The sequence below is a fragment of the Gadus chalcogrammus genome, chromosome 22 (genome assembly GCF_026213295.1).
Source record: "Gadus chalcogrammus isolate NIFS_2021 chromosome 22, NIFS_Gcha_1.0, whole genome shotgun sequence".
Lineage (NCBI taxonomy): Eukaryota > Metazoa > Chordata > Actinopteri > Gadiformes > Gadidae > Gadus > Gadus chalcogrammus.
The window spans coordinates 19,704,865-19,837,364 of record NC_079433.1 but is presented as its reverse complement, the minus strand read 5'-3'; the positions used below and the strand labels follow the sequence as shown (position 1 = coordinate 19,837,364).

General features: G+C 44.8%; 6 protein-coding genes across 9 annotated transcripts; 2 read left to right on the top strand and 4 right to left on the bottom strand.

Annotated features, from left to right (window-relative positions):
* Positions 1-15,105: 15,105 nt before the first annotated feature.
* lrrc69 (leucine rich repeat containing 69) lies at positions 15,106-25,582 on the bottom strand. Of its 3 annotated transcripts, XM_056583154.1 has the most exons (9): positions 25,322-25,582; positions 25,099-25,225; positions 20,125-20,197; positions 16,609-16,804; positions 16,458-16,529; positions 16,191-16,292; positions 15,849-16,028; positions 15,458-15,568; positions 15,106-15,266 (listed from the first exon to the last, which is right to left on the bottom strand). In XM_056583154.1, exons 1-9 carry the CDS (start codon positions 25,580-25,582, stop codon positions 15,219-15,221), a joined length of 1,170 nt encoding a protein of 389 aa, XP_056439129.1. In that variant the 3' UTR covers positions 15,106-15,218. The 3 variants fall into 3 exon arrangements, with proteins under 3 accessions (XP_056439129.1, XP_056439126.1, XP_056439128.1); XM_056583151.1 differs by having other exon boundaries at positions 25,099-25,582; XM_056583153.1 differs by having other exon boundaries at positions 16,215-16,292; positions 25,099-25,582.
* Positions 25,583-25,659: 77 nt separating this feature from the next.
* otud6b (OTU deubiquitinase 6B) lies at positions 25,660-31,137 on the bottom strand. Its single transcript, XM_056583155.1, has 8 exons — positions 30,522-31,137; positions 30,162-30,301; positions 29,835-29,954; positions 29,342-29,542; positions 27,379-27,499; positions 27,133-27,194; positions 26,932-27,038; positions 25,660-26,278 (listed from the first exon to the last, which is right to left on the bottom strand). The coding sequence occupies exons 1-8, from the start codon at positions 30,592-30,594 to the stop codon at positions 26,194-26,196; spliced, it is 909 nt and encodes a 302-aa protein (XP_056439130.1). The 5' UTR covers positions 30,595-31,137; the 3' UTR covers positions 25,660-26,193.
* Positions 31,138-36,936: 5,799 nt separating this feature from the next.
* LOC130375504 (ras-related protein Rab-5A) lies at positions 36,937-42,668 on the top strand. The gene is made up of 6 exons (XM_056582462.1): positions 36,937-37,114; positions 38,704-38,905; positions 39,100-39,251; positions 39,703-39,825; positions 40,099-40,192; positions 40,632-42,668. Exons 2-6 carry the CDS (start codon positions 38,740-38,742, stop codon positions 40,745-40,747), a joined length of 651 nt encoding a protein of 216 aa, XP_056438437.1. The 5' UTR covers positions 36,937-37,114; positions 38,704-38,739; the 3' UTR covers positions 40,748-42,668.
* Positions 42,669-44,514: 1,846 nt separating this feature from the next.
* kat2b (K(lysine) acetyltransferase 2B) lies at positions 44,515-58,122 on the top strand. The gene is made up of 18 exons (XM_056582461.1): positions 44,515-45,143; positions 46,749-46,875; positions 46,994-47,139; positions 47,276-47,362; positions 47,518-47,699; positions 51,332-51,523; positions 52,404-52,507; positions 53,627-53,752; positions 54,419-54,552; positions 54,799-55,007; positions 55,372-55,498; positions 55,579-55,689; positions 55,945-56,088; positions 56,204-56,318; positions 56,414-56,450; positions 56,573-56,636; positions 57,584-57,668; positions 57,796-58,122. Exons 1-18 carry the CDS (start codon positions 44,667-44,669, stop codon positions 57,987-57,989), a joined length of 2,661 nt encoding a protein of 886 aa, XP_056438436.1. The 5' UTR covers positions 44,515-44,666; the 3' UTR covers positions 57,990-58,122.
* A 2,122-nt stretch (positions 58,123-60,244) lies between these two features.
* sgo1 (shugoshin 1) lies at positions 60,245-70,316 on the bottom strand. Of its 2 annotated transcripts, none has more exons than XM_056583186.1 (10): positions 70,164-70,316; positions 69,849-69,986; positions 65,705-65,919; positions 65,437-65,489; positions 65,272-65,333; positions 64,225-65,133; positions 63,830-63,961; positions 63,321-63,485; positions 62,079-62,256; positions 60,245-61,431 (listed from the first exon to the last, which is right to left on the bottom strand). In XM_056583186.1, the coding sequence occupies exons 2-10, from the start codon at positions 69,982-69,984 to the stop codon at positions 61,275-61,277; spliced, it is 2,007 nt and encodes a 668-aa protein (XP_056439161.1). In that variant the 5' UTR covers positions 69,985-69,986; positions 70,164-70,316; the 3' UTR covers positions 60,245-61,274. The 2 variants fall into 2 exon arrangements, with proteins under 2 accessions (XP_056439161.1, XP_056439162.1); XM_056583187.1 differs by having other exon boundaries at positions 62,079-62,187; positions 70,164-70,310.
* A 7,133-nt stretch (positions 70,317-77,449) lies between these two features.
* Positions 77,450-114,055, bottom strand: LOC130375451 (zinc finger protein 385D-like). Its single transcript, XM_056582378.1, has 7 exons — positions 113,945-114,055; positions 104,748-104,843; positions 104,074-104,227; positions 96,470-96,775; positions 87,731-87,942; positions 85,196-85,297; positions 77,450-77,692 (listed from the first exon to the last, which is right to left on the bottom strand). Exons 1-7 carry the CDS (start codon positions 114,053-114,055, stop codon positions 77,450-77,452), a joined length of 1,224 nt encoding a protein of 407 aa, XP_056438353.1.
* Between the last annotated feature and the right edge of the window lie 18,445 nt (positions 114,056-132,500).

Sequence of the window (132,500 nt, the reverse complement as noted above, 5' to 3'; positions counted from 1 at the left end):
AAGCTGCTTAGCAGGTGTGCCATGGGGAGGGGTTGAGGGTGTAAGGGGGAGATGGGGGAGATGGGGGAGGAGGGAAAGGGACATAAGACATAAGGAGGATCCACACCGCTTCATTATGTCTCCTGGGGTTTGGTGAAAACTCGTCTTGAGAATTCAAAAAAAGAAAAAGAGATTCCCTCGCCTTTTCTTTCCAATGCTCTGCTCCCTGCCCACCTCCTTCCTCCTGTCGTCTCCCGCTCTCCTCCTCCTCACTTCCTCATTCTTGTATGATCCACCTTTCTGTAGCTCTGGATAAATTACAGCTGCCGTTGTTTTTCAGGACACACAAACACACACACGTACACACACTTGTACGCGCCTGCAGAATAACACAAACATGCACGTGTGAATGTTCTTATGAACAACGTTTCACAACAATGTTTTGTACTCTGATTTTTGTTTTGTTCAAATCTCCGGAGTAAAGCACAGTTTGCACGATTATAATGTCTAACGAGGTATTATTATAACCTAATAACATTAGACTTTATAATGTTAGCCCTCATGACTATAATTCAGTTTTTCTTTCATTAAACTTCTATTACAGTGAATGCATATAATTTAAAAAAAAATGGGAGAAACCCGAAAAATATTAAGTAGTATAGCCTACCTTACAGTGATTCAACACATGAATATAAACATACATATATTGAAAGATATATATATATATATATATATATATATATATATATATATATATATATATCTTTAAATATATAGGAACTTAGTTTTGAATCAACTATTTTAATTGATAAATAATCAACCGTCTTGATTTTCTAAAGGGATAGTGAGCTTAAAGTTTCTGTGTGAAATCGAATATGAATTGCTACAAACGGTGGTGTGGGGGGGTGTATTCTCTCTGTTCTTTCATTAAACATCAATTAGAGTGTGTATAATTAAACGATTATTGGGTGAAACTCGAGAAATGTAGACTTGCTAAAGAGTATTCTCGCACCACCCTGTAAGCGGGACTTCCACTAACTCCCACGTTGACACCGTCAAGCCATCTTTGTGCATGTGTCTTCATCTTTGTGCATGTGTTGTCATCTTTGTGCACTTGTGTGCTTGAGCATGTATGTGTGCGTGTCTCGCATTCAATTACTTTCCTACTTTCCCGGTTCACGCACGTTTGTGTGCAGGTGTGTAGTTAGTTCATGTACTTGCATACCAATCTTGGTGTGTGTTAGCTACAATTCAACAACTTTCTTCCCTTCAAGTTTCAGGCGTGTTCATGCGTTTGTGTGCACGTCCACAGGTGCACGTGCACTGCCAGCATGCGAGGCGGTCAGGAGGCGTGCTCCCTGGCAGGCAAGGTGATTGATGCCTAATTAGGGGTGAGCGAGAAAGCCAAACACACACGGCTGTCTATACTAGGGCTCCAGCACATGATGGATGACAGCACAGCCAAATACCTACACACACACACACACACACACACACAAACACACACACACACACACACACACACACACACACACACACACACACACACACACACACACACACACACACACCCTCTCACACACACACACACACACACACACACACACACACACACACACACACACACACACACACACAAACACAGATACACACGCACATATACACACACACACTCACATGCATACATTCACCAGGTACCAACCCCTTTTATTCATGGGTGCGTGTGTGTGCTTGCCCATGTGCGTTTGTCTGTGTGAGCACATGTGTGTGTGTTTAAAGCCGACCAGGTTACCAGCCAACCAACCAAAACCCCCAGCCCCTCTTGCCAACCTCTCACCTAGACCACAGTGGATCTAGTCTTCTCATCAAAGCTCGTAACATCTTGGAGCTCTCTCTCCCCACGTCCTCCTGTGTTCCCCGTGCCACCGGAGCTGATTCCTGTACTGATCCCACAAAGCAGCCTTCTCAAAGAAAACAGTTTAGCGTGACGCGCAGCAGGGGGCATCACACCCCTGTCACTCATACAGTCATCCCACTGTTTCCGCCTCCAATGCCCATATTTCCATCCCTTCCCATACCATTACCACAGCGACAGTGGGTGGGCGGGGGGGGGGGGGGGGGAGCCTATAGACACTGCGGGAAGCCTCGTCTGAATCCAGGCAACATATGGATTAGAGCTGATGGAGATGCATTGAATCTTCCACGGCGCAGTGTGACGCCTGATGAATGAGGCTGTATGTTAAACTTGACCTTGACTGTGACATTGTGTGCGTGCCACTTGGCTTTAAGACCCCCGCCTACGCGCGTTGGTTTATCATCCCAACGTTATACATTCACTGTCTATGCTATGGGCTGATGTATGACAAATATATATGTATATATATAGTATGTTTATGAACATATATATACATAGATTAACATAACAGTGTAATTAGGTAGAGTTTTAAGATGCATATGAATCATTAAAATATTATTTGTCATGTTGCCAGCAATTAAATAATAAATAATCCAAGTGACTTTGTGCTATTCACAAGTGATGGTTGTTCCCCTCTCTGTGTGAAGTAAAATATGAATTGCTCAAAATGAGGGAGGGTGAGGTGGGTGTGTGCCTATAACTCATCTGGCGGTGAAGGCACAGATAATTGATAATGTTAAATTAGGTGCGTGGGCCACATATCAAGAATAGAAAGTGACTGAGGGCCGGCCCGCGGAACATTTACGGAGCGTTGAAGATTGATCCAACATCAAGTGACTCGTGATCTATCTCTCCCCAGCCAAGGAGAAGCGTCTGTGTTGGGTGATAAATCATTGAAGAAAAAACAGTCCCTCGCCTCTCCCACACTCTCTCTCCATCTATCTATCTCGCTCTCTTTCTCTATTTCCATCCATCTCTCTCCCTCCCCCCCCCGCTCTAATTGTACTCTCATTCGGCTCGTATGGATTCATAGATTTGTCTCTCTTTCTCTCTCCCTCTCTCTCTTTCTCTCCATACTATCTTTGTCTCTCGCTCTTTCTCATTTAGTCAGGAAAGAACAGAACAGGAGAGATAGCAAGAGAGTGCAGAACTATCGCTCAGCAAGAGAGAGAGAGAGGAGAGATACGGGTGAGTGTGTGAGTAAGTGCACTGGCGAGGACTGGTGTTCGGTTGGTCGCTTGGTTGGTTGCCACGGACACGGTTGATTAATTAGGTGGGTTGGGCGGGTAGACGACGGGATGCCCACAAGCACCTGGAGAGCTCCTAGAGCGATTTATATATTATTGTTGAGCCCCCTGTTCCTCATTCCTGCCCACACAACCCCCTCAAACCCCTTATTCTTTACCCTTTGTCTTGTGGTATCATCCCACTTTCCTCCCTCACACACACACCCCTCTCTCCCCTCTCTCCTTCTCCCTCCCTCTGCCTCCCTCTGCCTCCTTCAACTGAATTCAGCTGTACAGCACCTGGACCCCATCTGGGGGGGGGGCTGAGAGAGAGAGAGAGAGAGAGAGAGAGAGAGAGAGAGAGAGAGAGAGAGAGAGAGAGAGAGAGAGAGAGAGAGGGAGAGAGAGAGAGAGAGAGAGAGAGAGAGAGAGAGAGAGAGGGAGAGAGAGAGGGAGAGAGAGGGAGAGAGAGATGGGGTAGGGAGAGGGCTGTGTTCTAACCATCTCTCTGAGGGACTAGGAGTCAGTTGGGGGGATAGAGGAGGAGCAAGGGAGGTAGAGGGGGAGGGAGGGAGGGAGGTGCTGGGTGGGGATGGGGGGAAGGAGGGGGAGGAGAAATAGGGGAGAGGGGGTGCCAGAAAGGGATGGATGTAAAGGAGAGAAGATAGGAAAAGAGGCGAAAATAAACGGTATGTTAGACAAAAGGGGCTGAGTGTGTTGGTACGGTCGTGGGGGGGGGTCTATAAAGAGGAGTGTGTATGGTCGTAGGTTAGCGGCAGCAGCACAGCGCCAGCCAAGCGTTTAACGTGACTCTGTAATGCTACGGGTGATTTGGGACCGTAGCACCATCGAGGGTCCACTAAGCCAAACGATGCAAATGCATCCAGCTGCAGTTATCAGCTGCCTGCTTGTCCCCGTTATCAGGGCCTGGTTGGTTTGGTCTTCCATGAGGCCAAACAAACGCTCTAACAGGGTCAATCCCAGATATCATTTCAGCCAGAAGAGAAGTCTGATATGAGCCCAGGAATAGTCATTCATTCGATAGCATTCATATAAGGAATACAAATTACTTTTACATGTCCATGTATTAAAAGATAAGACAAACAAAGTGCCTCCTTTATGCAAGAAGGGACAATGTTTGTGATGCAAAGCACCAGATCACCGACATTACTTGTGGGTGTGATAGGACAAGTTGAAGTGTTTACAGTGCTGCACATAATAAGGTATTAGAGGACAGTATACAATGGATGATTTGCAAAGTCATGCATTTATTAGTCATAATTACAAAATGACAAAAACTGACTCAAGTCCAGGAACCCGCAAACTGTCAACCAATCATTTTGATCCAAAGCTATTTATTGCTGAGCGGTTCATTTATGGAATCAAATTTCATTGAAAATGTCAAAACTCTTCGACATTGTCAAGTCAGCTCTGCTTGGGATAATTTGTGGAATATGCAGGTTTCTTTTTTTCCCTCCATAGTATTTCCAAAAAAGAAAAGTCATTGTTTTATAGATGGACGATGGATGGATGACCATTGTCCGGGGGGTGTCAGGTGAGCTGTCGGGGTGTCTGGAGAGTCCGGGGGATCAGGGTCAACTATTACTGCTCGATCTGATTTAAATGCTTCAGATAAGCAGTGGCAGCCAGCTTCCCTGGACAGATGCTAACCCAGTAGCAATGTGTTGCATGATAATAAACCACAGACAGATTCACAAACACCTATCCTAATGGATTCAGGGTATGGTATATCCTCTATCAAATGCTAATAGATTGCGTGTGTGTGTGTGTGTGTGTGTGTGTGTGTGTGTTTGTCTGTGTGTGTGTGTGTGTGTGTGTGTGTGTGTGTGTGTGTGTGTGTGTGTGTGTGTGTGTGTGCGTGCGTGTGCGTGTGCTTGCGTGCGTGCGTGCGTGCGTGCGTGCGTGCGTGCGTGCGTGCGTGCGTGCGTGCGTGCGTGCGTGCGTGCGTGCGGTGTGTGTGTGTGTGTGTGTGCGTGTGTGTGCGTGTGTGTTTGTATCCTTCTTCCTCTTTTTCTCTCTCTCAGCCGCTGCTGCAACATCTTGAATTTTTATCCGAGTCGACCCACTGATTTTATTTTGTGCCATCGCATTCTCTCGCTATTGTCGAGTGACAACTTGGTCCCATTGATACACCGTTCATAAGTCTCTAGGCTGTCGATCATCTGTCTGGATACCTCTCTCTGTCTCTCTCTCTGTCTCTCTCTCTCTCTCTCTCTCTCTCTCTCTCTCTAAATATATACTGTCTGTAGCTTTCTTGCTCTCTCCAATCCACAACAAATGTTTGACCAAGCTGTCCCCCACTGTGTTATGCAGCTCAATTGCCGCCTCCTTCTTCTTCGGTCGGCCTGACATGATGCATGGGCTCTGTTTAATTATAGAGATGCTGAATAAATATTTACAGATGGCCGATCAGTCTTCGCGGAGACACCGGGCCCTGGTTGTGATTTATGAAGCAGTCGGTGCTGATGGCGGAGGAGGAAAAGCAGTTGTCACTGTTTCTGTATGGAGGCTGGATGCATGCAGTACCATGTGACTAGCCTAGTATTCATTTGGATCCCCCTGAGGTTTTTGAAGAAAAAGATTTCATTGGATGGTTCCTGAACCGAAACCTTACATTGGCTTCCCATTTAACAAAAAAGTAAAGAAGGGTTTGTGTACATTCACCGAAAGTGACTTTTGGAGATTGTTTTCAAAACATTAAGTTGTTGTATTTGCTTGTTGTTGTACTGAGGGGAAATAAAGGGTGAGCATTATGAGAGATACAAACAGATATTCAGCGGATTTTTGCAGTCCCTGATAGAGCTTTTCAGCAAACATCAGATCATCAGTATCTGTTAGGATGAATATATACAACTAATGACCCAATGCCATGGCTGTGGCAATAGTGGATGGTAGGTCGCAACATGTAAAGGATGGCTGCTGCTATACTGTAGATATTGATAAATTCAACCATGTTTTTCACATAGTTTTAAAGAGCATGCAAATGTTTCCTTTTTATGTAATGTTACACGAAATAATCATGTACTGCATATTGTCTTTGGAATAACTTTGACTGCGTGTGTGTGTGAGTGTTTGTGTGTGTTTGACGTGTGTATGTGTGTGTGTTTGTGGGCGCGAGAATGCGTGTGTATTCTTTTATGCGCGCATACATGTGATTGCTGGCTTGTTTGAATGTGTATGCATATTCATATTTCAGTGTGTTCCTGGGCCTGCTGCATTATACTGCCCCCACCACCACCATCTGGTACCTGGTCAGCCTCGCTGCCCTCCAGAGGGCACCTGGCCAGCAGCTTGCTCACCTGGCCTCCACGGGCCCCCACAGCCCCCTGCCAACCTCCACAACTGGCCGGGGCCAGCACACCGCCAAGGGAAACAGATTGCAGGGAAGACAGCAACAAACCTGTGGTACGTTGTGTGAGACACTAAAGACAAACTAAAGAACTGTTTTACAGTTTTTTTGGTGTTTTTTGTGAAATCCACCTGGTAGACCTGGAAGTTTTCAGTCTACCAGGATACAGGGGGAAATAATGGACAGTTTAGACTCCCGGCTACGTGATAGTTTGTAGCCTCAATAGACTCTCATCAGATGAAATGACAGAAAGATGGCTTTGCCAGCCAAACAATAAGAATTTCTCAATTTCCTTACTAATCTTTTTTTTTGCATCAGCTGAGAGATTAACTCCCAACATAATCACACTTTAATCCACAATGCAGAATATCTAGCAGTGCCAGCTTCCCACTTCCATACCAGCTTGCGCCAGTCTGCGGCGGGTAGGCAGACGATGCACTTGGCACAGAATGCCAGCTTGTCCTCTGCTATCAATTACACTCCTTCCTCCCTGCAAGAAAGGTGCTCTTTGTACTCCATCACACACACAAACACACACACCGAGCTACACAGGTACTGTACACACAGACAGCCACACACGGCCGACACCCAGCGGACGCAGGGGGACAGACACCTGCAGAGTGTTTGTCACCTCTTCTGTTGGCATCTGCGACCGCATGGCATTGTGGGAGAGACGACCATCTGTTGTCACCGGGGCTGGATTGGAAAGGGCAAGTGGGCATGAGGCATCAAGCTGCTCATTCTGCTGGCGGCTGCCGTGTGAGGTGTTGTGCTGCTATGTCGCTGCCGTCCCCGCGCATTCCAGAGGCTCTTACCAAAGTTGCTATTCCAAACAACTATGTATATAACGCCATTGTATACATACGGTTGATCCTTATACAGTTTTAAATGATGATTCACGCATCGTCAAATTGATATATGCATGCTGAACCTGTATGTAGACATCCCACCCCCCCAAGTAAGTGCAAATCAAGGCAAAATATATTCACACTAATAGCTTTGGTTCATTTTATACAGGCACTATACGAGGAGTTTATTAGCACTTTACAGTTGTATTTGTTATGATTTTATGAAAGAGACAAACATGAGTTGGTGTGAAGATCGTGACAATAACCATGTTCCACATGCGCAACACTTGTCATTTGACAGTAGTTGATAGTTGCAGTAAATGCAACTGCCTTAATTGTTCCTTGTGGGACTGTTTTACTTAGATAAAAGCAATAAAGCAAACTCTATTTAGTTAGCCTAATAATATATGGAGGTGAAAAATGTGCGCAAAGGAAGAAAAAAGAACTGTGTTACATACAGCTTTTGACAGTGCTGGGTCTATGTTTAATGAATCAACACAGAAGAAAGTAAGCACTGGTAAAGACCATTAAATGAGTAATGCGTTATGAGGTCAAAATATTTACCCTTTTAGCAGTGTCACCATTCATGCCTTGTGAAAATGTCTTACTGAAAAGATAAATTGGGATGCTAGCACAACTAGGGATACATAAAACAAGCAAAATCGATTTCATTGTGAAGTGAAAACAATGCAAAATACAAATTCTACACGTGGCAGCTAAAGACAGAGAAGAAAGGATACTATTCCACATTTCCTGAAGAACATGTGTACAAATGTTACTAGAAAAACGATGGTTCCAAAAAACAAGAAAACGACTATAAGGCAATTCTGTCATCCGTTGGATGAGTGAATTGCTTTATACATGCCTGAATGTAGTCATAATATCGATGTATAACTCCAAAAAATACCCGAAGAGGTTATTGTCAAGACAGAAACATTTATTGACTAGCCTGGTAAATTAAAATGTGGCAGCTAAAGTCTGAGGAGGACACTAGGCCACATAGTCCTAAAGAACATGGGTACAGCCGTACAAACACTGGGAGTCCATACAAAAAAATAGAAATAGACTTGAAGTCGAGAAAGAGAGAAAACAACTGAAACTACCAATCTAAAGCATGCCTTAACCCATATCCTCCTAAAAGGACATGTGTTCAGTTGTTGGTTGACTGCTCGCTAGTCTTGCACCATCCCGCATCAGGGACAGATGTTTGGCCAGCCAAGCCTGCGGCGCCACAGGCACTGTGTGTTGTAGAGCAGATGTTGCTATACCTGGTGTCCCCGGCCGCCTGCCGCTCCGTAACGCTGGCCATGCACCGACGGCAGGTCACCTGACCCACATGCTGGGCTTCCAGATTGTGTGCTGCTGTCAATCACCTTGACGAAGCGACTGCGATGGAGATGTTTGGGACGTAAGCCGGAGAGAGAGCTCATGGGGACGACCCATCCGGACGTTTAGAGAGCTGAGAATTTGTAGGTGTAGTATTGTATGTGCTTCCACTTACAGATCGAGTAAGGAATCGTATATTTTGATAATCAGAAGGTAGTAAAACCAAGTCCAAAGAGTTTAACATTTCAAAAATGTTGACACAAAAGAGATGAGGAGCAAGGTGCTATATGGAGAAATGTCAATTACAAAATTCCAACACAATCAAACGCAACATGCCTTCTTACAGAGCGGGAAAATAGTTTTGAAGTAGGTTAACATCAAAAAGTTCTCCTTTTCAGCTTCCCATGCCTATATCTTTGCTGCCAGAATAATCACTTAGCTCTCTCATATGAAACAAACAGCAGCATGTAGGCCTACTCCGTCCTTCCCTATTAATATCAAATCCTCGTGTTCTCGAAAATATTTGAAGACCTCTCATGATAAACAGATGTGTTCCATTGAAGTCTCAGCGATGCGTGATTGTGTGTGTTTATTTAATATATTTTTTGGTTGCTGTTATTTCGATAACAAAGGGCGGGTGGTAGGGGTGGTGTGTTTGCGGCGTAAGTGGTACTGACCCAAAACTGCCAGAGAGAGAGAGAGAGAGAGAGAGAGAGAGAGAGAGAGAGAGAGAGAGAGAGGCCGTCCTGCCGACCGGGTTCTATAGTCCCCTTGCTCCCCTTAATGAGCAATGGCTCCATAATGGCGCAGTTTCCTCCTTCCAACCCTTAGAGGACAGCGCTCTTTTAGGGCCATTATTTATAGGGACGGGGAAGAAAATATATATTAAATCTAAAAATATATAGCTAGTGCGTATGAGTCACTATTGCTTCAGGTCAGAACTTCCAGGTCAGTCTAGCTTGATGAAGGAAAATCTGAAGAGTTGTTGTCTTGCACAATCTCTGCCATCTCTTTATTGATATGCATCAAGGACTGAAAGGGGGGAGGGGTGGTCCTTTCATCTCCTTTCTCATATTTGGTTACACATATTAGCTTTAATGGTCACACATCTGTTGTTACCCATCTGATAAAATGCTTAGAATTTATTTATGCCTATGAATTGTAATAAAGACAAATTATTCCTGACTTCGCCACATGCATTATCGCCTCAGTTCATCAGACATACCTCAACGATTTCGCGCATTGTTTAATTTTTAGGGAGGGGGGTGGGGGATATACATATATAGCGAGAGAGCGAGCGAGCGAGCGAGAGAGCAACACTGCCCTCGAGTGGCGGCCGTGCGATAAACCAACACAAAGGAATTGACGCCAGTAGCCGTCAAACAGACAACACCCTGGCCGTGTGCCAGCAGCGGCTCGATACAGCGATACGTCAGAGGCAGCCAAGCGAGACAATAGATTCCCCTGATTGGAGCGGTGGACTCTTGTGGTTGTGACACTGGCTCTGAGCTCTGAAAATCGAATGGCTGTTTTTCCCTCCTCATCCTCCTCAGAGCCACAGGGCAGCTAATACAGCAATCAATGCTACTCATTTGAAAAGCACCACTTATGTGTTTGTGTCTGTTTGTGTGCATGTGTGTGAGGAGAGTAGCAGATAGATACATAGAGACCAGAGTCAAGTCAGTACGCTGAGATGAGGACAGCAATCATAGATTTGTTTTGTGTGGGGACCCGCAAGGGTCTATCTGAAAAGGGAGAGGTTAAATGTCCCATTTAAGACATGTTATTGATAAGTTAAACGTATTACCCCGGCTTATGAGTGTCAAATAAGCAATATACGCACTAGCTACATTTTTGGTAAATAAGAATGTACCTACCGGAGAGGTTGCAGAGGAACACACCAATGATACATTAAGGTCAACCATCTCCGTAGAAAAAATTGTTTGAAACCAGTTTGAAATCAGAGGCCTATGGAAGACATTTTGACTGCAGCCGAGCACAATTTACCGATGTTCAAATACAGAACGTTACCTTAATATTTGAAGCTGCTAAGAAGTGTTTTCTATTCTGTCCATTAAGCAAACTCAACTTTGGGCCTTGTGTTTCTGTCAATAACCCACATATATCGCTTATGAAAATGATCATAACCTTGATAATTTGTTCTGAAGCTACTCTGCACTCTGGCTGGTTGTTCATTTTGAATTATTATTGATTGTATGCTTTGATTGTTCTCATCCGAATGTCTCCGTTGTATGACTGAATTGCCTTATAGATGCCTGAATGTAGTCATAATATCGATGTATGATGAAAAGGAAACGTTGTCCTTTTGAACCGTACCGTAAACGCTAAAGATCTTGTGTCTCAGAGGCTCTTAAAACCTTGTAGAACTTCATCTCCTGCGATTGCACCAAAATAAATCAGGAACCCATCACTCTAAAGACTTTCTAGCGCTAAGCCTTTCCAGTGACAAGACTGAAAAACAAAATACCCACATACCAACAAGATAATAGCAGTCATGGTGCAGAGATAACACTCTAACAAAGACGGTATGTAATGAAGCTACCACGGCACCTCTCTTCTTCCATACATCATCCTGACTGAACGCTCACCCCCCTCGCCCCCTCCGCGCTGCGCCACCCATAGTAAATGACAATTTATGCACCAGCTACTTTATCATTCTTTCCTCCCTTCATCCACCACCACCACCATCCCGTGAGGTAGCATCATGTGAGAGATCTTCTTCCACCCACTGCCCCCCTCCAACATCCCGACCCCACCCCCACGCCCCTCCCCTCTCCCAGTAATTATATCAGAGCGGGAGAATGAGTTCATTAACATATGCTGGGCATGTCAGGAATGTACAAGCGCCCCTTTTGTAGACGCTGTCAGCGTGCTGCTCGTCCTTATGCCGCCTCCTCTGAGGACGCCACTTCCTCATTTGCATACACGTCAATCAAGCCAGAATTTGTTTATTATAGATATACACTATCGAAAAACACAATCACACTCACTCTGCCTCCCGCTCTCTATCCCTCTGGATGTGGTGGTCAGAAAGGTTGTGTGGTGTAGAAGGTGAATGTGTTTAAGGGCACACTAGGGTTTATGTTAGCGTTGAATATATGGGAGAGACACAATGCATAGGAGGGGGAGGGCCAGGGGTGAGCTAGCAAACCGTCATTATCCCGACAGTGTGGGCGGGTGCCGCCTGGAACCGATTGTGATCGCATTAGTTAAAGTGTTCTCGAATGAATTCAGGCATTATTCTACATGCTATCCGTGTGCGTGGCTATTTATAATGCATGCTCATGGGAGAATGTGTGTATTTGAGGTCCTTTCTTGATCCAACTTGTAGAGCATGGCATTAGGCTTACACCAAATGTGCACATAGTTGACCCTGTGTGTGTGTGTGTGTGTGTGTGTGTGTGTGTGTGTGTGTGTGTGTGTGTGTGTGTGTGTGTGTGTGTGTGTGTGTGTGTGTGTGTGTGTGTGTGTGTGTGTGTGTGTGTGTGTGTGTGTGTGTGTGTGTGTGTGTGCATGCGGCCAGAATTCGAAATGGACGCCTGCCACCAGCCAATTGCGAATAGATTGGTCCTTTTGGCATTAGCTAAAAATCTCAGGGTTACATATGAAAACAATGACTTCCATTCTGGCAGTTAAAAATACCTCATTCGAAAGTGAGTTTTGGACCTTGTTTGCATGGAAATAGTGTCCCGAAAAAGTGTTTGTGGATGTTTGATTGTGTTCAATCTTTTTCACAAAACACTGGACACCAAAGCGACCGACAGACAGACTCGGCCTGGGGCCATCGAGCTGCTAGTGCCCCCCCCCCCCCCCCCCAGGAACGCTTGAGGAACCCAGCATCTGGCGTCAAGAGGACCCGTCCTGATCTGGTGGCCTTTCAACCCCACAGCTATTATCACGGAGACACTTCCGTGCACTGACCTATTTACTGCAGCTAAGGGTGCATATGCTATGTGTCTAGCACCGTCGAGCTCCAACACCAAGCTAAATCCAGCTAGTGAATTGTGTACGTAGAATGTTTCTCTGTTCAGTAACAATGATGTATGAATAGTTTGAATAAATAGAAACAACTTGCCTTGCTGCCATAGTTCCAGCTTAGGTCATTTTTAGTCATATTGCCACAGACAGACAGGAAGCAGTCATCAATCTGTGATAAAATGCATTATTTCAAAAACGGAAGCAGATGAGTTCTGAACAAATGATCATAATTAGTGAATATCGGGGACTAGCCCCCGAGACAGAAGGTCGAGGGTGCTATTCCCCACTATTCACGGAGGCTGTGGTGAATAATTGTTTTCGAATATATAACACGTGAGCACTCCAAAAATAAACAAGATAACACTTTCTGCCGGGATTTATTTGTTTTTATTAGCGGTTTATTTGTTTTTAAAGCGGGATATTTTGAGATGAAAACAATATCTAGAGTTTGAGATCTCAATCATGGGATATTGCCCAATATCCCGAGTTTAAGATCTCAATCATGGGATATTGCCCAATATCCCGAGGTAGCAAACACAATCAAATTGCGCCATCATAGGAGGGCCACAAGTAGCGTATACTAATGAAAATTATCATAAAAGATGTACTAGATTTCTAAATGGGCATGGAGGTGAATTGCGAAGTTATCATCAGTTAACAATCAATTAATCATATTGATTAAACTATGTAATAAAATCAAGACTTTTGAGGAAATAATCAACTGTAAGTCCATTTAAAGAAATCAAAATGTCTTAATAGTATACACTAGTATACATTATACACTTTTTCATACGTAGCATGCTTAGATGATGTGTGACCTTGTCAAGTTGGATTTGAAAGACCTGAACCCATCTCAAAATTAAATAATGATACCTTTTCGGTGATCAAGGGGATTAAACATGTCAAATGAATTAGTGTATTGTACAGTTACAGTATACAGATGTGCATCCATACACTTAACGTATTTACCACAAGCATTAAATATCCCTCATTCTCTTAATGATAACCATGTCTCAACCGCCACTGTCTGTCGGCTATGGGTCTCACCTTGCCCCAGCAACCATTATTCAGTTCTACAGACAACTGAAGTCCAGCCAAATCGCATATCTTTTGGTAGTTTAAAACATATTATGTTGGACATCTATATAAAAAAAACAATATAAAAAATATACAAATAAGAAATGGATGAATGCCAGACTTTAAGCACGGAATGAACAAGTTCGCTACAGGGAGTTTAATCTACATTATCTAAAGAAATATGGAAACCCGAGTAAGGATAGGAGAGAGGAAGGAAAAGAGTGCCCTTCTTTGTACCTGGTTCGATGTCTCCCCAACCCCCCCCCCCCAGAACGTGTCTTTACTGTGACTGAGGACCTGATGACCATGTCCATCAAGGCCTAAGCTCTGTCTCTCCTCCTCTCCGTCTCGCTCATTGTCACCACCGCTCGCTCTAAGTGCTCTTTCGCCCACATCACTTGGAAATTGATTGAAACAAAATGTCACAATTATGCCCTGTAGCTTGCCGCTTCAATTATTCATCAATTAGGGCCCGGTCTCTCTTTTCAATCCCTTTCTCCCTCCCCTTCTCTCTCTCTCTCACTCCCTCTCTCCTCCAAGCAGACTTTTCATTCAGTTTGCCTGAGATGTATGGATCCCCTGCTGTTAACCAGTCCAAAGTCATTAGTTTCTGGGTTTGCAATTAAACCTGATGCATAATGCATGAGGCTCCGGCGCTCTGCGGCGGCCATGGCCACGGCTACGGAACGAAGCTTCGCAAGCTCTAGAGGTGTGGATAGGAAATTAATTTGCTGAAATGAAGTTCTCTCCCTCTCTTCCTTGTTTCCTCCCTCTGCCTCCCTTCCTCACTCTCTCACCCTCCCTCACCGCCTCTCCCTCCCTCACCCATCCACGCACACAAACACACACCCTCCCTCTCTCTCTCTTTCACTTTTCTCTCCCTCTCTTTCTCCATCTCCCTCTCCCTAGGTCTCTCTCTCTCTGTCTCGCCCCGTTCCTCTCTCTTTCCTTCTTCCTCTTGCTATGTCTCTCTCTCTCATTGGCAGGTTGAACAGATGCTCCTATCTCTAGATAGAGGGCTTTTGAATCTCTGGGACCTCTGTGGAGGTAGATCAGTACAGGGGTCCCTTCAGACGCACACACATTAGGACCAATACATTATATTTCGTTTTGACGAATGGTTTGTCTACTCTCGGACCATGATGAAAACTATTTGTTTTAATTCAGCCCTTTTTTTTGCAATAGGTCACTTTTTGCAATAGGTCCAACCAGGCCATTATAATGAAAATAAAATAGTAGCTATTCATTTTTGGCTGCTACTAAGCCCCAATTTAACTTTTGTACAACAAATCACAACCAAATATAAATTAATAGTTTTCATTTTTAATTATTGATTTATTTTTACAAAAATAGTCATTGCCCAAATAAAAAGGCAAGTATACAAAACTAAAAACTGATATTAGGTGATCAATTTGTGTTGTACATGCTGTATTATTGCTCATATACATTCTATGTTGTTTTCTGACGCGCTGTGGTGGTTATCTACTGCCCTCTAGTGACCATCTTTGCATAGGTTGGCATAAGTTCTGAAATCATAAAACAATGTTCCTTAGCCTCAGTATTTCAATTGGTAATTGTTAATAATGCATACATTTTTGTGAATTAATAATAATGTCATAACATAATTTAGTCACATTCCTCACCAAGTGTATCAAGTCTTTGCAAATAAACTAATTTACGAGGATATACTAGAAATGTTGGGACTATACAAACTAACCTCATCACTATGCAAAGAGACGCCATAGTAGGAGTGGCCTTCCCTGTTGAAGCACTCGTATGAACATAGTACAGCTCTCACCGGTACGGTCCGCAAACTCATTTTCATGCCCTGAAACACAAGACAGACACACAAAAAGACACAACCACATGGGCACACACGCATGCACACACACACACACACACACACACACACACACACACACACACACACACACACACACACACACAACCAACCAAAACAAAAAGGCATTAATGGAATTAGTGTTCCGAAAAGCCATTTGTCTCCAAACTTACCCCAGGGGGAAAACCCAGACAAATTAGAGAAGACAACCTTGTTTTTATGTTTTTGATCCTGCGTACATTGATGAGTAGTAGCAAGGCGCCCATACCTTTTTTACACGGAGAAAGTGCACACACTCTAACCAGAAGTTGAGGATGGGGCCCAGGCAGAGAGGGCAGTGGCCCCAGCCAGCTAATATAGCCTCCAGGCAGGGGTAGAGAGGAAGGGCCCTATGGACCTTAGAATGCTTGTTTCTGTCCTCCAACAGCACCAATCTAGCGGCCAGCTCCTACAAGAGCAGGTTATATATTTAGTGATAAAAGAGAAATGATTACTAATTCATTAATATCAATATAATTTCATCCAGTGACATGTACACATTAAATAAAATAAAACAAATGTACAAAGGAAGAGAAAGACATGTTTTGTTTTATCAAAGATATTGCTTCACCTTTAATGAAAAAACGGTTTTAACCTGCACAGAAGTTATTGGTAGTTGCTGGACAAATTGGTTCCCTTCACAATAAAGTTCTTGCAGTGGCAGCATATGAAACTGTAACACAACAATAACACATTTTACTCTACTACACTATTGTAAAGGTCAGATATTATTCCATCATGAAGTTAATCAACTATATACCCAAATACCCAAAAATGTGAGTGCTCTTAAGAGGATAAAGCGAAAGACCGAGCGACTCATAAGAGGATAAAGGCCTACCTCAACAGGGAACATGGACAGTTTATTTCCAGCAACGTCTAGAGTATTCAGCTTTGCTAATGCCCTGATACCCTGTCGTGGAAGGCATAATATCAGGGATACAGCATTTGTTTTTCCGAACAATTGGAGAAGAAAATAAAAGATGTGATACCACTGGAAGAACCTTTATTCGGTTTCTGGCCACATACAACCTAGTGAGCTCTCTGCAGCTGTACAGCTCCCCAGGGAGCCAGGACAAGTGGTTTCTGCTCAGGTTCAGTTGGATCAGGTTAGAGAGCTGTCCAAACTCTGGAGGAAGAGCTTCCAGTTTGTTGTCAGTCATGGTGAGACGCTCAAGTTTAGCCAAACTAAAAGACAATAAGAGTTGTACGTTATAAACGGAAGAGTATAATGGCCACATGTGATTCTATTTTTGGAGTTCTGAGTTTAATCTCAGAATTGTGACTTTAAAATCAGAACTCTTCCTGTTCTGACTTTAATCTCAGAATTCTGTGATGAAAGTGGAAATGAAGCAATGAGAACTGTGACCATTTTTTGGTTGCTTTTTCATTTTTGAGAATACATGGATTTGCATTAAACCTGAAATTCAAGTAGTTTCACTGGAAAATTAAATGTTGATAACGACTTTCGCAACTAGGGCGCGGCCATGTTTTAAAAATGCAGGCACTACGTCATCAGAATGGTTAGCGCTTTCAAATAAACATGTCAAATCTTGGAAGAAGAACAGGGGGGTCATTTTGTATTGCCCCTGGATGTTCAAACAAATATTATCGGGTAAAAGAGAGTGGTAAAATAGTTAATTTCCATGTCATTCCTGTCAAGAAGCCTAAACTGCTCCAAAGATGGTTAGCTGCATTGAAACACCTCAGCCCCCGAATGGGATGAGGGCAGAGAGTATGTAGCGACCACTTTATAGAGGCTGATTACATTGAAGAGGGAGCTTTTGCTGTCCCACCAATCGGCTGAAGCCAGATGCTGTGCCAACAATTTTTAATTTTAGTTGCTATAGTGCTGGAGACACGGACAGACCTGTCAAATCGGACCCGGGCGCTGCTCTTATGCGCAGAGAAAGAGTGCAGAAACGCGCTTGCCAGGCAGAGGAACGAGAGGTAAACTTAGCTTCTAGTACTAGAGAAACAGAGAAATTAGTACACTCACTGTTCGAAGATTGTCTTGTTTGCAGACTCGCTCCATGCTCTTGATCATTTCTAATCCATCGCCAAAATAATCCATTGATTTCGGAAATAATCCATTTGCAAACACCGTCGGTTGCACTATTTTCGCATATTCATGTGCACACCCAAATGGCACGACAATTACATGTATCATGAAATTAACGAACTGTAAGACAGCGTGGTAGCCCAGCTGCTGCACCCGTGTACTACTTTTCATAGCTGTAAACAACATCCTGTGGACGGGCAGAGCCGGGAGATGACATCTGTTCCGCATGGATTTCTATGCGGAACAGAAAATTATCATGTATACGCCTCATTCGGAATACCGAATAGAAGTGGTGGTGTAGTCCGTTTTAATCGCCATGTATACACTTATTCCGAATAGATTGGGGTTTAACTTAGAGCAGCCGCAGTAGTTCGCCATTGGTCCACTGAGCTCTGTCGGTACTTTTAAGCACACCGAACTTCACCGCTGTCAAGGAAAGTGGATTTATTGCCTGATTCACGTCTTTGTTATCACTCCGTAAAAGTAGTCCGGTAAGCGTGTCCGGTTGCTTAGCGACGGGACATGGGTGTTTATTAATGACGTGTCCGCGCGCGTCCGAAATAACTGTAAATGAGTAGGCTACTACTAGTCCTTTTGCAGGCTGAACGTTAAAATACTTCTTAACTTAGAGAGATGGCATCTGCAGTAGTGCGCAATTGGACCTTCGAGGATTCCTGGTCACTAAATTCCCGTAAGACCACTCTCCCACCAGTCTTGGCTGCGGACTCGCATCCAAATTCCTCCGGCGGAGCTTAGGGTAAATATAAAGATCTGACGAGAAATTGACGTTGCTGCGCTGTCCTGCTCCTTCTTAATTGAAGGAGCAGGCTGTGCTTTCATTAAAATCAAATTTAAAATCCCCGATAGTGATAAGACATCCATTATGTCGCCGCCGGTCCAGAGATGTGTCAGGTGTGCGCGAGAGACATAACGGACACTTTTGTTACTGCCATGTATACAGTACATTCGGAACACATTTTAGGAACAGATCTATGCCGCATAGAAATCTATGCGGATCAGATGTGCCATGTAAACGCGGCTAGTGAGGCTATGGAGGTGGGTCTGTCTGCGTCCTGCAAGACGGAGGCGTAACTTGTAGTAGGAGGCGTAACATGTAGTCGGAGGAGGCGTAACATGCACTAGGAGGCGTAACTTGTAGTCGGAGGCGTAACTTTTAGTCGGAGGCGTGTCTAGTACTTTTCTAAATCGCGGAAGTGATCTGTATGTAGCAGTGGTGCGCGGGTACATGACCGTAACTCGGACCTCAAATATTAGGCCTTATATAAAAATAATGTACCCGACCCGCTCATTTAAAAATATGCTCTTGATTAGCTTAATCTTGATATGCTCTTGATTAGCTTAATCATAGCCTTACGTGAAACTGACATCCTTGAATCATATGCATTTAAGAAAAGAAGCCTATTACAATTTTACAATGACATATAATGCATATAGCAGTTTAACGTGGGGAACCTGCTTAATGTTACACCTTTCCTGTTTCTTGGCTCTCAGACCGTATAGTCCGGGAGCACAGGGGAGACGTTCCCTCCAGGGCCGATGTCCTTTCGGGGGTAACACCCTTCACTATAACCGGCAGTGGGTCAGTTTATAGGTCGGAAGACACGGGCACGGATTCTCGGCGTTTGGTACTTTATTCAACAGTACAGTACACGTAACTCGGAAGCACAACCGGTCTAGTTTAATTCCTCCTAGACTGACACTCGCTCAATCGCTCGTTCACTCATTCGTCGACTCATTCGCTGACGTCACTCACACACACACACACACACACACACACACACACACACACACACACACACACACACACACACACACATTCTCGCGCACACACATACGCCACTCTCGTAACATTAAGTTTAGCCCACTTTATCCCTTTATACCTTTAACAAAAAGACAGCAGATAAATAATTAAAGAATTAAAGACAGCAGTTTAATAATTCAAATAAGTTATTACAACGCTTTTTGTTTTTTCCCGCGAAAAGTTACGCCTCCTAGTGCAAGTTACGCCTCCTAGCCTCCGACTACATGTTACGCCTCCTACTACAAGTTACGCCTCCGACTACATGTTACGCCTCCTACTACAAGTTACGCCTCCGTCTTGCAGGACGCAGACAGATACTATTGGAGGTTATGAGCCGCTATGTAAACAACATAGAATGTTACCAACCATTCCCGTGACGTCATCGTATTCTGAAAACAGAGATGGCGGCGCACAGGCTGAAAACATTATAATTTATGCAACTTGTTTGTGCTTTATTCTGAATAATGGTTCATATTTCCGACTTTATTTGTATTTATGGTATATTGAAATATTTAACTAGTGCTATAGACATCTGTTTATTTGATTGCTTCCTTTCCACTTTAAAGTCAGAACTCCAAAAGAATATAACATGGCCCTTATCCTTTTCCATAGATATAAACCTACCTTTTAATCTCAGGCGGAAGATGTTGAATCTTGTTGTGGTTCAGATTGAGGACAACAAGATTTCCCAAACCAGCTGAAATGAGACAACAACCATTTGTGTTGTAGCCAACAGTTGTAATGAGACCAGTAGTATGTTAATGAGTCCATTTGTGTGTTAACGTTACCCACCACAGACCTCTGGTGACTGTTGTAATGAGAGCAGTAGTGGGTTAATGAGAGCAGTAGTATGTTAATGAGACAAGTATTATGTTAAAGAGACCAGTAGTGGGTTAATAATATTGCTTACCACAGAGCTCTGGTGGTAGCAGTAATGATAGAGCATTAGTGTGATAATGTTACTCACCACAGACTCGTTGTGACAGTTGTACTGAGACCAGTAGTGTGTTAATGTTACCAGTAGTATGTTAATAAGACCAGTGGTGTTGATGAGACCAGTAGTGTGTTACTGAGACCAGTCTTGTGTTAATGAGACCAGACCAGTCGTTGGTTAATGAGACCAACTCATTTGAGTTCCAGAGAGAACATGTTTTTGAAGCTGTTTGCTGGAAATAGCTTTTAGGAAAGAAAATCTCGCCTACCGCTATTCCCCTCAGAATGTGCTGTTTCTGGTGTCTATAGCTTTAATGCAAATGAGCTGCTGCCCATTGACCAATGAGCTGTCAGACTGAACCACAGCATGAAGGAGAAGGGATTGTTGCCGTTTGTGGACTACTGAATCTCTATATCTATATAATACAATATAATATAATATAATAATAATAATAATATTATATATGGGTATTTACATAATATTATATCTAATATCACGGCCAAAACCTATGTGAGCCTCGGATGATATTATGAATCATAAAGACTGCCTGACGTCTCTGGTACTTCCACAACAAGTAAAGACTCGTAGTGGGGGATATTTCGGTCATGGTTGAGAAGAATTGGGGGAAAGGAACTTTGGCCTTGACTCTCTGAAGTCCATGAACCGCGACAGGGAGAGGAGAATTGAACTCCGGGAGCTGAGCTACCGGACTGCTGCCGAGCTCCCCACGCCGGAGCTGCCAGCTTCGACGGCAGTTCAGCTACCGGAGTACATCGCCGGAGCTGCAGGACTGCCGCCGAAGCTTCGGCGGAGGCCGGACTGCTTCGAAGGCGGCGGCCGGACGGCTTCGGCGGCGGCAGCCTGGCAGGGGTAGCTCGGCGGCAGTCCAGTAGCTCAGCTCCGGGAGTACAATCCCTTTCTCCTCTGCAGAGTTTACCACCGGCCACTATGGGATAGTAGGCTATTGGATTACAGACCGCTGGCTGGCTCAGTTAGGAGTCAACCTTATTGTGTTTGCCAGCATTACAGGCGCTGTCACGTTAAAATTGTACCGGGGGCGAAAATTGTACCGGCCTACGTCATCGTTTGTTTACATCCTGACAACCTGCCCGGCAACAGACGACGCGATGCAGAAAACATGTTTCCAAACGACGAAATAACATAATACAGATAGCGGATCGCTATCTGTATTATGATAGATAGCGATAACACTTGTTTTTACTTTATATTTGTATTGTATTTAATTGTTTAATCGAAACAATAAAAAAAATTGCCCGCAAAACGGGCGATCGCGTCAAATGACGCGTCAAATCACGTAGGAAGGTTCTTGAACATTCAAGACTATGAAACCTGCTTAAAACACTCAGTTTACTAGCTAAATTTGATTAAACAATTCAATACAATACAAATATAAAGTAAAAACAAGTGTTATCTAGCGATCCGTTATCTGTATTATGTTTCAAGAACCCTCCTATGTCATTTGACGCGATCGCCCGTTTCGCGGGCAAAACATTTGTCATTTGACGCGATCGCCCGTTTTGCGGGCAAATTTTTTAATTGTTTCGATTAAACAATTAAATACAATACAAATATAAAGTAAAAACAAGTGTTATCGCTATCTATCATAATACAGATAGCGATCCGCTATCTGTATTATGTTATTTCGTCGTTTGGAAACATGTTTTCTGCATCGTGTCGTCTGTTGCCGGGCAGGTTGTCAGGATGTAAACAAACCATGACGTAGGCCGGTACAATTTTCGCCCCCGGTACAATTTTAACGTGACAGCGCCATTATCATTCTTGATTACTATAGTTGTTGTTGTCAAGGTTGGTTAAGTTCCTGAAGATATTTATGTTAGACATGTGCACGTAGGAATAACTGGTTGTAGCTTATGTTGTTATCTTGTGTATTCTTCATCGTTGTCATTAAATAAGAAGTTTGACATCGGGGAGTGTATTTCTTCATCCTCCATGTCTCCTCCTCCGGACAGTCCGGCCGTTCCGGCAGGGGGAGCCACGGAGTTCCCCCTGCCGGTAGTGATGGGTCGGTCGCGAACGAGCCGGTTCAAAGAGCCGGCTCTTTTAAGTGAACGATGGGAGTCGTCTCCAGACTCTCTTCTCTCATTAAGCAAGCAGTGAGGGGCGGTGATGCGCCCCTCACTGATATTAGAAAATGTAATTTTTACTTTTGAATACTAATACGATGTATTGATTGTGAATAATTGAAAGTAATATAGGCCTACATATATACCAGTGGTTCCCAACCTTTTTTGAGCAAACGCCCCCCTGACCTTACCCTGATCCTCTGGCGCCCCCACCCCCCCCCAATAAAAAAATAAAAATAAACTAACAACCCCACTCACACTCGTGTTATATTACTTAAAGTTGTCGTTTTTCATTGATTTTGCGTTGGTCACTAATAGCAATGAATGCCCTCTGAGTCGGTTTTGGTGCAAAAAATATACAAATATTCATGAATATTCATGACATGCAATAAAACTTCCAGAGAGGGAGGGAGGGAGAGAGAGAGAGAGAGAGAGAGAGAGAGAGAGAGAGAGAGAGAGAGAGAGAGAGAGAGAGAGAGAGAGAGAGAGAGAGAGAGAGAGAGAGAGAGTTGAGGAAGAAAGAAAGAAAGAAATTAAGAAAAAGAAGAGTTGAGGAAGAAAGAAAGAAAAAGAAGAGTTGAGGAAGAACGAAAGAAAGAAAGAAGAGTTGAGGAAGAAAGAAAGAAAGAAGAGTTGAGGAAGAAATAATTGGATTGAACATTCATTCACCGTGACCACGGTGCGGGCACTCCCGCGACTCCCGGCGCCACGTCTCCCGTCGTGCCCCGGCCGCGGCACTGTCACGTTAAAATTGTACCGGTGGCGAAAATTGTACCGGCCTACGTCATCGTTTGTTTACATCCTGACAACCTGACAACCTGCCCGGCAACAGACAACGCGATGCATAATACAGATAGCGGATCGCTATCTGTATTATGATAGATAGCGATAACACTTGTTTTTACTTTTTATTAGTATTGTATTTAATTGTTTAATCGAAACAATAAAAAAAATTGCCCGCAAAACGGGCGATCGCGTCAAATGACGCGTCAAATCACGTAGGAAGGTTCTTGAAAATTCTAGACTATGAAACCTGCTTAAAACACTCAGTTTACTAGCTAAATTCGATTAAACAATTCAATACAATACAAATATAAAGTAAAAACAAGTGTTATCTAGCGATCCGTTATCTGTATTATGTTTCAAGAACCCTCCTACGTCATTTGACGCGATCGCCCGTTTCGCGGGCAAAACATTTGTCATTTGACGCGATCGCCCGTTTCGCGGGCAATTTTTTTTATTGTTTCGATTAAACAATTAAATACAATACAAATATAAAGTAAAAACAAGTGTTATCGCTATCTATCATAATACAGATAGCGATCCGCTATCTGTATTATGTTATTTCGTCGTTTGGAAACATGTTTTCTGCATCGCGTCGTCTGTTGCCGGGCAGGTTGTCAGGATGTAAACAAACGATGACGTAGGCCGGTACAATTTTCGCCCCCGGTACAATTTTAACGTGACAGCACCCTGCGGCCCGGGCACCGTGACATTGGGCACCGCGACCACTCCCGCGTCTCCCGTGACTCCCGCCATGCCCCGTGAACGAATGAATGAATTCATTCGTTCAACGAGGACTCCACGAAAACAGATTGCACGCAGAGGCCTAATAAGGCCTATATATTTTGTATTTGAAATGCAACGGTCTTTTCGTGGAGACTACGCTCAGAGCAGCTGGAACTGAACAAGAGGAAGGAGGAAAATGGGCTATAACAAAATTTGATATTTTTTTCTTGCTATCGGCCATGTTTGATTGTGTTGTGTTGGTTATTGAACTGTTAACCCGCAAACTTGGGTTATGTTTATCAGTGTTACTATAGAGATCATGACGATAGCTGATGTAACGGGAGTCCGGGCGTGTGCAGGACCGAACCGCGCTGTATTATCACTGTTCCACTGCGCATAGACAGTAAAAAAGTAGCTGGGACGGTAGAGGGGTTAGAAACCAATAAATGAAAATAGCCTATTTTTTCACCCCAAAAAATATATATATGTAAAAAAAAAAGTTTAGAGACCATGATATATATGGATCAAATATATAGGCCTACATATATAGGGATCAAACTTGGCTAAATTGTAAAAGGTATATGTGGTAATATGAAGAGCCGTTTGGGAGCTGAAAGAGCCGGCTCTTGTTGGTGAGTTGATCCAAATGATCCGGCTCACTGAATAGAGCCGAAACTCCCATCACTACCGGCCGGAGCTGCTCGTCCCCTGGTCCACAAAATCTTAGCTATGCTCTGATTTGAGGGAAGTGGAGAAGTGGGAGAAAATATTCAAGTGTGCCAACTCGCTCGTTTGGTAACAGTAGGCAGGGTACTTTTAGAAATGCTTTTCGAAGTTTGTATTCGTGTGGGAGCACCAGAGACCCAAAACAACACCCCAAATCCGAGGAAGTGTTGTTTTCATAATATGTCCCCTTTAATGTTACTGACCAGTGACTCGTGAAAGGGCCGTGATTCGGTTACCAGACAGACCAGTGTGTTAATGTTACTCACCATGTTCATTTTAATGTATGTTAATGTTACCTACAGTTGTAAAGTTAATATTACTCACCACAGACTAGTGGCGACAGGGCCGTGATTCGGTTACCGGACAGATACAGCTTCTTCAACCACTTAATGTGGCCCAAAACCGACGGGATCTCTCCGAAGGCATTGTTACTCAAATGGAGTTCAGTCAGCTTGAAGACAATATGTAATGAGGGATACATTGTATTTAAGTTCAGAAATATAACCGTTTTCCAGTGTCTATTTGAAGTATTAACGTTATAACTCACATTATATAGGGACGTCAGATCTTCGGGCAGGGCTCTAATCAAGTTATTCTGTAGACGTAGGACACACAGATTTTGAATTTCCGAAACCGATGTTGGCACGCTGGTGATCGCTTTACCAGATAAATCAAAAGACTTTGCATTTCCTCGAATTGCTCTAATAACCGACTTCTGAGACATTGTTTTAGCAGGTGATGTTCCCATGGAGACTCCCGAGGTGTTCATAATGTGGACATTGGCGGCCTCAAGCGGTGAATCCCTCATATGACGATGTCTATAATTGTATGACAGTTTATGTTCAACTGTACTCTACGTGTAATTCAACATAACTAACTTCATTAAAAGATCCAAATAATACACGAATGTCCGTTATATTTTATGCATTACGATGATGGGTTCACAAAATCATTGTGCACACATACATTTACATCTTCTGGCCGTAACACAATGCACCTCAAGTAGGCCTATATATATATATTCACAAAATAGAAGGAACTATCTATTCATTCTCAAGCTTGTTTCGAGATAAACTAAACATCTCATTCAGTGTCTAATATAAATACAAATGAACATGCCTTACACTTCTTTCATAAATGGTAGAAGGTTTTTTGCTGGGTTGAGGATTTCTCCATGAGTTCACAAAAAATCCACTGAATGTTTAATCTTAAACCTCAGCTAGATTCAGTCACACTCATCTGATACAACCTGTGAAAGTTAACTACTCACACTGTTCCCTTTATACCAAGCAAGCAGATACACTTTTGTTCTCCTAATGCAGCACACTAAGCCTCATTAAGACACTGTGTTTCCCATGAGATGCCATGCTTCCAAAAGTGTCACAGCAGTAACTTTTGAAGCACTGATATATTAGTAGCTCAGCTATCTTCTTCGGTGGCAGGCTCCTTTAGACGTTCCACAGAGTTGTAGTGCTCTCCCAGGCCGTAAGCGTGACGCATGTAGCTGAAGAAAAAAAAGGAAAGTCTTGATAATAAGTACAATTCAACCAGAGTGCGAATAGTAAAACAAAGCTCTCCTTGTTCAAAAATACCATTTACATCTGTTGGCCAGTAAGATAGCTTTCATTAACCAAGTCATTTATGAAGGACAGAAAGGGGAATGTGAATGCCATTATTTAATAACCCATTACAACCTGACATTTAGAATTGAAAAGGATTCAGGGAGTCATCTGCACATAACCAGAGTAATCGGAAGGGAGGAGTATTATTGAAGCTTTTATTTTCGCTAGACGTCGATAGAATTACCAACCAATACCAAATTGCAGCATCGGTTAAGGAAATATAGCCCAGAAATGTAAATCTAAAATTGCTTGTATAAGCCATAAATCTGAATGTTTCTTGTCCATGCGAGTCAAAAATGACGATATCCGATTTATTATAAACATTATTTTGCCAAGAAATGTAGCAGTCTTAGTTTGAATTTAAACATGAAATGTTCAGTATTCGTCATCCATGGGTCCTTGGAATCACCCACATATATCTCAGTTGCTGACCCAGCTAGCATAACAACCAATATGACCACTAGGTGTGTCAGGCCCATTAAACCAAACAAGCATTGCAACGTGACTTCCATCAATTCAACCAAAATAAACTCACACAAGCGTGATAGGGGGACTGTCGTACTCCTCTCCTATTTTTATATCCAACGCATCCGCCTGGATCACTTCTATGGGAAGCTTAAGGACTTCAGTAAGTGCTCGCAGCTGGGGGCAGAACACAACAACAGAAAAGCATGTTTTACTACTACTTACTACATTCATGGTAAAACACCAAATTGACATTGATACGTGCGTATACCTCCAGCTGTCCGCCCCAAGCTGCAGTGTGATCAACTTCATTGCAGTACTTCTCAAAATCCTCTGGACACACACACACACACACACACACACACACACACACACACACACACACACACACACACACACACACACACACACACACACACACACACACACACACACACACACACTTTAGTGAATCCTTTTTATGTCTTGGTGAAATGGATTTGTAACTGCATATTTGACATGCCTCCAACAGTTGTACCTGCACTGTACATGTCACCCGTGTTGGGGTGGGTGAGGAATGGGATGAAGTCGTCAGTATGACCTCTCATGTGCTCGGCGGTGCGCGATCTTAGTCCTTTTAGGCTCATGGTTAAGCCTGGCTTTAAGACAATACAAAAACAGCTTCAGATATTCACCTTTGTCAACACATTTGAGAACTCATAATTTATGAAAACAATTAATCACAAATGGCAGCAAAAGCAGTATATATTTGTCAATAATAAATCGGTATCACAATATTATTATATATATATATTAGAGCTGTCAATTAAAATATTTAATCGTGATTAATCGCATTAAAGGCACCCAGTGCAACTTTCGAGGCTTAAAAATAAACATTCAATTTCTAGTCTTTTTTACACGTAGTAAGTTTCAATAACTCCATACCATTACATACCGACATTCAAGCAGCAAAGATGAGACGTCGTTGTGTGGTGAGAACTGATAGAAAATCGATAACAACAACAATGCCGCCATTTTCTTTATTTTTTGTAACCTACAATAAATGAAGCAGGCTTCCAGTCAATGGAAAAATGGCTTCTCCCCACCGACGATTGTTGTTGTTTAAGATTTTCTATCAGTTCTCACCACACAGCAACGTCTCATCTTTGCTCCTTGAATGTCGATATGTAATGGTATGGAGTTATTGAAACTTACTACGTGTAAAAAAGACTAGAAATTGAATGTTTATTTTTCATTGAATGTTTACATAAAGTTGCACTGGGTGCCTTTAATGTCAGTTAACTCACGATTAATCGCGATTTTTTTGTCCCATAATTCTTCTCATTTTAATCCTCTTATCAACATGGTGAAGTGCATCGGCTTGCCTTGTGCAAATGATTTTTTATTGATAACAACACTGGCACTGATCAAAACAGGACGATACAAAAAAAGAGCCTATAGTGCAATTAAACGACTGCTTTGAACAAATGTCATTTGAACATAGCAGTCAGGCAACTGCTTCTTTGTTTCGAGCCAAAAAAAAGTTTTTTTTTTTTTTAAATAAAATAATTGCGTTAATCGCGCGATATATTTTTAACGCCGTTAAAATTGGTTTGCGTTAACGCCGTTAATAACGCGTTTAACTGACAGCTCTAATATATATATATATATATATATATATATATATTAGAGCTGTCAAGCGATTACAATATTTAATCGCATTAACGTCATAGTTACCTCGCGATTAATCACACTTTTTTTTAATATTCTAAATATCCCTTGATTTCGTGCCGCTAGCCCTTTAGTGAGATCAGAGTGTTGAGAAGAGACCCGCAGTGAATTAAACCCGGTCCACTTGACACCGGGCAGGTGGTTGACAGTGGTAGGCCTACCGTAAAACTTCAATAGCCCAGGCTTTTATTTGTTTCAATCACTGAACTTAACGTTTCGGGGCTGTCGGGCTGATTACTGCGGGATAACAATATTGAGTTTATAAAAGTTCCTTGCAGCGCCGTCCGGCAGCCTGAGCTGTGCCCCCGCAACCTCTCACTCACTCAACAGACACAATACTCAAACTGTCAACATCGCAACAAGTCAATTTTGTCTAGAGGGGAGTAACTAAGCGGCCCCTCCCGAAGTGGTACAGCCCAGGTGGGCCCTTGAACTCCGATTGGTCAGAAAGACGTAACAGCTAATGACAACTTTGAACTCTCGTGCAGGATCGAACAGAGACACAAACACTTTTAAGGAGTTTTTCACCCGCTCCGTATCCTTGCTTGCCCCAACAAGTCTGTGCGGCGTGCTTATTGTTCTGGTGTACGCGCATTTAAAATTGGTTTGCGTTAACGCCATTAATAACGCGTTAAACTGACAGCACTAATATATATATATATGTTATGGATAGATATAACATTAGTCTAATATAACGATCAAAGATAATATATGGTCTTAAGAGCATAACTATCATTAGCTACAGATGAAACAGCTTCTAAGATACGTACCAACGCGCGGCGGGCTAGCTGGTCCTCTATTGCGCGGTACAGGCAGTGTCCGTCGGACGCAATCTCCTTGATCTGCAGCTGGCGCTCGGAGAGCTTCTGGGCCAGCTTCAAGCCCTCCTGGTGACGGGCCCCCAGCAGGTTGTCCACCTCCGCCTCGGCTATCCGGCTCTCTCGCTCCTTCTCCTGAGCAGCCTTCTTATCCTGGAAGAGATTAAGTGGTTAGGATCTAAAAAGGTACTGGGTTGAAACCTGCAGCCCACAGTCTACCAGTAGTCCGGGAATATAACTGTTTTCCAGTCTACCATCCTTGAGCAAGACACCCTAAACCAACCACTGCTAATCTAGTTATGAACTAGGGGATAATAGATTCTTTTTCCTTCCCGTTTCTTTTGGGAGAATTTAACCTATGGGTGACAAGTGTAAAGCTCTTTCAAAAATGATGAAAGCTTGGCCCCCCATTTAAAAAACAATTATACCTGAGTTAGAGTCTCACCCTTCTCTTCTGAGCCTTGGTGGGACGAGGCAGCTTCTCGTCGGCTTTCTCCTGGTCACCATCCAACCCGAGGCTCTCCACGCCATTCACCACCTCCACCTTCACTGCCTCTTCCACCACCTATCCGACCAATGTAAAGTTAGAACCTAGTCAATGATAATAATGAATAATAATAACGTCAGAATCCAAAAAAAATCTGTATAATTTTCAAATAATGAAAAGGTTTTTTCGGACTAGACACGCCGATGTCTTGTCTTTAGGTATGTCGAGGTAGAGAATGAACTGCTGACATGCTGCATGACATTGATCACATTATTTGGCCTTTACTTGCGTAGCTTTGAGCTCACTGATTTCCTCCTCTTGCTTCAAGTTGAGTTCAGCTTCTAGTCTGCAGATGTCTTCTGTCAGCTGTTTGCGTCTCTTTTTGTCGTTCTTGGGGACCGTATTCTTCATGCTTTGGATTGTCGCTGCAGATATCGCACAAAGCTAGATGTATTAATTGCGTATACACTTTTGCAAGGTCCGTGAGAGGGGGACAGAGCATCGCATACAATTGTGAATTATCAGATGGTCGAAAATAAACACAATGAAATACAGCTGTTCATCTAGTCGAACATGGCTAATAAAAGCCTGCCTTTTAAATTGTGCAACCAACACATCGGCCGAGAGACGGATCATTTTAAATACCTTGCAAGTCTTTCTTTTCCCTGCGGTGTTGCTTTGCCAGAAGCTCTGGACTGCCTAAAATATCCTCCTCCATGTCTTCTTTGGGGGATTTGATTGGGTTGAAATAGAATTCGAGCAAATCCAATCACACAGATATCCTCTAACCCTTTGCTATTATACTTCCAGAATGCTTACTGAAGATAAAATATGAATTGGATCTAAAGAAGCATGTGAGGCGGGGGTTCCCGGAAATGACAAAACCTTGACAAAACGGGTGGAGCCTCTTCTTCTTCGCTCTCCTATCTAAACATCGGAAGGCCATTAGCGCCTCCTGCCAGTTATGCTATCGATTTGTATGGTACGCCCGTACGTCTGACCGGTCTCGAGAACGTGACGTAGTTTCCTGGCTTGCAGCACTTATGGCGTGTTCCTCAATCCTCGGACGAGTTGCAAAGTCGATCTCTTACAGCGTAGCTGTATCAAGGCCTAAACACACCGGCGCCGAAGCGGCGCGTAAAAACGTCTGCCCCCATTATTCCGGATGTACTAGCCCACACCGGCGCCGACTAGCCGCGCGGCAGCTTTCCGCGCCGCGCCGCGCCGCGCCGCCCAACCAGTCTTCGATCCAATATTCTATTCCCTAGCGTCGCCGCCCCTGAAAAGGCGCTTTTTAAAAGCTGGTTTGTGCATCCCGGGTCCCGTAGGCACCTCCATATCTACCCCTCACCACTGGATGTCGCCCTCTTTCATTTGTGAGAAACAATTACGAGAATGGACGATGAGAGACTCTTCGTCGAGGTGGAAAAATATGTCGAATTGTATGACCAATGTTCCCGTCATTACAAAGACAACTCCAAAAAGGACATTGCCTGGAGAGCCATAGCTCTGGAGATTGGCTCTTCAGGTGAGAATTCCACAATGGTGGACTAAGTAGGTTACCCAAACCATTAACCATAATGGGAAATAGACGAAAGCAAGTCACATACAGTATAACCACACCATGTAGGTAGAAACCAGATTACTTGTAATATATAATTTTTTATTTAAGGCAAGGCAACCTCATTTATATAGCACTTTACATACATGAAGCAGACTCAAAGTCCTTCACATAGAAATACAATAAATATACAATACAATAAAATAGATAGGCTAAGTAAAAGAAAACACAGGCAAAGTTCAAAAATGCATTGTCATGTATTAACTGTCTCTCAGGGTTTAAGGAAAAATAACATTAAGTGTCTCGAGCACTCAAATAAAATAGACTGCAGAGTCCAGCACAGCAATAATATCACTGTATTTATCCCGAGGGATCAGATATATACACATGTATATATTGTGGCAACCCGCTCCTCGAATGAGCCGGGTTCCAGGTATAAATCACGCTTGGCAGTGAGGGTTTAGCCGATCACGGCATTTATTACAGACAACTTAAATCATATAAGGTACTCGCGGTCTCTAGGGCCTCCGTGGGCCTCTAGGGTAGGGCTCGCTCGGCCCTTGCTGTCTCCGTCACTCGTCGGCCCTTTCCGTCTGCTCCCGAGTGCCTTTTAAAGTCCCTGGCTGTCCAGTCAGGTGTCTCCCATCCCGCTGATTGGGGTTCGGTTGGTGCTCTCCGTCGCCGGCTGGTGGGTGACGGTGGTATCGGCCATCCCGGACCAACCCCCGGACCCAAACCCTTCGTCTTCTCCTTGCCCGCCTACGGCGCAGCAGAAGAAGGGCAACCACCCTCTGTCTGGCAACAATTGTTCTGTTGAAATAAAAAAAACTCAATAAAATGTAAAATAGCTTGTGTTCAATTAAAATGGATAAAGTGGTTGCCCTTCTTCTGCTGCGCCGTAGGCGGGCAAGGAGAAGGCGAAGGGTTTGGGTCCGGGGGTTGGTCCGGGATGGCCGATACCACCGTCACCGGCCAATTGTTATTGTGTGTATTTATTGTATTGAGCTCCTGGATGGCTTTATTGGTCCCCATTGGGACCAATAAAGTAGCTATCTATCTATCCATCTATATAGCCTTAACATAGCCACACATTTACATGTATGCAGCCAGTAGTTATCCATTTTAATTGAGCAAGCTCTTTTACATTTTATTGAGGTTTTTTTATTTCAACAGAACAAATAACTGTTGCCAGACAGAGGGTGGCTGCCCTTCTTCTGCTGCGCAGTAGGCGGGCAAGGAGAAGACGAAGGGTTTGGGTGCACCCCATCAATGAACGGAGACAAGAACAGGGGGTATACCACAATCTGGTCCAGGAGCTCTGTGTAGATCCTGAGAGGCACGCCAATATTTCAATTCGCCACTAGGAAGTGTGCAATGGCAGAACCGTATGGAGTAGTCATGATGACCTATAATCTAGTTATTATCCCTCTCTGGTATACTCTTTTGCATATATATATATACTTTTTTTTATCCCTCGGGATAAATACAGTGATGTTATTGCTGTGCTGGATTCAGTAGCCAGTGTATTCTATTTGAGGGCTCGAGACACTTAGTTATTTTCCCTTAAATCCAGAGAGACAGTTAATACATGATCTGATACCAGAGAGACAGTTAATACATGACAATTCATTTTTGAGCTTTGCCTGTGTTTTTCTTTTACTTTTACTCTATTTTATTGTATGAGTGTTTCTATGTGAAGCACTTTGAGTCTGCTTCATGCATGAAAAGTGCCATATAAATGAAGTTGCCTTGCCTTAAATAAAAATATATATATTACAAGTAATCTGGGGCCGTATTCACAAAGCATTTTATCTTACCGCTAGGAGTGCTCCTAACTCGCGCTAAAACATTTTACGTAGGAGTTTTTTCTTAAAAGTTATTCACAAAGCCGCTGAGACCTACTCTTACTAAAGATAAATCACAAAGAGTGAACTAAGAGTGACGCGCCGTTGCTATGGATTACGTCAATTCTCGTGCACGAGTTTAGAAGCGGTCAGTTCGGTGATTGGTTGTTCAGACGAGCCCACTGAATCACCGAAAAAAAAGGAAATAGCCTAGGCTAGAAATGAATTCCTATTAAGTAGTTATAGTGCAGTTAGCAGAATACACGCATGATGACAATTTTGTGCAGACTACTATAATGACGTTGTAGCCTGCACATTCAAGAGAGAGAGAAAGCAAACAATAAAAATACGTAAAATCTAAAAGAAAATAAATGTTACGAACTACCCAAGTGTTGACTGATTTGTGCCAAGGTGTTTACCTAAAATGTGTTTTCAAAGTGATCCCTAAATGCCTGTCCACTCGGTTCCACACGGCCAAATTCCTTGTAATGTTGATCGCCATCATCATCATCATCATCATCATCATCGTCTGGCTGTGGAATGTTCCTCCGCTTGCAAAGGTTGTGTAGAATGGCACATACAGTGATTACTGTGCTTGCCCGTGAGTCGTATTTCGCCGTGGAGGACATGAAACCGACGTTTCATCTGCCCAATTCCTCTCTCCACACATTTCGTGTATGTTTGTGTGCTCGCAAAGAGCCAATACGATGTGTTTTACGCATAGGACTAAGCGTAATCTGCGTAATCACTTACATGTTACACTTTAACTGTGCTCCCGGTTGTGGATTAAGGTAGGGTGTCTAGAGCCACGTCTTGCATGGATAGTCACTGTTACCCAGCAAGTGACACCCAACTGGTACATCTCAAAAAGCTGCCTCAGACCGCTCACCATTAAAATGCGCGAATCATGGGTAGCTGAAGATCCAGGCCACTTTGCAACAACATCCAGTAGGCTATGTTAAAAGTAAAAGTTGCATCAAAAACAACCTGCGTGTTGATGGAATGCACTTTCTTCCTATTGACGAACACGTCCTCGTCTTTTGATGGCGCAATTATTTTTATTTTTTATAAGTTATATATATTTTTTTATAACTTATAATTTTTATAACATTTTATTTCGGGACTAATCGGATTATTCCTGTTAGTCGGGGATGTTATTGCATCGCGCATTAACTCCACAATAAGTTGAATACCCTAACATTTCGTCTCGCAGGCATTTTAAGATTCTTTGTGAATAGGTCTTACTGAGTTAGGAGTCCTCTTGAGGACTTTTAAGCTCTCCTAGACTTAGGTGCTACTTTTAGTCCTAAAATACTTTGTGAATTGCTCTTAGTGAAAAAAGTTAGGAGTCCTAAATTTAAGAGTGACACGCCCATTATTTTTAGGAGTTACTCCTAAATTCGCCAGTTAGGACCTACTTTTAGCCCTAAGATCCTTTGTGAATACGGCCCCTGGTTTCTACCTACATTGTGTGATTATATGTAACTTGATTTCGTCTATTTCCCATTATGGTTAATGGTTTGGGTACTTAGTCCACCATTGTTGATTTCCACCTGAAGAGCCAATCTCCAGAGCTATGGCTCGCCAGGCAATGTCCTTTTTGGAGTTGTCTTTGTAATGACGGGAACTTTGGTAACAAAATTCGACATATTTTTCCACCTCGACGACCAGTCTCTCATCGTCAATTCTCGTAATAGTCGGTGCCGGTGTGGGCTAGTACATCCGGAATAATGGGGGCAGACTTTTTGACGCGCCGCTTCGGCACCGGTGTGTTTAGGCCTTTGGTTCATTCTGACAGCTCATTGGTCAATGGGCAGCAGCTCATTTGCATTAAAGCTACAGACACCAGAAACAGCACATTCTGAAGGGACAGAAACTGTCACGCTCTACTGAAGAGGCAGATTAGAACCCAAAAGCACGACTTAGAGACAAGCAAATTACAATGATGTTCTGGTTTACTTTGTCAACCAAATCAGCAGGGACGAGGCGGGGAACGTAGTCGGGGACAGGCAGGATCGGGAAACCGGGTCGGGAGATAGGCGAATTGCTGGAGACTTGCATGAACAAAACAGCGAAGACAATCTGACACCAGGTGAACAGTGTTCAGCTAATTTATAGCCTCCACTAATCACCTGATGCAGCCCAGCTGCGAGGGGTGAATGAATAGAGTAGTGAAGGAGGCGTGGCAGACAGACCGTGACAGAAACAGAGGGGAATAGCGGAAGGCAGGGGCGTATCTAGGTTTCTGAAACATCTGGGGCTTAGCCCAAGAGGGAATAGGACAGTGCGCGCGTGGCAAATTTTGTTGTATACTTTAATGCACATGCACATTTTTTTTAAATAAACCAAATAGGCAGGTAATTATAGCTTTGCTACCTGACTGCTGCTTATCCCCAGACATCTAAAGTTCCATTCAAGTTATTTCAGAGTAAAATTAATACAAGTGAGACAGACCTTACATTACCTATATCAGGGGTGTCAAACTCATTTTCACGAAGGGCCACTCTATGATGAAGTGATAATCACACTAAGGGCCGGCATGGAGTTTACTGACATGCCTTCTTTTTAATACAAAAAGTAAAGACAACATATCTATGAATATATTGCATACAACCTGCGTATAGGGTCATATAGGCTAGGTTCATTTCAATATTTTCGGGGACAAATTATAGGTGGGGGTATGGGGGTGCTCCCAAACATTTTTTGAGCGTCACTTAATGACGCAACACTTAATTTCTTGCATTCTGGTGGATTCTTATTAATCTATCTGTGCCTTTTCTGCATCATTTTATAGTGGAAATGCTATTTAACCTCATAGATTGGCCTATTTACAGCCCACAGAAAACTGACATATTTTCTTCAATGCAAGTTCATCAATTCATGGCTTAAAATCTTGAGCAGTAGAACAGAAATTCCGAGCAGTAACCTACGCAAGAGTCCTAACAAATGGGAGCATGTGCGACGGGCGGATATGGCACAGGCTCTGCATGCAGCAAAATATCTAAAAATATATATTTTTTATTTTTTTATTTTTTTAACAAAAAAGATTCGGGGCTAATCAAATTAGATACGGGGCTTTAGCCCCGAATAAAACAGCCTAGTGACGCCACTGGCGGAAGGCGAGATTTTCTTTCCTAAAAGCTATTTCCAGCTTCAAAAACATGTTTTCTGGAACTCATATACTATGTTTACTTGTTTGGAAAAAACCCTAATATGTCTCCTTTAAAATCATCATTTCACTGTTCATTCAACACTAGGTGTCCCTAGTGTACTAGTTTAAAGCTTTGAGGTCAAACCACTTTGCAGGATCATCTGGCTGAGAGGCTGTGAAGTTTCATGAGGCGTCATCTCGACACCAGTTAATGGATGTAGGATGTAAGGATGTGTTACTGTTGTGTTTACATTATCATTCCATTATCATTAGAGCTACATATATAGTAAGGTGCTTTGTTATAATAATATCGTGTGTGTGTGTGTGCGTGCGTGCGTGCGTGTGTGCGTGCGTGCGTGCGTGCGTGTGTGTATGTGTGTGTGTGTGTGTGTGCGTGCGTGCGTGCGTGCGTGCGTGCGTGCGTGTGTGTGTGTGTCATCTGAAATATATTTAATTGAATTGACTAATGACAATTTCATTCTTGTAGAGCATCCGTGCGTGTGTGACGTGGCGGAGGGTGGGAGACTCAGACCGTGTTTGTGTTTTGAGAGAGAGAGAGACAGAGAGAGAGACAGACAGAGAGAGAGAGTGTGTGAGAGAGAGACTTGGTTCCTTTATGTGTTGTTCTTTAACATCTCTCCGCTGCCCTTACATCATTGATTCGTGGTGATCATAACCCGAGGTAAAGTGCTAGTGTTGTAACGTTATGATGATCAGTTGTCAGTGGGGTTAGCTTGTTGATGTTTTGGCTACACTGTAATGTCTAATGTTTTTGATTGTTGATATGACACGCTATTAAACATAACGTTGTACTATCGGATACGATTATCTAACCTTGAATTGACATGTAGCTCACATGGTTTTGGTCTGTTGGTGTCACATTAATCAGGTCAGTGGGTGGATTGCTAACGCTTAATGCTAACAGGCTAACGTAAATGTGAGGGGATCGGACCCAATTAGACCCTGAAACCACTAAAACAGGTGCTGGTCTGATATGGATCAACACACACAGCTGTACATCTACAGACGTTGTTTGGCTATGTGCCTGTGCCACATTGCAGCCCCGTTGTATTGTCAACATGCTAGTTAGCGGAATGACAACAACACGCTATGTAGCCGGTATTTATAAGCTAGCCGATAGCTATCAGCTACCCGATTGCTAAAAGCTATCTGGTAGCTGTCAGCTAGCCTATAGCTATCAGCTAGCCAGACAACAAAACAAACTGGAAAACGGCCTCTATAACTTCAACATAAATGCTAGCCTCGAGGTTTGATGTGGCTATGGGTTTATTATATCCGTGTTAACCTCTCAGACCTTATTGTTTATCAATGCTGTAATACGATGGTTGATTTACTTTTTTAAAAAAATCTTCATTTTGCTAACAACCAATTTATTTTGCGGCTGTCACAAATTAAGTTCTGGCCAATCAAATGGCTAACAATATGTATGGCCAAGGCGTTAATATTATTCACATTTTCTCTACACGTGTCAAGAGACACGTAGACAACGTTACATATATCTTTATTCAGTTGCATTATATATACATGTACATTGTACAAGAGTAACCACCAACTAACCATTGAGATACACTATCGACTTCCACAGAACTTCACAACAGTGATATGCACATGTGTTGCTTATGTTTGAATTACTCATAGGCTAGTCATTTAAAAAAAAAAAAGACATACAATGTTTTAACATCGTCCCTATAACTGGCTTTAAAAGGAAACCACAATGACATTAAATCACGATAACTATCTGACAGACCATTAAATTCCTATCTTATCACAGGTGGTGGAATATCACGTGTGTTTATAATTGTGAAGCCAATTATTTACGACGATGCCTAAAGCCCAGTTCAGACCAAAGATTCTCCTCGAATAGAGATCCTAGCAAACGTTTAATTAAAGGAGAATTACCCACATATTACTCTATTTTTCGCATTAAAAGTCTATTATCAATTAGAAATTTCAATATTTTGGTTATAAGGAAAAAATACAGATTGAATGTTTATTAGCTTGAGATGACCCAAGAAAATAACTAGTTGTCTAGTTGTTATTTCGTTATCATGCCTTTTATATTTGAAATATTTTTTGGCTTGTGTCTTCTCTTTCCTTTATTTAAATTCTTACTACATGTTCAACTACTGTATTAAGAAAGCAAATGTCTGCTCAAATGAAAATATCTCGACAGGAAGGTGAAAATGCATCCGGTCAAACATTTAAAATAATGCATGTTCTTTTCTTAATATTTTGCCTCTCACTGTTTAGCCAAGTCTGATACAGGACCCAAGGCGATCTGTTTAGATGGCCAATCGCGGAGGAGCTACGAGACCCAATGGGCCTAATTCGGCAAACAAGATTTGCCAGTTTAAGTTGGTCCTGCTCGGGGAGTCTGCGGTTGGCAAGTCCAGTCTTGTGCTTCGCTTTGTCAAAGGACAGTTCCATGAGTTTCAGGAGAGCACAATAGGAGGTAAGCCGCACACTATTTGATAGAACCTGGGAGGGGGTAAAATATTGAGTATGTGCTGACCTTTTCTGCTGAAACTTTTCCACATAATAGTTATGCAGCGATTTATGGAGTTTGTCGTCATAGCCATACTCTCCTTTTTTTTTCGTTCACCAATCTTCATTGAAATCTCAATGTCTTCTCTCTTTCTTCTCCAGCTGCGTTTCTGACCCAGACCGTCTGTCTGGATGACACGACGGTGAAGTTTGAGATCTGGGACACGGCCGGCCAGGAGCGTTACCACAGCCTGGCACCCATGTATTACCGGGGCGCACAGGCCGCCATCGTAGTCTACGACATCACCAACGAGGTACTTTCATGCCTTCACATTTTTATTTTATGAGATTTTATTCTCTTTTTTTTGTCGCAACGTATGTTGCATGCTCCTCGGCTCAGACTGTTCAACTACTAAATGAGGGCAATTGTATTTGGGGGGAAAAAAGGGAGACGCAAAGAACAGGGGAATTACTGACAAAGGGACATTTCCCAGATTCTACTCGCATGTCTCCCTAACAAAGTTACGTAGTTACGTGGTTCCAGTGCTGGCTGAGGTTACCTACAGCACTTTTGTCAACATTAGCTTACTACTTATCAGTGATTATCTTTTAGTACATGTACAGATACATTTACTTTATTGATCGACGTGTAATTTATTTGGTGCAAAATATGCTAAAGGTCTTTGCAAGGAGAAACTCTGAGAGATTCACTTCTAACAGGGAACCTCTCTCCCTCGTTCGCTGTGTGGTTGTGTGTGTCTATAGGAGTCCTTTGCTCGGGCTAAGAACTGGGTAAAGGAGTTGCAGAGACAAGCAAGCCCCAACATTGTGATTGCCCTGTCGGGTAACAAGGCTGACCTCGCCAGCAAGAGAACCGTAGACTTCCAGGTCTGAACAAATATTTGCCCCTCACCATTGTCTCATCAAGGATTTTCTTCTTTACTATTTAGTAATTTAGTCCTTTCTCATTGGCTTTGTGTAGACCCCTCGCACACATTTATATTTATTATTTTTTGTGGGCCGCAGTAGTTATATCCATACACATGTTTGGGCAATGATTTATATTTTGTGTGCGTGTATTTAATCTTAATATCTGCCTTTGTGTTTGTTATTGCTTGAAAGCAGCTGTCAAGCAAATATATAATTGGTGTGTTTTGACAGGAAGCCCAGTCGTATGCAGATGACAACAGTTTACTCTTCATGGAGACGTCAGCCAAGACCTCTATGAATGTGAACGAGATCTTTATGGCTATCGGTGCGTTTCACTGAATACTTACTTTTTTTTTTCTGATTGTACGTAATCTGCTTATTCCTTGAAGCTTGATGAATGGCTGTTGTACACTAGGGGTAATTGTTCAATATCATGGTTAATGGTCTGATTGGTATCCCATAGTTATTAAAGCAAGATTAGATTAAGATTAGTGATGAGTGATAAATTACACAAATATTGACGGCAGCGAAAAGGGTTTGTAGGGTATCATACCTTTTTTAGATGACCATAAGTTTAATGCAACGATGCTCAAGAGGTGGACTTTTTTTGAAATCATAAGCATATATAGATGTATGTAGATAGATTGATTGATAGATAGACAGACAGATAGATATCAACAAACTAACCAATACACAATATTTGTGAGTGTTCTCATTCATTTGCTATTTGTTTGCATGTGTATTTGTGTCTGTTTGCTCCTCAGCTAAGAGATTGCCCAAGAGCGAGCCGCAGCCGGTTGGGGCGACCGGCGGGCGTAACCGGGGTGTGGACCTGACGGAGGCAGCACAGCCGGCCAAGGCCCCGTGCTGCAGTACCTAACGTGTTACAGCTGCCGCTGCCGCTGCCTAACTCCCATCCAACACTCCTCTCGTCTAGTTGTAACTAACGCGACCCCCATTTTCCTCTCCTTCTCATCCATCCATGACCCAAAACGCCTCTGCACAGTTCCCAACCTGACTCGTCTGAGTCGTCTTTCCAACGATGGTCTGCACACAAGTCCTTCCAAACTCTTCTCTGCAGTAACCATTGCAATGGCCCGACTGTGAATTCAAAAAAGTGCACCCCTTCAGCTTTTCCATCCCTCTCTCTCCCTCACCCTACCAGTGTCTTTCGATTGTTTGACTGTTGCGTTTGGATATTGGCTCCGCCCTTGCCTTCTCTCTTACCTGTCTGTTTGTAATCCCAGGTGGAGCTGAGAGGCAAGGCACTGCTTATTTTCTCCAATATAATTGTAACTTTTTGGTTTGGTAAGAAGAGTTAACGCATGTATATTTAGGAGTGCTGAAGTGAAAAGAAAATGTAACATCTTTGAACTCTTGAGAAAAAAAAAAAAAGGAAAATTATGAAATACCTCTTGGCTTTAAAGTGCTCTCAACAGAATGGGAACATTTTTTTAAAATCCAAGACTTGCCCACCGATGTCTGGACAGACGCGGCACCAGGTTCTCCTGTTCTGCCTGCCGAGATCAAACATAGCACAGGGGTCCCCGGACCCTCCTTCCTAATGCCTTCACCAGCCCATCCATAAGGATCCATCCATTCCCCTCTTGTGTCTGCTTCCATGGTCCCTAGTGGAGTTGTGCAATGTCTCGCAGTGTTCCTCACTCTGACTTCAGTGTCTGCAAGGACCCTTAAGATGTGACATGATCCCCCCCCCTCAAATATCAACCTCTCTCGCACATGCTTGCACTCTTTCAAGAGACACAGGGAGTCCTTGAGTCTCACACCCATGCAGTGACGGCATCTGCTTGTCTCCTAATTATGCAACCCCACTTATCCACCGGTAGTTAGGAGAGGAGTGTACGACATGCACACCTTGCATCGACCGCTTTCCATAATTCTCCTCTAGACAGGTTCTGTAATGGGGGTCAGGCTGTTCACACAAGAGGCTCGACCGTTACTTGTCTCCATAATTTCTCCTTAAGCAGACCTTGGCTTGTTTTCTGACGAGTTCCTTGAAGTGTGCATCTTTTTTTTGCTGCCTGGTAAGATGATGACTAGGATGGTGTTGAGGCTTTGGGCATATTCCTACTTTGAGTCGAAAATAAGTTGTGATTTTCTTTTTTCTTTTTATAGAAGGTGCTTTAGACACTGCTGTGTGCCACCATATGCAGGGGTGACCTGGGATGTTCATATGGTAATTACTTACACACACACGCACTGACACGCGCACAGCCATTTGCACATGCAGATCCAACATGGAGACCGTAGAAACCCCTACCCTTCCTCTTCAATCCATTTTGAGACACCTTTGTACATAACACATGCATAAATAAACATACACACCCTGTTATCTATATATATATATATATATATATATATATATATATATAATTGTGCACAAACCTGCATTCGTTTCCTGCATTCTTCTCCCCCCCACCCCCCACACTGTTACATTAGACACACAAAATATCCAGTCAGTAACCTTTTTGAACGGTTTGTCTTACTCATGCCTTGCACTAATGACGCTCATGGATATATCTTGTCATAATTACAGCCAGTGTGATATAAATATATATATACATATATAAATAATATACTGTAAATAGGGTGTTGCAATGTAGTCTACTTTTTTTTCCAATTTGCAATTGATAGGACTAATGCTTGCTAGGGAGTTGTCCGGAAGTTCATTGAAAAAATGTAATACTTGTACAGTTTGTGGTTAAAAAACAAAACCGGTTTGGTCTAGGTGTGGAGTTTTGTTGCGATTATTATTTTTTTTCCCCACACAAATGGTTAAATTATAATCAATGGTGGTCTTTATAAATGTCTTTAATGCTATTAACAAAAACATGAAATAGCTTTTATGGTCTGTCTTGTACTTTTTCTCCCAAAAAAGAAAGAGATTATATTTCAACGTTTGGTCTTCTCCTTTGTTTGTTTAACGTCTTTCTCTCACATTTCACTATATTTGGTTCCCCTTTTTGGTATCAGACAAGCAAAGAGAACTTAAGATAAAACTTCACATCCAGAGTGGGAGGATGTAGTTTGCCAATAATGTCTGTATATTTCTGACTGTTGGAACAGTCTTCACCCAAGATCGAAGAGACACTGGTGCATCATGGGGAATAAAATTAACATGTAGTAGGGTATATATATATAAATATACGTCGTACGTATTTCGTTTTTTGCTGTGGACAATAAATTGCAGCCGAAAACATAAAAATGCAAGCATTTTACAAAAATGTATGTAATGACCAAATAAATACTGAAATAAATGTGATCATTCATTATTGAATTTGGGATTTTAATCTATGTGTGAGGGTAAGTCTGGGAGTGTGAAAATTAGCAAGCAAAGTGAATTTCCTCCTTGTGCTTCTAAAATAAATACTAGGAGTGTAATAAATCTTTCATTTGTCCTTGAGTTGAGGAACACTGTCTTTATAATCAATGTGATGACAGTTCTATCTTGCTTTAGTGATGTCTATAAGAGGTCAATGACGTGTCTTAACATGATTTATAACTAGAAAATGCATTTCCTGCAGAAAAAGTTGATTGCTGTAGTGCAAAGTGAGGTTGAATAATGTTTGAGTAAAGCCACATAGTTTACGACCTAAAGAAATGTTAAATGGCTTAAATCAAGTGAAGGATCTAAATGGGGTAAACATGCACAACATTTAAACATTTTAAAATGGTTGGAAACAAATAAAGTGAAGAGTTAAACAAATAGCTAATCTGATCCAAGTTTGAATATATTTGAGATAAAATATAGAATAGGTGAGCTGTTCCGAGTGTGTGTGTGTGTGGTACTTAGAAAAGTATGTTATTGACCTTATTCCTTCACATCTAGTTAATCGAAATAAGCTCACAAAAAGATTGAGGCTTATAACGTTGGACTCCTTTGAGTCTCTGCTTTCATATGGCATATCGTTTATGCATTGTTTTTAGCATTTAGTTGACTTCCATTGTAGATACAATAATATTTAAAAAATAGAATATCTTAGAAAGTTGGAATTGAGTGTCTAGGTGAAAAATTGTGGAAGGAGTAGGGTCCCGAAGTCTGTAGAAAGAAGGAATTTATGAATAAAGCTTAAGAAGAAAAATAGTTGAGTACTGCATGCAGCACTCACCTAATAGCATACTTTTCCAAGACTCACACTCTCTCTCTCTCTATCAGAATAGCACAGCTATTCTATATTTGATCTCAAATGCATTCAAACTCTTTCACTTGATCTATTTGTTTTACTCTTCGGTTTATTGGTTTCCAACCCTTTTATAGTTGGAAACCATAAAATGGTGTGCATTTAAATGGTGCGCATGTTTACATTGTTTACTCCATATAGGCTCTACTCAAATCCCTTCACTTAATTCATGCCATTCAACCTTCCTTTACGTCTAAGTGACTTAAGTAGCCTAAAACATTTATAGCCTCCCTTTGCACTACAGCACTGACAGCATTTTCTGCAGGAAATACTTTTTCTAGTTAAATATGAAACCTAATACTCATTTAAGGCTGATGACTGATTCATCAATGTGCATTGATTGCTTTTGAACAATGATTAAGTTATTTCCATCGTTACATTTGACCTTGAATTCCTGTAATAAACACATTTCTCTGACCTCTCCCCTATTATACTAGTAGATAGGCCGATCCCATTTAGCCCCCTAGTGGAAAAAAAGAGCCCTGCAGGTAAGAAATTAAAAACAAGGATGAGCGCCATGTCTGATCCTCCGGTTGTGTAATAGACAACCAAACACCAGAACTCTCTTCCCCCTCCCGGTGGGGATCCATGTGAAGGATGGCCGAGAGTGCGGGGATACAACAGGGTTCTCCTGCCGTCGGGGCTGCGGGCTCGGCCCCGGCCGCCCCGGGAGCCGGGGGGACGGCGGGCTCGGGCTCGGCCGCCCCAGCAGCGGGGACTGAGGGCTCGGGCTCGGTCCCCGCAGCCCCGGGAGCCGGGGGAGTGACGGGCTCGGGCTCGGTCCCTGCTGCCCCGGGAGCCGGGGGGACGGAGGGCTCGGGCTCGGTCCCGGGAGCCGGGGGGACGGAAGGCTCGGGCTCGGTCCCGGGAGCCGGGGGTACGGAGGGCTCGGGCTCGGTCCCGGGAGCTGGGGGGACGGAGGGCTCGGTCCGGGGGACGGAAGGTTCGTTCCGGGGGATGGAGGGCTCGGTCCCCGCGGTGGGCTCCGCTAGGATCGCTGTGAAGAAGGCGCAGCTCCGCTCCTCACCTCGGCCCAAAAAACTGGAAAAACTCGGAGTGTATTCCTCCTGCAAAGTATGTGATTTTAGATTATACGCGATCATGGTAGATGTTTTGGAAGTGTTCTTCTTCTTTAAACCCCTTTTTTCATGCTGGGCAGCGACAGTTTGTAAATTGCAAACGCAGCAGAGGAAGCCATTGGCGTACCATATTTATTTTCATTTTGCTTACATACAGAAATGATAAAATAAAATAAAATACCGATTATGCATTACACTGCCAATGGGATGAGCCCCCTCCCCCCCCTACATCCGTCAGCCTCCTAGTCTTTACTCGTCTCTCTCTCTTGACGGGGGGTCGAAGGAAGTAAACACTGGTTTGGCGCTCAGTCAGCTCCTTGTGAGTGTTGTTAACCTGTGTTTGTGCACTGTTGAACAACACCAGTTCATTCCACTATGAAGCGGCGTTGTCTGCGTATCGTCTTCTAAACTTGTGTTTGCATATCGCATTTTAACGAGTTCTTAAATATCTGCAGAGAAGAGATAGCGTCTTTGTTTTGACAGGGTGACAGCTGCTGGAGGGGGGCGGAGTGTGTTGACGTTTTAAGGCGCATGCTCTGTGCGCAGGCCAGGCTGCCCTATAGACACACTGCTGCTTCTCTGTGCGCCAGGCCAGGCTGCCCCAGCGACAGAAACAGGGCTGCTGCTCAGGGCTCATGCTATACCCACCTCAGAGCTCACACTATACCCACCTCAGTGCTCACTCTACACCCTACAACCACCTCAGAGCTCCCCCTACACCCACCTCAGTGCCCACCCTAAAGGGCTGATTACGGTCCCACGTTCCTGCAACGCAAGGGGGTTACGGACCCTTTACGTCCTTGCAGATCCTCCCTTGCGTCCACCGCAAGGGCCTGACGTGCGGCTCTCAAAAATGTTAACCTTCCGTCGAGGCGACGAAGCAGCAAGGGCTGTGATTGGTCGGCTTACTAAAACCTGACGTAGAACCATAAAGATTCACGACTGTGTCGAAGCGTCTGCGTGGTTATTGCGTTGCGGGAACGAGGGACCATAATCAGCCCTTAACATCCACATCAGTGCTCACCCTACCCCAACCTCAGTGCTCAACCTACCCTCAGCTCAGTGTTCACCCTACCCCCAGCTCAGTGCTCACCCTACACCCTACAACCACACCTCAGTGCTCACCCTACCCCCACCTAACAGCTCACCCTACACCCTACACCCACCTCAGGGCTCACCCTACCCCCACCTAACAGCTCACCCTACCCCCAGCTCAGTGCTCACCTTACCACAACCTCAGTGCTCACCCTACCCCCAGCTCAGTGCTCACCCTACCCCCAGCTCAGTGCTCACCCTACACCCACCTACCAGCTCACCCTACACCCTACCCCCACCTAACAGCTCACCCTACACCCACCTCAGTGCTCACTCTACACCCACTTCAGTGCTCACTCTACACCCTACACCCACCTCAGTGCTCACCCTACACCCACCTCACAGCTCACCCTGCACCCACCTTAGAGAATCCCTCCCAAAATGTAAGGTGGAACGGCTCAAAGATTTCCCTGAAACGTTGTCTATCCTATATCCTGCTGTGAACTACACTCAGCGTACCAAGGTTGTAAACACCTCTCCCCCCCATCTTTCTGCCAATGCGCAGGCTGAAGGGGCTTGTAAGTGCAATGGCTGGAAAAGTCCAAACCCTCCTCCTACACCACCGAGGACCGACCAACAGTCGAACGCCGTCAACTTGCAGGACCCCTGTCGAAGCTGCTCACACACTCTTGGTATGTTTCAACATAGACCAAAACATGGCCTCAATTGACTACACAAGTAGCTAGTAATTAAAGCGGTCCTTTCTTTAAAAAAGGGTTGTGTACATTATTTGTGTGATCTGTTTGTCAGGTGACCATGTGACTCACCTGGAGAACGTTTCGGAGGACGAGATGAACCGACTGCTGGGCATTGTGCTGGACGTGGAGTACCTGTACACTTGTGTGCACAAAGAGGAGGACGCAGACACCAAACAAGTGTACTTCTCCCTCTTCAAAGTGAGCATCTGTTACGCCGCCCAAAAATAACATGGAAAAAAATGTCCATTCCTGCCTGTTAGTGTCTTGGAGATGACAACTTACACACCTGTTTCCTGCTTTGTCTCTCTCCCTCCCTCCCTCCCTCTGCCAACAGCTTCTAAGGAAGTCCATTCTCCAGATGGGGAAGCCCATGTTGGAGGCCCACGATAATCCTCCCTTTGAGAGACCCAGCATAGAGCAGGCAAGAACATGCAAACACATGCCCACAGTTGTTCCTGACACACAAAACGGGAACCAGGCCCATCCAGACCATCTCCACTCAACACTATACTCATACAATTCAGTTTATCTCAAAGCTTATTAGGTATCTTATCTTCTCTGTGGTCTCTTGTATAGGGCGTGAACAGCTTTGTGCAATACAAGTTCAGCCACCTTCCGTCGAAGGAGCGGCAGACCATCGTGGAGCTGGCCAAGATGTTCCTGAACCAGATCAACTACTGGCAGCTGGAGACACCGTCCCAGAGACGGCAGAGGGGGCCCAACGAGGACGCTGCTGGTTACAAAGCCAACTACACCAGGTACCACACTCCTGCCTGCACCCAGAGAGCAGAGTTGATCTATGCTGTTAGGGTAAAAAGGGCTCTAGTGTTTTCTTCTGAACATCACGGACCACTTTGATAATGGACCGAAATACATCGGACAGTTAAGTCCATGCCCAAAAAATATTTGTACATTTATTTTGGGGTTATAAATGGTGAAGACACACTTATACACAAACTTTAGACACCCTATTGATTCGTTAACCAGTACTAACTCCATTGGGACTTTCCAGACGGATGTTGAGTTGGTTAAAAGGATGTGTGGGAATGCAGTACAACTGAGAGTTTTTCCGGACCTTTCTGAAATGTGCTCACAGACAAAAAAAACAACAACTTTGGATAGCCTTGTTGTCCAGGTGACTCCCAGCTGGAAGGTATTTTAGTTTCAACTGCCTGATGTTTGCTGTGTACATTAGGGGTGTAACGATACATGTATTCGTATTGAACCGAATCGGTACCGACGTCACGGTTCGGTGCATGGATTTACACAGAGAATACACGGTATAAAATTAAATAAAACTGGCGTGCAAATTAATGTCGTGTAATGCCGAACGATCTGCGGTCTTCAGAGACAACTGAGATGCCTGAAAGGGTGCAGGCAAGTTCGAGCTACACACCCAGTTTGGTGATTGGCGAAACGGTGAAAGCCTTGTTTATTGAAGAAAATGTTGCACAAAAGTTTGCCGTCCTTCTTGGACGTCCTACATGGTTGATCTTTGCTCATTGTGCGCGTTCTTCTTTTTCCTTGGATTTATTAGGAGGCTACACTATGTCGGGCTGCTATGAGGTCACAATGCTAACGTAGCTGCCGCGGCTATCGCAATCCGGTTTAACCCCCCCCCCCCCCCACCATAAGGGTACTGTCAGCGGTGGAAACGCGAGCCGTAACTGAGCTGCGCCGAAACGCACCTTCACTGTTCCACCAAGCCGCACCGAACCGACCCACACCCTCCGGTGGAAATGCGCAAATTCTGTGTACTTTGCAGATTCATACATAAGACATGCTGAATTTTCAGTTTTATAACTGATTGTCTTATCTGGAGTTGATGTGGGGTACTTATTGTTTACTGTTTACATCTTAGATTACACAGTTCAGGCTGTTGCAGCTAGCTCAGTGGAGAGACAGTATGGCACTAGGTGGTACAACCTGAGACAATAAAAAAGAATTGCCTTCTGCATTTTTGTTTTTCCTTTTCCCTTCATTGTACCGAACTCGTACCGAACCGTGATGTCTGAACCGAGGTATGAACCGAAGCGTGACTTCAGTGTATCGGTACACCCCTAGTGTACATACCGATGCCTCAGTCTTGACACATCATCAGTGATCTGCCTGGAATCATCAGACGTTTCGGGTCTCAACATAGTACGCCCTCCTCTAGGTGACCCAGCCGGGGCTGATCTGACCCCAGCTTGTGTTGAGGTGGCTAGATAGCTACCATGACTCCATGGGTCCCCTCTTTTGAGCCACAGCCATCTTGAGGCCCTCTCTGCCGCAGCGGTGGTACGGCGGATGGCTCTCCTCCTTCTCTCTCCCTCAATGCCCAAACTGCTGAAGGCTCTGGTCGGGCTGCAAAACCCCTGCATCCAACCTCCACCGGGAGACACCTTGCTCTCCAACCAGCCTGCTGAAGGTCACTGACTAGTCCCGCGTACTTGGATAGCTCTCAAAGGCTTCTTCCAGGCGGTCTTCTCATCTCTGCTCCCCAGCTCTGACAAAGACAATGGTTTTCTTGGAGGGTCGGAACCGCATGCCTTTCGCTGATGACTTCAGCGGTACCGTCCATCTCCAAGTGCCCTGGTGCAGCAGCAGGATGTGTTTGAGGGTTCCTCGTTTGGAACACAACGGGCATGCTGGTGTCTCGGCTAAGCCCCATGTGTGCAGGTTTGATGGGCTTGGAAGTACATCATATACTTCCTGGATGAGGAATTTAATGCGGTGAGGCTCGGCTTTCAAAAGCTCAGCCCAGGTCACTCTCGTCTAAACTGCGTTCTCCTATCTTGTCCAAGATCCCTGTTGCTTCATTCCCACTTCCTTGACGGTCCTTGTTCCTTCAACTGCAGCTCTCACCTCCTCCTGAACAAGGCGGCGGAGTTGGAAAGGAGACTAGCCCAGATCTGCTAATGTGACCACTCCCACCATGCTCCTTTGACGCATCCTTGCCTCTGCCTCTTGAACTGCGACCTCTGCCCTCAACTTCCTTCCATTCAGATCACGTGAGTCCTTGTACTGAACAACTTCTCTAGCTCTTGTTACCTTAAACTCCTCCAAGGATTTGAAGGGCAGTTGCAGTTTATTGGTGTTCCAGTAGAGTGCGAGGCTGCTCAGGCTCCTCGGTTATCCAAGCCATCTCCGGAGGTGGCTACTTACCCTCCTCTCTAAGGTCTCCACTGTTGAGATGGGGACTGCATGGACAAGGAGGGGCCAAAGGATCCTTGGAAGAATGCCGTGTTGGTATATCCATGCTCTGAACTTTCCAGGTCGGCCTAACTTGTCCACGGATTTCAACCAGCCATCCAACTCAGTGCAGGTCGACTGAATAGATTTTGTTTCTCTCAGAGAGCTGTCAAAAACCTTGCCTAAGCTCTTGAATGGCTTCTCTGAGATGGTTGCGATGGCTGTGCCTGTGATGTTAAAGCGGAACTTGTCTTCCACCTTTCCTATCCTCAGCACCATAGACCTTGATTCTGTCATGACTGTGAGGTCATCCATGAATGCCCTGATGGAGGCTTGCCGTTGACCTGATTTCGATAGGGGCCCGCTGCACTCTGGCTCAGCAGACTTGGTGAGCATGTTCATGGCTAGGCAGAATAGTGTCACAGAGATCGTGCACCCTGTGATGATACCAATCCCAACCTTGTGCCAACGAGATGTTATTGCTCCTGAAGAAACCCCTCATCCTGAAATTGGTGTAGTAATTAGCAATGAGGTCTCCACACTTGCTTGGGACACGATATTTTGTCAATAATCAACTTGTGTGGAATGGAGCCAAATGCATTTGCCAGGTCAATCAGCAGTAGTAACAGGTTCCCCTTGTTCTCTCTTGCCTCCCTAATCAGGGACTGTAGGTGTTCTGTTCAAGGTAGGTACACAGCCGTTTGGAAACAGTGCTGAGGGACATCTTTGCCTCGACACACAGTAGGGAGATGATGCGGAACTGGTCTAGTTGGGTGGAGTTTTCCTCCTTCGGGATCCACACCCCTTCAGCTACTCTCCATTGATCTGGGATCCTCCTTCTTCTCCAGAAGACTTGCAGGATTTTCCACAGACGCAGCAGGAGTTTGGGACAGTTCTTATACACTTTGTATAAAGTGCCACTCAGTCCTGGAGCGGAGCTTGCCCTTGCTTTGCGGACGACCTCCCTGACTTCCTTTAGCTGCAGCTCTGACATGTCAAACGCAGGCATAAGGTGCATGTTCGCACCTTATGTCGCTTTGGATAAAAGTGTCTGCCAAATGACTAATCTCTTTCAACCATCATCAAGACCACCTCCTTTTTGATAAATATAAATGATTCAATTATAACATAAGTATAATCTTTTTATAAAAATCGATATATATATAGCGATATATATGTTTGTCTTTTTTTTTATGTGATGCACTCTTCCTTCCAGGTGGCTGTGCTACTGCAACGTGCCTCAGTTCTGCGACAGTCTCCCCCGCTATGAGACCACGCAGATCTTTGGCTGCACACTGCTGCGCTCCGTCTTCACCGTGATGAGGAAGCAGCTGCTGGAGCAGGCCCGGCAGGAGAAGGATAAGCTGCCTCCCGAGAAACGCACCCTCATCCTCACACACTTTCCCAAGTAGGAGATCACACTCACACACACATCTTTGCACACTTTCCCAAGGCGAACACACACACACACACACACACACACACACACACACACACACACACACACAGACACACACACACACACCACACACACACACACACACACACACACACACACACACACACACACACACACACACACACATCCTCACACACTTCCCCAAGAAGGAGATCAATCTCACAAGCACACATCTTCACACACTTTCCCAAGTAGGATATCATACACACACACACACACACACACGCACACACAACACACACACACACACACGCACGCACACACACACACACACACACACACACACACACACACACACACACACACACACACACACCACACACCACACACACACACACACACACACACACACACACACACACACACACACACACACACACACACACACACACTTCTTCTCACTCTTCCCCAAGGAGGAGATCCCACACATACTCAGACAGGACAATGAAAAATTTTCATTTCATATCATTCATTCAGCCAACCCTGGTGTTTGTTGATTATTTACAAGTTATAGGCGGCTTGTACATATCTCATTTAGTTATTTTCAATTATGGAACAGTATAAGTTAGGAATATGTATTTTATTTGATAATTTTCTCAAGCTCTGAGGGGTATTCTCAGGTCACACATCTTCCTTATATTTAGCATTGTCATACAAATTGAAATGATTTATCTGTGGACTAACGGGAACTACTTCAAGTACGACCAGCTGCTATGAAGTTTAGTTGAGGTCACTTTTAGGTAACTCCAGCAGAGTCACTGTTTTATTCTAAAACAAGGGAATGCATTGTGGAGCTGCGACGACATTATTGTGTTTACCTCTGGCCTAGATTCCTGTCTATGCTGGAGGAGGAGGTGTACAGCCACAGCTCCCCCATCTGGAGCCAAGAATTCCTGTTGGGATCCACGGGACTACAGATCCCTATCCACACAGGTCGGACCTGCACCAACAACCCCATGCAATCAGGAACAGAAAAACAAGAAAGCTTGATTCTGAATACTGAACTGTGTGATGTATTTCCTGAGGATACACACACCACCTGCATGCAGCAGTAGCATACTTGGAGTAATGACCGGATATAAGAAACATTTAGATGATTTAATGTTTAACCTTTAGTATTAACCAGTTAAAGATCTTCTTAACGGTCAACAGGTTAACAATGGACGTCCCTACCTACTATGTTGATTGCTTATGCTATCTTGTAACAGTTTCCTTATGACGATCCTGTGAGTGTTAAAATAGTCTTGTGTCCAAGGGTCAGCAATGAGATCTATACAGACAAATTAAAGCCAGTATCTATGTCTGTAAAACGATTAAGTGTGTGGTACTTTCTCAACATTAGGCCATATGCAAAATAAACATTAACGAAGGGCACATCAGTACATATTTATTTGGTTTAATTACAGTTTACGTGGAAAAAGCCGGTTGCAAGCAGTACAATGCTATTATAGAAAGTACGACACATCTAAATGAATTAAGCGTAGACGTAAATAAAAAGAGGCACTACAAAAATCTACAAAAGACGCTATGCTCCGCTGTTTCATACTGCTGTTTCATACTGCGTATATTCTGAGCAAAATCAGCTACATTTCGTAGATGGAAACCTGGATCAGAGTCCTTGGTCTCCAGCCATTTCAATCCAGTCTCCAAACCCTCTATTGCTTCCCTCACTTTCGGGGAGGCTCAGTTCTTCCTATAATATTACTTGTGTGAATGTGGTTAATATTTTTAAGCTCTAGGGAAACATTTCTAATTATACCGTGCCCAAAAATTTGGGTCCAAGAATTATAGTGGAAGTCGCGTTAGATCGATGCACGTTATATCTAAGGTATGTTCGACCTGCAAGCACTCTGCCCGCACGGGCACTGTGCTCTTCTCCCCAACACTGACTCTGGACCTGTTCTCCAGTCAGGCAGGGTGATCTCATGTGTTTCAAGGGAGTGACTTTGGGAGAGGCCTGTAGTAGTTTTTGGTTTGAGACTTTCTAGCTTACACTGGCTGGTTCCTCAAAATTTTTAACACTTACTTGAACAGACTTATCTTGTGTTGCAGTGATCAGTGCATCCCCGGTGGCCAGACCGCTGTACTACAGTCCCAGTCCCATCCAGGTGGAGATTGCGAGCTGTGGCAGCGTTAGTCCTGCGAGGAAGATGGTGTCTCTACTGGAGATGAGCACAGGTACTCGTAATGACCAGGAGCTATGACGAACATACATATGAGATGATTCAGAAATATTTGAAGCGTGGGCACAACATTAAACTTTTAATTGTTTTCCATCAGTAGTTTTTTGTGAACTGATACATTTCTCACACACTCTCCAGTTTGTTTGTTGGCTCATATTGCAACAACTAGCTTATAGCTTAAAAAGCTGGATGTATCTGTAGTCAATGCTGATTGACAGTGATGCTAAAAGGCTTGCCATCAGTACCTGGTAAATGGACTGCGTTTACAATATTGCTTAACATTCACCCATTCACGGCGGAGTCAACCATGCTTATCGGGAGCAATAAGGGTTAGGTGCCTTGCTCAGGAACACTTCGACACTCAGCTAGGAGGTGCCGGGGTTCGACCTAGCAACCTTGCGGTTACCAGTAAACCCGCTCTACCTCCTGAGCTACTGCCTCCCACAGTATCTCTGTCTTTGTAACATATAATCGTACTATCGACCCTGCCAAAACCCCTCCCACGTTAGCCACCCAGCAGGTGAGCTTTATTGAGTTATTTTAAATCTGTGTCCCACCTACTCATTGGGAGGGGCTCCATCTTACAAATTGTGCCTTTAACTATCGTCTCCTTATATTTCTAAGAAAGAAAAAAGATGTGTCTGTTTTGTTCTCTGTGTAGTTGGAGAGAAGCGTAAGCCTTCGGAGCCCCTCCCCCACGAGGACGCCAAGAGGCAGAGAGTGGTTGGAGACATCCCCCAGGAGCTGATCAACGAGGTCATGGCCACCATCGCCGACCCCGCCGCCATCCCAGAGGTAACCAGGGACTGGGGACTTCCCCTTAGCTCCTTCGACAATTACATTTATTAACCAAAGCCTTGTTTTGTTTCTGCCCAAACTATTGATGATGTTGATTCACTACATTCAACGCAATACATATAATAATACGTATTATTCCAGAATAAACACCAATAACCATATGGGACTACAATAGTAAATGATTCTGTGGATGAACAGTGGCCCGCCCGGTTTTGGTCATGAAGAACACGTCCTCTTCCTCAGACCAACCTGCTGTCAGCGCACTCTGCGCGTGACGAGGCAGCGCGGCTGGAGGAGCGCAGGGGGGTGATCGAGTTCCATGTCATCGGGAACTCGCTGAACCAGAAGCCCAACAAGAGCATCCTGATGTGGCTGGTAGGCCTCCAGAACGTCTTCTCCCACCAGCTGCCCCGCATGCCCAAGGAGTACATCACCCGGCTGGTGTTCGACCCGTGAGTGGACTGCCAATTTCACGTTGAGCTCATCTGTGAGGGGTTAAGAACAGATAGTTCTGGATCCATCCCACACGGGACTTCTCTGTATGCTTTGCACATTAGGAAAAGCCGACTTTATCTTGGTCTATGGATTTGTCCATCTTAATCTTAAGCTATTTATCTATATCTCTAAAACGAATATATAATTCCAAGGTCAGGAAACAGGTTAGTTAAAACCCACACACTCTAAGCTAACATCTCAAGGATGTCATTTATTTTCCTGCGGTTCAGCAGTTATATGATTTGCCATACTCGTATGTATCTTCTTATACCTCCATGTGTCGACATTATAAAGTGGAACTTTAACTTCCTCTTTTCACAGGAAGCACAAGACACTGTCGCTGATCAAGGATGGCCGAGTGATCGGAGGGATCTGTTTTCGGATGTTTCCCTCCCAGGGCTTCACCGAGATCGTCTTCTGCGCTGTTACGTCCAATGAGCAGGTCAAGGTGAGGCGAAGCCCCGCCCTCTGTGCTGTTCATCTCTGATTGGTGAGTTTGGACTTGTTGTTAACCTTTCTGTTGTGCAGGGTTATGGCACCCATCTGATGAACCACCTGAAGGAATACCACATCAAGCATGACATCCTCAACTTCCTCACCTACGCAGACGAGTACGCCATCGGATACTTCAAGAAGCAGGTCGGATCCTATCCATCAAATGCATATTGATCACACACACACACACACGTCTGCTCATCCAAAACAGATACAATTCTGTCTCTCTCTCTCCCACTCTGCCTTGTCTCTCAGCCTTGTCTCTCTCTGCCTTGTCTCTTGCTCACGCTGCCTTGCCTCTCTGTCCCTCCCACTCTGGCTCTCTCTCAGACTTGTCCGTCTCTCGCTCTCTCTATCTCTTTCTCTCAATCTCTCTGCCTTGTCTCTCTCTGTCATCAGGGTTTCTCTAAAGACATAAAGGTTCCCAAGGCGAAGTACGTGGGCTACATCAAGGACTACGAGGGGGCCACACTCATGGGCTGTGAGCTGAACCCAAGCATTCCCTACACAGAGTTCTCTGTCATCATCAAGAAACAGAAAGAGGTGTGTGTGTGTGTACATGGGTCGGCAGAATAAACCTCCCAAATGTTCTCCGCTCTTTTCGGATGGAACTTTTTGTCACCTGTCTTTTTAAACACTGGCTCTCTCCATCCCTCAGATCATCAAGAAGCTGATGGAGAGGAAACAGGTGCAGATCAGGAAGGTGTATCCGGGGCTTTCCTGTTTTAAGGAAGGAGTCCGGCAGATTCCTATCGAGAGCATCCCAGGAATACGTGAGCTTCCCTCTTCCTCTCATGCATTGTGTATTGTGACTACTCTTCATCTAGTGAAGGCTGTGCCAATGATATTCAATTATTTAAACCAACAGGTGAAACTGGATGGAAACCCATGGGCAAAGGCCAAGGGTAAATGGGATTTGAGTTTATACACCTGTAGACACTACTTGTTCAGAACATCATGTAGATATAACCGTTCCCATATTCAGCTGATGTTTCAATCTGACTCGTTTTGCTTTGGTTTGTTGTAGGAAGGAGCTCAAGGATCCAGACCAATTGTACAGCACTCTGAAGACCATCCTCCAACATGTGAAGGTGAGGGAGCTTCACATTTATTTATACTGTAGATAATTTACAGACAAGCTCTTATTTAAATAGTTCAGGGTATATGCAGGAATCCTAGAGATGAATTTACTACCTTTTACTACCTTTTTTATTACCTCCACAATATTTATTTCTACCAACACGACCTCAAGCAGCGGGGCGGGGGGTATGCTAAGCACCACTTACTACTTACTATAAGGTATAAATGTGACACTGCCGCGATCCCTGTAGCCCTAGTGCTGCTGCTGCTAGCACCGCAAAACAACGACATAGAGAGTAGAGGTCTGCACTCCTGCGGGACGCGACACAAAATAGTGAAGCTCGGGACAAAAAAATGAAAGCTCATTGCGGGGGCGGGCGGGATGATAGAGGTGCATTTGCGGATGCCGGATGATACACTGCACTCCCGCAAATCAAATATGAGGGTAAAGTAAAATATACAAATTATCATGAAGCCCTCATCAATAAGCAAAACCTACTTTTCCAACAACTTTTCCTTCATGGTCGAAGCAGCAGCTGATTCTTTTACCTTTCATTTTTTTAATATGTGACTGTTTCGTGTTTCAGTTACTGAGGCCTATTTAATGTTTTGTATGGTTGAAAACATGCAGGCTTACCAATAAATATGTTACCAATACTGGTAGCCTAATGAATTATGGCAACCAGGCTACTCAGTTCAGGTCCTGTTAGCACCGTATACTGTATTTTTTAGGCTAGATGAAGTTAAAACATGTAAACAGATATTAAGCAAAAAAATGGAAACTCATTTTATATTGAGGTGGTGGTGAAAAATGTACTACCAAGTCAAATTGCGTGTTACCTTTTACTACCTTTCGAGGGCCTTAATTTTTTATTTTATTTTTTACTACCTTTTACTACCGCGCAGACAATAATAAATTGTCTTGGCTACACAAATGAAATGTTCTGTTGTGTTCTAGAGTCACCAGAACGCTTGGCCCTTCATGGAACCTGTGAAGAAGACGGAGGCTCCTGGGTACTACCAAGTGATCCGCTTCCCCATGGGTACGTACGGGATAGTCCGCCATGTCTGCTCAGAACTAACACAGCTCACCCTGTCTTGTGTTCAGTGGGTAGGATCGGGGAGCCTCATTAGAAAGTGCAGCCATCTGTGGTGTTTCTTCTCCAACAGACCTGAAGACGATGAGCGAGCGTCTGAAGAGCCGATACTACGCCACTCGCAAGCTCTTCATGGCCGACATGCAGCGCATCTTCACCAACTGTCGGGAGTACAACCCGCCCGAGAGCGAGTACTACAAGTGTGCCAACTTACTGGAAAAGTTTTTCTACACCAAATTAAAGGACGCGGGGCTCCTTGAGAAGTAAACACAAACTATCTTGAATTCTAGACCCTCACCAGGACTGGTTTCTATCCAGAGACTGAGGACTGATCTTGGCATTCAAACGGTTTTGTGATTATCGACAAGATGAGAGGGTTTCTCATGTTTGGGTCTCAGAACACAGCTGTGTGACACTAAAGTTCACACAGCAGGGACAGCCCCCTCTCAGGGGCCAAGGCTGTCTCCAGTAGGCTGGGATTGTTGCCAAACTAGTAATGTTGCTTGCCATGTGACGCCTAGAACAAATTGGAAAAGGACAAATGACGAAAAGCCGTGTGATTTGATGCGCCGATGGCCATGCAGCTAGCAGTACTTTCCATCGAAACAAAAAGTTAAGAGTGGCTTTAAGTGGAAATCATTTCAGCCATGTCAAGTTGTCAGAGCGATGTTGGTAAATCGAACCAGCCTTTCCGCCCTCCCCCAGCAAAAAGTTTAGGTAATGTTTTAATAAGGCTCTCTGCTTCCCGCCTTCTTGTTAGTTTAGAGACGCTGAACTCCCGAGACTAACGAATAACAAATTCAAGTTTCAAAGACGCACCTTACGCTCTCTTTGTGTCAGTCTATCAGTGACTCCTTCCATTCCACTGTACCTCTCTGTTGACTCAGGTATAGAGATCAGGGGCCGTATTCACAAAGGATCTTAGGGCTAAAAGTAGGTCCTAACTGGCGAATTTAGGAGTAACTCCTAAAAATAATGGGCGTGTCACTCTTAAATTTAGGACTCCTAACTTTTTTCACTAAGAGCAATTCACAAAGTATTTTAGGACTAAAAGTAGCACCTAAGTCTAGAGAGCTTAAAAGTCCTCAGAGGACTCCTAACTCAGTAAGACCTATTCACAAAGAATCTTAAAATGCCGGCGAGACGAAATGTTAGGGTATTCAACTTATTGTGGAGTTAATGCGCGATGCAATAACATCCCCGACTAACAGGAATAATCCGATTAAGTCCCGAATAAAATGTTATAAAAATTATAAGTTATAAAAAAAATATATATAACTTATAAAAAAATAAAAATAATTGCGCCATCAAAAGACGAGGACGTGTTCGTCAATATGAAGAAAGTGCATTCCATCAACACGCAGGTTGTTTTTGATGCAACTTTTACTTTTAACATAGCCTACTGGATGTTGTTGCAAAGTGGCCTGGATCGTCAGCTACCATGATTCGCGCATTTTAATGGTGAGCGGTCTGAGGCAGCTTTTTGAGATGTACCAGTTGGGTGTCACTTGCTGGGTAACAGTGACTATCCATGCAAGACGTGGCTCTAGACACCCTACCTTAATCCACAACCGGGAGCACAGTTAAAGTGTAACATGTAAGTGATTACGCAGATTACTCTTAGTCCTATGCGTAAAACACATCGTATTGGCTCTTTGCGAGCACACAAACATACACGAAATGTGTGGAGAGAGGAATTGGTCAGATGAAACGTCGGTTCATGTCCTCCACGGCGAAATACGACTCACGGGCAAGCACAGTAATCACTGTAGGTGCCATTCTACACAACCTTTGCAAGCGGAGGAACATTCCACAGCCAGACGATGATGATGATGATGATGATGATGATGGCGATCAACATTACAAGGAATTTGGCCGTGTGGAACCGAGTGGACAGGCATTTAGGGATCACTTTGAAAACACATTTTAGGTAAACACCTTGGCACAAATCAGTCAACACTTGGGTAGTTCGTAACATTTATTTTCTTTTAGATTTTACGTATTTTTATTGTTTGCTTTCTCTCTCTCTTGAATGTGCAGGCTACAACGTCATTATAGTAGTCTGCACAAAATTGTCATCATGCGTGTATTCTGCTAACTGCACTATAACTACTTAATAGGAATTCATTTCTAGCCTAGGCTATTTCCTTTTTTTTCGGTGATTCAGTGGGCTCGTCTGAACAACCAATCACCGAACTGACCGCTTCTAAACTCGTGCACGAGAATTGACGTAATCCATAGCAACGGCGCGTCACTCTTAGTTCACTCTTTGTGATTTATCTTTAGTAAGAGTAGGTCTCAGCGGCTTTGTGAATAACTTTTAAGAAAAAACTCCTACGTAAAATGTTTTAGCGCGAGTTAGGAGCACTCCTAGCGGTAAGATAAAATGCTTTGTGAATACGGCCCCAGAAACCTTATGTTTTACCATCGGAATCATCGCTCAACTAGTGTTCCCTGTGAAGAACTGGAGAACGTTAGAAATGAGGATCTTCTGTTTCTTTTGTTCGTTTGAACAAAAATAAGCTGATGTGTTTGATGTCAATCATATCAAATTTATCGTTCACCACGGAAAAAAATCGAAAATGAATTAAGTGTTCACACCAAGTTTATCCTGCCAAAAAAAATGGAACATTTTAATCATTTTAAGCACTTAGCCTGTGTATTTCGAATGTGTAGGTCTATTTTACTTTCAGGGCTTGAAGCTCCTCTAGATAAGCTGCATCAGGCAAACTTTGAATAATTAAGGCACTTTTTCGTTTTTATAATAAGCATTCTTTAACAAGGCAAATTTTTCACCTATTTTTGTTAACTAAAAAGCCTATCGCCGTTGACTTACAGCTCATTTAATTATCTAGTTTTATTCTTATTTATGTTCTTTAATTTAAAAGGAATAGTGCTTATGGAAGGTCTTAATTTATTCTTTTTCTTCTGCAGATTGAGATTGCTACCTTTGTACTTTGGAGATAAATGAAAGATTGTGCAATACTATGTCGTTTTTGCTGTTTTGTATAAAAGGAAATGTTTGTACTTTTCGAGCTTAAAGAACAAAAAAAAACTGAATTTTGTATCGTCTGAAAAATATTTCATGCTCTTTTACAACTTGCTTTAATGAAATAGCATTAGCTTATTTTATAGACAGAATAAATAGAAGTGAAACGATGTGTCGTCTGTGTGTGGTTTGAAAACCATTGTTTGGCCACAGCAATTTTGGATATAATATTTATATATTTAGATAATGGGGATCGTATTGCCTTACATGTATATATAATCTCAATGTTTATTATCATTAAAAATCAAAAAGCAAATGTTAAATGAAATGAAGACATCGACGATAAAAGGCTCAAGTTAGGGATTCTGACGCTCCCATTAGTTAAGGCCCCCATGAAGTTCAAGGTCACAGAAACCATTTACAAAAGAAATGACCTAAAAAAATACAATTCACTACGTTTTAGGTTGGAAAAGTAGTTTCAGTTTCTAATCACAATAATCCCGCCTGCTCCAAATCACATAAAAACATCGCTCATATAATCAACAAGCCCAGATCCGGAAGCATCAGCGGCATCCCACAAAGGACTCGTTGTACTTGAGCAGCGGCTGCTGGCTCTTCCTGGACGCCCCCTTCACAGACCGCCGGGCCCCCGGGCTCGGCTTGAAGATCGGGGACCGCAGGAACTGCAGGTCTGTGTGCTTGTCACCGCGTCTCAGTTTCCTGGCAGGAATCGAAAAACGCATCAACAACCCGATGTGGTCGGTGTTGTAAATACAGGATGTGTTAACACGCAACTGACATTTTAGATTTTATTTTCTTAGCTTTACTTGAGCTTTTTGTATGCATTGTCCCTAATGTGCATTTAAGTAGCAAGTCGATGCCCCTTGCCTCGTCACAAGAATTTCAATGGACCCAATTATAAGCACACAACAGCAGCATTCAACCACAAACCTGTTTACAAGACACCGATTGGTGGGAATAAACAGGATTTGTGGAAACAGATAACATAAACGCTCTAGGCATCCAAGAATGGGAAACCCCCTGTAACTGCAACGTCTAGACCCACTGTTGTCAAAGTGGGGTACGCGTATCCTGGCGATACGCTGAAGGATTTAAGGGCACCCATGGAACCTAACCAAATACCCGTTCCCTTCATCTGTTTAAACTTTTGTTTCTTACTGGTCGTAGTAGATACTTATACGTCACTGTTAGTGGACCCTAAAGTGTTCTGATCTAATCTCCAATATCTCATTTCCATTTGAGAATTGAGGTATATTGTTTATTTCGATATCTAATGCCACAATAACAGCACACATATCTAAAAAGGCATCTCAATCAGTGCTGCGATCTACGTGGGCACTACTCACGCGCCGAGTGACGGCTCCTTGTAGTCCACTGTCAAGGTGCAGCGTCTCTTGCGGCTGGGTGTGGAGCCGTCGGAGGGGCGGGACCCCGCTCCTGGGACCTTCAAATAGGCTGTGGGGGACATGTTGGTCACATCACACAGACTCAAGCCCCGCCCCACTGACTTCACACCAAACCCACCTGCAGGTGAAGAGGTGAACGAGAAAGAGAGGAAGGGGTGTTCATTAGGATGTACTCATGTACAAGTGAAGTGGAGGGAAGTTTGTGCACTGCGAAAAAACACACAGACAAAGCTTTGAAAGGACAAATGGAATGCCTACACCTGTGCAGAATAAACAGCAAAGATATATGGCTATCAATCTTGTGTAAAATGTATCGGCAATTCTCTCACAGTTTGCAAAGATCAGATTAGATTATTTTGCCATGGCAGGTAAAAAAGTAAAACCTCAAAAGATCTTAAAGGTACCATGGCATGATTATTATGAGTTCCCCTAGCCTGCTTATGGTCCCCCAGTGGCTAGAGATGACGTTAGGTGTAAAACGAGCTCTAGGTATCATGCTCCGCCTTTGAAAAATGAAAGCTCAGACCCTCAGATTTCGAATTTAGCCCAATATGTCGTCATATGGGGCCACGTTACCTCCCCTTTCTCTGCCTTGCCCGCCCCGGGGAATTTGGCCTGCCAAGGAGCTACGACGTACAAGCACCAAGTGTGTGTGTGTTTTGTTGAAGGGGACTTTTTTTTTGTCTGGACCAGTGGACGAGCAGCTCCGGCGGGGGGAACTCGGCGTGATAATATATATTATATGATATCTATGTATAATATGATATTATTTAAATATAGAGCTCAAGGACTCCCGCCGGAGCACCCGGAGTGTTCTAGATATTTACAGAACACGGCCACAAGCTGGGTGCGCCTCGCCAATGCGTTACATCTACTGTAAACACGAGCGCAGCGTGGGCGCAAGCTGCTCAGGGCCACACCCCCACCCTCCACCTTGACCCGCCTCTAAAAAACGGCACGTATGTGGAAAGCTCATTGTGGGACTGGCTTGTAGTGTCTGTAATTCTGCACCAAGGCTGAATTTATTGAACGTCTTCCATAAAGAAGCATGCCATGGGACCTTTAATATTGAACCCTGTTTCAGACGACCAAAGCGTTTGGAAACCGAAACACTGCCCTACACCCAGATGACACCCTACACCCCCCAGGGTGCCAAGGAGGGGGGGGGGGTGGGGGGCTTACGTTTCTTGCATATGTTGGTGGTCTTCCGGGGGCGTTTGCTGGGTAAGGCGGGGGTCGTGGGGTCCGAAGAAGAAGGGTCCATGGAGATGGACAGGACGCTGTCTATCCTCATCATCTCAGCCTTCAGGCCCGGCGTCACCACCAGCACGCTCGCCTGCTGGAGCTCTGCACACACACACAGACACACACACACGCACACAAGCTAACGTTAAAAGCGGTAAAAAATATATATATACGCTCTATGCAAATGCAATGCATTATTATTATTAACGTTGCTCTGAGGAGTGCTATGGGAGTTCTTCATAGGTTGGCTTGACTGAGGTCACCAGAGTCAACCAAATTAAATTTTTCCTTTAAATTCCTTTTTTATTCTTATTTGCTTGTACTGATGTTGCGGTTATGCCTCAATTTCCCTGAAGGGATGATCACACATCCATCCATCAGTGAGGATGTTAACCAGTAGAGGTGCCCTCAGGAAACAAAGGACAGGCCTATTCCTCGAGACTAACCTGATGGGCTTTCCTGGTTGGCCGTTTTTGGGGCGGGGCTTCTGGAGGACATCCAATCAGGGGATTCAGGGCAAGGAGGCGCCTTACTCTCTTGCACCATAGCCGTATTTTCTGTTTCCTTGTCTCTAAAGACTTTATACACACACACACACACACACCATTTTTATGTACATCGAAGTTAGTGACTAACTCTATAGATCAACATCCTAATACAACAAAACACAAACAAGCCTGAATACCATTTTATATAGGAAGGCACTAAGTATTGAGTTTGCGTTTTATTGTTTTAGCTCTACTTGGACATTCTTTTCACTGTACAGCACTTTGAGATTGTGTAAATGAAATCGCTTTATAAACAAAATGAACAATTATTGTTATTATTCTGAAATGCTCACCGGACACTTCCTGTTGTGGGTGGAGGACCACCCTGGTGACCCTTCTCCCCCTGCGTCCAGGCAGCGTCCTGCTCTTCTCTGGGGAGCTGCGTTTCCTCCGGCCCCTCCGAGGGACGTACAGCTCCCCCTCCGACTCAGGCGAGGACAGGGGGGGCTCCCCCGGGGGGGATTCCCCCGGGGTACCTGCGTGTAGCGTCGTCAGCGGGCTCTCTCCTTCCCCGTCTCTGTGGACGGCCGTCTCGGCCTGTGCCGCCTCGGCCTGTGCCGCCTCGGCCTTGGCCTTGAACGGGGTGAGGTGGACCGCCTCCTCGCAGTCGAAGTCGAACGTGTCGTTGAAGCCCAGTGAGGTGTTGAGATTGTCGGCCGGCGGACCCTGTGCGGCCGGGGGCCTGGCTGAGCGGTCCCGACTCTTGGAGCGGGTTCTGCTGACCTTGGTGTTCTCCCAGGGTTTCTTCAAAGGGCCCCGCTCCCCCTTGCGAGACCTCTCGGGGTTCCGCGCGGCGGGCTCTTGTTTGACCCGCTGTGGCTGTTGCTGCTGGGTGTGTTTCTTGCGAGGCTGCGGCTGGTGTGTGGATATAGCAGGGAGCGGCTCGGGGGTGGAGTGCTGGATCCGATCGGAGCCGATAGGGTCGGCGGGCCCTGCTGTCGCTCCTCCTGGCGGTGATGCTCTTGGGTTCTGTGCGCTACAGTCACTGTGTATGGGGCTCGCCGTCAACAGCCCCCCCGCCACCAGCATGCCCTCCGCCATTGTGTCCACAGAGCCCCCAGGTTTGCTGAACGAGCGCCGCTGCTGGGTCTGCTGGGAGCGTCTCCGGGTGCAGCTCTCCGCTCTCCGGCGCCTCACGCCCACAGTGGAGGGCAGGGTGAAGACGAAGGCAGTCTCCCCGGCCTCTTCAGGTGCCGGGGGTCCTGGACACATCCGTGTTATTACTCGTGTTGCCAGACAGACATTGCAATGGTTGTCATTTATATTAACCTTTTTACATTAAGTGTCAAATTAAAAGCTGTGTGAGGTCCCTTAAATTGTATTACTAGTTTTGTGAATACCTTGAATTACAGCTGGCTCTTCTTCTGATACAGGGGATTTGTGAGAGGTAATCTGTGTTTGCCTGAAATATGGTAAAAAGAACGAGTATTACATGACTAAAGTCAGTATATGATAAAGAATTATAATTGTTATTGATGATTAATTATTTCAGTTGAGACTTTTACCTTGATAATTCCAAAGGATTGTGGGAGGCAGCTTCAATAGAAGTTGAGTCACACTAAAAGAAAAAGAAGAGAATGGAATTCAGGAAGGAATTACAAACACATAGAACCGAACTCAACGTTCTTCCATTGTAACACATTAGGATCAGGCAACAGCTGCTGAGACCTCATATACCCCTGACCTTAGAGGACTAACGTACTTACTAACTAACATGAATGCCTTGCTCTTCTAGGACTAGGAGGCATCAAAAAAAACCAAAGACTCGCTCACCTTCCTTGCCGTGGCGTCCTGGTCCGTGAGTTCCTGGTCCCGGAGCCTCCTCTTGAGCAGCAAGAGGTGGAGGAACAGCGCCTGCTGCTCCCTCTTCAGCTGCAGGACCACCCCGTAGGCCTGCCTCAGCTTCTCCTTCTCCGCCTGCAGGGCCAGCGCCAGCGCCGTGTTGTTCTGCTGCACCCCCTGCAGGATGCTGCCGCTCGAGTTACACACTGATGGACCAAGGAAGATCCGGTAGTTTAATGTTTTATTTTACTTTGGTTGGGCAGCATGTTATACAGGAGCAGTTTGATTTGAATAAATATACGGATGTCATGTTTTACATTTAAACTAAACTAAACTGTAGCTTATTAGGCCAAAGAAACTCTCTGCTTGAGACCGTTGGTGAAGTTAGTTTGATGTTGGCTATTCAACAGCTATTCATTTCCTATGGAAAATTGCTTTTTGCTCAATAGCTTCTGAGTTATGGGACCTAGACACCCCAGACCAATGCCGACCTGTCCTGCTATGTGGTACTAACAAAATACACCTCACTAAAAATTCATATTTTGCACCTCCTATTTTATTTAAATATTTTAAGAATCCTATTCATTTCCTTTGGAAAACGGCTTTTTGCTCAATAGCTTCCAAGTTATGGGACCCAGACCGATGTAAATCTGTTCTGCTAAGTAGCACTAATAAGACACACCACACTATATGTCTTGCACGCCATTTTCCCAAAATTGCATATCAGTTGCACATAACTCCTGTCTTGGCCCAACTTCACTGGTTACCTATCAAATTTAGAATGGATTTGCAAGTTTTGTTTTTGTTTTTAAAGCCCTTAATGGGTTGGCACTAGGGATTGACCGATATATCGGTCGGCCGATATTCGCGGTTTTTACGTGTATCGGTATCGGCCGATACGTGGCTGATTTTCGCCGATATTTACCTGTCTTTAATATTTGTTAAATATTGTTCATCTACTTGTTCTTACTTGTTCTACCTCACCTGTTTTTACTATTTGTTAAATATTGTTTTTTATATTGAAGTTCAATAAATTTTCATTTTTTTAAATTGATACTTGTAACATTTGTTATCAGTGTAATTTTTATGATTGAGGGAGCAAAAGCAGTATCGGCTCTAAATATCGGCTCTAAATATCGGCTCAAGAAAATCGGTATCGGCGTATCGGCATATCGTTCATGGCTGATGAAAAAATATCGGTATCGTATCGGCCCTAAAAAATCTGTATCGGTCGATCCCTAGTTGGCACCCCATTATTTAAGCGACCTACTAAGTCCTTACTGTCATTCTAGGCCTTTAAGATTTTCCTCTCATTAACTATTATGCCGCTTTTCCACTGCATGGTACCAGCTCGACACGACTCGACTCGACTCAGCTCGCCTTTTTTGCGTTTCCACCGCGATCTAGTACCTCAAGTACCTCTTTTTCTAGTACCGCCTCGCTCTAGGTTCCAAGCGGCTGAGCCGATGCTAAAAGGTGACGTCGGCAGACGGCCGGCCACTGATTGGCCAGAGAGTGTGACGAAGTCACGAGAGCGACATGGCAACCATGCTGGTAACAGCCATAGCAGCGCCGCAGCCAACATATTCCACTTCTTCAACATGCCAGCTAATAATACGAACACGAATACCATCGCATCGATGTTCTCCATTGTTGTTATGTTGGTTCTGTCCATGTGTAGGTTACGTAGGTGTTGTTTGCGTCGCGTACAAAAATACGTCACAGCCCTTTCGCGCAGACGACCCCGCCCACGTCCCGGAGGTACTATTTGCGGTGGAAAAGCACCCGCGCTGCTACCGTGTCGAGTCGTGTCGAGTCGAGTCGAGCTACATGTGCGGTGGAAAAGCGGCATTAGGCTATCTGTCCCAAACTCTTGCCTAAAAACCAAAGTTGATAGGGCTTTCTTTCCCCGCCTCTGGAATAACCTCCCTATACATAAAGTGGCAAAGTCACGCCGCTTCCGGTAGAGCCCATGGGACCTATAAGATCGAAAAACATGAATGGGTTCCAATGGAGAGAAAGTAATTGTCAGTCTTTATATATTTTTTTCAGTCTAGGATAAAAGCATCGAAAGAGGTGAAAACCATTCGAACCATTGACTTAATACACTCCACCACTCTCAGCTCTCTCCCCCCAAGTGTTACGAGTTGGGCACTGCAAGGCAACTGGTTTTGCACCTCCTATTTTAATGTTTTCATAGTGCCTCTTTAAAGACAAACCATTCATTTAATATTGAAAATGGCTTTTTGTTCAATATTGTTGCATCCAGCGTAGGCACAGTTCCGGGCTTGTGTAGCCCCATAATGCATCGTCTAAATGTTCTTTGGGTAAGTCCACATAATGAAATGATCACTGAAATACAGAAACAAAATGCTGAATGGAAAAATACTTTGTTCCATTCCAATGCTCCTGCTGGTGCCCCTGGTGGAAGATAAAGCCAAAATCTGTTTTCTGATATCTAGAAGAAGGGGGTTATTTAAATATTGTAAATGAAATAGTAGGTGCAAAAAAGTACAATTAATGAATAAATTAACCAAAAAATACACATATACAAGAAGGGCTCTGCATTTTTCTTTAGAAAATGAATTAGTATATCATAGCAAAATAGTTCTGCATTGGTCTGGGGTGTTTAGTGTTTGAGTGAGGCAGGGCTCTACAGTGCGCCCATTTCACTCGCATTTGCGAGTGAATATTTCGGCGTGCGAACGAGAAAAACAAAACAGGAGCACGCGTGCGAGTGACTTCTCCACAGCGCACTATACTGTGCGTTCACACCAAACGCGAAGGTGTGAAACGATTCCATACAAAGCAGCGATTCCATTTGCAGCGCGACACTTTTGCCCGGCACGGGCGAGCGCGTTCACGTGTATTTCAGGTGGATTTGCAGCACGCCGCTTTTGCTCGAGTTGAAATATTTAAACTTTGCCGCGACATTCGCGTTGCCACTGAGTGATGTGCGTAACGTAACAGCCAATCAGTTTTCAACCGGCCAACCATTCCCTGCAGTGCAGTCCGGGGTGCCCCGCAGAATGGAGGAGAAAGTGATTGTTGCCGTTTGCGACTCCCCGAGCTCTATATAGAATATTATATAATATAATTGTATTGTATTGTATACATAATTTCACGGCCAAAAGCTCTGTGCGCCTCCGGATGGGCGTAGCGCGGGAGGCGCTACGGGAGGGTTTAGCGGGGTTTGTTTACCTACGTTGCTATGGTTACCAGTCTTGTGTGTTCCACGGTTTAATAGGTATCTAAATCGCTGTCTAATCAATACTTCATTCAATGCCTCTTCCGTGGTCATTACAATATTATGAATAGACTGCGTGGAGAAAGTTAATATTGTTACTGTAGTCGATAAAGTCTACAAATTCAACCCCCGACTGGTTGAAGGATTTCGGGTGGCTAGTTTATGATGCTAAGAACATGAAAATGTTCTGTACATTTTGTAAGGGAGCCCCATCGGCAATGGCAAGCTCCTCTCTGTTTATAACGGGGAACCCTCATCTGAAACGCGAAGCTGTGGTGAAACACATCGAGTCCACTAGGCATTCTCGCTGTCCCGATTTCTATATAAATCGAACCCAGCCCAATAACCCTGGTACGGTGGAAGCCGAAATTGGTGCCGTTTTGTGTAGCCTAAATGTAATCTTGTCTTTTTATTTGTCTTAATTTTGCTTTAGTAAGTTGTTGCTGTTGGCGTGTGCAATTTCTGCACGCTAATAAATGTTCTAAACAAAAACCTATTGTGCCCCCATTTTTTTTCCCTGTGCTCCTAAATTTTTTAACTTAGGGGCACGAGTGCTCCTGAATAAAAAAGTTAGTGTAGAGCCCTGGAGTGAGGTGTGTCTTGTTAGTACTACATAGAAAGACAAGTCTGCATTAGTGTGGGTTGTCTGGGTCCAATAACTCAGAAGCTATTGAGCAAAAAGCAATTTTCCATAGGAAATGAATATCCGAAAATCTGTCGAATATGCAACATCAAACTAACTTCACCACGGTCTGCTTGAGCATATGCAATGAGCTGCAATAGGCCTATATTGCAATAAACGCATTCCTATATACTTGTTATTAACGTAATACTGCTGTAACATCAACCGAACATACGATCATTGTCTATTGAGCGGTCGTCCCTCACCATTTGTCTTGTTAATCCTCTTTCCTCTTGGGGCTGAGGCACCAGCCAGCCGTTTGGTCCTCTTATCCCTCATCTTCTCTTTAATGTCGTCCAGACTTTGCTTGAAGGATTTCTTCTGCCCCCTTTCCCTCGCCATATCTTATGATAATGACAATGATAATATAGATCAGTGGTGGGGATCATCAGGAGGAGGCCTAGAGACCCACAGGGTTAGGGCTAGGTTTCATGTTAACGCTAGCATGCTGGATTTAATTTAACCGCCGACCAACTCTGTCTAATAAAGGCTCCTTAACTTCAACAGCAAACAGACCGTACCTGTTTTATGTTGTCATGAATAATATCCAAATTCGTTTAGAAGGTAAATAAGATAAAGAAGTAGCGTGTTTCAGTTATGCTTCCGTTTTTCTCTGTTGCTTCACATTCAAATTGTCCGCTGCGACTGATGATTGGCACACAGCAAAGTGTTACGTCACTTCCCCTGTACTGACCGACGATGGCCACGAGATGGAGCCAAATACTATTTATTCTACTATATATAATATAATATATTATACTATATGTAATACTATATATCCTACTATATTTTTAACTATATATTCTAATATATAATACTATATATTATCCTATATATTATCCTATATATAATACTATATACTATACTATATAGTATGCTATATAATATACTATATATAATACTATATACTATAGTCACTATATATTATAGTGCATATCATACTATATATTATACTATATAGAATACTACACACTATCCTATATATTATACTATATATTATACTGTATATAATACTGTGTATAATACTATTTATTATACTAAATATTATACTAGATATTATACTATGCATAATGCTATGTATAATATTAGATATTATACAATATATTATACTAGATATTATACAATATATTATACTAGATATTATACTATATATAATACAATTTAATACTAGATATTATACTAGATAACTATTCATAAATGCATAACTTAAATATCTGTTAACTAATAAGGCATAATGGAATTCTTAAAAAGTTTAACCAAAATAGAGAGAACGATGGATGAGTGGGGGGACAGACAGACAGACAGACAGACAGACAGACAGACAGACAGACAGACAGACAGACAGACAGACAGACAGACAGACAGAAAGATTGACAGATATGTATGTGCTGGGCTGTCATCTCAAAGGACTTCAGAGTCCTATCCCCTCTAAAGGTTGAGGACGACCCCACATTTGTGGGGGTAAAAAAACATTGAGAAGGAATTGAAACCTTGATTCACATAATCAAGTTAACTTAATCACATTGAATTATCAACATTAACATTCTTATATGTCACCAACCATCCAAAAATGATGACTGACACTGACATTGGCAATAACCTTTGTCAAATCACGATAGCAACTGGGTGACCCACAGAGAGTTACATCCAGAAAAGTGTCTCCTTAGCCAGCTTGTCCTGGGACTCCGCTGGCCCACACACAACAACCACTACATCAGGCAAAACCAAATGATCAGAAAACAAAAGGAAAACTATTTGGCACGTTGGAAAGAGACCACCAAAATCCAGATTCAGTTTGCATGCTTGTCCCTTAACAGAGAATACACAGTTGCAGAATACCTGAACACCGTGACCGACCTAGTTGTGATGAGAGAAGGACCTCAAACTCCCCATAAATAGACTTATCTCCCTCGACTGACATTTTCCACAATGATTGCCCTATTGCACGCATCCTCCATATTGTAAATACTGAATATCTTTAATGCATCTGTTAATAGGAGATACTTCCATTTTTATAATATCCCACAATTTACTTTTTATATATCAAGTACTTAATATTCTCATATCGTGTGTAGGTTTTGTATTGAATGTTTTATACTTTGACCTCTTTATTGTTCATCTGCTTTGGCAATGTAAATGTTTGTTTCTCATGCCTATAAAGCTTTTTAGGGGTCCAAGCAGCAAAGCTGCTTGGCCCCTATTGTTTTCTGTAACGTTTTTTTAATGCCCCCAAAGGTGACGCTATTAAGTATGAAATAGCCTTATTTCTCCTTACCAGATTGACCTGGACTCAAAATTGTTTCATCATATGAATCTCTAAAATCAGATGTATCTTTTCACCCTGGTCTTCGTGCTCTAAATACATGTTTAAGCTGTTTCCATATTTCATAGAAAGCCAAATGTTCCACAGTCTCAAGCCACTTTGCTATATGACCTGACCCATAGACGGCTATCATTAATGGTGATGGATACCATTAACAGTGCACATTGCAGATCTGTACTCTATTAAGAAAGACTTAATTCTCTTGTGAAAGGTGTGCTTGGAGTTTCCGTGATGTTGTCGTGCTTATCATCGACCATTTCACCCATGTGAATGAGGCTTTTATGCAGTTCAGGAATTCCAGTGGCTCAACGGGATAATGCCGTGTACTGGTGATCCTTAGGTTGGGAGTTCGAATCCTGATTAGAGCATTATGAACATACTGAACACGACATTCTGTCATTGCCACTCATTTAAGAAACACAACATTGAACAGCACCGGAAAATCATCAGGCAATCAACATTCGTTTCCAAGAATCGGTCTGCCAAGAAACAATATGGCATTTAGGGAAACTTCTTCGTTAACCATTTTCCTTCATAATGAACTCTGTCATATTAATATTTCTTCCGTTAGTTGAATGTTGAATTTCCCCAGAATTTCAAAGATTTTCAGGTGTTTTGCTTAGAAGAAACCGCATATTCATTTGAGAAGATGCGTTTGCTTGGAGCTTTCTGGAGTGTATGTGGTGCTTATCATAGAGCATTTTCGCCATGTGTGAGGCTACATTTCAGGTTTGTTCGTAGCTCGATGGAAATAATGCCCTGTACTGGTGATGCTTAGTTTAAGAGTTCGAATTCCGATTAGACAATTATAAACATGACATTCGGCCACTGCTCTGCAGCCCAGTCACCTGAAAGCCAAGGCACAGTATGGCATTAATGGAAACATCAACATATTTTCTTCATAATTATATGTCATATTTATATATCTTCCATTAATGTGTTCTTGACTTTTCATTTTGCTCAGACCCTGTTAATCACCGCTTGCGGTTATATTTTTAATTGAATTTAGTGCCCCTCAGTCACTGGATTCCATAAGTAGAGGTAGGGGAGCCATCAGCCAACACAGGCTCCTTATGGGGGGACAAACATGGTGACACCCCAAGTGGTGGCTCAGAAGGATACAAAAAGACAGAGCGCAACAGAGCGCAAAAGAGGCAGGCAGGTAGGTGTAGGTAGGCAAACAGACAGACAGAAAGACAGAGAGACAGATGAGACACACAAAAAGGGATTGATTTCAATGTCAGAGTATAAAACAGAAGTCAGGTAATGAAAACGGACTTCCTACTACCTACTTCATTATGGATGAAGTCTATATTCTATATTCTCCAGAGACAAATGACACAAAGACAATATTGGCATCAATTCAGCAATTTCATTTCGCTACTCACAAACCGTTATAAATTGTTTATAATTATTGTTATTAGGTATTCTCAGAGTATCTGTTGATACCTATTGATATTATTATTAATAATAATAATAATATATAATAATAATGAAATGATTATTATTATTAGTGTTATTATCATTAAGATCCTGGCAGGTGAGCTCATGTCCTCAGTTGTTTCCAGATGAGGAGCATTAGTGTTTTTTTGTACCACGGGCTCCAGAGTACCAGACTCCTAATAACTCTTAATGAGTCCAAATCCAAATCGAGTGTAATGGAATAATAACAGAGGGTGTTGTTGTGTGTGTGTGTGTGTGTGTGTGTGTGTGTGTGTGTGTGGTGTGTGTGGTGTGTGTGTGTGTTGTGTGTGTGTGTGTGTGTGTGTGTGTGTGTGTGTGTGTGTGTCTGTAAAATTAAGTCAAAGCCAACAGTGGAAGAAGAACTTTCTCGGAAAATAGTGGGTTAGTGTTTGTAATGAGCTGGATATATGTTGAGGCTGTGGGATGAGCCACAGCAAATGCCTGGCTCCTCCTCGTACATATCACAACAACAGAGCATGCTTGTTAGGTAATCTCTGTTTCTGTGATTAATGATAGTTAAAGCCAAAATAAAATAAATGTATTTGTTTGTTTCCGTCACAATACTTTTGGGTTAATATTCACAAGGTTGAGGATCTGGATCGTTTGAAGAGTTGTTCCAGTCCAGCCAATCACATAATCTCCAGGGCTCTCGATAGACAGCTCTGCGGGGGGGGGCATTGTACCTTCCAGCTATGCCTATGAAGAACCACATGGAGACATTTCTTTCGTCCTCTCTCTTTCTCTCTGTCTCTCCATTTCTCTTTCAGCTCAGTCCCCTGGCTGCTCCAACAGGCCCTCAAATGGACCAAACAGCAGCGACCTCAACAAACTATACGCCTTGAGTGCAACAACAGCAACAGAGCTACAGGGAACACTGTACAAACCTCTGGCCTACCCATCATGGGAGAGAAGGGCCTGCACACAGCTCTGCCCCTGCTGGTGCAGCAGTCCGAACAGCAGGTCTCAATCAGGCATTCCCTTTGAAGCTTACACCTCAGCTCTCAGGGTGGGTGGCTGATTGACAGGAAGTATCGATGCAGATATGGCTGCCGTCCTTCCTCCTGTGGCAGGAGGTCACTACGGGGCCATCGCAGGCTTTGGAGGAACTGGAGATGCACATCACACAGCTAGCAGCTTCCCCCTCACGGCTCGAGAGCACATCACTACGTCGGCTAGAGGGAAACTTGGTATAATGGCGGGGAGCCTACTGTTCAGAACATGGATGAATTTGCACCTGGAACTCCATAAGGATGTCAGTGTTTCCCACACATTGACGAGACTATGGCGGCCCGCCATAGTCTAATTTCGGCCGCCATAGTACTCTGGCGTTGCACATGAATTAGTATTATATTAAAAAAAAAAAAAAAAAAAATTTTTTTTTTTTTTTGCTCAGGCGAAGTTTGAAGACATACACTCCCACTTCCCCCCCCCCCGTCAAACAATCGCTCGCTACCCCCCCCCCACCCCGCCCCGCCCCGCCCCGTCAACAATCGGTCATAACCCCCCCCCCCCCCCCCCCCGCCCCGTCAACAATCGCTCATACCCCCCCCCCCCCCCCCCGCTCACAATCGCTCCTACCCCCCCCCCCCCCCTGGTCAACAATCGCTCCAGTACCCCCCGTATCCCCGTCACCAATCAACAATCGCCCCATACCAACCCCCTTCCCCCCCCCCCCCCATAGTCTCCAAAATTTCTGTGGGAAACACTGGATGTTAATATGATTTGGAGGTAAACTGGAATGCAGAGATGATGGTTGGATCTTGTTTGGTTGCTATCGTCCAGATCTGAAAATACAAGAACTATGTTACATAACGATATAGATTATTTTTTGGTAGTTTTAGAAGAAAAGTTTGCAACCAATTAATTAATGAAATATTGCACTCCTTCAAATCAAGGTACCTTATTTTACTTATCCATGTCAACTGGCGGTGATTGCAAGTACACTGCTCAAGCAACCAATTGAAATGGCTTTGCTGTTCTTAGAATAGCCATTTTTCAATGTGAACGCCTCATGAACAAGAACAACTCTCACTTTGTTGTCTCCCCGGGTTGACTAAATAAATTCTAATATCTGGTATGTATGTAGGTTTTGTATTGAATGTTTTATACTTTGACCTCTTTATTGTTCAACTGCTTTGGCAATGTAACTGTTTGTTTCTCATGCCAATAAAGCTTTTTAGGGGTGCTATTAAGCAAGACATTCATCCCTAAAGGGCTTTAGAGATTGTGCTCTGACTTCTTCAACGCAAGGAAGACAGAGACAAAGATATCTAAAATGCCCTTTGGATGTGTCTTGCGACTAAACAACTCCTCTTCGACCGTGGCTGGATAACAGTCTCTAATATCTACCATATTGCACCCACCATAACAGAGATTTAGTACATAACAACAATAGAGCTAGTTAATTCAAATAAGTAAAAGTTAATGTCCTCCAGGCAACGAAGAAAGAACGCTCAACATTCCTGCTCTGCCTTCCATAGAGACGAAGGGGGCTGAGGAATAGGAGTAGAGCTACCAGATAGATAATCAAGGAGAGCCTTCATCTGGATGTCCTCTATCGTTCATCGTATTTTGGTAACAGTATGAGGAACCGTGGCAGGATGAGTGTGGTTTGGTATGGTTGCACACATGAAGCCCAGAGGACGAGAGAGTATGAAGAGGCAGAGGAATGACTTCTGGAAAGAGGAGATGTTTACTTTGATCTAGATGGGTTGTCTTATCCACGGATTCCAGACCGTGACTACTGGGGCACACACACATTAGTAGAGCGAGAGAGCAAAGGGGCTTTTCATTTTGAGCGTGACAATGCCTCCACAGCAGCAGAGATGTGTACTTAATTCATTTTATTTATCACTTTTCTTTTTCTTTCTATATGCTTCAGCAGGACCATATCTGGTACATATTTACTGTTTCTATATTTATCTTAAAATCCAATACATGGACAATTTAAGATCTATCAAAAATATAGATAGATGTTTGAGGTACTCTCAGGCACACACACACACCTGCAAGGATTGTCATTAAGATTCTGCCATTCACACTTCAACACCATTACTATTAGAAAATAATACAAATCTGAAATCCTTCATGCTAGGGTTTATAGTCACATACATCTGGAAAATAACCTACAGCTTCTTCAGCCACCAAGGAAGACTTCTTACATGTGGTTTTAATTTGCGGTATAAATACTTTACTCATTCATAAAGACTTGGTTGACCAGGGAACAGAGATACTACTTTGTTAAGTTATAGAAAATGTAAATCCTTTGAAACTAAATAAGTGATGAATACAGCAGGTCTTCCGATGAACAGAAAAAGATGGCATCTTTTTCATCCTTTCATCCTCTTCTGCTATGTGTATCGTCAGCACAGCAACCATGCAGTAAACTGCGGTACTCCTAAAAAGACTACATCTGTAGGAGACGCACCACACACACACACACACACACACACACACACACACACACACACACACACACACACACACACACACACACACACACACACACACACACACAAACACACCGAAGTAGCAGCCACATGTGTTTCTTGTTCAGTGGATGGCGCCATATGATCAAACGGATGCTTTGACAAGGGAAACCATGAGAGATGGTCTTCTCATGGAGAAGACCATCTCTGTGCAGCAATCCTTTCTGCAAAGGAGACTTGTATTCACTTCCCAACAAGTTCATCTTTCTGCACGTACAGTATCTGCAGCTGATCACAACGCAATCCTGATTGATGGTTTTACATTACGCCAAAGTCCAAAGATATGTAGTCAGGGCTTTGTTTTGAGATTAGTCCAAGAATATCTATCACATCAGATGGCCTCGGGATTTCTGTGTGTGTGGGTGGTTATTGTCTGAAGGCCCCGGGTCCTTGCCGCCTTAGGCTCACGCAAATATGGCATAAGCTTAAACCCCCATAAAGAAAACACAGACATAAAGAATAAGCAAAACAAATAATCAAAATGAGAGGAACTTCCAGTTTGTTTTGATTGCTGTCCGAGTTGTAATCCGGGTCAGAAGGGCGAGAACAAAAGCGGCGTGTGTGTGGAGGAGCAGATGGGCGTGACCGCCGGATGCAGCAGAGCCTGTTGGAGCTGCTGGTTCTTAAAGAGGGCGGGGCTGGAGGTGAACACGGGCCTGAGGTGAAAGGGGACCATGGCTGCCACTGAAGCAGCGCTAAGGTGTCGGTGGAGGAGACAGGTGGAGCTGGTCAGGGGTTTGGCCAGGTCGGGCTCCTTCCGCAGTGCAAGACAGACCTGCAGAGAGGACAGAACGAACACGTCATGCCACGGTGTTAAGGAGGTTCATCACAGACCGCCCTTCCCTCAAAATTAAGGGAATGTCTTTCTTCTTTTCAGAATGAAGGGCTTTACAATGATAAACCAACTAAGGTGTATCCCAAAGAAGCAGGGGGGAGAAACGGTCAGAGCTTGAGGGGAAATTGCATTAAGCATTACAGTGCACATAACATGCACGTGGCAAAGTGAGAAAACCATGGCAATAAAGTTGGAGAGAGCATTCAAAGCAGTGGCGGTTCCTTCGAGGAGGCAACGGAGGCAACGCATCGTGATTTTCGTAAAAAAATTAAAATAAATTATTATTAAAAGATATTTATTTTTCAAAAACATCTATGTGCAATGTGTGTTTATTACTGAATAATTACATGAAAATGTTGAAAATGTTAAAAAAACAACGACTGCAAAGTTTCTTTGCAGGCGCGGAGGCTGGCCGACGTTACTCTCAGCATGTTGTGTCCAGGGTTGGCCACTGAAGGGAGCGGAGGCAAAGAGGCCAAAACCCACTTTTGCCGCCTTTGAGAATAAAAAGTACCCAATCACAATTCAGTTTCCCTGTTGCGAGGTAAATCATCTATACCATGTTAAACATAGGAAGGGAGGCCAGCCTCATCTACTCCTTGCAACCAATCACAAATCAGTATTTTTTTAAATAATGTTCTGAGCAAATTCGTTCTTTCTAGCCAGCTGCCGCGGCTAACAAAGATTACGACTAACAACGATATCAACATGGTGGAGAATATGATTCAATATCTACAAGAACACAATTTTCGAGGCTACAGTTTGAGCATAAAAGAGAATGGAAGACCAACACCGAGACTGAACTTGATCCAGACCACAAAAGCAGGTGGCTCACGAAGCTTCAAGGAGGAGAACTACGCTCGGACGGAATGGCTAGCTGGCTCTGATCGGAAATTATTCTGTTGGCCTCGCATTTTGTTCAATGAATCACCTACACCTAACCCATGGATTAGCATTGGATTTGATGACTTAAAGAAGAACTTGCAAAGAGCCATGGAGAGACATGGCAAGTCCAATAGCCACATTAATTCCAACTTAAAGTTGAAACTGTTTGGACTTGTGCGGATGGATGAAGCCCTCAGCCAGGCAGCTAGCATCGATACCCAGCGCCACAATGCACTTGTGAGAAGAAATCGGGAGATACTACGTAAAATAATTATTGCAGTGGTATATCTTGGGAAGCAAGAGCAGGCCTTCCGTGGGCACAATGAGTCAGCTGAATAGCCTTAATAAGGGGAATTACGTTGAATTGGTGGAGTCTTACTGTGAGGTAGATCCTGCTAGCTCAACATCTAGAATCAGCCACAGTTTTCAAAGGGACATCAAAAGCCATAAAGAACGACATCATTCATAGCATAGCAATGGTGATTAAGGCAGACATCGATCGCAAAATTAGTGCAGCTCCATTCATCGCCGTGCAAGCTGACGATACAACTGATGTGTCCTCTGTCATCAGTGTCAGATCTCTGTCATCCTTAGATATGTGAATGAGAAAGGGAATGCGTGCGAACGATTCTTAGGATTTGAGGATGTCAGTGCAGAAAGAGATGCCGCGGCTTTAACTGAAGTTGTAACGGGAACATTAAGAAAGTACAATCCGGAGGAGAAATTAATATAATCTACACTGTTGTATGCATATCGTTTACTCTGTCTTGGTTGTTCAGGGATGGCTGTCCCATTAAATGTTAGTTTACTGTTTTGGTTTTCTAACAAAGAAAACGAGTCGCGCATTCGTGTGCCCAACGTGAGGAATTGTCTCTTTCCATTTAATGCAATTTCCACAATATTTTATTCATATGATTGGAAGATATGTGTCGTTGACCCTGTAGGCTGCCATGCCATGCATTACATTTAAGCAGCACGCTCGCACCAAGAATGAACTTAACTTTATGAAGTTGAACTTTGTCTGCCCGTTTAATTAAAGTTTGAAGCATTGTGCTCTGCTGATACACTGTTAAGTGTCTAGTTTATTTTAGTTATTATTCTCTCTAACGACGCCTCCAAACGATGCGTCACGCGAGTATGTTTTTTCTAAAGTTGTGTAGAAAAGACATGCATGTGCGGGTGGACTGCGCACGTTCATGAATAAGCGTTCATGTTTGCCTCCCTGGTGAGCTCGGCCAGGAACCGCTACTGATTCAAAGACGGAGTGATGTAATAGGGTATATAGTCTATAGCACAATTGCTTCAACCTTATCCATGCTGAAATGGGATGTGGATGGATTGGCATTGTAGAGATCATGGAGGTTCAGTTAAAATGATGTTGAACATTGTACACTTAAGCTGTCCCGGCCACTTCTAAGGCAGGTGTTGGCCGGTATCACCCCGGATCCTTTCCCACAATTCTATCTCACATCCCTTCCCCTTAATACAGGGAAGTCACTGACTCTCACTCACTGTTTACAGGGACACAGCAATACCCGACAAGACACACCAAGACACACCAAGACCCACCAAGACCCAACATGACCCCAACAAGAAACACCAAGATCCACCAAGACACACCAAGACCTTCAAGATCCACGAAGACACACCAAGACCCAACCAGACACAACATGACCCCAACAATAAACACAGAGACCCACACACACCAAGACACACCATTACCCACTAAGACCCGCCAAGACACACTAACGTTGAATCTCAATTCACCCCTTCACCCAAACCCATACTCCTACCCCTCACTTTTGCGTGGTCACGCACTGGATAGGGGTGTCCCGATTTGTCATTTTATTGAGGGGCAGGGGGTAAGGGGGAGGGCTTACAACCCCTTGAAAGTAAGAATTTCGATGGCCAGACTAGCAAACGCGGGTTGCGACCTGCTCTCGCAATACCTAGGGAGAAAATGGAAAATCAAGAAAAATCCTAGGCAAGATGGCGCGCGAAACATTAAATAAATGATGATGACCATCGCATTATCATTATGCCCTTTCAATGTAGTATAGGAATTGTCTCTATTACAAGCACAACCACCAAAATCGCTACTATGCGCTGATCGCTAGTTAGCAAACTTGTTAACTAACAAACTTTATAACAGTGATAGTTCTTGACGGGGCCCGCCTTCCATTCCCCACTCCGACATTGGCGTCTAATTGTTTTCAAACGTCCCACCATTCCGACAATTTCTGTTTCCATTGTCGGAGTTAGGGTTAAGGTTAGGGTTTAGGGGAAGGGTAAGGGTTAGGAATGGGGGCATGTCAGAATGGGGGCATGTCTGACTGGCAGCATGTCGGAATGGCAGCATGTCGGAAATTGATTGACATGCAAATAGTCAAGGCATGGGGGCACTACTTAAAATGGTGTCTCATCTCAGATGGTTTGTAGTATTTAGAACCCTTTTCTTTGCCGTAGTCTTTTTGTAAAATTACTGTTAGGTTAGCACGTAATTTGCCCTTAAAGGAATTTTGGAGGATCAATCAGCTTATAAAGCCTGGCAGCATACAGAGCTTTTGCAGTGGTGCAGAGGTGAGGGCATTGAACCTAATCATGCCATACTGGTTATCGGTGTAGATGAAGATCTTGCAGTGGGCCAAATGGAGAATGTCCTAGCGATGTTGGGGACGTGGAAGGAAATTCAGCAGTTATGCTGGTGGCCTTTTTGTTCTTTCCGCATGCAAAGAAGCGGTTGCTTCAAGTTGGGTTCCCCCTGAAGTGAGGCCTGCTGATAGTGAGGCAGTATGGGAGATTGTGAAAGCTAATGAAACTCCCCCTGCTCCTGATGATTTTTCGTTGAGACGTTGAAAATCTTCTTAGCAACTGAGGGTAAATCAGTAGCTGATTTACAAAGTTTTGCACTCCTTCTGTTCCCCCTGGAGGGAATTCACATTCAGTTCTCCAGTCTTTAATTTATGCTATCAGTAGAGCTAATAAAGGCCAGACTTAGAATCATAGATATCGCCGTTTTAGGATTTTCTCCGGTATCATTGCAGCTCGGCTGGGGAGGATTACTGGTTAGAACAGGCGACACTGATGGTACGAGAAAGTGAATGGCCTGAGCAGGAAAACGGAGGCAGAATCCTGGAGGATTCTGCAGAGTGTTTGAGGGGTCTTAACCCGTGCAAGCTCTGAAGAGTATTAGAATGCACTGGATAATGCGTTTGGGTCTGCAGAGTCTGGCAAGGACCTCTATTTCTCTTTTCGCCTTATACAGCAGAAGTTGTCTGACTATGTCTGGAGCCTTGGACCTATTCTGGCCAAGGTGGTTAAGAAAGGTGATATTTCAGCCCGAGATAAAGGACAGAGTGAGAGTTGTACAGCTGCTTCGTGGAGCAATTGGTTCTGATTGGAAGACTGCGGTTGAATGAAAGAAAGGCTTATACCCTCCTAATTTCCATAATTTACTTACCGAGATCAGAACGGATGAAGAACATGAGTGGACACGGTAAAGAGTGAATACGCGTGTTTAAAGTGTTGCTGCACGAGATGAGTCTGCAGAGACTGAAACAGACATGATGAGGAACTGAAGGCTGACTTCAAAGCTCTTAAAACCCATGTGTCAGAGATGAATAAGAGGCCTTCTTTCGTTGAAGAGGAAGCTTATGTTCGCGCGTTAACATCCCAGTCATTCCAGTCAGGCAAGGACGGAGCTGAAACTGTTGCTTTGCGAAAGAAAGTTAACAGATTAGAGAAGAAGATGAAGTCTATAGGCGGTAATGTAGCTGAGCAGCAGGTTGCAGCTGCTGCTGTTGCAATGAAGACTGCTGATCGTGGGTCATCTGCACAGAAGCAGAGTTTTTGGAGTGATGGTGACCGCTTCTGTTACCGGTGTGGGGAAGACAGTCATATCACAAACAACAAGTGCTGGAAACTGTTCCCGACAGTGATTTTAAGGATGAAACCACGCATTGTTCGGTCAGAAAACAAGCTGTGCAACCATGAAAACTGCCTCGTTTCCTGAGGGTCTGATTGGTCTGCCGTCTACTGTGCAGGTGAAGGTGAATGGTCACCCTTGTACAACGATGGACCATTATTTTTGAGAAATGGTATGACAAACACTTATCGGATGTAACCATCCAACCAGTGTCTGGCTTGGCCATTTGGGCCCTTAGTGATACAAGCTACCCATACTTAGGATATGTTGTAGTCAACATGCAGTTCCCTAAAGAGCTTGTTGGGAAACCAGAAACATTGTCAGTGTTGGCTTTGATTTTCCTTGGCCTAACATGCCATATCAGGTCCCAGTGTTTTTAGGCACCAACGCTAGCTTGTCTCACCGACTTGCTGCTCTATGCAGCGATCAAAAGAGTGAAACTCTGGCTCGTACTCTATATCAGCTGTTTTGGGCTCAAGAAAGAGATGGTTTCACAAAGTGTTAGCGAAGGGGACTCAGATTAAACTGTCGGTTTGATTGGATGGATGGACTTTTGCCAGTCAGAGCCTGAAGGCATAGTTGTGGGGGAGGCGAGTGATGCCACGCCATTGCCTCAAGGTGTGATGTTTCAGCCTTTGGTAGCCCCAGGTAAGGCTATTGATCCTAAATGTTTCTCTCTGCTACTGAAGGATGAGTCAAAGAAAGAGGTGAAGATACCTCAAGGCACACCACTACTTAAAATGCTGCTTAAAGTAGCTGACTTGGTGAGTTCGCCAGTGACTGGTGAGATATCAGAAGAGATAGACCCCAGTCAGATTGATTTTGGTGATTCTCCTACTTCTAGGGAATGGAGAGGGACTTGTGCAAAGTGTTTTCACTCGACGAATGGGAAGTTGGCTTGGCCAACGGAGTGGGGCATCGCATTCGTCTGTCAGATCCCCAACCTTTTCAGAAGAGGTCCATACATTTGACGCCTGCCAACATAGAGGATGTATGTAAGCACCAGTGGTGTTTCCTCCCGGAGGCCAAGGGAAGCCAGGCTTCCCTGTTTTTTAGACTGTAGCCTAGTTGTCATCCAATAAAAACATTTATTTTAACAGTTTTGGTTATTCTTTGGTGCTGTGTTGCTGTCATTTCATCCACATTTTCTCGTCTCATTGAGCATTTCAAAATAAATTTCAATTTCAAAACAGCGCCCCTCTAAATGTTAAATACTGAATACGCGGTAAAACACGATATTGCACACTGCGAGGAAGCCCTTCTGTGATTAGTCAGCAGGGTGCCAAAGGAAACCACCGAGCCCTTGGCTTCACACCAATCGAATCATAGCATCAACATCAACGTGAACAAATAGCGGGAGATTAGCACGTTTGTATTTTTATCATATTATCGTATAACCAAGTGCAGTTATGGAGGGTGGTGATTTAAAGTAGGCCTATTTAGTATTATAGGCCTAAGTATTTAGTAATCTTCCGCAGTTATTTTGTTTGGCAAGTGTCAATCGTTGGACGCGCACATGCAGCATGAATGCTTGAATCGCTTGAAGTAGTAAACACAGAGGTAAGGCGGAAGGTAGTTTGTCAGTTCAAGACGACGCCACTGTCAAATTTGCGGGAAAGTTGCGGTGGTTGGTTTAAATTGCGACACCGCCAGGTTCGAAATTATCATACATGGTATTTCTGGTTCTTGCCACCTCTTAGGCCATAGTTCTAATGCTAGGCTGAGGCTACCTTCCACCACGTCTCACCAACGTGACGTCATTGCGAGTTCCATTAGAAAACACCCGTTACTACAAACACTGGACTTTTACACCATTTTGGAGACATTTTTAAAATGACATACATATATTGAGTACTTTGTGTACCCATTAATCGACAGTGATAGTTAACCTGCAATACGGCTTTTACAGCGCTAGGGGCTGGCTTAAATCAGGTGTATTCTGCCGGCCTTAGGCCTATCGCATTTGATAGTAGAGGCTTGAGTGCTGCAGAAAAGAGATATCATACTCCCCAGCTTGAGTTTTTAGCCCTTAAGTAGGCAGTTGTGGATAAGTTCCATGATTATTTATACGCGGTGAAATTTACTGTGATGACGGACAACAATCCTTGACGGAAAATAATTTGCGACAGGATAGGCTTAAGGGGTAGGCTGAAGGGGTATGGGTGAGGGTTTGGGTGAAGGGGTGCATTGGGATAGGGCCAAAGATACACAAAGACATACCAAGACCCACCAGGACACACTAAGACACACCAAGACCCACAAAGACGTACAAAGACCTACCATGACCCACCAACACACACAAAGACCCACCAAGTCCCACCAAGACATATAAAGACCCACCAAGACACAAAAAGACCCACCAAGACATATAAATACACACAAAGACACACTGAGACCAAGGAATAAGAAAATAAATGCATTCCATGGAGTGGGCCCTTAAACATCACACACACACACACACACACACACACACACACACACACACACACACACACACACACACACACACACACACACACACACACAGACACAGACACAGACACACACACACACACACACACACACACACACGGAGGTGGTGGGCTCTCACAGGATTTCTGACCGCATAAAGCCAGGGAGGGAGGGGTACTCACAGCCTGGAGTCCGTGCTCTCGTGGGGTAGGGGGGTAAGGGCTGAACTTGGGCTTGGCCGGCTTGCCTGCTGCCCGGTCTTTGTGTCTCCTGCTGCTGATGTGCTGGAATGTTATAAACAGAGAGAGGGACAGAGAGAGAGAGGAATATAAAAGAGAGAGAGAGGGATAGAAGCACAGACACAGACAGATGTCAACTGGCCCAGCGCCAGAGCGGAAAGCAAGCCAAAACAAATTTGCTGTATTTGGGTATTCACGGGAAGAGAGGAAATTAAGGAAAATGTCACCAAAGTTCTCCATCTGGAATGTTGATGTTTTCCTCCTCCACATTTATCAATGTCAGAATATTTGTTAGCAGATTTTTAAAAGAATCAGCGAGTTCGAATTGACAGGTGCATACAGATGGACATCAATAGAGAACCGTTCACAGGTTCCGGTCCAGATCAACTGATGAATATTCATGACCACCTGGCTCAAATATTTACGCTGTTAAACCACCCTGAGAGCAGATTAAGTTTATTGTTGTGATCACACAGGTACACTGTAAATAGATGGCCTGTAAGGCTCAGGCGGGTGCAACATGCCAACCCACTAGCACAGGAGCACTACAAGGGACTGTACTTGCCGCTCTACTCTTCTCGCTTTACACCTCTGACTTCTGTTAGGACTCTGAGCTGTGTCACATTCAGAAGTTTGCTGATGACACGGCCATTGTGGGATGCATAAGGGGTGATAGTGAGGAGGAGTACAGAAGCCTTGTGAGGGACTTTGTCATCTGGTGCTACACAAACCACCTGCAGCTCAACACCTCGAAAAACCAAAGAGGTGGGCATAGACTATGGGAAGTTCAGACTACGTCGTAGACCAGTTCAGATTGAGGGGGCTGTAGTTGAGAATGTTGTCTCCTAAAAGAACCTTGGACTGTGGCTTGACAACAAGCTGAGCTGGGCAAGTAATACAGACCATCTGTACCGGAAAGCCTAAGCAGGCTATACTTCCTGAGGAGGCTTTGATTATTCAACATCTGCAGGAAACTCCTGTGGATGTTCTACCAGTCTGTGGTCGCAAATGTTCTGTCTACGCGGTGGTGTGCTAGGGGGGCAGCATATCTAAAAAGGACTCATCAAGGCTGGACAAGCTGATCAGGCAGGCCGGCTCTGTGGTCGGCAAGAAGCTGGACTCTCTGGTGACAGTGGCAGAAAGGAGAACAATCAACAAACTGCTGGCTATTCTGGACAATGTCGGCCATCCTCGGCACACTGTTATCAGCAATCAGAGGAGCTCGTTCAGCGATAGGGTGCTCCTCCACAATTGAAACACCAAAAGACTGAAAAACTCCTTTGTCCCCCATTGCCATTCAACTTTGGAGGATAGAGGTTAGGGTGGAGCACCAGGCCTGACCCACCACCCACTACATAACATTACACTATATCAAACACAACTTGGCTGTTTGATACAGTATTCGTGCACTGTGTTTTTGCACGGTTTAAGCACTCCTGCATGTAAATATTGGCTTGTATACTATGAATACTATTGTATATTGTGGCAACCCGGCCCCGACACGGCGGCCCTGGAAGCCCAGGGGGCAGGTAATACTAGCAGTCTACCACCCTTTTCCCCCAGAGGGCGCTAAGGGTCGCATTGGCACGGTCCCACTCAACCCCGGGTCCTGGCCCCAGGACCCGGTCTAGAGTTTGCATTGACGGGTGATTCCCCTTCTTTCTGTTTTTTGGACTTAATAAACGTGCCTTGTTGGCAGTTTGAGCATCAGAGACTCTTGTTCATTGATCGGAGGCGGGCTGATAGAACCGGGTTACCACAATATATTCTTGTATATTGCATTTACATTTTTAGCATTTTCGATTTAGCATTGAGCATTTTGTACTTTTGCACATTTATAGTTTTTTACTCTTATTTTATTTTGTAACATGGTGTTGGCTGCTGCTGGAAGTGCAATTTCCTGAGGAAACTTTCCCGAGGGATTATTAAAGATCCTATCTAACCTAACTTGTGTGTGCTGAAATGGCCGCAACACCTGCAGCAACAGGTGGTTAGGATTGGAACAGTTTATTGGTGATGGAACAAGATGTCTAAAATGTATGCATCTTTCGTTTATTCTATGAAAGCAAGTAAATACATCTTGGTCTAGGTTTTTAAAAATTACATTTTCATTGGCCTGAGAAATTCCCTCATCGAGACAAGATAAAAAAAATAAGGTTTTTAGCCCAGAAGGATCTTTCTGTGCAAAAATTGCAAAAATATGTATTCTGTTTTCACAAGGTAGGTGTGGCCTTTGATATCAGTTGCCCCAATCGTAATAAGACCAGTATGCAGTGTTATCCTGAAATGAGGGCATACTTTATTTGCAGTAGTTTGCACATTTTCACACCCTATCAATGAGCTCTAAGGTAAGTTTGTTGGCAAAGCCAGAGCCTGTGAAACCCTTTGAGGTTGTTACAGTGATGTGATGGCAGCAGAAATAAACTGTTTTGTTTTTGTTCGATTTATCTCCAACTGATATTTTTTCCAACCACACACCTGTTTGAGCTGCGTCTCGGAGTTGACGTGCACGTCGCAGATCTGGCAATGGAACGTCATGTTCTGCAGTCCCGTGGATGCATCCAAGGCTGCCACAGTGGGGCCTGCAGCAGTCGCAGCAGCCGCATACTTGGCCTTGACCCCTGATCTGGGGAATGACTTGATGGCTCCGCCCCCTCGCCTTGCCTCCAGCATGGTGCTGTGTTTAGTACCTAGAGAGAGAGAGAGTTCTTCAACTATAGTTGGCCCTCTTCTTTCAGGCGTGGGCGCTGTGCCACCATTCACCAAGCAGACATCTCAATACACATAAAGGGGGAGCCACATCAACTCTGACACTCACCAACAACAACAGCAACAGCCACGATTCTCACTCGCATCGACGAAGGACAGCTTCAGAACACGGCGATCGAGAGAAGGGCGTTGCCCGATAAAAACACATTTGATTGCCTTTGTTTGAGAGAGAGAAAGGACCATGGTCAAGTTGCATCTATAGTAACTGTTACGCGCCTCCCCTTTTTCTTCTTGGTCCACCTGCTCTATTCTCTTCTGTCCTCGCAGGTGTTCCCGATTCCTGGGGGTGGAGCTACGGCTACTTAAGGCGTGGCCTGCGCTCCCGACGGGCGTCTCATTCTGGCGTCTTCACGTTGACCCGAGCTGCCTTTGAATCCTGCTTGGAGTACTGCTATCGTTTTTCGCATTTGTTTTATATAGCGGAGGATGGGAACTGTAGGGAGGAAGTGCTGGCTTCGACGGCCCATTGCGTGGCTGGCCCAGGCTTCGTCCAACCTTTTGTTTCTTTAATGAGTGTCCTTTTGTTGGAAGTTCTGTGAAATAAACGTCACCATCATTGTGAACGGGAACCTTGGTCTATGTATTCTTAATACGTTGCGGGCCGCCGGATCGCGAGCCGTGTTGTAAGGGTGGCCGTAACATATTTGGGGGCTCGTCCATACAAGATTGTTATTGTTTATCGCACTTGCGTTGTTGGTAGGGTTCTATTTTTTTTTTTTTTCGCGTCTCCCTCGTCAACTGTGGTTTGATTTAGTCGAGATGGAGTTCGATCTGGAGGGTTTCGTGGATGACCCAACCATTGAGAAACTGGATGGGTGCACGGTAGAACACCTAAAGCTCATTGCGGGGAGATACAGTGTCGATGTGAGTAAGTACGGCAGGAAGCCGGTAATTAAGGAACGACTTTTGTCTGTTTTGGTTGAACAGGGTGTATTGGCAGCGCAGGGCGCTATTTCCCCTCGTGAACCTGATGAGGCGGGGTTCAACGAGCAGATAAGAATGAAGGAGCTTGAGCTGGAGTTGCGTAGGCTGGAATTGAAGGAGAGGGAGATTTCCTCCTCGTTGAGAGAGGCGGAGATTTCCTCCTCTTTGAGAGAGAAGGAGATTTCTTTAAAGGAGAAGGAGATGACCTGCCATTTCGAGGTGAAGAAGCTTGAGGAGGAGACGAAGCGTGTGGTGCGGTTGAAGGAACTTGAGCTGGAGATTGGCGTGGCTGTGCCATCTCTCTCAACAGGTGGGCGTACACACTGGGAAAGCGCTGCTTTTGATGTGACTAGACACATTCGCCTGCTGCCGGTATTCTCTGAGAAAGACGTGGATACGTTTTTTATTCTTTTTGAGCGTATTGCAACCACGATGAAGTGGCCTAGTGATTTGTGGACGGTGTTGCTGCAGTGTGTGTTGACTGGGAAAGCGCAGGAGGTTTACGCGGCGTTGTCCTCTGAAAGCAGTCTGGACTTCTACTTGGTAAAAGCTGCCGCTCTGAAGGCATATGAGCTTGTGCCGGAGGCATATCGCCAAAGGTTCCGTCGGCATAGGAGGCTGGAGACGCAAGCTTATGTGGAATTTGCTCGGGAGAAGGAGGTTTTTTTTGATCGGTGGTGTTTGTCACAAGGGGTGCAGACTTTGGGTGATCTCAGAGCTTTGGTGCTGGTGGAAGAGTTTAAGAACTGCTTGCCTGAGAGAATTACCACCTATCTTAATGAGAATAAAGCTGTTTCGCTGTCCGACGCTGCGGTCCTTGCTGACGAGTACGCACTTACACATAAGCTTGTGTTTGAAAGAACTGTGCCGCAAGAGCGGCATGCTAAAAGCGATCACGGGGTTTCTGTCCAGGCGGGTAGACACGGCGCTTCGGTCGGTGAGGAGAAGCCCGTTAGGGAAGATAAGGGCACAAGGGAGCGTCCGGTGTGCTACTATTGTAAGAAGCCTGGGCACCTGATCGCTAGTTGTTATGCTCTGCAGGGGGATAGGCAACCTACGAAAACGGTGGTTTGTGTACGATCGGTTAGACCTAAGCCGGAGGTGACTCCTGAGTGTCGGGATTCAGAGCTGGACGTATATGCACCATTCTTGATGAGGGGGGAAGTGTCTTTAACTCAGGGGGGGAGTAAAGTGCCGGTGACTATTCTGAGGGATACAGCAGCGTCCCAGTCGTTTATCCTGAGTGATATTCTGCCCCTTTCTAGTGCGTCCGGTGTGGATTCAAGTGTAATTGTCCGTGGTTTTGGGATGCAGTGCATGGGGTCACCGTTGCATACAGTCTACCTCGAGTCAGATTTGGTGACCGGTCCGGTGGTTGTCGGTGTTCGTCCCTGTTTCCCGATTGAAGGAGTGTCCTTTCTGTTGGGAAATGATCTAGCTGGGGGCAGGGTGTTGGTAAAACCTGAAGTGACGGTGGTTCCTATGGTTACGGAGAGTAACGATAGGTTGGCTCAGAAGTATCCTGGAGTTTTCTCTGCGTGTGCTGTAACCCGTGCGATGGCAAAACACCGGCCCTCGGACGATGAAGTTGGTCTCTCTGGCAGTTTTTTGGATTTGACTGCTACACCTATCTCTGGCCAGTCGTCGTCTGGAGAGGTTGGGGAGGTAAGCTTTGCTGAAGTGTTCGAAGGGCGTGGTTCGCTCGTGTCTGAGCAGGGGGCCGACCCTGCTGTGTCACTTATTTTTGAAAGCGCTGTTTCAGAGCAAGAGATTGGGTCTGTTGCCTGCGGGTTCTTCATTAGAAATGGGGTACTCATGCGTAAATGGACTCCGTCGTATGCACTAGCGGGTGAGGATTTTGGTGTGGTAACCCAGGTTGTGGTTCCTCCTAAGTATCGCTCGGATATTTTGAGTTTGGCACATGACCATCAGTTAGCCGGTCATTTGGGGGTAAACAAAACGTATGATCGGGTACTGCGGCATTTTTTCTGGCATGGGTTGAAGAGGGACGTAGTGCAGTTTTGCAAGTCGTGTCATGTTTGCCAGGTGATTGGTAAGCCGAATCAAACGATCCCACCGGCGCCGTTGTATCCAATTCCGGCAGTAGGTGAACCTTTCGAGCGGGTTATCGTTGATTGTGTCGGCCCTTTGCCACGTAGCAAGTCGGGTAACCAATTTTTGCTCACGATCATGTGTGCCTCAACGCGGTTTCCTGAGGCTATCCCACTGCGTAAAATAACAGCTCCGGTGGTGGTGAAAGCATTGATTAAGTTTTTTTCTGTGTTTGGGTTGCCAAAAGTCATTCAAACGGATCAGGGGTCAAACTTCATGTCGCGCATGTTTGCTCAGGTGCTGAAGCAACTGGCAGTGAGTCATGTCCACTCGAGTGCGTATCACCCTGAGTCGCAGGGGGCACTGGAGCGCTTCCACCAGACACTGAAGTCGATGTTGCGAGCATACTGTTTGGAGTTTAACAAAGACTGGGATGAGGGAGTTCCCCTTCTGCTATTTGCCGTCAGAGAGGTGGTTCAAGAGTCGGTAGGGTTTAGTCCCTCCGAGTTGGTTTTTGCTCACTCTGTGCGAGGCCCATTGAAGCTGCTGAAAGAGAAGTGGGTGGGTGGTTCTGAACCTCAGAATCTGTTAGATTTTGTGTGCGATTTCCGCTACAAACTGCGCCGGGCTGGTGAGCTGGCAAGGGAGAACCTCGGTGCTGCTCAAAAGAGAATGAAGGGGTGGTATGATAGAAAGGCAAGGAGCAGGAATTTTGCTGCAGGGGATAAAGTACTAGTTCTGCTGCCGATCCCTGGGTCCTGTTTGCAAGCTCGATTCAGTGGCCCCTATCGTGTGGAAAAGAAAGTGGGTGACTTCGACTATCTGATTGCTACTCCGGAACGTAGCCGCAAGAAGAGGCTGCGTCACATCAATATGCTGAAACCATATCAGGGTCGTGACGCGGATCCTGGTCTGGGCGGCCAACGTCCAGCTGAACCCCCGGTGGAGGAGGTGGCCGACGGTGTCGCTAAACCCGGCTCCGCCTGTACTTTGGCGGTGTGCAGCGCTGGAAGTGTCGGGGTCGGGATTGCGCTGGAGACGGGGGAGGATGATGTGGAGGTTCCGTCCAAAGCACTAGTGCAGGGGAGGTTAAAGAACTCTGAAATGTTGACTGAGCTCGACGCTCATTTGGCTCACCTACCTGACCTTCAACGCGCTGACGTTGCAGTTTTGATCTTTTCACGCTCTGAGTTGTTTTCTGACGTTCCTTCCTGTACCTCAGTTCTGCAGCATGATATTGATGTAGGCGGTTCTCCACCGATCAAGCAGCATGCCTACCGGGTGAACCCGGACAAGCGGCGCCGTCTTAAGAAGGAAGTTGGGTACATGCTGGAGCACGGGATTGCTGAGCCCAGTTTGAGCTCGTGGAGTTCGCCCTGTCTCTTAGTTGACAAGTCAGATAAGTCAGATCGTTTCTGTACTGACTTCCGAAAAGTGAACAATGTGACAAAGCCGGACAGTTACCCTTTGCCTAGAGTGGAGGATTGTGTAGATCGTGTTGGCAGCGCGTCGTACGTGACGAAACTCGATCTGCTAAAGGGGTATTGGCAGGTCCCGTTAACGGAACGTGCGAAGGAAATCTCAGCCTTCGTAACGCCTGATGATTTCTTGCAGTACAAGGTGATGGCTTTCGGGATGCGTAATGCGCCCGCTACGTTCCAAAGGTTAGAGAACACGGTCTTGTCGGGTGTACCTGGGTGCGAAGCCTATTTGGATGATGTGGTGGTTCATTCTGATACCTGGCAGGGCCACATGGAGCAGTTAAGTGAGGTGTTTGACCGGTTGAGCAAAGCGAATCTAACGTTGAATCTGGCGAAGTGTGAGTTCGGTCAGGCAACTGTTGTTTACTTGGGGAAGGTGGTGGGCCGTGGTGAAGTGCGAACGGTTCAAGCGAAAGTGGAGGCAATTCATGATTTCCCTGCTCCTGCGTCTAGGCGAGACCTGCGTTGTTTTCTGGGGATGGCGGGTTATTACAGGGGGTTCTGTAAGAACTTTTCCGCGGTTGCGGCGCCATTGACCGACCTAATAAGCCCGAAGGTCCGGTTTGTCTGGTCCGAGGGTTGCCAGTACGCATTTGAACAGATTAAAGACCTTCTGTCGAACGCCCCGGTACTTGCTGCGCCGAACTTCGAGCAGCCTTTCAAGTTAGCTATTGATGCGTGCGACGTAGGAGCAGGTGCTGTCCTGCTCCAGGATGGGGCTGATGGAGTGGAACATCCTGTGTCTTACTTTTCCAGAAAGTTTAACCGGCACCAGCGTGTTTACTCGACGATCGAGAAAGAAGCCCTCGCTATTGTGCTTGCCTTAGATCACTTTGAGGTTTATGTCGGGTCGGCAAGCGTTCCTGTTGCCATCTACACCGATCATAATCCCCTGGTGTACCTGAAATCGATGCGTAACACCAATCAAAGGCTGATGCGTTGGAGCATTTTCCTACAGGCCTTCAACGTAGTTATTAGGCATATTCGAGGCAAGGATAACGTGGTAGCGGATGCGTTGTCGCGCTTGTAAATCAGTGTCTGAGATTGTTGTGTTTTCCTTGTTTTCTGTTTTTTGTTTTTGGGAAAAAAAAATCTAACTAGAGGAAAACACTAACTTAGGGTGGAGGTGTTACGCGCCTCCCCTTTTTCTTCTTGGTCCACCTGCTCTATTCTCTTCTGTCCTCGCAGGTGTTCCCGATTCCTGGGGGTGGAGCTACGGCTACTTAAGGCGTGGCCTGCGCTCCCGACGGGCGTCTCATTCTGGCGTCTTCACGTTGACCCGAGCTGCCTTTGAATCCTGCTTGGAGTACTGCTATCGTTTTTCGCATTTGTTTTATATAGCGGAGGATGGGAACTGTAGGGAGGAAGTGCTGGCTTCGACGGCCCATTGCGTGGCTGGCCCAGGCTTCGTCCAACCTTTTGTTTCTTTAATGAGTGTCCTTTTGTTGGAAGTTCTGTGAAATAAACGTCACCATCATTGTGAACGGGAACTTTGGTCTATGTATTCTTAATACGTTGCGGGCCGCCGGATCGCGAGCCGTGTTGTAAGGGTGGCCGTAACAGTAACTTATAGTTATTTTATATAAAAAGTGCAATATGGATGCAATGCTTGAGATTGAGTTTCTCAGTGGTGGTAGTAGTAGTGGAACACTATTTAACGGCTTATCTTTTTAATGTACATCTACACTTTTTTTAAAAGATTAGCCGTTAAATTCTATCCATCCATGGACATCCATCAATTCTATACATTGCATACCGTAGAGTTGACAATGTGGTGAAAGTTTAAAATCTATCCCACCAAAAAATCCTGGCCTCCCTCAAAGCCACTCCTCCAAAAAATTTGACTAGCTTGCTGGCTTTAGCAATGAGTCTTCCGAGCCTTGTGGAAAGCTTTTGTCAGAATATGACCAAAAATGCACTGAGATAAATTGCCTGGCTTTAATCTTTGTGCAAAAAATTAAAAGCTACTTGAATAATCCCAGACCCATGTAGAGGTTTTTATTCCTAGTTCAGTCTATGGAAATAAACACAAAAAAATAAATGTAAATGCCCATGTTTTTGAAATGCAGGTGAGATATTTCTGATTTAAATTATTGTGTACAATCTGCATTTGTGCATTGACACCAAACTAAGAGATAATTATCAGCTGCTTGAGCAGCAACACAATGCTTATTTATTATCCTGTTGTGGGCAACGCTTTAAAACACAGGATTTTTTTATCATTACTATTATATTTTACTGAACCTCAACATAAATTAACATTATCGTTATTATTATTGTTAGAAAAGCCTGTACAGTGCTTGTTGTGGATTCTATTAAACACCCGATACGGTACACCGTGATGGCTGGACTGAGTAACGGCCCATGGAAAGAGTTCAATGATACGTTGGTAAATATAAATTTGTTTGTAAAATTAGCTCATACACAATAAAACCGTATTTGCCTTTGCTATCTGTAAAACACCAAAATAACCGTTAATATTATGAAACATTCTAAAAAGCTTGTAGATGGATGGTAAGGAATTTCAAGGGCAGTGCAACATAAAATGAACAACTTTGGTTTTGTTTGTATTTTTCCTCACTTTCCCACATCCGATCATCTTGCAGAAAGTGCAGAAAGCTTTTCTGCTTAATACGGAAAACTATGGTGGCGACTTCAGCCCAGAAGCAAACTCATTTTTAGTTTAATAATTTGAACATGTGTGAAACAAAATGCGAATTAATGTACTCTTGATGACATCCCCATTGCTATCACCGTCTATTCAGCCTCCTCTGCTGTGTTATAAAAAGGTCTAATATTGGAAGAAGTGGCAGATGTCTGCTAAGCTAGAGAAATTTAAGGCTACGTTTACACGATGACGGTCTGAACAGAAGACGCAAAAGTGGCGTCGCATATTCACTTTTTATTCTGCGTTTAGACAAGCGTATTCGGGAGGAAATCTGCGTGCATACGGTGACGCAAAAGTGTGTGGAATTTGACTGGGTATGCATGTCAGGCGGCTAGGTGGTGCTGTGATTCACTATCACACAACACCGCCATGTCTGAGCGCATGCGTAGAATCTTCCTTCTTCTCTTATCCGTGCCGCAAAAAACAAAAAGATCCTTCTCTGTGCATTAATTATATCTGTACATATCCTGTACATTTCGTGTAAAGACTCCTGTACGCTTGTTAGAGCTGCCAGAGCAGCTTGAAGGTCCGACGCATGGAAATAATCGGACATGTTTGTTTATTTCCTTGTACTGGCACATGTATGTGACGTAAACGCGTACGCGACGTGAGCAGATCTGAGCAGTGTTTTGCGTCTTGGCAGTGTAGACGGAAAAGCTACGGCGGAGCGTATTCAACTTTTCCACTCTGGAGGGTGGTTTCAGATTTATGCGTTTTCATGCCCCAAAAACGCTGTCAACGTCTAAACGAAAGGCACTTCCGATAAAATATTTGGTTGTTTTTACCCGCAAGCGTCCTCGTGTAAACGGGGCCTTAAGTCCGAGCCAGGGGGAGTATTTGCGCCCAATAAGGGCGTGAAACAGCTTGTGCGCTCACACTTTACTTCCGTAACAGTGTGACGTCAGACTGTGCAGTGGGCGCTGCTGTAGAGCAGAAATCTCACCTCCCAGGTATCAACAATGTTTACAACTTCTTAGGGGTGTGAATTTGCAGACACCATCGCAAAGCGTTAGACAAATCACAGCAGAGTGGGCTACTCGGGAGGGGGGCCTTAAGGCGATATGACACAAAACAGAACGCTTTTGAAAGACAGTGAAATTGGTTTTGCGGAAATCAACAGTGTGAGAATAATAAGGGGTATTTCTAACATACAGGAATATAAACCTAGTCTAACAATCCCTCCAAAAGCAAATATTAACCCTAAAAAAGCATGATATGGGATCTTTAATAACACCATCCTATTAGACTAATCTAAACTACACTAAACTACGCTACAGCTCACTACACTTGACCACACGCTGAACAGACAGAGTTCTTCCTTACCGCTGTTATGGGCCTGGAGCTGGGAGGCGGAGTTTACGGCCACCTTGCAGAGGGAGCAATAGAGCAGACGAATGGCTTTGTCATCCTCACTCTCTGTCTCCTCCCCCGCTGCCATCATCTCCTCCACAATCTCCATCCCCACCTCCCCCACCGCCGTCTGGCCTTTTCCATCTCCGAGTGGTGCTGGTGGCCCCGATGGGCAAGGGAAGGTGGTGGAGGGGTCAGGCCCCTCCCCCTTCAGGGTGGCCACGCCGGTGCTACCCAGAGAATCCACCTCCTCCCGGGTGGAAGGGGTAGCAGCCCAATCTAAAGGCACGAGATAATAGACATCAAGAGAAAAGTTGGTGAAGGGAGGACGGAGTAAAGTGGTGCTTGAGTGTGAGTGTGCTGTTGATTGTTTGTGCGCCGTCTGTGCTCGTGTTTGTTTGTGTCTGGGCTCAAGAAATACCGGCTCCGAATGAAAGTGGTGGGAGGTATAAGTAGAGAGACAAACGTTTGTCCAGTGTTGTTACCAGAGAAGAAGAGAGAGGAAGCGAGCAAGAGAGAGAATCAGAGAGAAAGGGGAAAGCAAGATAGACAGAAAAGATAGAAGAAAGAGAGGGAATGGAGAGGAAATGAATAGAGAGCGAGCAAGCGTAAGGGTGAGGCTTCACTGGACAAATAAGAGAGAGAGGAAGATAAAGAGTCTCTGCCAAAAGGCAATTATGAGCCCCATCAACCTCTGTATTATATAGAACTGCTTTAAAAACGGTCAATAAATCTGAACTCTTTATCTATTGGGTTGGCCAGCTGGAGCAAAATACTCAGATTTAGATGTTCACTGCGCAATAATATCAACCACTACCATTGGTGGTGGTTAGGTCCCCCCTTCACTGTAAAGCGTCTTTGAGTGTCTAGAAAAGCGCTATATGAATTCAATCCATTATTTTATTATTGTACTGATGTCTCTCTCTCTCTCTCTCTCTCTCTCGCTCTCTCTCTCTCTCTCTCTCTCTCTCTCTCTCTCTCTTTCTCTCGTAATCTGAAGAGCTGCCTTGTTTAGTGACTACGACTTGAAAATAGTCTCTCCTTCATTGTGTGTGTGTGTGTTTCTAATAATATATATCTTGTGCTGTCTTTGGCAAATAGACCGAACTGCAGCCGCTTCATCACGGCTTTGCTTCTATCATATGAAATTTACTCCTACATGCATGGAGAAAAAAAACGAACATAGGCACATCACGCCTATGTTCGTTTTGTGTGTATACAGGCGGACAGTGGAAGGTGTGTGACTCAGACTGTCTATGTTTATGCTGAATTATAATGGCCCACTTCCTGGTTATGCCTTCATCGGCCGCTGACTTCTCGAAAGATGAACTGCTCATCGGGAAGCTCAAATCCCTGGCTGGAGACACTGAGACAATGACCCTCTTCGACGCCTACCAACACGACAAGCCATTCCAGCGGAATGTTGACCTATTTGGTAGCACAAGTACCATCCTCCTGAAGCATATGAAGGCTGCGTTTAAGCTCCTTCTATCAACGGCCAAGTGGATTTCCCAACCCTTGGAGCGCAACTATCTACCTTCAAAGGCACCACGAAACCTGCATTTGCTACAGCAATCATGCAATTCATCCAAGATGCACGTACCATCACCTGCCTCAAATGCAGCCAGGACTACTCCCCCTACAGCTCTGAGAACACCACCAGCGAGGTAGTGTGCCTCATGTGCTGTAGACCCGGACATCTAAGGTGTTATGCAGACACCTTGATAGACGAAACTGGCATAGTTTTTCTCTGCAGCATTTGCCTCCCTGCTAGGAAGAACCCGGCTCCAGATTCACAAGTAGCTCCCCCTGTCGAATTGGAACCTGCTGATAACGACAAGCTCAAAACAACTGCCCCTCTCAGCGAGCGTCTGGCATCTGATAGCGATCCCAGCGACAAGAAGCTCCTCCAGGACTCCGAGTACGATCGCTCCAAGCCAGTCTGCCCCCTGCTCCTGAAACATGAATGCCCCCATGGAATAACAGGACTAACAGGCGGTCCATGTGCTAACTACCATCCCACGTGGTGCAAGAAACACATGAGGAACGGTCCCGAAGGCAAACGGGGCTGCAAGAAAGGAGATAAGTGCCGTTATTTCCATGCTTCACTCTGCCTGAATGGTCTCGCCACAAAAATGTGTCTCAACGAGAACTGCAAGCTGATACACATTTGTGGTGTGAAGCGCTCTAAAGATGAGAAAACATCAAACAAAAAACAAACCGCTGCAGCTGCAGGAAAGAAGACAACGTTCAGTGTCGAACGAAAGCCCACTTCTAAGCCTGTGCAGCACTCCAAGCGCAGCAGGAATGATAGCGTGTCATCCCAAAAAACACAAGCAAACAAAAATTCCTCCAGCCCCAAGCCCCTGAACCACAAGGATTTTCTCAAGCACCTGGCGCAGATGAAGGCAGACCTGACAAAGGAGGTCACCAAGGATTTTTCCTCCCTGATCCAGACGTCATTCCAGACAATGATGGGACTCCACCATCAGCAACGATTCAACCTGAACAGGCAGATGTATCACCCGTCTCCTATGCAGTACTACCCAGAGGTTCATCAATCCCTCTATCATCATCCTCCTCCTCCTCCTCCTCTACAGGGTTACGCAGCATAACATCCCCTCCCCTGCCAGACCCGAAGGGATTGTAGGACGGCCATCTCCTCTCCCAATATCCACCACCTTCCTGCTAAACGTCCAGGGAATGGACCCGGGGATCAAAAACCAACGCTGGAAGATCAAGTCTCTTCAGGAGAACGTTGCATCGAGCACGCTGCATACCCCCTTCTTCATCCTGACAGAGACCCATCTGAAGCCCTACCATCTCGAAGCCGAGACCGGAATCCCTGGTTATACCACGTTCCGGGCTGATCGGGACAAACGTGCCCGAGGTGGAGTAGCCATCTATCTTCACAACACCATACCCGCTGACATGGTGAAAGTTTACTCCAACTCCTACTGTGAAGTCGCACTGATCTAAAACGCGAACTCCAACTTCTTGCTTGTCGGAGTGTACCGTCCCCGACTAGCACCGTTGGACATGTTCGACGACTGCTTGTGCGTTATACAAGACTTCATCAACGGTATAACAGGTGTACCCGAGCTGTACATCGCTGGAGACTTCAATCTCCCATTCATCGACTGGTCGACTAGGTCTATCAAGCCTACCTCCAGTATCCTAGCCTCTGACAGGAACTCTGGTTTAGCAATACTAGAGTTTATGTCCTCCAACTTCCTTGAGCAGCTAGTAGATGAGCCGACCCGGAAGGACCTGAACATCCTTGACCTCATCTTCTCCAACAACACTGACATGATTCATAGCATGTTAGTCTCAAAGACCGAGAAGTCAGATCACGACATCGTGAGCTGTACTCTCCTCCATCCGCAGTTCCTGCTGAAGCAACCAGCCAAACTGCAGTATGCTCCTACTTCAGCTTTTGACGATATCAACTTCAACTCTGCTGACTGGGACTCCATCAACAATGCACTTCTTGCTGTAGACTGGTCTACAGTCGTCAATCCAACGACACCACAAGATGTTGCTTGGGACATGTTTGAAGGTATCATCGTCCAAGTTTGCAAGAAGCATGCTCCTTCACTCAACCACAACCGCCAAGCCGCCGCATCCTCATCCTCTTCAAAGATCCCCAAGTCCCGAAGAGCTCTCCTCCGTAAAAAGAAGCGCCTCAACGCCAGGATCAACTCTATCAAGTACAGATTCGCAGGCCCTGCTCCTCCACGAAACGTCACCAAGCTTCAAAAACGTAATGACGAGAGAGCTGCCATCGAGCTGCTTCTGAAAGCAGACATCAAGCAGCAACGCCTGGGAGACGAATTAGCTGCCATCAGCAAAATAAAGACCAACCCCAAGGCCTTTTACTCCTTTGCAAAGAAGTCAAAGTCTCCTGTCTCCTCTGTTGGCCCACTACTGGACAGTGACGACCAGCTCCAGTCAGATCCCATTAGAATGGGCAGTATATTGCAGGAGCAATATGCAAAGGCATTTAGCAACCCCGACAAAGCTAACCTCGCTGAGGTTCGTGTATCCAAGCTTGTCGCCCAGTCAGAGTCGATAACGGATATTGACTTTGACGAGCACGATGTCCTTGATGCTATCAAAGCAATGGGCCGCTACTCAGCTGCTGGCCCGGATAAGTTCCCAGCCCTCATCCTCAAGGAATGTGGAACCGTGCTAGCCCCAGTAGTCACTCAGCTCTGGAGATCATCACTCAACTCCGGAGAAATAGCGACAAAGCGTCAAAGCGTGATTCCTCTGTTCAAAAAGGGAAAAAGATCGGTAGCTGCCAACTATCGACCTGTCTCCCTAACATCTCATCTCATCAAGATGTTTGAACGGGTCTTCCGTGCTAATTTGGTTGATTTTATTGAATCCAAGGATAACATCAATCAAGATCAGCATGGCTTCCGAGCTGGAAGAAGCTGCCTGACCCAACTCCTTCACCATGTTGAGGACATCATGTGTGATTTGAATGCTGACGAGAACGCTGACATCCTCTATCTGGATTTCAGTAAAGCATTTGACAAAGTCGATCATGCTATTCTGCTAAAAAAACTTAATCTCTACGGCATCCATGGAAAAGTACACCAGTGGCTCTCCAGCTTCCTACACGGCAGAACGCAGCACGTTGTTATTGATGGTGTGGAATCCAACATCATCAGGGTTTTGAGTGGGGTCCCACAGGGCACTGTGTTGGGTCCACTGCTTTTTATTTTGTACATTAATGACTTGTTCTCAGTTGTTAAACACAGCAAAGTAAAGGTTTTTGCTGACGATTCTAAGCTGCACAAGAATATCAGCTCCCCGTCAGACTGCCAGCTTCTCCAAGAAGATCTGCATGCGGTAGTTCGTTGGGCTAACAGCAACAACATGGAACTAAACGAAAACAAGTTCCAACTTTTACAACACGGTAAAAACCAGGATCTGAAGCACCCCTACCTTTTACCATCTGGGAAATCAATATCCTCAGACGACGTTGTAAAAGACCTTGGTGTGTACATCGACAAGGATCTCCGATGGCGCCAGCACATCTCCAAAAAGTCAACCGAAGCCTCTGGCAAAGCTGGCTGGGTATTGAGGACCTTTTCAGTCAGAGACAGAGACACTATGATGTTGCTCTACAAAACATACATTCGCTCCATCATCGAATACTGCTGTGCTCTCTGGTCTCCCCACCTGCTCTGCGATATCATCATGGTTGAGTCTATCCAACGCTCATTCACTGCCAAAATAGCGGGCTACACGAACCTCAGCTACTGGGATCGACTCAAGCAGCTCGACCTCTACTCCCTGCAGCGCTGCCGCGAGAGATACATCGAGATTCTCGTCTAGAAGATCTACCACGAAGTGATCCCCAACAATGTTAACATCGTCTTCCAACATTCACAAAGGCGAGGTGTTACATGTTTGCGACCTCTCGGCAGCTCCAAGTACAGCAGCATCAATACAATGAGATTCCATTCCTTCTCATCTACAGCCTCTGCACTGTACAATGCTGTACCACCAGACATCAAGTCGATCCCAACCCTTGACAAGTTTAAGGCAGCACTTGATAGCTTTCTCCATTCTGTTCCCGACACTCCTCCTACCCCTGGCTACACTGGGGCAAACGGAAACTCTCTGTTGGAGTGGGCTGGTAGCCAGAGTCAATAATTGCTATCTACTATTACGGGAACGTTGGCGGTGGAGATACTCGATATCTTGGCCTGAGCGATCCAGCTCGAAGCCAACCCAAGGTAAGGTATACAAACACACACAACACACCACAAATACCAAGGCTTCAAAGAGGTTGACAAATGTTGCAGACACTCTCCCACACATCTGTAGGCCTTGTTCTAGAGATGGCTTTAAACACACACACACACACACACACACACACACACACACACACACATACACATTTACTGTACACCTCTCTATAAATGCAAATAGACAAATGCACACATTGTTCATGGTGTGTTCTGTACATTGGGGTTGATCTGTTGAAAAGGGGCTACAGTACAGTGAGAGATCCCTGCAGGCGACAGAAGGGAAGTCACCTGTGGAGGCTTCTCCAGTGAGGAGAGGGAGGAAGAATCCTTCTTAACATTGTTGAGAATAAAAAGTGTAGCTTGGCCAGACTACTGTAATGAATGAATGCCTTTAAATATGACTACTTTAATGCATTTGTATATGTAATGTTCGTTTCCCTGGGTAAAGGGACATGAGCACCCCCTATTGCCTATTGACAAATACTTCAGGGAGGACGTTCCTCCCTCAGCCTCCATTGACTCTCATTCATTTCCCCGAAAGTGTTGGCGGCCAGTGAATAACATGGGGCTCAACTGGAGAGAGGAGGAAAGTCCTCCTCTGAGGGGGCATGACTAGCTAAGGGATCTGGATTGCGCCAACGTCTATTCACGAATAGGCTGGAGCCCGAGTTCCGCTATGAACCAATAAGCAGGAGCCCTGGCTGCGCTATGAACCAATAAGCAGGATACAGCCCGGAGGGAGGGGTTATCCCCTCAAGTCTCTATTAGAACCAACAATCCCGCTCAGTCGTATGCCTCATTTCCATCGAGCGGTGCGTTACTGTTCGTTGCGGTACAGTGCGGCTCTGTTCGCTTATATTGGCGTTTCTAACGCCAAAAGTTGAGCAAATTTTTCGACACTCCTCCGTTGGGTTACCAAGCCGTCTGAAAGGGTGGCGAAAACGTGGAGCTACACACGCCGTTATTCTGAAAACACTTTAAAAATATCCCCTTTTGTATGTCCAGGTAACTGATATCTTTGAAACACAAACAGAGAGGAGGATTGACTTGATCAATTAATGATGTCCCTCAATCTTAATTGGCTTTACACCATCAACAACATTCTGGAACATCCATTAACATCCACATTTGCCTGAAACAATGTTAGGCTTACAGCCCATGTAAATAGTTGTGAAATAATGTTCTTGTTGTTCATTTAATTTTTTGCTACTCTGACCGTTCTGTTTGATATTGTGGAAAGGATGTTAGTGAATGATTGAGAGCATGGTGCATTTTAAATGGCATCACCTTTGGTCTTGTGTCTTAATTTTTCTTAAAACAATTGTAGCTGAAAATAAACAGCCAAATTACAACCAATAGCTTCAGTCATTGAGGGCAAAAATAGTGCCAGATAATTGTATTGTTTTACGAATCAATATTAGGCCTGATTTGACGAATTGGCTTTACATCCTTTCCTTCTTTCCTTGTAGTCCAAGACATGCTGCCCACCTACTTTCAAAGTACAATGCTGCCACTGGTGGATTTGTATACATTTTATTCACATAATTATCCCTCCCTTCTATTTTGTAGTTCACCAAAACACCCTGAAACAACTTGAGTCTCACATACTTATGCCACCAAACGCCACTAACAGTGCAAGCAGGCCAATGGCAACCAAGCACGCAGTCCTTCCTCCCTCACTTTAAAATCCACCAGCCGCCACTGGAAGTCACACATTAAAGTCAGGGGAGCTGAGACAGCCAGACCACACGCGAGCAAGGAAAAGCATGCATGCATTTAGACACACACATGCATACACACACACACTACCTAGCAGTTCTGAGCTGCAGGGCTCTGTGTCTGGGGGGTGTTTTTTTTTTTTGATGAGCGGTTCAGGGGTCCAGGTCTTCTTGGTGTCCATGGAGTCCAGAGCCTTCAGCCTCTTGGCGTGCTTGGTGCCGCTGTAATGGGACGAGGCCTGCATCTGCACACACATATCAACAAAGTGTGTTTCAGATCTAGTCCACACCCCATATGGTTACCTCAGAGTTCATCGACAGCTGACAGCCCCAGGCTTTTAAAAAGCAAAACTTTTAAATAGGGACATTGTCGATACATAGAAAGAACATTCGATTCTCCAAACAAACCTACTGGCTTGGATTCGTCCAGACACAGTTTTCCCAGGATGTAGGATGTAAAAGTTAGAAATTGAAGTCAGATAAGATGTCTTTCCGACAGCTACCGACATCCACATATTCTTTCGGGAGGTTTATTTCACGCAAGAGTCACAACAATATGTGTACAAAAATAACAATCATTCAACGGTGACATTCAAATTCACAATTCATACAGTTGGGTGCTCGCTCAGAGCCAAAATAAATGACTTTTCTCTGAACTGACTTATCAAACAAGTAAAACATGGCCAGTACAGCATTAGCCTCCCCGCCCTAAGAATCCGTCCATGTAAAAGAACGGAAAAAGGGAAATATTACAACCCCACCCACCTCAGAGTTGAACTTGAGTCTGCAGACGCCGCAGGAACTGTGTCTCCTCTTCAGGGGCAGGGTGAGCGTGTAACCAGGCACCAGCAGGGAGTCCGTCTGTAACCCGAGGGCAGCCCCGTTAGGATAAGGGTAAGGTAACGCAAGATGTATACCAGACAGGTAATCAGTACTCTGACTGTTTCCACATGCTGATTAAGGTTCTGAACACCGATCGCTGTGTGTGTCAGAGAACATGACAGATGTGATCATTGCATCCCATCCTGATTGGATCCATGCATGCCCAAGTCTTTGTTGTTTGTTTTGCCCTGTGAGATTTCAGAGCAAACAAAAGGTGACACTAAAGTATACACTAAAGCTGATTCTACATTCTGAAAAAACAAAACTAAAGTGGATGCAGCTTTCTCCCTGTCCCTGTGTCCCCTGCCCTGCTGTCCTTGAGTATCTTTAACTGCATCTTAATGTATAGAATTCTAGTGCCTTGAGGTCATTCTTTATAAGCACAATACGGTTTACCTAAACTATTATTGATCTTCACTGTGCTGGCTGACCAAGTGATCTACTGAACAACACAATACTAATACAGCTTACTTGTTCCATCAAAGGAAACAAACAATGGAAGATGCCATTAGGATACAAACACCATAATGACACAGTGCCCTGCTGCATGCATAGCTTTTTGCCAGTTATCTGATCTCTGCTTCCAGATGCAATGAATCAGTATGTAAGTCTAACCTATGGATAAATTAGATTCACAATGAACAGTAACAGCATAAAGAGAGAGAGAAAGTGTGTGTGTGTGTGTGTGTGTGTGTGTGTGTGTGTGTGTGTGTGTGTGTGTGTGTGTGTGTGTGTGTGTGTGTGTGTGTGTGTGTGTGTGTGTGTGTGTGTGTGTGTGCGTGCGTGCGTGCGTGCGTGCGTGCGTGCGTGCGTGCGTGCGTGCGTGCGTGCGTGTGTGTGTGTGTGTTTCACAGGGCATGTGATGAGTCTGTGCAGTAGTGTTGGAGTAGTAGTGCTTGTAGTTAGTGTATGCTGCATGCTACTTGCTACTCTCTGCTTTCAGCTGCTGCCACCGGATAGCCCTTTGTTATCAGGGGCGAAAAGAGGAGCCGAGTGCGTAAGTCTCCTCAGCCGGTACATAGCCTCTCCACTGCCAAGATCTCGTACACGCCTCCAGGTGGCACACATGGTAACTGGTCCCTTGCGGTCCCAAGCTAAGTTGTACAGGATCTCGGAGCAGCAGTGGGCCCCAGAGACGTGGTATGCAGGCCCATCGGTGAGTGGAAATTCCCTGTTGCCCGTCAACCGCTGTCCCAGTTATAGGTATATAGCCCCAGCTTGGGTAAAGTGAAGACCCCAACGGCGGAGCAGGCGGAAGATGGTTGTGTGAGAACCACCACAACGGCTGGGAAGGCGGAAGAAGGCAACCCCATAGCCACGTGGGTTAACTCAGGAGAGAACAGTGGCTAGGGGAGCAAACCCAGAAAACAAACCTGCACCTGGGGAGAGGCACAGGCGGAGTCCAACTGACTGGACCACCGGCAGTCCCCTGCAACTCCTGCCAGACGAAGGTCGTCATGGGTTCCCTCATGCCACTTGAGGTCCATCTGGTAGGTGTGAAGATGGTGGCAGTGAGGTCTGCGCACCCACACCCTCACCTTAATCCTCACCTATGCGCAAGCCTCTTGCCCCCCCCTCCTGTGGCGTTGTGGAATGGTGGTGGGTACAGGCCAAGGATGTGGCTGGGAGTATCTAGCTGAACCATGCACACAGGCGGCAATGGAGTGATGGTCGTTAAGACTGTTGGATGGAGCAGCGCGTCTTTTCTGCAGCTTCCATTGCTATGGAGCAGCCCCACACTGCTCACCCCTGAGATGGGGAAGGACCTAGAAAAGGTGGTCGAAAGATGTTATGCTCCCCATTCTCCAGATGGTAAGCCGCAACCGTCGGAGCATCCCCCCTCGCGGTCGAAAATAAAAGATAAAAATAAGCTAAGCATTGCTTCGTGGTACGTTTGCACACTGCTGCACCTGGCTGGAACTTCTGACAGGCCCGACCGCAGGACAGCACTGGTGGCCCTGGAGCTTGCAAGATACATCATTGACATAGCAGCTCTCAGCGAGACAAGACTACATGAAGAGAACTCCCTGTCAGAGGGTGGTGCTGGGTACACTTTCTTCTGGAAGGGGGTCCCCGATACGATACCGATATTTTTTCATCAGCCTTGAACGATATGCCGATACGCCGATACCGATTTTCTTGAGCCGATATATCGGTCGATCCCTAGAACAAACCCCTTTGATGCTCTGTGAACAGGATCTCATTGATTGAAGTTAAGAAGTTACTTGTCCAACAGTACAATACTGATTTCCAAGAGTGCAAATATGATGACAAGGAAGATTTGTCGCAAGAAGATAAATATTTCATGCAGTCTGTGCAGAAAATGGCAACTCTGGAGAATGGACAGCATTGGATTGCCGCTCAGGAATAAGAAGCTCCAAATGCCCAATGACCGTTGTGTGGCGTAGCAGCACATAGCCAGTTTGCACCAAAAACCTTGGTGAAAACAGGGTGTTCTACATACCACACCATGGGGTGTATCACCCTAAGAAATAATATATATGATCGACTGCAAAGCCTTGTTTCAAGGCCAGTCTTTGAATGCTGAATTACTACAGGGATCCAATCTGACCTACAAGTTGGTTGGTGTCCTTCTAAGATTTTGTGAGGAGCCAATAGCCATGATGGCAGATATCGAGTCACTGTTTTATGAAGTCAGGTGCCAGAAGAAGCCGTAGAAATTGTTTAAAGAATGTAGCTACAGAAGAAGATGCCGTAACATTGGCAAGTGACCTCTGCACCTTGTCTGCCAGTGGAGTATTCAATCTAATGAAGTGAGCAACAGCTGGAAGCTGGTTGTTAATGGCCATCCCTGAAGTACACAAAGCCAGAGAAGCAAAAGACTTGGATCTAAGCCATGATGCATTGCCAGTCGAAAGGACTCTTGGCATACTGTTGGATACAGACTTGGATGCTTTTACTTACATCATGAAGATGCAAGACAAGCCGATGACGAGGATGGGCTTTTTATCCGTCAAGAACTCTGTCTACAACCTCCTTGTCTTCTTACGCCGGTCGTCCTGCCGGCCAAACTTCTGCTAAAAGAGCTATGTAAGGAGCAGCATGGTTGGGATGAGAACATTGCCAATAAACATGCTGAAGATTGGAAAAGATGGAAAGAAGATGTTACTCACCTTACTGACTTCCACGTGAGCAGATGTTTATAACCTCCAGACTTCGGATGCACTGCCGCAGCACGTTATATAATTTCTCTGATGCCTCAAAGTATGCATACGGCACGGTGACTTATCTGCTGCTAGAGAACGAGCCAGGCAGGGAACATTGTTTGTTCCCGATGGGGAAATCGAGAGTGGCCCCATTCAAGCAGGACACAATTCCCCTGCTTGAGTTGACTGCGGCAGTCGTGGCGGGGTAGATAGACAAGATTTAACTTCAAGAACTTCAAGTTCCCCTTTAACCGTCTACCTTCTGGACAGACAGCACTACCATACTCAGGTATATCGACAATGAAACAGCTTGATTCAAAACTTTCGTTGCGAACAGAGTTACACTGATTCGTGAAGCCCTCCAAGCCGTCCGGCAGGATCTACCTCGGAACAGCAGAAAATCCTGCAGATCAAGCCAAAAAGGTACTGAAGGCCAAAAGGTTTGATGCAAGAAGGAACATGGATTAATGTACCAAACATCCTGCTGCAAAGTGAATATGATTGTCCCAAACAACCTGTGCAAAGGAAGGAAAGCCTTCAAGACGACCCGGATGTCAAGAACACAGTAACAGTCAACATAGTCATAGTCGAAGATGACGTGGAGCCAATGAACAGACAAGCCAACTCCAACTCAGCCATAAAGCCACCTGGGTGTCTGCTGACCACACCAGAGAAAATCAGATAGACCACATCTGTGTAAGCCAGAAGTTGAGACACTCTTTGCTGGATGTAAGAAGAGGAGCAGATGCAGGACCACCAACTCTTCACAGCAAAGATCAGGCTGAAGTTCAAATGCATGAAGCACAGGAAAGGAAGGGTCTAATTCAACACACAGCAATTTCAGGATATAGCTACATCGAAACTTTACAAAGTGGCACTTCTATGGCAGTAAATCTGTCTCAGCGGATTTTGAAAATAAAAAGCCATTTAATTTTAAGCACTGAATATTTATGCATTGAAGTAACGTATCTGAATTTGTTACCTCTGAATTTAAATGCAGGCACGTGCCGTCCATATGGGCAGGTGGGGCAGCGAACTACTTGCAAAGGCATGCTCCCAAAAAGTAAATCATGGCTTCAAGACTTTTTTTAATAATGTGAATTTCACATTAACTATCTATAGTTTCTGTAGGCTTTCCGACTATGGATGATGGTGGCGATTCTAGTTGAGTTTAACGTGTCATGCAATGTGGGGTAGGACAGCTCAGCGATCGTGTTCCCCCGTATGTTTATCGCATAACCCTGCAGGCTGCGCGTATATTTCGTCGTTTCTATATCAGATGCAAATATGGCGAGTGGTGTTGCACCTGTGATTAACAGTGTTGAGTTTCTGTTAAAAAAAACATTTGAGAGGTTCAAATTGCTTAATTAAATTTACAACATAACTTTCTTCTGAGCATGGTATGAAAATAAATAATGGCTATGTGGTTGCTCAAAGAGAAACGCTGTGTTTTGTTTCCCATGTCTACATTGCGTCATTTGCGTTGAAACAAAATAGAGGCAGACGAGAAGACGCTGCTCGGCCCCGTGAACGGAAAATTCAAGTTTGAACAACTCCCAGACGGAACTGTAGATAGCAACACCGTTATCTGCAATCTCTGTAGTAAGGAATTTTCCTATCACCTGAGTTCATCAACCTTTAAATATCACCTCAACGCGAAACATTTGGTAGCAAGCTCGCAGGTACGAGCTGCCAAAGCCCCTGAAGCTGGCGCTAAAGGCCAGCCACGTAGAGCCACACTCGACTCAGATGCATTGAATCTTGAGTGAGATGGAAATGTTATTAATTGGATCTTAAAATGCACCGTATGTTAATGAAAGATATGTTTTAAATAAAAGAGACATTGAACTTTAAAGTCTATTATGTCTTCAATTCATTAAATCACCCATCTGCCATAATTTACATTAGGCTATTATTTTGAAATACTTTCTCGGAAAAAATGTAAGTATGCGATTAATTTAGATTAATTAACCACAGAGCCGTTGTTACGAAAAGAGAGCTGAGCAAGGCAAAGCTCTCGATCTACCGGTCGATCTTCGTTCCTATCCTCACCTATGGTCATGATGACTCATGAGGGTTGGGTGATGATGACCGAAAGGACGACATCGCGGGTATAAGCGGCCGAGATGAGTTTTCTCAGAAGGGTGGCTCCAGCGTCTCCCTTAGGGATAGGGTGAGAAGCTCAGCCATCCGTGAGGAACTCGGATTAGAGCCGCTGCTCCTTTACTTAGAAAGGAGTCAGCTGAGGTGGTTCGGGCATCTAGCAAGGATGCCCACTGGGCGCCTCCCTTGGGAGGTGTTTCAGGCACGTCCAGTGGGGAGGAGACCTCGGGCTCGCCATAGGTGGAGAGATATCAACACTGGCCTGGGAACGCCTCGGGATCCCCCCGTCAGAGCTGGTCAATGTGGCTCGGGAAAGGGAAGTCTGGGGCCCCCTGCTTGAGCTGCTCCCCCCGCGACCCGACCCCGGATAAGCGGATGACGATGAAGATGCAGATGAAGATAACCACAGAGCCTGTTATTAATTAGATTTTTTTTTTTAATCGCTTGACAGCCCTAATATATATATATTAGGGCTGTCAAGCGATTACATTTTTTTATCTAATTAATGACAGCCGTAATATATATATATTAGGGACGTAAAGCGATTTAAAAAATGCATCTAATTAATTACAGGCTCTGTGGTTAACTATAAATTAATCGCATAGGCCTACTTACATTTTTCCGAGAATGTATTTTAAAATAATTTAATTCAAGTAAATTATGGCTGTCAAGCGAATAAAATATTTAATCGCGATTAATCGCATTAATGTCATAGTTAACTCGCAATTAATTACACTTTTTTTTCTATTCTAAACATCTCTTGGTTTCGTGCGGCTAGCCTTTTAGAGAGATCCGAGAGTGTTGAGAAGGACAGTGGTGAGACCCGCAGTGACTTCAACCCGGTCCACTTGACATCGGGTAGGTGCAACAGTGGTAGGCCTACCGTAAAACTTCAATAGCCCAGGCTTTTATTTGTTTCAATCACTGAACTTTCGAACAAAACTCAAGCTCAGCAATGATGGGAAATACTATAACATAAGAGAAAGAGCCAATATGCAAACATTAGATTTATAATAAATATTTAGTTGATTAAACTAATGGTTGAAAATCATTAAAAACTGCTAAAAGTAATTGTATGTTAATTCATAATGTGAAAAACTGTTGAAATTCATAATTTAGTGATGTAGTAATGATAAATAGATATAATTAAAAAAATAGTAAAAAAAAGAAATATAGGCCTATTCAACACGCGGGACCATGGCGGGAAAAAGGCAGGCATATATTTGAGGTATTACGGTAACGTGTGTAAATTAATTTAGTTTGGAGTCTGACGTTGATGGAAGCTACACAGTTTTTGACCATGCGTTAGACGTGCATAAGACCGTGGATCTTGATTTGTATTTCCTACCTACTCATTCAGTCTACAGCCTCCTTCTGAATCTTCTGACGATGTCTTTAGCTCTTTGATCTGTGACACATCTGTGATTTGTGTTGAGTATGGATATCACCACTTGATACCAGCCTTTTTGTCATATGTGTAGAAGATCAAAAGATATACAACGATTATTTGACGAATAACATTGTGTGCGGTTGTGCATGGTATGTATGACATGTTTGTGTAAAGTGTGTGCCTGTCTCATCTCTGTTTTTGTGTGTTTTTTGTGTTTAAGTGCATGTGCTTATGTGTGATATGTGTGCATGCACACGCATGACTAGAATAATGGCTGAAGCCTGAAGATGTGTGGGAGAGTGTCTACAAGCATTTGTCAGCTGCTTTAAAAGCTTGGTGTGTGTGTATGTGTGTGTGTGTCTTTGTGTGTGTGGGTGTTTGTGTTTGTGATGTTTTCACACGCATGTCGGAGGAGCGAAATGAAAATGAGCTGAACTACAGATGAAATCCTCCTTGACACTCTCCAAATAACAGTTTGTTTGCATCCTATGCACACACAAACACACATACGTGACCAAACTATTTAGCATGAGCCCGTACACACACAGACACAGACAAACAAACACACCAGCTAACACAAGCACATACATTCAACACATGCATCAGTATCCATGGTGATACATATGGGGATGCACATCAGGGTAAGAGCATTAATGGAACAAATGCACACTTATAGCATCTTCATTCGTACACAAATCATTGCTCACTAACGCACGAACGCCTACACGTTTGAAAAAAATAGGAATTTCAAGAGAGCTCAGAGTTAACATGTGTCCGTGCCCACTTACTTAACGCCCGCATCTTTGCGTTATCAGCATCGCTATGCATATTTCTTACTGAGGAGGATTCCCATCACAATAGTTATTTTCATTCCCACCGTCACGATGATGATGATGATGATGAAGAAGGAAACTCTTTTGGGTGAAAATAACCAGGCAGCATAGGTTGTCAAATACGGTCAAATACTAATTAAATATATCTGTGTTTACTGCAAAAGTGTCGTAAGAAGATTAAGGTGAGAGGAGAGCTAGAGGAAAGGAGGGAGGAGAGGAGGAATGTGTGGTGATGGGGAGCACTGAGACACACACACACACACACACACACACACACACACACACACACACACACACACACACACACACACACACACACACACACACATCAACACACGTTGCATTGTCTGATGTAGAACGAAAGTTGAGCCTGGAGCATGATTTTCTTTTCTTTTTTTTAAGATAGTTTATTAGGCGAGACAGGAAAGTGTGAGTTAGACAAAGAGAAAGAGAGAGAGAGAGAGTGTCTGGGGAGGAGGAGCTGAAGGGCTTCAGTCAGTTTTCTTCTCCTTCTGGGTTCTTGGAGTCTGACGAGTGAAAAAGGACTGATAGGTTTTTTGGTAGAAAGGTGGGAAAACTGCAAACAAATGCAGCTGTACTCATTGGCAGTGCTCAGATAGCCATAGTGTTACTGTGATACTGATACTGATTATGGAGATACACAAACACACACTCTATAGTTAATGCAGTAATTAACAGTGCATTAATGGTCTAGTAATCCTTTACTAATGGTGTTCATGTTTACATATGTTGTGAATGTTAAATAAGGTAATGGTGTTCAGGTTTACATATGGTGTTCATGTTAAATAAGGTAATGGTGTTCAGGTTTACATATGGAGTTCATGTTAAATAAGGTAATGGTGTTCATGTTTACATATAGTGTTCATGTTAAATAAGGAAATGGTGTTCAGGTTTACATATGGTGTTCATGTTTACATGTAATAAGGTAATGGTGTTCATGTCAACAGAGGTTTTCATTTATACATTATAACAATAAGGCTAAATGTTAATGCTTTATACTGCATTAAATAATATTAATTAATGTTTACAGATCATTAGTTGGCTGTTAATAAACTGCTAGGTAATTGTTGATGAGTTGAATGCTAGTGTTCAATGAATGTAATGTGTTAAGACATTATTTAAATGTGTTGCCAAATTTTTTGCCCAAATACTTTTCATCATAATATTGTTTTTGTGTGATTGTGATGATTGTGTGTTGTTGTTTTAATCACTGCAGGCTACCTGATTCCAAGATTTATGCAAATGCACCGCAGCCCCTGAGTGGACATCGCCACGGAAACGATGACACATACGCCCTTCACACACGTTGTCGCCTGTACCCAGAACGCTGCTAAAATAAAAATGTTAGATCTCCACTGTGATAAGGACACTGTGATTGACAGCTCCAAGGAGGTGGGAGGAGGGAGGGCTGGAGAACCTGGACACAAGCCCCTGTTTCACACAAGCCACACAGGAATAGTAACAAACAGTAGTACAGACTCTGCTTCCCCTGAATAAAGCGCTCTGTCTTACTGGTTTGGGGGGAGGGTGATGACCATGGCGATGGCGACTGGGGAAGTCACTCACCTTGCCGAACACAGGCAGGAGCCTCAGGGGAAGGTGATACTTGAGGTCAGACGAGGGCGGCGACACACCCAGCACCGCACGGGCCAGTGGCGGGAGACTGCCGTGGGACATGTTACCTTGAGAGAGAGTGAGTGGGTGAGTGGCTCAGTCAGTGAGTGAGTGAGTCAGTGAGTGAGTCAGTGTGTGAGTGAGTCAGTGGGTGAGTGAGTGAGTGAGTGAGTGAGTGAGTGAGTGAGTGAGTGAGTGAGTGAGTGAGTGAGTGAGTGAGTGAGTGAGTGAGTGAGTGGGTGAGTGGCTCAGTCAGTGGGTGAATGAGTCAGTGAGTGAGTCAGTGTGTGAGTGAGTGGGTCGGTGAGTACCGCTATTCCCCTCTGCTTCAGTCCCTTCAGAATGCGCTGGTTCTGGTGTATGTAGCTTTAATGCAAATGAGCTGCTGGCCATTGACCAATGAGCTGTCAGACTGAACCACAGCATGGAGGAGAAGGGATTGTTGGCGTTTGCGGACTCCTGGAGCTCTATGTCTATATAATATAATATAATATAATATATTATATATATATATAATAATAATGATATTATGTATGGGCATTTCTATAATATTATATCTAATATCAAGGCCAAAAGCTATGTGCGCCTCAGATGATATTATGAATCATAAAGACTGCGTCTGACGTCTCTGGCACTTTCACAACAAGTAAAGACTCGTAGTGGGGGAAATCTCGGCAATGGTTAAGAAGAATTGGGAGAAAGGAACTTTGGCCTTGACTCTGTGAAGTCCATGAACCGTGACATTGGTAAGAAAGGGATTGTACCCAAGGAGCTGAGCTGGCGAACCCGCCGCCAAGCTCCCCGCGCTGGAGCTGCCGGACTGCCGCCGAAGCTTCAGCGGCAGTCCGGCAGCTTCGGCGGCAGTCCGGCACACAGACTTTTTTCAAAGTCTGTGTGCGTGTGGGAGCACCAGACTCACAACAACACCCCAAATCCCAGGAAAAATGTTGTTTTCATAATACGTCCCCTTTAAACTTTGCAAAAGACTATTAGCAACAACTTCAATGATCTTGACCATGTTTATGAAGTTGAGCCACTCAGAGGGTAGAGGCCATCCCTGCTGACCCTCAACACCCTCTACATGCAGAGGTTGGACCCCTGCCATCAGGGAGGAGACACTTTCAAAAGGACTTCAAATCAGATAGATACCTGAGATAATGTGTTCCTTTAGCTGTTGGGTTTTTAAACAAGCTGTAGGCCGAGCTGCTATTTCACACACAATGTCAGGATGACATCTACTGTATGTTATATATATTTATGTTTTTATGTTTTTTATTTATTTGATGTTTTGTATTGGCTGTGTTGACTACTTGGCTGTTTGTAAACCAAATTGCCCCTTGGGGACAATAAAGACTACTAGCCTACTACTATGAGGGAGTCAAATTATCAGAATAGATAACATATTCAAAATAATACCGTTTAACAACTCAACTCAATCAAGCTCCTTAACCGAAGTTGGAGAACTTTGGGCTCATGTAAACTGGTTGTTGTCTCCCACTATGATCCCAATGAATGAGCATTAGCGCTCCAGATACTATAATGAGACATGAGCGTCCCAAGAAGACTTATCACGACACACACACACACCACACACACACACACACACACACACACACACACACACACACACACACACACACACACACACACACACACACACACACATTCAACACGTGCATAATCAACGTTCGTGCGTGGGCAATCTGTATATGTATAAGTGGAATATGAATAAGTGGTTGGTAATTAGTGCTGATTGTGCTGCGTGGCGTTTTTTGAACTGTGGTAACAAAACAAAACATCCGCGCATTTCTTACCGTTTGATCCCAGTCTGATTGGGAGGAGCAAAGCGGGTTTGTAATCACAATAATCAACATTGTAATACAAATAACAAAATAGCACCACTCCACCATTAGGGCTATCCAAATAAAAGTCCTTAAATCAGCTATATGGAGCAGTCCACATCGACTACATACCGGGTCCGTCCTCACTATTTATTTTTGATGAAAGACACGTTCAGGATGTCCTTAATATTACTTTATATTACATTCCCCCCTCATAGGCCACGCTACAGTCACCAGGCAGCCTACTGTTCCCAGTAAGAATTTGAAATGTTACTACCTGACTACCAGCGAAATAAAATGCTTACATTCAATAGCTACCTAAAATGAATAGGCCTATATGAGCGCATCACTGCTCGGTACTGACAGACTGTATAACCATACAGACCGTCAGTCATCATCAGTCTCTGGAGTCCCACAGTTCGTGACTGACTGCACGTTGGGAGTTCAACAGCAACAAGTGTTTCACACAGGGAGCAGAACTCGGATTAATCACAATATGTTGGCATTTTGTCTTTAATTAACAAGAAATCGCAGCATTGAATGTACATACCAAAGAACATCGTTGCTCCTTTTTGTTCAGTGAGCAATACTCGAGTGTGTGATAATAGAAATCTCTCCCATCGCTCAGCAGGGTTGCGTCTCCTCCTTCTCTTTCGCGCTGCTGCACCACTATGCTGCTGCTTGTTGGGATCTGAATCCTTCAGCACCACCCCTCTCCCTCCCCACCACCCCCCCCCCACCTCATCATCAACTCAGCCCTCCAACCCCCCCCCCCCCCCCACCTCTCTTCCTCCCTCCACCTTATCATTCTCAGCCCTCCTCTCGCAGCGATCCTGCACAACACTGAGAACAGTTGATATCGGAGACGTGTGTGTGTGTGTGTGTGTGTGTGTGTGTGTGTGTGTGTGTGTGTGTGTGTGTGTGTGTGTGTGTGTGTGTGTGTGTGTGTGTGTGTGTGTGTGCGTGTGTGCGTGTGAGTGTGTGTGTGTGTTTACACGTTTTACACATACGTTTACATGAAAGTTCGTTGGAAGGTTTGAAGCTCCATACAGGCAACTGTTGATTATCAGTGCCATGCTTATTGCTTAGCTATATCTCAAGGTTATTTTGCGTATTAAGAGTGCATATGTGTGTAGTCAAGATAAAACATTTAAAGACTAGCAACACAATGGAGACGCTGACAGAGAAAATAGGATAGGCTACTGATCCAAACCAAATATATGGGCCACAACCTACGATATCCAGGTCCAATTCTAAAAGAATGAGGTCTTGTTTTTGGCCAATCCACTAACAAGCCATTGATCCGTTAAGAAAGCCATTGAGGCTGTCAAATGGTTACCTCTGCTTTTATTTTGAAGAAAAAGTCAACAAATACATCCTGAGCGACATTCATTCACACCATTTGCCGATCCCGAGATGAACCTCGGTTACTTAGCTGACTGTGAATTGGCCCCTAAAAAGTTGTTATCTCTATTCCTGGCCCAAGTCATCGTGAGAGGAGCAGGCGGGGAGGGCTTTGACGTACACAAGGGGGAGAGGACCACCCCGCGGTCTTTCTCTCATGTTACTCACACTGACTTAGAGGTTGTTAAGAATACTACAGTTAGTCAAACACTGCCTGCTTTATTACTCTATTACTGCACCCACAATTTCAATGTTTTTTTATTCTGTCTTTTTTTTGCTGCATTAAAACTTGCTAACTAAACTAATTATGAGTAAGAATTAAGAACAGGCTAATAGCCTAACGTTACTGTGCACTTATTGCAGCAGCACTTATGAATCTGATATAGAAATGAAAGATACTGAATAATTTGAGTTAAAACAACAACAGTTCTAGAATATGACCATGGTGCAGACTAGTTTACGACCATACAGGCGTCTTTTAGCGCGGATTGAAATCCTTATTAAAGCATGCAGGGTTATGCGATAAACATAGAGAGGAATCGCTGAGCTCTGCCCAAAAATTCCATGACACATTAAACTAAACAAGGGCCGGCGACCCCCTTCACAGTGGTATAATGAGCACATGCCACTGACTGCAGTGATCTATTGCTTTTATACCATGGTTACTGTTATGGCGAAACGAAAGTCATAGACACACTACATTTAAAAATAAACCAAGAAAGTCAAAATAGCCGTTTTTATTAAAGAATACAAAAAAGTAGTCCATCCTGGCTGCCGCTATGCATCGACGGTCGCTATGCAACACACTTTAGCGTCCCTCCGAGAGAAGGCTCCGATAGAGCGGTTCGCCGGCAATTTATTTATTTACGCCGATTTTAGGATTCAGTGAACTGTGAACTGTGCTATTGCTTTTATACAACCTCCATGGTCAAGTTAAATCTCTGTGTGATAGTTTCTTACGATACTTTGTAACGGTTTCCTCTTCAAGGCGCGGAGTGATACTTTCACAAAATGATCGGGCGTCATAGCAGTTGTGTATACGCTAATTATACAACAGTTGGGAACCAATCAGATCGCTGGATTTAGGTCCCCCGTTGTATAAGTAAGGGATAATGCCCGACGAGGTGTCCATTATCAGGAATTAATGGACGACGTGGAGGCGTGAACCGTCCGACGCGAAGCGGAGGACGGTTGCCTCCGCGAAGTCCACCCTGCATCCAATCAGAATCGAGTATTCCCGCAGACCGTAGTAGTAACCATAGTAACCATAGTAGTAACCATAGCTACGGGAAACAAAACAAAGCTCAGCGGACTATAATACCTCCCGCTACCTCCCGTTCTAAAGTCGTAGCTATGGTCCGTCCTAATTACTGGAGGAGTGAACAACGTTTCCGTTGCATGAGAACCCAACGGGCGTGTAATGGTGGTTCCGGGTATTAGTCAGACCCTCAGGCGTAACCAGGCAAACAAATGTATGTTTTGTGGAAAACTTTATATTCGGATTGTAAAACGCATGAAAATATAAATTAATGGTCTTAATTTGGTCACCGTTGGTAAGTGACCGTGGTATAAGCGGGATAATGCCCTTCGAGGTAATAATAATAATAATAATAATACATTTAATTTAGAGGCGCCTTTCAAAACACCCAAGGTCACCTTACAGAGCATATAGTCATCATACATATTTTAAAAAAAAACAAGACATTGTGGAAAAAATAAATAAATAAATAAATAAATAAACATAAGCAATAAGAAATAAATAAAACAAAAACAAGACAAAACAAAACAAAAAAAAAAAACAATCAAAACAGTGATCAGTTAGACGTTGTGTGCGAGTTTGAACAGGTGAGTTTTGAGTTGTGACTTGAAGGTTGTAATGGTGTCTGACTGTTTTATGTGTGGGGGGAGGGAGTTCCAGAGCCTGGGTGCTGAACAGCTGAATGACCGGGCACCCATTGAAGTGAGTCGTGATGTGGGGATACATAGTAGTCCAGCAGAGGTTGAGCGGAGGGAGCGGGAGGGAGTGTATTCTTGGAGGAGGTCGCAGAGATAACTGGGGGCTAGGTTGTGGAGAGCTTTGTAGGTGAGGAGTAGGGTTTTGTATTGGATGCGGTAGTGTACTGGGAGCCAGTGAAGTTGAATGAGGACAGGGGTGATGTGGTCAGATGATTTGGTGCGGGTGATGATCCGGGCGGCTGAGTTCTGAATGATCTGCAGTCTGTTGATGAGTTTGGTGGGGAGTCCGGTGAGGAGGGCGTTGCAGTAGTCTATGCGTGATGTGACAAATGAGTGAACTAGGATTTCAGTGCTGGATTGGGTCAGTGATGGGCGGAGTCTGGCGATGTTGCGGAGGTGGAAGAATGCAGTCCGGGTGATGTTGTGAATATGGGGTGCGAATGAGAGGGTGTTGTCCAGGATGACGCCGAGGCTCTTGACTTTGGAGGAGAAGGGTACTGGGAATCCATCGATAATTATGAGTGGAGCTGGGGTGTGTTGTGATTTAGTGAGGGTGGATTTGGATCCGATGAGCAGGGCCTCGGTCTTGTTTCCATTGAGTTTCAGGAAGTTCCTGCTCAACCAGCTCCGGATCTCTTCCAGGCACGTGATGAGGGAAGTGGGGGGGATGGCAGCGGTGGGTTTGGTGGAGATGTAGACCTGTGTGTCGTCAGCGTAGCAGTGAAAATGGACCCCATGGTGACGGAGGAGTGTGCCCAGCGGGAGGAGGTAAGTGGTGAAGAGGAGTGGACCCAAGACTGACCCCTGGGGGACACCCAGTGAGACACCTGAACACCCAGACTTGTGGTTGCTTAGTTGAACAAATTGTTGACGGCCGGTGAGGTAGGATGTAAACCAGGAGAGTGCAGCACCAGTGATCCCTATACCAGCTAGGCGGTCCAGGAGCAGAGGGTGGGAGATGGTGTCGAATGCTGCGCTGAGATCGAGGAGGATGAGAATGGTGAGTAATCCAGAGTCGGCTGCAAGGAGGAGGTCGTTGGTGATTTTGACTAGGGCTGTTTCAGTGCTGTGTTTTGGACGGAAGCCAGATTGGAACGGTTCGTGGAGATTGTTAGTGTCGAGGTGGGACTGTAGTTGTGCGGCAACCACCCTTTCAAGTGTTTTGGAGATGAAAGGGAGATTGGAGATGGGCCGGTAATGGTTAAGGTCAGTTGGGTCAGCACCAGGTTTTTTCAGGATGGGAGTGATGGCAGCCAGCTTGAGAGTGGGGGGTACAGTACCAGTAGTGAGGGAGGAGTTAATTATGTTGGTGATCATGGGGGAGATGGACGGAAGACATGCTTTGACAAGGGAGGTGGGAAGAGGATCGAGCTGACAGGTGGTGGTTTTGGCTTTGCGGATGAGTTCTGAAACGGTCTGTTCTGTTACTAGGGTGAAGTCAGAGAGGGAGCTGATGAGAGGTTGGCCAGAGGTGATCATCCAGGGTGGGTCATCAGAGGGGGTGCGAGATGAGGCCAGTTGTTGGTGAATGGTGTTGATTTTAGAGCTGAAGAAGTCAAGGAACGCAGTGCATTGGGTGGTGGAAATGTCTGGAGGGAGAGATTTAGGAGGCTGAAGTAAGTGGCTGACTGTTGAGAAGAGGACTCTGCTGTTGCCTGTACCAGTGTTGATGAGGTTGGAGTAGTATGAGGTTTTGGCAGTAGTGAGGGCATTCTTGTAGTGATGGAGGTGGTCCGAATACATTTGGCGGTGTACAGTGAGTTGAGTCTTTTTGTAGAGTCGCTCCAGTCGACGACCAGTGGCTTTGAGCTGGCGCAGATGAGGAGTGAACCAGGGAGCAGTGTGGGTGAATGAGACTGAACGGGTTTTCAGGGGGGCCAGGGTGGTGAGGGAGGAGGAGAGGCAGTTATTGTAGTGAGTCACCAGGTCAGTCAGGGAGGAAGCTGGGGGAGGGTTGGGGTAGGAGCTGATCATGGTGGAGAGGTCTGTGGTGTTGATAAGTTTGATGTTTCTGAAGGAGATGGTCCGTTGTTCCTTGCTTTTGTGTAGTTGGGTATGAATGTCAAAAAGTACAGCTTTGTGGTCGGAGATGGGGAAATCAATGACATCAAGGTTAGTGGGAGTGATGTCAGTGCAGCAGATTAAATCCAGAATGTGACCTTTGTTATGGGTTGGGAGGTTGACATGTTGTGTGATGCCAAGACAGTCCAGAAGTGATGTGAAGTCATTAGCAAAAGTACAGGATGGGTTGTCAATGTGGATGTTGAAATCACCAAGGAGGATAACAGTGGGGGACATTGCACATACAGATGTAAGTAGTGATGAGAATTCATTGAGGAAAACGGCGGAGGGTTTTGGCGGTCTGTAAATGGTGACAATGATAGTGGGTTTGGGGCCTGAGAGTTTTACAGCTAGACATTCAAAGGAGGAATGAAGGGGGACTGTGACAGTGGTGACTTTGATGTTATCACGATGGAGGAGAGCGAGGCCACCCCCCCTCCCATTAACCCGGGGTTTACTAATAAAAGAAAAACCTGGTGGGACTGCTTCATTTAGATGGGAGAAGTCATTTGGTTGTTGCCAGGTCTCAGTGAGGCAGAGAATGTCTAGGCTCTGGTCAACAATAAAGTCATTTATCAAAAGGGCCTTATTACTGAGGGATCTGGTGTTCAGCAGACAGAGTTTCAGACAGGTGAGTGGAGTGTAGCAGGTTGCTTTGAGCAGAGGGAACAGTACACTGTGATTGACGGGACTGACCGTACGGGCTGTGCGAGGAGGGGGGCGGGGCCCAGTGGACCAGAAGGAGCGGATGTTTTTGTTGCTGGTGTGAGCGTACTGAAAATTCCGTCCAGAGCCTCGGTGGATGTATTTTGGTCGTTTGAGAATGTCCTGGGGGGATGCAAGCTGAGGTGGTTGGGTCCTTGAGAAGATCCGTAGACGTAACATCTCCGTTACCGAGTAAAGGATTGGCAGAGGCAACCGCGGATTCGCGGAGGCAACCGTCCTCCGCTTCGCGTCGGACGGTTCACGCCTCCACGTCATCCATTAATTCCTGATAATGGACACCTCGTCGGGCATTATCCCTTACTTATACAATGGGGGACCTAAATACACAACTGCTATGACGCCCGATCATTTTGTGAAAGTTGCATATCACTCCGCGCCTGGAGGTAGAAACAGTTACAAAGTAAAACATATGTTGGATGATGGAGAGGGTGTAAATGTTGTTACTCCGGGAGTGAGCAAGGCGATGGAGAGACTAACGAAAGCTTAGGCACACGGCGAGTGAACTGCTCCATAGGATAAATTGCCGGCGAACCGCTCTATCGGAGCCTTCTCTCGGAGGGACGCTAAAGTGTGTTGCATAGCGACCGTCGATGAATAGCGGCAGCCAGGAGGGACTACTTATTTGTATTCTTGAATGAAACGGCTACTTTGACTTTCTTGGTTTCTTTTTAAATGTAGTGTGTCTATGACTTTCGTTTCGCCATAACAGTAACCGTTGTATAAAAGCAATAGATCACTTCAGTCAGTGGCATGTGCTCATTATACCACTGTGAAGGGGGTCGCCGGCCCTCCGCTGCGCGTCGGGGCCGGACAACGCCCCTTAACAGTGGTATAATGAGCACATACCACAGCCTGGCGTGATCTATTGCTTAAATATATATATATTATATAGATATATGAACCTCCATCGGAAAATTATATATATATTTTATGTTATGTTAAGCGGACTAGAGCTGAGGCACTGAGTTTGTTGATGGCAACCTGTTAAATTGTGGGTCAGAAACTGTTGTCCTGACCCCAGATGGATCCAATAGAAGAGCCAAACACAACAAGTTGTGTTATGATATTAGAGGATTTTAAGGAATTAATTGCCCAAGCTGTATGGGAAGATAACACACACACATACAGAGTGTACTAACAGCCCTCCCACATGCACACACACGTTCACCTTTAAACACAAATACTCATTCACAAACAGAAAAGTTTTTACACTGCAGAATATGCCCTTCTTATGCTGCCTTTTTCCAGCATGGTCCGAGGTAATAAAACGGCTTGATCTTGCACCCCAATTTACCCTCTCGGACCCTACACATATTGGCGGTTTCATTGTTATGTAAATGCGATTACACGGCTCTGCGGTTCCAGGGTAGAGGTGTTGCTAGTCTCTTCAACAGAGACAACACAGCAATATGAACATGAGTAGTTCTAATTAGAGAGATGTTGAGATCCACAAGCTGCTGACCATTATGGGAGAGAAGGTTATGCAGTCGCATTTAACGAAGATATTGAAAGATGGTGCGATCTACGAGAAAGACGAGGGTCTTTCCTTACGTCGGGATAAAAAACATGTGGTCAGCAAAATAAAGAATATGTTGGTGTTTCCGACCTTGTAAATAGTTAATCGGGTTTGTAGCCTACACTCAGATGTATACGCATTCTTGCACGTGGGTGGCTTGAATAATAAAAAATCAAAACATTTAGAGTATGTAAATTATTCTAAACAGGTCAACTCTCCGGGCGTAGCCCTGCCTACTCCAATGAGCAAAGAAAGCCGGCTCCGTGACGAAGGGGGATTTTACCCCCCCTCGGTTTTACACAGGCAAGACAGTGAAATTGCAGGTCATGCCAAGTCGTGACCGTACCGGCTTGGCAGTGTAAAAATGCCTATAGAGACACATAGACAAATACATCAAATCACACACGCTCACAGAGATACAAACACAGACACATGTAGCCGAGCTAAATTTAATTTGATTTTGTTTTATTTTTTTATCATTGTTCATACTTTTTTTATTGTGAACTCCACCAAATATTGGTTCCTAAGTAAGTTGATTTCGTTGTTCCGTATGGCATGCCTTTTGTTTCCCTGGGGAGTGGTTTGGCGTTGCACCTGTGTGTCTAGCGTCAGTGAGCGCTGATGCACGGAGCTGGTGAGTTCCGTTTGTGTCTCTCTCCGTTAGATTTTTATGTTAACCCCTTGTTTGTTGCCCTTGAACGGCTGTGGTGGTTCACACTGCTTTAAGACGTGCTTTTAGGCACGCAGGAGAAACTCTGGTGTGTAGACAATTTAATTGAACTGTTGGAAGGGTGGATTTTGATTAACTCGTAAACTAGCTGGTGGTAGCTTAGTTTTTTCCCGCCTTGATATTTCAAATGCGGTTGTTTTATCCGGTATGTGTGGTCAATTGTTTGCTTCCTTTGTTTTGTAGAGTGGAGAGTGATATCTTGGATTGTGTGTGACGCCCGTGTTGTTTTGTCTCCTTTTGGAAAGAATAAACCTCCAGTACTCGACTCCTGTGTGTGCCTCACTCAAAGATACAAGACACAACGCAGAAAGACATCGGTTACAAATGGTGCCGTGACCCGGATTCTTCAGATCAGCCGCTGCAGATCGCCGAGGTTATGCTGTGAGCAAGTAAGCGTATCGTACAGCAAGCAGGAAGGATCCGTTGATCGTTGAGACCTTTCATAAAAGTTTTTTTATTTGTGGCTGTGTTTTTCCACAATTTATTATTATTTTTCCTCAAATACAGTGTCCCTGTACAGTTAAATATTATTTTAACATCACATTTCGACTGTTATATTCCACCATATTCATTGTGTTTTAATTATAATGGATTTTACACGATTTGGGATGGGTAGAGGGTGTTTGCAACCAGGGAATGCAGAGCAAACTAGGACACCAGGCATTAGCAGCCCTCAGAGTATAGATAATGGTACGCCTGTAGCAAGGCAGATGTTTTCCACTCCCGCCACTGCTGATAATGACACTCTGGCACAACTGCGTGACCTCTTAGGGGAGCTGGGAACCCACATTGGTAACACTGTTGTGAGTCGCATATTAGCCAACCAAATACCTACCCCCAAACTCAATTGCTCACCCCCCATGACTCCCCACTCCACCATTCCGCCATTCGCTTTGCCACTGGGGCTCCATTCACCACCCCTCATGACTTCCCCTCCACTCGAGTCCATGCCTTCCCCAGTTGATGTGTCTCGACTAAACATCATGGTAAAAGCAGCTGTCAAGGAACCAGTGATGTTTAGAGGAGATGGCTCTGACAAATACACAGTACAAGAGTGGAGGTGATGGACACTTGCCTGCATAAAAATAACTGTCCAACCTCAGAGCAGGCAGATGAAATCCTCAGTCACCTTTTGGGACGAGCTAAGAGTATCGTTAAAGTGGGGCTGAAGAGTAGTGCCGATGTCACACACCCTGAAGTGGTATACGACATACTCAGAAGATACTTCAGTGATTCTCCCATGTCCAGCTTACCGATGGCTGATTTATATTCTACACATCCCGATGCAAATGAGAACCCAGTAGATTACTGGGTCCGGCTCAATGCAGCAGCTGAGCATGCTGACCGGTATCTGGGGAAAAGTGGAGAAAAGAGGGAGACCATGTCAGCGCAAATTGCTATGATGTTCATCAGGAACTGCCCCAACCCAGAACTCTCCAGTGTGTTCCGGTGTAAGCCTATCAGCAAATGGTCAGCCGTGGAAGTGCAAGAGGCTATCGATGAACACCAGAGGGAGCACCAGGCAAGGAGGAGGCCCATTAAAGCAGAGAAGTTCAAAGTGGTGACAGCAGCTGCCACTACCTGTTTACCTGTAGTTGAAGAGCTGACTGCAATGAGGGCTGGAGTTCAAGAACCTCCTACACAGCCAAAGGTGAGTGCAGTCACCTCTTCAGAAGCAGGGGCCTTAGAACGAGTACTGAGCATGCTGGAAGGCATCATGGCCAGAGCAGCTTCACCGGTCCAACGGCCGACCCGTGGACACGCCCCACTTCTTGCCGTGTATGTGGTGACAAGACTCACATCACACGTGAACACTGCATGAAAGAGAACAGGTGCTTCGGGTGCCTGGAACCTGGCCACGCAAGGAGAGATTGCACACGACCTGTACCACGGCAAACCCAAGCAGAAAACCACACACCTAACCAGGGAAACTGAGTCGCTCACACTACGGAGGGCAAAGTGTGAGTGTGTTATGTCAGACCCTCAAAACTGAAGAAGACTCGCGTTCAATATATGAAGAGAGCTGCAAGACTGCACCGAATGGCAGCGTCATGATTTTTCAGAATATACACAAGCTCGAGAAAGCAGATGATCTATTCTACACTGATGTGCTGGTTGATGACCAAGTTGCACTGCACGCAATGCTAGACACAGGCTCAATGGCTTGTACAATGAGTGAAGAAGCAGAAGAGGAGCTCCACAAGGCAGGGTTGCTCTCAGAGGATGCTCAGTCCAGCGAAGACATCTTTCTGGTGGGTTGTGGTGGTGTGCATGTGCGGCCCAAGTGCATTCATCAGTTAAAGTTGAAAATCTATGGACAAGAAGCAATCGTGCCCACATTAGTCGTGCCAGGTCAGCGTGACCAAATGATAGTAGGCACCAATGTGCTGAAACACCTGCTACGCCAATTCAAGCAAAATCCCAGCTATTGGCGCGTGATGAGTAAAGCTGACTCCACTGGTGAACCAGGCATCGAACAGTTCTTGAGCATGCTCTTGGGCATAACAAGATGGAAAGGTGACACTATCCCAGACGTCATTGGGACTGTGAAACTTACCAATGCAGTGACACTGATGCCCAAACAGGAGCACATAGTGTGGGGAAAGCTTCCTGGAAAGGCTCCTATCTCAGAGGGAAGTACCATACTGGTGGAACCTTCAAAGTCCCACTCAAACCGGAAAAGCATCATGGTAGGGAGAACTGTGTCATCAATGAGTGGAGACAGGTGGGTTCCTGTGAAGGTCGTGAACCCAAGTGACAAGCCTGTAACACTGAGGAGGAACATGAAGTTAGCTGATGTTTCACCATGTGTGGCGCTTGAAGACTTCGAGCTCGGAGTGGACCATGTCACCGACACAGAGCTAAAAGCACAAGGCCAAAGCGTAAGAGTAAGCACTGACCATGTCCCTGATACCTCTGTAGCTACCACCCTTCAGGGCAAGCTTGCTGGTCTTGGATTGAACGATATAGACATCAACTCTTGTGAAGTGTCCCTGTATTGGAAGAACCAGCTTGTGGAACTCATACAGCGGCATGGAGATGTGTTCTCCAAGGACAAGCTGGACTGTGGCCTGGCCAAAGACTTTGTCCACCGGATCCATCTGACTGATGAGCGCCCCTTCCGTCTAGCATACCGCCGTGTCCCACCAAGCCAATACCAGAAACTAAGAGAAGTCCTCTCTGAGATGGAAGAGAAGAAAATCATACGCAAGTCATCAAGTGAGTGGGCTTCGCCATTAGTACTGGTTTGGAAAAAAAAATGGAGAGCTACGCATCTGTGTGGACTACCGGTGGCTTAATGCTCGCACAGTGAAGGATGCCCACCCAGTACCCCACCAAGCTGACTGTTCGGCTGCGTTAGGGGGAAATACCATATTCAGCGCCATGGACTTGACATCGGGGTTCTACAATGTCCCCATGCATGAACAGGACAAGAAGTTTACTGCCTTCACTACACCAGTAGGCCTCCATGAGTTCAACCGACTACCCCAAGGCCTGTGCAACAGCCCGGCGAGTTTCATGCGCCTCATGATGAGTGTCTTTGGAGACCAAAACTTCTTGACCCTGCTGTGCTACCTTGACGATGTTTTGGTCTTTGCCCCAAATGAAGAGGAAGCCCTGAACAGACTCGAAATGGTCTTTAAGCGGTTGAGAGGACATGGGCTTAAGTTGGCACCGAAGAAATGCCATTTCTTTAGGCGAAGCGTCAGGTTCTTGGGCCACATCATTAACGAGAACGGAGTTGCTACTGATTCTGAAAAGATACAAGTCATCACAGACATGAGTGAAGCGGATTTGATGATGGAGGATGGAGTCACACCGTCAGCAAAAAGGATCAAGTCTTTCCTCGGTATGATAATGTATTACCAGAGATTCATACAAAACTGTTCCAGCATGGCAAAGCCCCTGTTCTCCCTGACCGCCGCTGCCACTGGAAAGGCCAACGCAAAACGGGCTTCTCACTTCAAAAGGCTCAGCCCAGGTGATTGGACCCAAGAACAGAGCAACTCATTCAACCAACTAAAGGCTGCTCTACTGAACTCAGTTGTGTTGGCTCATCCAGACTTTGGTCGCCCTTTCATTCTCTCAACCGACGCTTCATTGGATGGATTGGGCGCTGTACTCTCTCAAGTCCCCGAAGGCAAGGCTATGGGACGCAAGGCACGTCCCATAGCCTTCGCAAGCAAGGCTCTGACTCGCCCTCAAATGAAGTATCCAGCTCATCGGTTGGAGTTCCTCGCTCTCAAATGGTCTGTGTGTGATAAATTCAGCCATTGGTTAAATGGACATTCCTTCACCGTCTGGACCGACAATAACCCGTTAACCTACATCCTCACAAAGCCAAAGTTGGATGCTTGTGAACAGCGGTGGGTGTCGAAGCTGGCTCCATACGACTTCAGTATCCAATATATCCCAGGCAGCAAGAACATCGTCGCGGATGCCTTGAGTAGACAACCCTTTGTCAAGCCACGGGTCAGCGAGAGACTTATAGCAGAGCCGTATGGAGCTCTGCTGGAAGAAGCGCAGCAGATCCGAGATGACAGGATACAGGATGTGTTTCGGCTGAGCACCAACTGCCAAGAGGTCAAAATGGGTGGATCTGAAGTGGCATGCAGTTCAATGAGCAGTGAAGAAGTGACAGCCGTCCTGGATGGTCAAGTTGAGTGGGTTGAGGGACCCAAAGGACGAGTGATCTCCTGGCTGGCAAACAATGTGCATAAGCTCGTTCCACCAGGTGAAAGTGCCATACCTGTCTTCTCCCTTAAAGAGCTCCAAGACAAGCAACAGGAAGACACTATACTGGCAAGAGTCATACACTACGTGTCACGTGGTAGTAGACCATCGAGGCGAGAAAGAGTCAAAGAGCCTCTCAAAGTCCAGAAAACTCTAAAGCAGTGGGAAAAGCTCAAGATGTTGGATGGTATCCTGTATAGAGTGATCAAAGACTCACTAACTGGGAGAAGGCGTTACCAGTATGTCGTGGCTGCATCACTGACCAAGCAGGCTCTGCAGGGTGTCCATGATGAGGCTGGGCACCAGGGGCAGCATAGGACTCTATATCTTGCGAGGCAGAGGTTCTTCTGGATTGACATGGAACGAGATGTCCGTGAATATGTCAAGTCATGCAAGCGCTGTGTGGTAAGCAAGACACCCGAACCTGAAGGGAGAGCGCCTCTCGAGAGCATCAAAACAACAAGCCCTCTCGAGATGGTCTGCATTGACTTTTGGTCAGCCGAAATCCCAAATGGAAAAAAACTGTCGATGTCCTGGTCATCACTGACCATTTCACAAAAATGGCTCACGCTTTTCCATGTCACGATCAGTCAGCAAAGCAGGTTGCCCGTCAGCTCTGGGATCGATACTTCTGTGTCTACGGCTTCCCAGAGAGAATTCACTCCGACCAAGGAGCCAACTTCGAGAGCCAGTTGATCCGAGAGTTACTGCTGATTTCTGGTGTAAAGAAGTCGAGGACAACGGCTTATCATCCCATGGGAAACGGTGTGGTTGAACGCTTCAACCGGACATTGGGAAGCATGATCAGAGCTCTCCCTCCAAGAGCCAAGCAAAAATGGCCCCAGATGTTGCAGACGTTGACTTTCGCCTACAACTGCACTGCCCACGAGTCAACAGGCTACGCCCCGTTCTATCTAATGTATGGGAGGATCCCCAGACTCCCAGTTGACGTGATGTTCCACAATGTGGAGAGGGACTGTGACATTGCTGACTATGATAAATATGTCCTTAAACTGAGGGAGGATTTAAAAGAGGCATTATCATCTGCTCAGGCCAATGCTGTCACCAGTCAGCAACACCAAACTGAACTGTACAACAAAAGGACCAAAGGTCATGACATCGTTGAGGGAGTCCAAGTGCTCTTGTCAAACAAATGTGAAAGGGGACGCAAGAAATTGTCTGACAAATGGGAGTCTGTCCCGTACATGGTGGTCTCAAGAGATCCTAGGTGTCATACCTATCGGATAAGGAATACAAGCAGTGGCCGTGAAAATGTTGTGCATCGCAATCGCCTCCTGTGCGCAAACTTTCTTCCACTTGAGGTGGAAGATGAAGAGGATGTTGACGCATCGTTCACTGAGTCATCTGAGTCGAGTCATGACGAGACACAAAGCCGCGTGTCAGATGTGGTGACAGGTGATGTCACAGAAGACAGGACATCCAGTTGGGTTCTGGATAGTGCTTCTGTTGTCCAAACATGTCTTGACGATGATGAAGAGCTTGGGGACATTGACCTGCGGGAAAGTGTTAGCCGGAGGTCAATGAGTGTGTCAAGTGTGGTCGATGAAACAGGCTGTAGCAATGACCCCCCAAGCACAGTGATCAGTGTTGTCTCCCGTATTAGAACAAGGGTGGGTAGGCTGGTGAAACCTGTAGATAGACTCATTCAGAACGTGACCCAGAGGAAAATACTAGCTTGAGTGATGAACCTCTGTAAGCCATCAAGTACCTTGAGACAATTCTTTAATCCAGTGTTTGGGTTGAAAATGTGTTAGAGTAGCAGTGATAAATATTAGGTACTCCTTGTCTTTTGAAAGGTATATTTAAGTATTACCTTTATGAAGTAATGTGTAAGGTGGTGTAAAAGGCACCCTTTTTTGCAAGTGTACCCTGGAGGGTTGCGCAGCCCTCCTCGGTCATTTTCTCAGTAATATGAGTAACTAATGAGTTGCATAACGTGAATGTATTGGAGTGTTCTGCTAAAGTCTTAAGGTATTTTGGTGAAGTTCAGAGGGGAGTATGTAGCCGAGCTAAATTTAATTTGATTTTGTTTTATTTTTTTATCATTGTTCATACTTTTTTTATTGTGAACTCCACCAAATATTGGTTCCTAAGTAAGTTGATTTCGTTGTTCCGTATGGCATGCCTTTTGTTTCCCTGGGGAGTGGTTTGGCGTTGCACCTGTGTGTCTAGCGTCAGTGAGTGCTGATGCACGGAGCTGGTGAGTTCCGTTTGTGTCTCTCTCCGTTAGATTTTTATGTTAACCCCTTGTTTGTTGCCCTTGAACGGCTGTGGTGGTTCACACTGCTTTAAGACGTGCTTTTAGGCACGCAGGAGAAACTCTGGTGTGTAGACAATTTAATTGAACTGTTGGAAGGGTGGATTTTGATTAACTCGTAAACTAGCTTGAGCCGGTGGTAGCTTTAGTTTTTTCCCGCCTTGATATTTCAAATGCGGTTGTTTTATCCGGTATGTGTGGTCAAATGTTTGCTTCCTTTGTTTTGTAGAGTGGAGAGTGATATCTTGGATTGTGTGTGACGCCCGTGTTGTTTTGTCTCCTTTTGGAAAGAATAAACCTCCAGTACTCGACTCCTGTGTGTGCCTCACTCAAAGATACAAGACACAAGCATACAAATATATTCAAACACAGACAAAAACACACACAGACTCCTAAATATAGACAAACTACAGTACATGTTCAAGTACAAACACACAAAAACACATGTACACAGACAAAGTCAAAGACTCCCGTTTGAGGATGACCCCTGAAGTACAAGAATGGCTGAACTTCACACTCCCAACGTCTCCTCACTATCCAAACATCTCCCATCTCACCAACTACTCACCATCTACTATCTCACCAACTACTCCTCCTCTACCATCTCTCATCTCACCGTCTCCTCATCATCTCCCATCAGTGATGGACTGTGAAAAGCTGTATCTGCAAGTTGCGCCCGTGGGCCGCTGGTGGGTGCAAATGCCAGGGCCGTTTTTGATCCGAGTCCGTCACTGTCTACCATCTCACCATCTCCTCAACATCTCATCTCCTCACCATCTAACTCACCAACTACTCATCATTTTTACATTTAGGGCATTTAGCAGATGCTTTTATCCATCATTTATCCATAATTTACCATCTCACCATCTAACCATCTCCTCACCCTCTACCATCTCACCATCTCCTCACCATCTACCATCTCACCATCTCCTCACCATCTACCATCTCACTATCTCCTCACCATCTAACCATCTCCTCACCCTCTACCATCTAACCATCTCCTCACCCTCTACCATCTCACCATCTCCTCACCCTCTACCATCTCACCATCTCCTCACCCTCTACCATCTCCTCACCCTCTACCATCTAACCATCTCCTCACCCTCTACCATCTCACCATCTCCTCACCCTCTACCATCTCACCATCTCCTCACCCTCTACCATCTCACCATCTCCTCACCCTCTACCATCTCACCATCTCCTCACCCTCTACCATCTAACCATCTCCTCACCCTCTACCATCTCACCATCTCCTCACCCTC

What these genes read in the sequence shown, in the direction of transcription:
- lrrc69 (XM_056583151.1), bottom strand. Translation starts at nt 25,582, where the DNA reads ATGAGGGATTCACCGCTTGAGGCCGCCAATGTCCACATTATGAACACC. An exon ending in TGTCCATGTTCCCTGTTGAG is followed by an intron (nt 16,293 to 16,457) that starts GTAGGCCTTTAT and finishes GTTGTGTTACAG; the next exon opens with TTTCATATGCTGCCACTGCA. An exon ending in AAACCGTTTTTTCATTAAAG is followed by an intron (nt 16,029 to 16,190) that starts GTGAAGCAATAT and finishes CTGCTCTTGTAG; the next exon opens with GAGCTGGCCGCTAGATTGGT.
- sgo1 (XM_056583186.1), bottom strand. Translation starts at nt 69,984, where the DNA reads ATGGCGAGGGAAAGGGGGCAGAAGAAATCCTTCAAGCAAAGTCTGGAC. An exon ending in GAGGATTAACAAGACAAATG is followed by an intron (nt 65,920 to 69,848) that starts GTGAGGGACGAC and finishes TTGGTCCATCAG; the next exon opens with TGTGTAACTCGAGCGGCAGC. An exon ending in AATCCTTTGGAATTATCAAG is followed by an intron (nt 65,334 to 65,436) that starts GTAAAAGTCTCA and finishes ACCATATTTCAG; the next exon opens with GCAAACACAGATTACCTCTC.
- otud6b (XM_056583155.1), bottom strand. Translation starts at nt 30,594, where the DNA reads ATGGAGGAGGATATTTTAGGCAGTCCAGAGCTTCTGGCAAAGCAACAC. An exon ending in AGCTAGCCCGCCGCGCGTTG is followed by an intron (nt 27,500 to 29,341) that starts GTACGTATCTTA and finishes ATTGTCTTAAAG; the next exon opens with CCAGGCTTAACCATGAGCCT. An exon ending in GGGTGACATGTACAGTGCAG is followed by an intron (nt 27,195 to 27,378) that starts GTACAACTGTTG and finishes GTGTGTGTCCAG; the next exon opens with AGGATTTTGAGAAGTACTGC.
- LOC130375504 (XM_056582462.1), top strand. Translation starts at nt 38,740, where the DNA reads ATGGCCAATCGCGGAGGAGCTACGAGACCCAATGGGCCTAATTCGGCA. An exon ending in TCAGGAGAGCACAATAGGAG is followed by an intron (nt 38,906 to 39,099) that starts GTAAGCCGCACA and finishes TTTCTTCTCCAG; the next exon opens with CTGCGTTTCTGACCCAGACC. An exon ending in TCTACGACATCACCAACGAG is followed by an intron (nt 39,252 to 39,702) that starts GTACTTTCATGC and finishes GTGTGTCTATAG; the next exon opens with GAGTCCTTTGCTCGGGCTAA.
- LOC130375451 (XM_056582378.1), bottom strand. Translation starts at nt 114,055, where the DNA reads ATGTCCCACGGCAGTCTCCCGCCACTGGCCCGTGCGGTGCTGGGTGTG. An exon ending in GACTCAAGTTCAACTCTGAG is followed by an intron (nt 104,228 to 104,747) that starts GTGGGTGGGGTT and finishes ATGTGTGTGCAG; the next exon opens with ATGCAGGCCTCGTCCCATTA. An exon ending in CTGCAGCTCAGAACTGCTAG is followed by an intron (nt 96,776 to 104,073) that starts GTAGTGTGTGTG and finishes TCGTGCCTTTAG; the next exon opens with ATTGGGCTGCTACCCCTTCC.
- kat2b (XM_056582461.1), top strand. Translation starts at nt 44,667, where the DNA reads ATGGCCGAGAGTGCGGGGATACAACAGGGTTCTCCTGCCGTCGGGGCT. An exon ending in GAGTGTATTCCTCCTGCAAA is followed by an intron (nt 45,144 to 46,748) that starts GTATGTGATTTT and finishes GCCAATGCGCAG; the next exon opens with GCTGAAGGGGCTTGTAAGTG. An exon ending in TCGGATACTTCAAGAAGCAG is followed by an intron (nt 55,690 to 55,944) that starts GTCGGATCCTAT and finishes CTCTGTCATCAG; the next exon opens with GGTTTCTCTAAAGACATAAA.